This window comes from Notolepis coatsorum, assembly GCF_963971535.1.
Source record: "Notolepis coatsorum genome assembly, chromosome: 18".
Classification (NCBI taxonomy): domain Eukaryota; kingdom Metazoa; phylum Chordata; class Actinopteri; order Aulopiformes; family Paralepididae; genus Notolepis; species Notolepis coatsorum.
The window spans coordinates 27,288,013-27,432,191 of NC_140182.1; the positions used below are offsets into that span (position 1 = coordinate 27,288,013).

At 43.2% G+C, this 144,179-nt stretch overlaps 2 protein-coding genes across 2 annotated transcripts; one reads left to right on the forward strand and one right to left on the reverse strand.

Moving 5' to 3' along the window:
* Nucleotides 1–8,116: 8,116 nt before the first annotated feature.
* Nucleotides 8,117–27,309, forward strand: LOC311245294 (dihydrofolate reductase; the record flags this gene model as incomplete). Its single annotated transcript, XM_084335130.1, has 6 exons — nucleotides 8,117–8,217; nucleotides 19,075–19,124; nucleotides 22,390–22,495; nucleotides 23,708–23,834; nucleotides 26,164–26,279; nucleotides 27,207–27,309. 6 exons carry the CDS (start codon nucleotides 8,117–8,119, stop codon nucleotides 27,307–27,309), a joined length of 603 nt encoding a protein of 200 aa, XP_084191256.1.
* A 17,044-nt stretch (nucleotides 27,310–44,353) lies between these two features.
* Nucleotides 44,354–87,517, reverse strand: mterf2 (mitochondrial transcription termination factor 2). Its single transcript, XM_084334948.1, has 4 exons — nucleotides 87,452–87,517; nucleotides 75,306–75,620; nucleotides 61,641–62,454; nucleotides 44,354–44,593 (listed from the first exon to the last, which is right to left on the reverse strand). The coding sequence occupies exons 2-4, from the start codon at nucleotides 75,609–75,611 to the stop codon at nucleotides 44,514–44,516; spliced, it is 1,200 nt and encodes a 399-aa protein (XP_084191074.1). The 5' UTR covers nucleotides 75,612–75,620; nucleotides 87,452–87,517; the 3' UTR covers nucleotides 44,354–44,513.
* Nucleotides 87,518–144,179: the final 56,662 nt, after the last annotated feature.

The following is a 144,179-nucleotide window of genomic DNA, read 5'->3' on the forward strand; positions in this document are numbered from 1 at the left end:
CTTGTTGTATGTCATAAATGTCACTATGAATTGAAAATGGGGGACCCTGATGTAAACAAGACAAACGTCTTTCTCTGGTCTGCATCCCCTTATACAATTGTGTGTATTGAGCCGTACTGTATTGTACCCATTCTGCAATCTGTTAAGAAAGTTTGACTGGCCGCCGAGCCATACTGTAGTGTACATGGTGACTGCTTGACGAAAAAAAATAAAAATAAAAATATTAATAAAAATATTTAATAATTTTTTTTTAATAATTTTTTTTGGCTTCCCCTGTTATTTTACCCACGGGACGCCACTGCTGTTAGGATCTCTGTTTAACTGTACTGTATATTTGCATATATTGTATGTCACAAATGTAACAGTACTGCATATATGTATGTCATAAATGTCATGATTAGTTTAGATTAGATGATTAGATTAGATTTTTATATCTGTATATTGAGTGTCATAAATGTCATTATTGAAGAGTTTATCGCCGGTCACTAGAGGGCAGCGTCTCACTACTATCTGACCGGATATGCCGTGCTCCTATTCAGCATTGCCGAGCGGCCATTTTAGTTTTAACGTTACTGTTTCACGCCGCCTCCAGTCAAGACGTCGTTCAACTCATTAATGTGAGATTGTTTAAATTATTGTTAGTTAGTGTGTATTTACTTTATATCCTTATATATATATCTTTATATTTCTTTATATATATATATATATATATATATATATATATATATATATATATATATATATATATATATATATATATATATATATATGCGTTATGTTAGTGACAACATGCATGTATGTAAAACTTGTCAGCTTATTTCGCTGTATTGTCTGTTTCAGGGTGTCGTCATCCTTGTCAATTAAATACTAAAACTGACACTGAGGAGTGTGTTTCTTCATGACGACACCATGGTCGTTATTGGATGCCCTGCCCCCGGCTGTGAGTTCGAATCCCAAGACTTGTCTGAAGCACTCGTCAGTGCTATATTGACTATTCATGGCCTGAGCCACCAGCATGCAGCGCCTGTCATGGCCGCGTCAGCCCAGGCCCCAGCCCGAGACTCGATCGGCCTAAAGTTGATGTGGGCGTGTCGATAGAGGAATGGAACATGTTCATCCGCCGTTGGAACGTATTCCGGGCCGGCTCAGGCATAAGGGATGCTGAGGCCCCCTTCCAGCTGTTTCAGTCCGCTGGGCCTGTACTTGGAGACAGCCTGTTGAAAGCCGCACCCAACGCCGCCTCCGGACCCTTGCCAGAACTGATCGCTTTCATGCGTTCCCTAGCTGTCATCCCAGTCGCTACATGTGTCCTGCGCACCGAGCTACTTCAGCTACGCCAGGAACGCGACGAGACATTCCGCGCATTCGCCGCCAGAGTGCGGGGTAAAGCGGAGACATGCGCATATAATGCGGTATGCGAGTGTGGTAAGGACGTGGACTATACTGACCACATTATCTGTGATGTTCTGCTTAATGGCATCTATGACTCTGACATATGCCACGAGACGCTGGGGACACCTGACGTTCTGGTCAAGCCAATTAACGTGACTGCACTCATCGAGAACAAGGAGATGGCCCGTAACGCTCTCCCGTCGTCCTCCCTGTCAGCCATGTCGTCATTCCGGCGCCTTAGGGCGACCCCACAGACGAGCCTCGCCCCAGGCCCTGCGGACAGGGCTAAACGGGCTTCGTGCCCAGAATGTAAGAGCGTCTTCAATGTCTTCACAGAGGGGCCTCGCGGGTGGAATCCTAAGCCTCACCAGGTGTGCATCGACTGCTACAGGGATCGCCGACGACAGGGGCGTCAACAGCCGCCGTCCGACGGTCAACAGGCCGCCATGGGGTCAGAGCTGATCTCCCAGGTCTCATCGGTGCAAGCTGGAGCCCGCCCTGGCTGACATCGTGGGAGCCATCGCCGACGCCGCACCCCTATGTCGCACGGCTGCGTCAACAGGCCTGCACCTGTCAGGCTCGAGCACCACATCTTCTCCAAGGGCGAATGGAAACGAGCCAGGCTGAGAGACCACCCCCGGCCATTGATCACCATCTCGGTGGACATGCCAGTCGGACTGAGGGATGGCGCCGGCAACCGGGGCTCGGCAGACGGGGCTCGGATATCTGCCGTCGCAGACACTGGCGCGCAGTCGGACCTTTGGTCTCTGGAGGAGTTCCTGGCCTGCGGTTTCACGAGGGACGACCTGCGACCCGTCAGCCTCAGCCTGTCGGCCGCCAACCGCTCCCCTATAGCCATCGAGGGAGCGTTCTTCGCTAGGCTCTCGGCGACCTGCAGCGGGGGGGCGCATTACATCCTGCCGTTCCTTCCATGGTATACGTGAGCAGCTCAGTCCGGGCCATGTACCTCTCCTACGAGTCGTTGCTCAACCTCTGCCTCTTGCCCGTGAACTTCCCGTCGGACGACATTGCAGGGGGGCCCAGGGACAGGCATAGCCCTGACACGGCTGACACGTCAGACCAGCCCTTGTCCATCAACGCTACAAGGGCAACCAACGGCGGCTGCATAGGGCCGGGTGACCCCCAGGACGCCCAGTGCTCATGTCCTTCGGCATCTCCACGCCGCTCACCAGGGGACTTCAGCAATGGGGCAGCATGCGCGAGCAATAGTCTACTGGCCCGGGATGTCCGGGGACATTCAAGCCACCAGGGACGGGTGTGCAGACCGCAACCGCAATGCTCCGTCACAGGCGGCTACACCCCCCCTGCCGTCCTCACCACCTCAGCTGGATACGGGATTTAGACCGTTAATCTACTCCGGCCCATAGCTTTCCGGTCTGGGGGGGATGAAGAGTTTATCGCCGGCCACTAGAGGGCAGCGTCTCACTACTATCTGACCGTATATGCCGTGCTCCTATTCAGCATTGCAGAGCGGCCATTTTAGTTTTAACGTTACTGTTTCACTCCGCCTCCAGTCAAGATGTCGTTCAACTCATTCATGTGATATTGTTTACATTATTGTTAGTTAGTGTGTATTTACTTTATATCCTTATATATATATATTTATATTTCTTTATATATATTTATAATACATATATTCTTTATATATATATATGCGTTATGTTAGTGACAACATGCATGTATGTAAAACTTTGTCAGCTTATTTCGCTGTATTGTCTGTTTCAGGGTGTTGTCATCCTTGTCAATTAAATACTAAAACTGACACTGAGGAGTGTGTTTCTTCAATTATGAATTGAAAATGGGGGACCCTGATGTAAACAAGACGAAGGTCTTTCTCTGGTCTGCTGGTGTGTATTGAGCAGCTGTACAAGATATCTGGCCTCGCGCGGATCTCACAGCTGTGCCCGCACAGTGCAATACTCCAATTCAGCCATTGGGAATTCAGCCAATGGCCATGAACAAAGGACTCTGGAACGAGTACTTTGTTGTACCAGCACGGCGCGGGACCCGACCCCCCCCCTCCCCCCTTCCCACCCACGACAACAAAGCCCCCCTGCCCCACACAGAGGAACAGATCACAAATGAACAATACTTCGAACCTGACAACATCAATGAAATAACCAACTCTAATGGACTGAACATTTTCCACCTTAATTTAACATAAACAGCCTAAAGAACTAATTGGATGAAATCAAACAATTATTCATAAATGGTAAGGCAAACATACTGTGCTTCTCAGAAACTAAGCTTGACGATTCTGTAAAAGATCCAGAGATAGAGATTGAGAACTACTCAATAATCAGGAATGATAGGAACAAACATGGAGGTGGCGTCTGTATGTACATACACAAAGACACCAAATTCATCAACAGAAATGACCTGAATCATGAATCAATTGAAACTGTATGGGTGGAAATCCTATTCGAAAGGGCGAAATCCCTACTGGTTGGCTCAATCTACAGACCGCCAGATCATAGTGGCTTTTATGATACACTTGACGGGTGTTTAGCTGGAGTTGAGGATGTAGACAAAATTCTTATTGGAGACTGGAACGCAGATATGCAATGAAAAGATACACCTGTCTTCAAGTCATTCAGTAGGTTTTGTGATCTGCACGGCCTCAGCCAGCTAATCACCCAACCCACACGTGTATGTGAATCAACTCAGACTACCATTGACCTCATTCTGACCTCCGACAAGTCCAAGATCTCCAATAAAAAAATAGCATGCGGGTTAAGTGATCATTATATGATATTCTGTACCCACAAAAAGCTAAAACAAAAGGCTGGCTGCCACAAAACAGGGAACCACCACCAGGGTAAAAAAATCGCGCTGAGCCGTGGATGCACTCCGAAATACTGGCCGCTATGAAAACCAGAGACAAAAAATGAGTTTCGTAAAAGTCAGTCAAAGCTTACCAAAAGCAAAGAAAGAAAGAAACAGACTAAGAAACGACGTAAACTCCATGATCAAAACTGCAAAAAAGAATTTCATCAATGACAAAACTGAGGAAAACAAAAACAAACCATGTGAACTTTGGAAATTACTCAATAACCAACTAGGCTGCAGTAAAAAACTTAAAACCAGATTCTCAAACATAAACATAAAAACGGACAACACGCTCATCACAGACAAGCTGGATGTAGCCAATTACTTAAACATTTTATTCACAAACATAGCCACAACACTGGTAAACAAACTACCCTCCCACTCAGGGCTTTATGGGGTAGAACACATAGTAGCTTACTACAAAAACCTAGGGGTCCGCAAGGACGACTTCAAGCTGGAAATGGTAACAACAGATGAGGTACTCAAAAAACTGAGCGCCCTCCAACCTAACAAGGCCACTGGCCATGACAACATCCCCTCCAAATTCCTCAGAGACTCAGCAGCCGCCATCACACACATAATAAACCTCTCCATAAAACAGGGACATGTCCCCAAGGACTTCAAAATTGCAAGGGTGACCCCTCTGCACAAAAAGGGCAGCAAATTAGACCCAGGCAACTACCGCCCTGTTTCTATTATCACCTCCATCTCGAAAGTCATGGAAAAAATACCTAGCGGAAAATCTAATCTACAAATTCCAATCTGGCTTCAGAACATCCCACTCCACTGACACATGCCTTCTCTATTTGAACGACCACATCAAACAAGAGGTGGACGCGGGCAAATACTGCAGCATGGTCATGATGGACCTACAAAAGGCCTTCGACACTGTCAATCACTCCATTCTGATTGACAAGCTAAAAGCAATTGGTTTTGATAGTCTATCAGTGAGCTGGATGCAATCCTACCTTGAGGGGAGGGAACAGATGGTGGAGGTAAACGGTACCCTATCCCCCCCCTCACAGTGAGCTGTGGTGTTCCACAAGGAAGCATACTAGGACCGCTACTGTTCCTAATTTATGCAAATGACATGTCGTCAGCTTGTGACTGCAACTTGTACCTGTTTGCGGACGACTCAGCCCTGCTGGTCTCTGACAAGAACAAGTTACAGGTTGAAAAAACCCTCAGCTCGGAACTAGGCAAAATCTGCATATGGCTCGCTGATAACAAACTATCATTACACATGGGCAAAACAGAGTCCATTCTCTTCGGTTCAAATAACAAACTCAGCAAGACCGACGGCTTCTCAGTTACAGTGGGTGACAATATTGTCACAAGGAAAGATGAAATTACCTACCTTGGTTCCATCCTAGAGGCTAATCTCTCCTGTGACAAAATGGCATCCAATGTAATAAAAAAAAAGTCAACCAACAAACTCGATTCTTGTACCGGATCTCCTCTCATGGTACCAAAGCACCTCAAAGGCGCTAAAAACAAAATTACAAACATCTCAAAACAAACTGGTCAGACTACTGCTTGACCTTACTCCTAGAACCCACCTCACCCCTGCCCACTTTGACAACCTAGGATGGCTTAGAGTAGACGACAGAGTACAGCAACTTGCAATGGGCCTGGTCTACAAGATACACTACATGACCAAGGTACCCATGTACATGTCAAAATACTTCCCAAAGGTCAGTGAATGCCACGATCACAACACCAGAGGGAGCTCCACAAATCATGTAAAACCCAGATTCGGCTCAAACAAGGGACTAAACACGTTTCACAATTATGCCACATCAATGTGGAACGCCCTACCCAAAGCTGTAAAGGAATGTGAATCACTACCCACTTTCAAAACCACTCTCAAGGAACACCTATGGGAGACTGCAATTCGAAACTGGCCCCTGTAAATGTCCTAACCCAACCCCCTCCAATGTACAGTAATTTACCTAGTATGGTTTTGTCAATATTCCTATGTACAGTTTTGCTTGTTTGTACAGTGCCCCCCCCCCCCCAATGTACAGTTTTGCTTGTTTGTACAGTGTCCCCCCCCCCCCCAACCCCCTCCAATGTAAATTACCCAGTATGGTTGTCAATATCCCAATGTACCCAACCCCCCCCACACAACCCCACACAACCTCCTCCAATGTACAGTTTTTACGTCAAATGTATATACTCCCTTTTCTGGACTCTTTTTGTATCACAAACAGTACTGTATTTGCAAATCTGGTATGTCATAAATGTATAGATGTAGCAGTACTGTCTATCTGTATGTCATGTATGTCATATATGTCCTGATTAATTGAAAATGGGGGACCCTGATGTAAACAAGACGAAAGTCTTTCTCTGGTCTGCATCTCCTTAACAATTGTGTGTATTGAGCTGTACTGTATTGTACCCATTCTGCAATCTGTTAATAAAGTTTTCAATCAATCAATCAATCAGCCAAGGTACTAGCAGGAGCACTCATTCAATGGTACTACGACTATGCTTGCACCTCATGGTACCAAAGCACCTCAAAGGCACTAAAAAACAAATTACAAACATCTCAAAACAAGCTAGTCAGACTACTGCTTGACCTGACTCCTAGAACCCACCTCACCCCTGCCCACTTTGACAACCTAGGATGGCTTAGAGTAGACGACAGAGTACAGCAACTTGCAATGGGCCTGGTCTACAAGATACACTATGCAACCAAGGTACCCATGTACATGTCAAAATACTTCCCAAAGGTCAGTGAATACCACGATCACAACACCAGAGGGAGCTCCACAAATCATGTTAAACCCAGATTCGGCTCAAACAAGGGACTAAACACGTTTCGCAATTATGCCACATCAATGTGGAACGCCCTACCCAAAGCTGTAAAGGAATGTGAATCACTACCCACTTTCAAAAACACTCTCAAAAAACACCTACGGGAGACTGCAATTCGAAACTGGTCCCTACAAATGTCCTAACCCAGTTGCACAGTAAATGACCAAGTATGGCTTTGTCAGTATTCCAATGTACAGTGTACAGTGTCCCCCCCCCCCCTAGCCAACCCCCCCCCCCCCCCACCTCCAATGTACAGCCCCCACCCACCCACCCCACCCAATGTACAGTTTCTACGTCAAATGTATATACACTATTTTTCTGGACACTTTTGTATCACAAACAGTACTGTATTTGCAAATCTGATATGTCATAAATGTATAGATGTAGCAGTACTGTCTATCTGTATGTCATGTATGTCATATATTGATTGATTGATTGATTGATTGAAAACTTTATTAACAGATTGCAGAATGGGTACAGTACAGTACAGCTCAATACATACAATTGTTAAGGGGATGCAGACCAGAGAAAGACTGGTCCCCCATTTTCAATTCATCGTAACATATATGACATACATGACATACAGATAGACAGTACTGCTACATCTATACATTTATGACATACCAGATTTGCAAATACAGTAGGCCTACTGTTTGTGATACAAAAATATGTTATGATGAATTGAAAATGGGGGACCCTGATGTAAACAAGACGAAAGTCTTTCTCTGGTCTGCATCCCCTTAACAATTGTATGTATTGAGCTGTACTGTACTGTACCCATTCTACAATCTGTTAATACACTTTTCAATCAATCAATCAATCAATCAATGGGTGGGTGGCGCCGGACCTGAGAGCGCCGCTGGCTCTGCGGCTCTGCAGTTGCATGCTTCTCTAGAAAGCAGGGATTCCAGATGTGTCACGCATGACGCGCTTTAGCCGGATTTGCATTTCACACACGCCGTTCGCACTGGACCGAGGAATGTACAGTAGATGTTTCATTCTCTTTAACGGATCCACCGTCCAATAGTTCATCATCCTGTTCTAAAAGTTTAACATGAACTCAGGCGACGAGCACAAGAAGCCCGTCCGGCTCATAGCAGCAGCTTGTAAAGACATGGGGATCGGAAAGGATGGACACCTGCCGTGGCATTTACCGTAAGAATGTATAATGTAGGCGTATTCATACTTTATTATTAATGTAACGCGTCATATTGTAGTGAGCACGTTTGTAGAACAGCGCTTGTAGCCTGCAGCGCTGACCGGTGGTTTTTGAAAGATAAAACATTCCGTGGCTTCTATTATGACTATGAGTATGGAGATGCACATCATATCTGGGATAATAGATAGACCAAATAAACCTCGATATATGCTGTTGTGCAGAATGTCTAGTCAACAGTCAGTGATTCACATCAGGTTCGTTTGTAGAACGACAAATGCCTGCAGCGATGAGCAACAGGTTGGATGACGTATTTTTTAAACTATCAAAAATATGGTAATGTAATCATGTAGCTTAGCTTGTGTAACTAATTCAGACAAAGATACAGTATAAATGCGCAACCCCAGATGATTTCAATAACGTACCACTGCTTTTAACCTCACATTTATACTTATAGCCCCAAATCACAGTATAGATAATATTCGGCCACTAGATGTCACACTAGAGCACCAGCATGTATTTTATCTAACCACGTGCACATAGGCCACGTTCAAGGGGCCGTTATCTTATATTAACGGGCCTTGACATAAACTGAAACAACTGAAACAACTCTCTCACGCACACATTTTGCTCTCTCTGACTTAAATGTCACACTCTGAGGAAATTCTCTCTCTCTCTCTCTCTCTCTCTCTCTCTCTCTCTCTCTCTCTCTCTCTCTCTCTCTCTCTCTCTCTCTCTCTCTCTCTCTCTCTCTCAAACGCACCCACTTCTCAAACTGTGGGGTGCAATTAAACGGGGAGAGCCTGCGCACACAAGCAACATTTTCAACCCTAAAATCATACAGCATAATGTTACAGTGACATGTCCAGGGGTGCAGTGCTGGGCATACACGGTCAAACGGCGTTTGGGCTTCGTCACTGAGGCCGAAGTGCGCGCATCCTATTATTATGCAAAGTCTAGGTGATAAGTGCCGGCGCGACGACACAAAAATGACTTGTCGCGCCGTATACCCCGGCCGCCGGCACTTATCACCTAGACTTTGCATAATAATAGGATACCGACAACCAAATACAAGCCCTGTAGGTGTGGTGGGGGGTTGCTTGATCTCCCGACTGGAAGGATATCATCTGTTCTGTGCGCAACCGAGGGAACATGTATGCGCGTGCACGCGTGCGCGGGCGTTTGGCCTTCGTCCATATTACGACTGCACCCCTGGACATGTCATATACTGAATGAAACAGCAAATTCTGAGGCCTCTGAAGATATGATGCATTATATTATACCTCACCCAGAATCACAATAGGAAGCCAATGAATATATAATGTTTTAGGTAAATTTGCACATAAGGCTGGAAGAGCTACTGCAGCCACTGTGCCAAACTCACCACGACACAGCTCAACTAGACCCTGGAGATTTACATGACTTGGTTTGTGTTAGGAGCAAGCTAGGTTTCTTCTACAAGGTGAAAGACTTTGTCAGTAAACATCTTTCTGTGTTTTCAAGTGTTTAAGATTTTAGTCATAATGAAGCAGCCCTATAGACCTTCGCTGTTTACAAACATACCGTGTTCGAGCCAATCAGCAATACCAACTGAGTCACGTGACTACACACATACCCTGTTCCAGCCAATCAGCAATACCATCTGAGTCACGTGACTACAAACATACCGTGTTCCAGCCAATCAGCAATACCAACTGAGTCACGTGACTACATACATACCGTGTTCGAGCCAATCAGCAATACCAACTGAGTCACGTGACTACAAACATACCGTGTTCGAGCCAATCAGCAATACCAACTGAGTCACGTGACTACAGACATACCGTGTTCCAGCCAATCAGCAATACCAACTGAGTCACGTGACTACAGACATACCGTGTTCGAGCCAATCAGCAATACCATCTGAGTCACGTGACTACAAACATACCGTGTTCGAGCCAATCAGCAATACCAACTGAGTCACGTGACTACAAACATACCAGGCTTGTTCGAGATGGATTTCGGTTCGCCTTGACTAGTAGACGAGAGTAGCCGAGTGAAGCCGGGGGAGGAGTTAAAAAGGCGGACACTTTCGATTTCACGAGAGCCTCTCGCCTAGTCTCGCATGGCAGATACGCTTTCACGTCACCACACACACATTACACACCTGTCCAGCTCATTATAATGCGATGGCCGTGTGCAAAATTAGATCAGATTCAAATGTACAGCACACCATATACTGCTATAGTGGAATATACTATTCATATACCATAATGTATACCATCTTGTTGCATGCTCCTGGCCGCACGCACACACAACACACTGCTGAATAATTCTGTTTTGCATCAATATATATGTATACTGTGTATATTGAGGCAAAACAGAATTATATATACAGTATTGAGGCAAAACAGACGACGCATGTGTGTATGTGTGTGTCTGACAGCTTGAAGTTTATCATGATGATATGATGATAACGTGTAACTGGTCTAAAGGCCACCCTCTGTGTCGTCGTCGTGCAGTGGAAGTGAAGACTCAGTTGTGGCAATTCAGTGTTTTATTTCCCCTGTTGAAACATCCCACAGGTACATGTCAACACTTGGCCGGCAGATGGCGTCAATAACTTGCATAATGCCCTGTCAGCATTCCAGATAGTCTCTTTGAATGATACATTGAAATATCACAATAATAATAAAATACACAATGAAATAATACAAATTAAATAATAAGACATCTCCAATTACCTGTTGAAACATCCCACAGGTACATGTCAACACTTGGCCAGCAGATGGCGTCAATAACTTGCATAATGCTACAGTGGGGGAGAAATGTCACGCTGTGAGAAACGAGGCCTAACACACATTGCTCAGACCATAACCACAAACTCAGTCAGCATGTGTCGTACAATAGTTCGCCAACACAGCTAAACCACATTACAAAAAGTGCAAAATTGTCCACATTAACACAGTTACCACTATATACAACTCCGGTTCATTGCCCGGCAACTTATTTACAATAGTGCGTTCTTTTAGACCTGATATATTTACAGACACTGAAAGCACGTCTTACCCCTGTCAGCATTCCAGATAGTCTGGCGCGAGAGGGGAAGTGCAAGGGGAAAAACGTCACTTCGGCAGGAAGTGACGACGGCTTCAAAATAAAAGACTATTAGAGTAAAAATAATAATAAACAATTAAAATAAAACGTTAGGGAGGGATCTTTGTGGAATACAACATTAGTATATTTTATATACCTGCTACAAACGCATAACATAATAAAGTTTTCAATCAATCAATCAATCAATCAAACGTCTCATAACTCCCTGGCTGTCACATGGCTGGTGACTGACAACTTTTCTGAGCCAATAGGTGCTTTGCGCGACCGTAGCAAGTCGCTTCCCAGCCGGGAGCAGCCGAGTGAGAGGTACTGTGGAGCCTCGCTCTGAAGGCTGTGCGTGGCTCGCTCCCGCGAGAGTTCTGCGCCTCGTCTCGTCAGATTTTCAGAGCAAGTCGGACAACATTCTAACCGTCATGCAACGCGTTTGGCGAGGCCGTAGTAAAACCTGCGCAGATCTGCGTCCGCCTATCCCATCTCGAACAAGCCTACCGTGTTCGAGCCAATCAGCAATACCAACTGAGTCACGTGACTACAAACATACCGTGTTCCAGCCAATCAGCAATACCAACTGAGTCACGTGACTACAGACATACTGTGTTCGAGCCAATCAGCAATACCAACTGAGTCATGTGACTACAAACATACCGTGTTCCAGCCAATCAGCAATACCAACTGAGTCACATGACTACAGACATACCTTTTACACATCTACACATCTAGCTTAGGCATGGATTGGTTGTTTAGATCAGGGGATCCCAGGGGGGTCGCGAGCCACCGCAGGGGGGGGGGGGTCGCCAGATGATTAAAATAAATAAATAAATAAATTCACACAATTTTTTATTTTTTTTTTGCAGTCAGGCCACTGAACTTAGAAGCAGGCCAGGCCGCGTCTATGCTTTAAGCAAGTGGCTTGTCCTTCCGTGTTCCCATTTTGCGCTCTGATTGGCCACGCACGTTTCTGGTCATGTGACATGTGCGCCACAGGGTTTCCGTTAGAATTTTTTTTTGCAGGTCTGAGTGTCCGGTAGATTTCAATCTACCGGACAAATGGGATAAATTCCGGTCAGAGTTTATTGAGCTTAAAAACAATTGATAGGACTATATAAAGAATGACATCATCAAGGCATTTATAATATTTTAACTTAAAACTAGGCTACTTTTGCGTATATACAGTCATTAATATATTCCAAATAAAATAAGTCCCTCGAGACTTCGTGCTGCTGCCGACTTGAGGTGTCGGTGGGCAGTCTGCCCGACCTTAATAAACAGCAGTCTGTTATAATCACATTTTTATGAGCTAACGAATTCCGTTATATTGGACATTTGTATTAATTATATCAAGCGAAGAACTGAGAAATTTGGCAGAGAGAGACGGCAACATTATCGTGGGTTTGCGTGATGTATATCTCCACCTCCCAACGACTGGTGCTGGTCATAATGTCCTGTGAAAATAATTCCCTCTAAACACAATTTGATTATTTGAATTGTATTAAAATAGGCTAAAATTAAATAGCCTATGCGATGAACGAAACAATAATTTGTTTCATCGTTGCTTCACCAAGCAGCCGGTCTAATAATGACATCCTGTTGTCAGCGCGAGCTGGCTGCTGATATATTTACGTGAAGCATGGAGCAGCAGTGTTTTTAGGTCTGGTCTGGAAACCGCTCAGCAGCGCCCCCACCCAACAGCTGAATTGCCAATGGCTGAATTGGAGTACTGCACCCTGCCGGCCGGCAGATGGATGCTTCTCGCAAATATATCAGCAGCCAGCTCGCGCTGACAACAGGATGTCATTATTAGACTGGCTGCTTGGTGAAGCAACGATGAAACAAATGTAATGATTGTTTGTTTCGTTCATCGCATAGGCTATTTAATTTTAGCCTATTTTAATACAATTCAAATAATCTAATTGTGTTTAGAGGGAATTATTTTCACCGGACATTATGACCGGAGAGATTAAATATGTCGGACTTCAACAGATTTTGCCGGTCAAATACCGGTAATTACCGGCTAACGGAAACGCTGGTGCGCCAATCGTGGGACGGCAAGTTCTGCGCCTATTTCCGGGTCTAACAGCCGGCAAACTACCTAACGCCTAGTTTATCACTGGTTAAGCTTAGGCGACTCTTTCGCAGTTGGTTAAGGTTAGAGTTTGGAATCAGGGCAGTCGTTCTATCGCCATGCTCTAAGACAAACTCTAACCTTAACCAACTTTGAAAGAGCGCCTAAGCTTAACCGTCCAAAAACTTGCGCAAAACGGGAACGCGGAAGGACAAGCCACTTGCTTAAAGTATAGAAGCGGCCAGGCCAGTGTTTCTAGTTGCAGCAGCGCAATAGTTAGATAACCTAGGTGGGGAACAACCAGGAGATCACTACAACTCACACAAGTTGGAGAACTATCTCTCTCTCTCTCTCTCTCTCTCTCTCTCTTGCTCTCACACACACACAATAAACTGTTGTTGCTAATCATTGACACATGCTAGCCTGTAATAAACCCCCCAGAAAAATCTACTTTGCATTTGATATATTGCAAATATATGCCATCACACACACTGGCATTTAAAGGGTTAGAATTATAAAATGAATATGTGGTGTTATGATCAGGGCTGAAGTTGAATAAAAGATTGTATTTTTTTATCTGACATTACAAAAAAACAGAAAATCCATCAAAATCAGTGTTGTTGCTAATCATACATACTAGCCTGTTTTTTAACAATAATTTGTGATGCCATCACAAACACTGGCATTTAAAGGGTACAAATAAAAAAATTCCTGCACCAGAATGCAGGAAATGAAGTCTTTGTAACAAAAAAATTCCGGGTGGGGGACCCCCAGACCAGTGGCGGAACTTTGGTCCCAGCGGTGGGGGGGACATATTAGGGGGCGTGGTCAGTGACGTCGCAGGGGGGGGGCGCCCCCCCTTCCCAATTTTTTTTTTCTAATACCAGGTGTGCAATACGCATTTTCCCAGGCGGTGGCGCCTCTTGTAAGAAGTGGTCATCGTGGAGCCAGGGCTTGTCCAGCTGCACGTCCGCTAATTTAATATAATGATACTAGTGAATTTTTTTTAACTCTGTCAAAATAAACGAGCTGCATAGGCATAATAAACTGTAAGCGACATATACATGTTTGCACTGTCTTTTTTCTATTATAAAGTGCCTCTCGAGACTCGGGTCCATAACACATAACAGATCAGTCATTTGATTGTAATGCAGGTGCTCGCATTATAAATCGAATGTATGCTAGACAAACAATGTAATCGTTTTGATGCATACATCTCTGCCCAGCCTACCCCACCTGTTGCTGTTGCGCCCCCGCACAGAGACACCCATATCCCCGCACCAGAACGCTACGACGGGGACGTCTCTAAATGTCATGCCTTTATTTTTCAATATTCACTAGTATTCGGACAACAGCCGCACACTTAAAGTGATACATCTAAAATCGCTTACCTTACCTGTCGGGGGTCCAGGACTCCTGCGTTAGAATGGGCGACAGGCAGCTCGATCTCCACTTCCCTCTGCAATTCGTTCCCTGCATACATCGCAAAAGGTATTCGACCACCCTCCCGGGGGCTCTGATAGTTCTTGTAACTGCCTCCGTGTTCAAGTTTAAGTTAAGTATGATGTCATAGACTATGTCAAATGTCATGACTCATAGTAGAATCGGCTGGCTTGTTCGCCATCCGCCAGGGAAACCGCAGATATATTCCTTTACTGCGAATTGAGAGCGTCCCAAAAATGATTCCAGGCCGCTATTTCTTTACCAACGGATTTCCAGTTCCAACTGGTTCATGCGTCGGCTACACGCTGCTTTAATAACACTGCATTATCGAGACAGCGCCCCTATGTATGACTTTGAGGATCTGGCAATGAATTCCAAGAGTAGGGTAAATCTGCAGTGCCGGCACTGTGTAGTAGCGAGTCACAGTGCTGGCCGCCAGGCCGCGCAGTTGCAGCGGTTTGGAAAACATGGGGGGGACAAATACTGCATTCTGAAATCATGCGGGGGACATTTTACGGGGACCCCCCCGCAAGTTACGCCCCTGCCCCAGACCCCCTGATTAAAAAGTGGCCTGACTGGGGCTATATTTTGCACTATATTTCCTGGCCTGAATGATTTCCCCAGTCCGGCCCTGGTAAAAAGCCTCCAATGCTTACTAGTGTGTGTGTGTTTGAACGTTTGCATGTTTCAACCATACAGTACATTTCCATTTATAAAAAAAAAAGAAAAAATTTTAATATTTTTTTTTAGATTTTTTTTACCTCCTATAATAGTGGGGGTCGCGGCTCTCTGACACCGTTATTTGGGGGTCGCGGCCTGAAAAGTTTGGGAACCCCTGGTTTAGATCACTAGCATGGCTAACAAATGCAAATATATTGTAGTCTGCCCAGTTGTTCTGACCAGGATTACGCTCCTTTCTGCCCCCGTGATGCGCGCACACACTGAGTCTGACGTATACAGCGAACAGGTCTATGTGTGTGTGTGGGCTGTCACTTTAACAAAAAATCTAATTCGAAATTTGTTGCAGAATTGTAGACAAGTTTGAATTTCGAAATCGAATTTCAGTGTAAAAAAATTTAATAAAAAATAACTAAACCTAAAAAAAAAGTCTAAGCTACTTTAAAAGTTTTGGCAACTTTTTTTTACCATGGTATGTTTTGTATCATTCTTTTCAGCACAGTCTCACCTATATGACCTGAATTTTTTAAATAATAGTATTATTATTATTATTATTATAATATTTTGTATATATATATATATATATATATATATATATATATATATATATATATATATATATATATATATATATATATATATATACAGGGCCGCCTCAGGGGGTGTGCGAGCAGTGCTACAGTATAGATAACATTTTTTTTTGCGAGGCCCCCCTTCCCGCAAGGCCCTTTTTCATCACAGACCTAAAATCTAGTTTTGCTTATATGCTTATATATTTCACATTAGACACGTTTGTAGAATGTGTCTGACTTGTTCCTGGCTCTGAGGCTCTGCAGGGCAGCTCTGAGGCTCTGCAGGCAGCAGAATTGGTTTCAATGAGGGGAGGGGTTACAGGTAAGGGAGCGTCTGTTGAGTTCATTGTGTGTGTCTGTGTGCGTGCCGGGGGTGTCGACTCACGCTCACGGCAATGAATCGGCTCTTATGAACGAGTCGCTCATGACCGACCCATCACTAGCGTCTGACTATTTCGCGCGTGCAGCATTGGAGGTTATGCCAGCCAAGATGAAGAGGACATCGTTCGGCAGATGGACTGAAGATGAAAGTTGTTGCATGTTAGACAGTTCAGTCAGGCTAGCCATCCCGGCTAAAGACAGGGACAGCTAGTTAGCTTTAGCTACGTTATAATATTGAGTCCTAACGTGTGGTTCAGTCGGGATATAGCCATGATGATGTCGGCTAGTAGCTAGCTTAGCTAAAGGCTAACTAGCGTTAGCTAACCTAGAGACAGTGCGTGCAGCATTGTTATGCCAAGATGAAGAGGATGGTCGTTCGGCAGATGAACTTCGTCAACTCCACGCGGTTGTCTCCATCCTCTTGGACGTTTGGTGAGTTTTTAATGCACTCTATTCTATTCCCGCCGTGGATATCTCTCTCTCTCTCTCTCTCTCTGGAGCCAAACGGGCCGACTAGCTGTTGTAGTACTAGTAGCTAACGGTGTGTGGCCTGGTGTCAGCACCTGTATTGCTTTTCTCACGTTGTACAGTTTTTCAGTGGTAGCCGCATAGCTTGCTTCTGCGTTAGCTAATGGTTAGCGATAGCCGGGTTGAGCTAACTGTTAGCCAGTTAGCTGTTTAGCTACGACGTTAGCTGCCGGCTGCGCTCGGCTGGGAACGTTAGTTTGATGCTATCAGTTAGCCTAGAGTTAGCTGTTAGCTTGTGCTACGACCATTGACATTAGCCGTGAGAATAGCAGGGGGCCCTGGCACTCTGACTACGACATCATCTTTGACAGAAGATGTAGTCGGGCCTGCACCATGACAAGGCTCCGGCCATAGCTTCTTTTTGTCCCGCCAGCGAGAGGCCTTTCGTCAACGTGGAGACCTGTGTTGTGGCCTTTCGCCCTGCGTTCCTTGGTGCAGGTAAGATGTCCATTGGACATTACCCCACTCTTCCTTCCTTCCCCTCCCGAATGTTTTGTTAATAACGATGTTTTTTTCCAGGCAAAACATATGTTACTTCACAACATTTGGAGATACAACATGTGCTGTGTGTGAATTGTCTTGGTCGTTTGTGTAGCTTGGGTAGCGTTGGCCAAAGCTGTGTGTGGCCTGGTGTCAGTAGGCCTACCTGGCTACTCTATTTGCAGTTAGCCTATTTAGCTGATGTCGGCCATTGGCTCCTTGCTACTTTGTTTTCTCTGGTATAGACCCTCTTCTCTTTCGATTTAAGTGTTGATCTTTGTCCTTTTGGATCTATGTATATTCATGTTGCCTTTGTGAAGTTATCTTTTCCTTCTGTTTTGTTCTTCCATTAAAAGTTGAATATCCTTTAGGGGCTCATCTTTGCTTATCTCTCTCTCATACATGCTCTCTCTCTAACACACACACACACGACACACAGACATGCTCTCTCTCTCTAACACACAAACACACATGCTCTCTCTCTCTCTCTTTCTAACACACACAGTCTGCCTATGGCGGCCTTTCTCGATGGCTAGGCTGTGCTCGCTGAGTCTGTACCTAGTCAAGGATCTTCAGTCACAGTGCTCAGGTATTCTGCCACTGTGTACTCTCTGTTTAGGGCCAAATAGCATTTCAATTTCTTTCCAATGTGTCTCTCTCTCTCTCTGTACACTGTATATTGACTGTAGAACGGGAGCTCTCTCTCGCTCTCTCTCTTGCTACAGTATATGTTGACTGTATCATGCCCAGCCTCGGGCAGCGCTATTATTTAAGAATATGTTGACTGTATGATTTTTTTTTTTTTTTTCTTTTTTACCTTTTGGGGGTATATATATATATATCATGTGATCACACCAACCCGGGAGAAAGATGGCGGTATATATACATACAGTGGGAAGCAAATGAGTGACAGAAGTATTTGAATTTTATCAGACACCAAATTTATAGCATTGAAAATAATTACTTTGAAAACATGTATCTGAATTTTTTCAGACACTGAATTTATAGCATTGAAAATAATTACTTTGAAAACATGTATCTGAATTTTGTTGGCTCCGAATTTACTTATGTGAAATAAAAATGCAGTGTTTAAAATTCAATGTAAAAAATTCGAATGCATAATAAAATTCAATGTAAAAAATTCGATGCATAATTGCGGTGTATAGAATTCGATGTAAAAAACCATCATCCGGGCTACCCAGACAAGCACGGCTTTGTCAGTCATGTGATCACACCAACCCGGGAGAAAGATGGCGGTATATATACATACAGTGGGGAGAGAATATATACATACGGTGGGGAGGAGACTGTACATTAGGAGGGGTAAGAGAGAAATATACATATGGTGGGGAGAGAATATATACATACGGTGGGGAGGAGACTGTACATTAGGAGGGGGTGGGTGCGTGGGAGAGAAATATGGTGGGGAGAGAATATATACATACGGTCGGGAGGAGACTGACTATTATATGTATATTTCTCTCCCACCCACCCACCCCCTCCTAATGTACAGTCTCCTCCCCACCGTATGTATATATTCTCTCCCCACCGTATGTATATTTCTGTGTGTGACAGTGACGGTGATCATTTAAATATTGCTTAAAATCTGTTCCCAGGTCTGAGTTCCAGTTCTTCCTGGACAATGTGAGCAGAGTGTCCCGACCAGGTGACCACCATCACTGCAGGAACAGCTGTTCCTCATCACTTCATCAGGAAGCAATGCATTCACAATTAATCCACATTTTCAAATGTAGTGACGTATAAAGTCCCTGGATGGATTTGCTCAAAAAGGTGCTACAGTATAGATAACATTTTATGTAGCCTAATAAAAAAAGATACAAAAAAAAAAATACATCCACAGAGCTTTTAGAAAGGTGTAGAATCAAAGTATCCCCCCACCCCAAAAAAAGTATTATTGATTTATAAATGTATGAATGAATGAATGAAAACTTTATTTAACAGATTGCAGAATGGGTACAATACAGTACAGCTCAATACACACAATTGTTAAGGGGATGCAGACCAGAGAAAGGCGTTTGTCTTGTTTACATCAGGGTCCCCCATTTTCAATTCATAGTGACATTTATGACATACACAACATACATGACATCATGACATTTATGACATAGGGACATACATGACATACAGGTATATAGTACTGTTACATTTGTGACATATATGATATGCAAATATACATATATATAGTATATATAGTATCTCACTGTAGTGATACTATCCTACACCACCTCCTACTGTAGTGTGATATTATCCTACACCACCTCCTACTGTAGTGATACTATCCTACACCACCTCCTACTGTAGTGATACTATCCTACACCACCTCCTACTGTAGTGATACTATCCTACACCACCTCCTACTGTAGTGATACTATCCTACACCACCTCCTACTGTAGTGATACTATCCTACACCACCTTCTACTGTAGTGTGATACTATCCTACACCACCTCCTACTGTAGTGATACTATCCTACACCACCTCCTACTGTAGTGATACTATCCTACACCACCTCCTACTGTAGTGTGATACTATCCTACACCACCTCCTACTGTAGTGTGATATTATCCTACACCACCTCCTACTGTAGTGATACTATCCTACACCACCTCCTACTGTAGTGTGATATTATCCTACACCACCTCCTACTGTAGTGTGATACTATCCTACACCACCTCCTACTGTAGTGATACTATCCTACACCACCTCCTACTGTAGTGATATTATCCTACACCACCTCCTACTGTAGTGATATTATCCTACACCACCTCCCACTGTAGTGATACTATCCTACACCACCTCCTACTGTAGTGATATTATCCTACACCACCTCCTACTGTAGTGATACTATCCTACACCACATCCTACTGTAGTGATACTATCCTACACCACCTCCTACTGTAGTGATACTATCCTACACCACCTCCTACTGTAGTGATACTATCCCACACCACCTCCTACTGTAGTGATACTATCCTACACCACCTCCTACTGTAGTGATACTATCCTACACCACCTCCTACTGTAGTGATACTATCCTACACCACCTACTACTGTGTGATATTATCCTACACCACCTCCTACTGTAGTGTGATACTATCCTACACCACCTCCTACTGTAGTGTGATACTATCCTACACCACCTCCTACTGTAGTGTGATACTATCCTACACCACCTCCTACTGTAGTGTGATACTATCCTACACCACCTCCTACTGTAGTGATAATATCCTACACCACCTCCTACTGTAGTGATATTATCCTACACCACCTCCTACTGTAGTGATACTATCCTACACCACCTCCTACTGTAGTGATACTATCCTACACCACCTCCTACTGTAGTGATACTATCCTACACCACCTCCTACTGTAGTGATACTATCCTACACCACCTCCTACTGTAGTGATACTATCCACACCACCTCCTACTGTAGTGATACTATCCTACACCACCTCCTACTGTAGTGATACTATCCTACACCACCTTCTACTGTAGTGTGATACTATCCTACACCACCTCCTACTGTAGTGTGATATTATCCTACACCACCTCCTACTGTAGTGATACTATCCTACACCACCTCCTACTGTAGTGATACTATCCTACACCACCTACTACTGTGTGATACTATCCTACACCACCTCCTACTGTAGTGTGATATTATCCTACACCACCTCCTACTGTAGTGATACTATCCTACACCACCTCCTACTGTAGTGATACTATCCTACACCACCTCCTACTGTAGTGTGATACTATCCTACACCACCTCCTACTGTAGTGATAATATCCTACACCACCTCCTACTGTAGTGATACTATCCTACACCACCTCCTACTGTAGTGTGATATTATCCTACACCACCTCCTACTGTAGTGATACTATCCTACACCACCTCCTACTGTAGTGATACTATCCTACACCACCTCCTACTGTAGTGTGATATTATCCTACACCACCTCCTACTGTAGTGATACTATCCTACACCACCTCCTACTGTAGTGATACTATCCTACACCACCTCCTACTGTAGTGATACTATCCTACACCACCTCCTACTGTAGTGTGATATTATCCTACACCACCTCCTACTGTAGTGATAATATCCTACACCACCCTTACTGTAGTGTGATATTATCCTACACCGCCTCCTACTGTAGTGATACTATCCTACACCACCTCCTACTGTAGTGATACTATCCTACACCACCTCCTACTGTAGTGTGATATTATCCTACACCACCTCCTACTGTAGTGATACTATCCTACACCACCTCCTACTGTAGTGTGATATTATCCTACACCACCTCCTACTGTAGTGATAATATCCTACACCACCTCCTACTGTAGTGATACTATCCTACACCACTTCCTACTGTAGTGATACTATCCTACACCACCTCCTACTGTAGTGATACTATCCTACACCACCTCCTACTGTAGTGATAATATCCTACACCACCTCCTACTGTAGTGTGATACTATCCTACACCACCTCCTACTGTAGTGATATTATCCTACACCACCTCCTACTGTAGTGATACTATCCTACACCACCTCCTACTGTAGTGTGATACTATCCTACACCACCTCCTACTGTAGTGATATTATCCTACACCACCTCCTACTGTAGTGATATTATCCTACACCACCTCCTACTGTAGTGATACTATCCTACACCACCTCCTACTGTAGTGATACTATCCTACACCACCTCCTACTGTGTGATATTATCCTACACCACCTCCTACTGTAGTGATACTATCCTACACCACCTCCTACTGTAGTGATACTATCCTACACCACCTCCTACTGTAGTGATACTATCCTACACCACCTCCTACTGTAGTGATACTATCCTACACCACCTCCTACTGTAGTGTGATACTATCCTACACCACCTCCTACAGGAAAGATGAACTTGCTGGTTTGGGGGAGGCTGTGTTGGTTTTCCTGTCCAGACTCCATCTTCCCAATGACCAACACACTGCATGTGGTCCTGAGCAAGACACTAAGGTACGCCTATCTCTCTCTCTCTCTCTCTCTCTCTCTCTCTCTCTCTCTCTCTCTCTCTCTCTCTCTCTCTCTCTCTCTCTCTCTCTCTCTCTCTCTCTCTCTCTCTCTCTCTCTCTCTCTCTCTCTCTCTCTCTCTCTCTCTCTCTCTCTCTCTCTCTCTCTCTCTCTCTCTCTCTCTCTCTCTCTCTCTCTCTCTCTCTACATTTACATTTAGTCATTTAGCTGACGCTTTTATCCAAACAAGTCAAGTCATCAGGAAGGGTACAGCTCTATCAGCTGAGTAACAATGTTCATCAAAGTGTTGCGTGCTACAGTGTAGGTTAGTTTATTAGGACAAGTGCATGACAGTAAGGTTAGATATTTTTATTTAAAAAAAAAATTATTTCAGACAATGGTTGAAGAAGTGCGTATTTAGTTGACGGCGAAAGATTGGACGGGTTTTGGCTGTCCTAACTGGGGTGGGTAGTTCATTCCACCATTGCGGGGCAAGGACTGAGAATAGGCAACTTCTCTTTGATGACCCTCCCGGAGCTTGGATAGGAGTAGGTCTGAGGCGGCCAGAAGATGCAGAGCGTAGGGGTCTTGAGGGTCATTTGACGTCATTTCAACATGGCCACTCACAAAAATGACAAAAAATGACCCCCCTGTCATTTGATGTCATTTCAACATGGCCACTCACAAAAATTGGCAAAAAGGTTTTGTGTGAGCATCCATGTTTTACTCGCTTTGTAGCTCGAACACACGTAGATCAGAGATGACACATTTCCAACGTCCCACCTCCGACCATAAATTAATGCAGTATAAGTTTGCTGATGACACAACACTATTTCAGATTTATTATATTGAATCATTATACCACATCCACATTCAGCAGAAACCCAGCCAGCCCCCATTCAATCATCTCCCTTCGAGTTAAAGACTCAGTATTAAGACCAGAGCATCTTGCTCCCACACTAGCACTGACCCTGGAGCAACCCGCATCCTAAACGCTTCACTGGTTGAATAAACGCCTTTACTTTCACTTTAATTTGTCACTTCAAGGGCACGGGCCATACGGTTGCATTCATTGAATTATTGTAATATAATTGTAACAGTATGTTTTTTGTGGATACTTTGTGTGGTCATATGGTTACTCTCTCTGTGTGTCCTTGTCTCTCTCTCACTATCTCTCTCTCTCTCTCTCTCTCTCTCTCTCTCTCCCCTCCTGTACAGCACCCCCCCAGATCACGCCCACTTCCTGTGTGGAGACCTTGACAGTGCCGTACGTCTGGCCGCGGCCCCCCCCCTCGCCGGCCTGGTGGAAACCATCTGGGTGGTCGGAGGGTATCAGGTCTACAAGGTGAACTGGGGGATTGGATTTAAAGGGATATCTTGGGATATATTTTTGTATTTATTTAATTTGTTATAAAGGTGCTATAGATTTACAAGGCCATTATTGGTATGGTTCCGATTTATTTATCCTCTGAATAAATTTGAATGGTGGAAATTACAATCTCCGTTCGAAGGATTTTCTGCACTTTGCTGTTCCCAATGTCCGAACAGAAATGGGAAAGAAAGCTTTTAGGTTTTCCGCACCTACTGCATGGAACAATCTCCAGTCCAATCTGAAGATTCAAAGCTTGGTAACACTGAATGTATTTAAGGCTATGGTGAAGCCTATTGTAACCAGGTTTTCTGTGTGGAAATGTTTTATCTGATAATTTTGTAACGTTACTTTTATCTGTAATGTCTATGTTTATTTTGAAACTTTGTGTTGCTGCTATTCTTGGCCAGGTCTCTCTTGTAAAAGAGATCCTGGATCTCAATTGGGACAAACCTGGTTAAATAAAGGCAAAAATAAATAAAAATAAAGATAACACTCCCACCAGAGGTCACACCGGCACGTTGGCCATTGTGTTGCATAAGACTGCATTGCTATTTCAGTTAACTAAGAAAAATAGGCAGTTAGCATTCTTCTTTGAATGGGTAACGCTAGCAGCAAGCTAGTTTAGGTAGGTTGAGTTTAGTGATACCTATTGATTTCATTGACGAATGCTAACAGTTTGACTTCATTTGGATTTATGCTCACAATAAAAATGTTTACCTGATAGGTGTGCTCAGTAGAGTGCAAATGTCCATCAGGCAGCACGGCATGATCATGATGATGTATGCAGGAGAACTTCTACTTGAAGCCAATTAAAGACCTGCGTTGCATGTGATTACCAGCCACATACAGTATACAGCGTCTCTACTGTCTCTCACTCTCTTTAAGGTGCAACCAGAATAGACAAATGTTTGGATACTGAACACATCCAAAAGTAGTCTTTTTGTTGTGTTCAGTAAGGTTTGAACTAGGGGTGAAAGGTACACGTATCCGTACCGAACCGTTTCAGTACTGGACTTTAGGTTCAGTAAGGCTGTGTACCGAACGAATACAACGGTATGTTAACCAGTAACGAACGCCCACCGGGGGCTGTTTTTTTCACAATCTAATATAATATTAAAAAAAAGTTGATTATTAATTTCAATGTAGAATATTCGTTGACAGCCCTACAAGTACAATTAGTTACTGAACACTACATCACCCCTGAGTGGAACATGGAAAGCCAAACACGGTACGTACTTAACCGTGGTTTTTGTGTACCGTTACACCCCTAGTTTGAACCATCCCTGGTGTTTCTTGTGTTCAGGAAGGTTTGAACCATCCCTGGTGTGACCTGGTGTTTCTTGTGTTCTGGAAGGGTTGAACCATCCCTGATGTTTCTTGTGTTCTGGAAGAGTTAAACCATCCCTGGTGTTTCTTGTGTTCTGGAAGGTTTGAACCATCACTGGTGTTTCTTGTGTTCTGAAAGGTTTGAACCATCCCTGGTGTTTCTTGTGTTCTGGAAGGGTTGAACCATCCCTGGTGTTTCTTGTGTTCTGCAAGGTTTGAACCATCACTGGTGTTTCTTGTGTTCTGGAAGGTTTGAACCATCCCTGGTGTTTCTTGTGTTCTGGAAGGGTTGAACCATCCCTGGTGTTTCTTGTGTTCTGGAAGGTTTGAACCATCCCTGGTGTGACCTGGTGTTTCTTTAGCCCCTTTCGTGACTGTGATGCACGCCAACAAGGTTTGGCCGAGTGAATCCACAGTCCCTTGCTCCCCCATAGGAAACCACCCTATTTTTACTCTGAAGAACTGGTCCGACAGAGAAACGCAATGGTTTAAAAGCTTGGCGTTGCTAATAAACATTTAAAATAATTTTTATAAACGTGTAAACATCACAGAGACGGCAGTGCGGCTCTGCAGATATACCCTAGTCCTCATTGCGGCGTTCGGGGGAGAGCAGCCATACGCTCTTCGCTGTTTACACGTTTATAAAAATTATTTAAAATGTTTATTAGCAACGCAGAGCTTTCAAACCATTGCATATCTCTGTCCAAGACCCTCATGCAACTGTGAGTACCTTTGACATTTCTCTGCGATACTTGTATAACGAACGTTTCGCGTCGGACCAGTTCTTCAGAGTTAAAATAGGGTGATTTCCTATGGGGGAGCAAGGGACTGTGGATTCACTCGGCCAAACCTTGTTGGCGTGCATCACAGTCATGAAAGGGGCTAGTGTTACTTGTCTTCAGGAAGGGTTGAACCATCCCTGGTGTTCCTTGTGTTCAGGAGGGGTTGAACCATCCCTGGTGTTTCTTGTCTTCAGGAAGGGTTGAACCATCCCTGGTGTGACCTGCTGTTCCTCACAGACATCATGGCCGACTTTGACTGCGACGTCTTCTTCCCTTCGTTTGACAGAAGTGTCTTCAAAGTACAAGAAAGGTGGGTGTTGTCTCGTCTTACCAGTAGAACACACGTTAGAAGTGCAATAGAGGCCTTGCGTGGGATGTTTACATTTACATTGAGTCATTTAGCTGATGCTTTTATCCAAAGCCACGTACAAATTGTGAACAACACAGGGGTGCCCCTCTGGTGGCTAAACGTGGTATTATTCATCTAGCAGTGTTGAACTTGAGTGTTACGCTGAGTAGGGATGGGTACCGAATCCGGTACTTTTAAGGGTATTGACCGAATCACGTCGGTACTACCGAGTACCGTTTCACGTGAGATCCACCGGTGCCACATTTCGGTACTGTCATTTTTTACAACTGAGGTCGGTAGATTACATTTTTTTAGACTAAAGTACAGAAAAAAAGGTACCGTTGGGTACCGGTATCGATTCACAGGTACCGGTATCAGTTAAAATGTGAATGGTACCCAACCCTAACGCTGAGTGCATAGTAGTATAGACATGTTAGAATGATAGGTAGTAGAATAGGGATAGTAACATAGTACATAGTGGTAAGGTATGTAAGGATGGTAAAAAACAGTAAGAAGGTAATTTCTTATTATTCAGATATTGATTGAAGGTGTTTTTTTAGTAGACATGACATTTCAAAACATTTCAGTGTAGTTCTCTTTCTTCCAGTGTAGTGTGGTAGTGAAAGGGTTAAACATGATAGAAATACAACATTAGTTGTAAGTCAGTAAGTAAGTAAAGTTTATTTAGTATAGCACCTTTCACAGAGCAGAGTCACAAAGTGCTTCACAAAGAGTCAATACGATCAACCTCATTGGTTTTGGTGGTCAGTGTGCCCCATTCATAGATCAGACTTTGGATAGTTTATGATTGATAGTTAATCTGTCACTGTATTGAAGAATAGACCATCCGACAAACTTACAGAATTTTCTGTTTTTCTTCCAAACAAGGTTTCCCGGTGTACAGAGTGAGATCCAAGAGGAGAACGGTATCAAGTACAAGTTCCAAGTCTTCAGGAGGGAGACAGATAATGACAAGATATTAAACAGATAATGACTAGATGTTAAACAGATAATGACAAGATATTAAACAGATAATGACAAGATATTAAACAGCTAATGACAAGATATTAAACAGATAATGACAAGACATCTAACAGATAATGACAAGATATTTAACAGATAATGACAAGATATTAAACAGATAATGACAAGATATTAAACAGATAATGACAAGACATCTAACAGATAATGACAAGATATTAAACAGATAATGACAAGATATTAAACAGATAATGACAAGATATTTAACAGATGACAAGACATCTAAAAGATAATGACAAGACATTAACAGATAATGACAAGATATTTAACAGATAATGACAAGATATTTAACAGATGACAAGACATCTGTTACGTACCCCAGTAAGGAGACGCAACACAAGGCCACAGACAGGGTAGGTGAGGGTGCAGTGACACAAAACCAGGGAAACAATTAGCTAAATAATAGTATTTATTTTTACAAACACAGCAACACAGAGATCAAGGAGGACTACCAGTGGCACCAAATGAAATATAAAAGGAAATGAAATCCCACCCCTCCTTACAGGCACTGACGCCCAAAAGTACAGGTGGCGGTGCTCACTCTAAGGCTGGTGTCTTTAACATCAGGTCACCTACGTGATGCAAAATGTAGACCCCAGGGTATCTTCCTGTCCTCAATTGTCCCTGTGTGCGAAACAAAAGATTAATACAAAGGAAAGACAATCACCATAGGCTGGGTGACACAAAAAAGAGAAACAAGTATACACAGGTTAGGGTTAACAGAAATGTACACAAACTATAAAGACTCCTAAACACACTGCAATGAACCAGAGCTTCAGGTACCAGCTCTACACCAAATACACAACAATATTTCCTATTCTAACAATAATGAACCAGAGCTTTCACCAGCTCTGGTACCAAAACGATACCTAAGAACTCAAACAGAGCTTTAATCAGCTCTGGTACAAAAAGCACCCTAAAGAGCCACCGCTCTAATTACAAACTGATACAAAGAGCTCTCCCACAAAGACACAGAGAATAGTTACCACAACCAATGAACCAGGCAGCTAACTAACACTGCACACAATGGGGTATATGAAGGGGTGTGGAGCTTGATTGCTTGACGAGCCTCAGATGCTGCTGCACTGGGGTGAGTTGCTGATTGACCAGCTGCTGCTGGAACTGAGGCCATGTCCCCATGTATTTGGATCTTTTGCCAAACGCACATTTTATTCCACAATTGGGCTTTTCATCCACACGTAAAGGGTGTTTTCAGAAACATATACAGAGATTTTCTTAAACGCATTTTAAAGTGAAGATTTTCCAAAATATCCGTTCAGTGGATCCGTGTAGCCATGTAAACGCATAGTCTAGATAAACGATGACGCCACAGCTCACTACGCATGCTCAGACTGTTCTATCTATGGCAATAGGCAATAGTTGAAGCTCCCAGAGGTAATAAGATGGACATCGCCTGGTGCTGAAATGACAGACAGAAATAGCATGTAGTTTCTTCCCCCTCAAATGTATATATTTTCTCTTATTGATCTCTGCTTCTTAAGCAGTACTGTATATTTGTATATCTTGTATATCATTCATGTCTAGATGTAACAGCTACTGTATACTCCAGTGCCGAGATATCTAACAGATAATGACAAGATATTTAACAGATAATGACAAGATATTTAACAGATGACAAGACATCTAACAGATGACAAGGCATCTAACAGATAATGACAAGACATTTAACAGATAATGACAAGATATTTAACAGATAATGACAAGACATTTAACAGATAATGACCAGATATTAAACAGATAATGACAAGATATTAAACAGATACTGACAAGACATTTAACAGATAATGGACAAGACATCTAACATATAATGGCAAGACATTTAACAGATAATGACAAGATATTTAACAGATAATGACAAGATATTTGATAGATAATGACAATACATCTAACAGATAATGACAAGATATTTGACAGATAATGACACGATATTAAACAGATAATGACAAGACATGTAACAGATAATGACAAGATATGTAACAGATAATGACAAGACATTTAACAGATAATGACAAGATATTTAACAGATAATGACAAGACATTTGACAGATAATGACAAGACATTTGACAGATAATGACAAGACATTTGGCAGATAATGACAAGATATTTGACAGATAATGACACGATATTAAACAGATAATGACAAGACATCTAACAGATAATGACAAGACATCTAACAGATAATGACCAGACATGTAACAGATAATGACAAGATATTTAACAGATAATGACAAGATATTTAACAGATAATGACAAGATATTTAACAGATAATGACAAGACATTTAACAGATAATGACAAGATATTTAACAGATAATGACAGATAATGACAAGACATTGAACAGATAATGACAATACATTTGACAGATAATGACAATATTTCCATTGCGGTCCTTCAGATTTCTGAGAGTAATATGTACTGGTGAGTGTATTCCTGGATGTGTGTAGGTGTATGAGAGTAAAAGTGCATGATACAACATGCACTTGTCGGAGCCTATGGGTAAAGCGAGGGTGCGCCCACCACGCAGGGGGGAGGAAAACATAGGGAGATAAAAATACAGTCAAATACAATTAATACAAATTAAAAATATACCCCTCAATACCTAATAAAATACCTTAAAAATAAATAAAAACAACTAAGATAAATAAAATATAATTAAACCCATGTTTTGCTTCTCCTGATCCAGCTCTTTACTTTGCCTTTAAAAGAGGAATAGGGACTTATTAATCTACTGTCTGGCTGGTAGCCTATTCCAATCTACTGCCGCCAAGTACAGAATGAGTTCTACCCAATGCATCTTCTACATTTTACTGGGAATAGATCTGTAGGGCTCCCTCTAGTGCCGTGTCCATGTACGTCACTGACCTTGGTGAAGTAGTTTCTGAGGTATTTTGGAACAACATTATTTACTATCCTATGTACCATGCTGAGTTTTATTTGGACAAGATAATAGATAATGACAAGACATTTAACAGATAATGTCACTGAGAGGAGGAGGGTGGTAAAGGGTGAAAGGAAGGCTGCATTTATCCTGTGCTGTTGTAAAAATTGGACCCCATTTAAGGTGCTATAGTTGAGATTTGTATGTAGCGATTGTAGCGATTTGTATGGAGCTTTTTTGAATCCCTTAACCCTTTCACTGCCACACGATAAAGGGTTAACCCTTTCACTACAGAAGGTTAACCCTTTACTATCACACTACAGATTACCGTCTGTAGTGTGATAGTAAAGGGTTAACCTTCTGTAGTGTGGTAGTGTGATGACCCTCCCCCACACTGTGTTGTCTTCCTCGGGAAGGCTCGTTGGTGCACACCAGGGCCCTGTTCCTCGTACCTGGCTAACTGAGTTAGCCGGATAATTTTCAGAATAGCATGACTTAAGCCAGACATTTCCGTTCCCCGACGTCGGATTGTCTAAGTTGCTATGGCAACAGATCAGAAAGTTTGAATCTGGTCGAGGGCAGAGTTTAGTTCAGTTAGCTGGATAACCTGCATGGCCACACCCTCGCAAAGAAATGCAGCTCGCTTCCTGAAATAATTCTCACAGTCTAGATCCCATTATACCATTCTGAATTATGCTTTTGTGCTTCGTTCTTCTAGAGGGGGCTTTTGAAATGTAAAATAATATACCTAAGATGCTGATAATAAATCACATTCAGCCTATAGATTTACTTTGTCCTAAATAATGCACATCATATCGGATACGGCGCTCGGAGTCGCGATACACTGCATGTGGTTATTTTAATAACGGCGCATTGCAAATGTGAATCCCGCGGGGATATTTTTAACAGTAAGGCTCTGATTAGTTTAATATTCTTCGCTGTGTATTTCAAGCATACATTGAAGCGTCAATGCATGGATTGTGGATATGAATTATGAGGAATCGGAATCTGTGGATTGTTTAATTGTATCACTGTCACTGTGACAGTCACGCGTTATTGTGATATTGTAACTGGGTTTAAAATATGACGTGACGTGACGTGACTTGATAAATTGAATGAGCCTTTGACGTTTTTGATGAATGAATTTGAGAAAATGCATTTATCTTTTCAAGCACTGATGATGAACATGAGGTGTCACTGGTATAAACCAAAGGTTAATCAATTCAATGCATGTATGGATGATGTCCAAAACAGATTAAAACCTGATTAATAGTGTAACTGCAAGCCTCCCTCCAAGCCTCTCTTTGGGAACCATGTATTTATATAGTACATAATACCTAAGCACATACAGTACAGATATCCTCATAATATAATTCGTATCAATTAGATATACTATTTGGGCTTGTTTTTATCCTTATTCTGAAAGAGTTGAACTAATTATTTTCGCTAGCAAGATCTCATTTGATTATTCATTCCATTAAGCCTGCTGCCAGCAGGCACATTCATTTTAAAGAAATATAATCTGATTGATTGGGGTAATGAGGGATTTAAAATGTGGCCCGCCACGTCATTTGATGTGGCCCCCCAAGAGCTCTGGTAGAAAAAAAAGAAACATTTTTATTTTTTATTTATTTTTTTAACATTAATCTTGGGTTAAAAAATAGCGGCGTTAAAATAATTGTGGGTTAATGCGTTAATAAAGTTTAAACTTTGACAGCCTTAGTTATTACACATTCTTACACATACATGTATGTTGAACATCTGAGGTATTGATGAAGTAACAAAGGAAAAAAGCCAAAAGCACTTACTCCTCAGACATTCTTTGACAATTTTACAACCCAAAATACAAAAAAGATCCAGGCGGAATAGGTAACAAAGGGTTGAAGAAATATTGTCTGAACTGTCAGATGCAAACTGGCTGTGTGACATAACCGAGCATCTCGCTCAATTGAATAAGAAGCTGTAGGGACGCAAACAAGTCCCACCCAAAACTTTACCAATATAGTTGTGAACTGAGACAACCCTTATTTTGTTATTTTTGAGTACAGTTACAGTTGTGTGTTCATGCAGACACATAATAGCAATTTCATTACGAATTGAAAATGGTGGACCCTGATGTAAACAAGTCGAAAGTCTTTCTCTGGTCTGCATCCCCTTAACACTTTCAGTGCCACTCACGAGATTTCTCGTTTTTTTTTATAGGTGGTTGCGTGCCACTCACGAGATTTCTCGGAATTTTTTATTTTTTTTTCTCTTTGCGATCTGAAAAATTATTGCATCACCCGAGCCTACCCGAGTATAGCCGAGCTGCGCTGGTGATCACTGTGGAAAAAAGCGCCCCCTGTTGTCTCCCAGATGACATAAGTGATTTTGGAATGGACTCAATGAAAATGAATGGGGAAAAAAATCCGGTACTCCACATTTTCCAGTTCACTGATCCAGCCGGGGTTACCACAGTTCATTCTGGAGCCTCAGATCCCCGCGGATCATGGAGCTCTACAGTGTCGCGTTGGATCCATACACGTATCAATTTTTTTGAATGGTGATCAGGAATTGGAATATACCAGTTGGATACCATCTGATGTCAGGTAAGGACTCTATGTTATCAGTGGTAGGATAATCGGAGTAAGTTTGATGAAGTTATAAGCTGTTTTGTGAAATGTCTTCTTTCGGTTTCACTGTAAAAGTCTGTGAGGAAATCAACGGAGCGATTATCAGTGCGCGGCCGTAATGTGCTTGCGTGCACGTATAATATTGATCATCTAGCGTTTATTTGAAAACGATTCATAAAAAGGCCGACGAATATCAACGTTGTGGAATATTCCACTAAAAGACGATTTTCATAGAATGCTCCAGAATGAGCTGTTTTTTATATCAAAACGGGGGCTTTTCTAACTGCTCTGAAACGGAAACGACGCGATAAAAAAACAATCTGCCTTCACAGCAAATAGTCTTTGATAATGCGATGGGCAGATTAGACACATAGCCATAATTTAAAACATAGATTAGGCGATATTAACGTTAACATTGGCGCCGATGGTGGCATTCAAGCGGTAAAACGGAAAACCAGGCGTGGCACTGAAAGAGTTAACAATTGTGTGTATTGAGCTTTACTGTACTGTACCCATTCTGCAATCTGTTAATTAAAGTTAATTAAACTATCTTCCATTAGTTGGATGTATGGCCTCTGCAAGGTTGTGTGCAGCCATTTGTTGCTACATCTGTCCCACGTGTTCTTTGCAGCTCAGTTGTTAGTTCTGCCCCTCTTGACTGTGACAAAAAGGTTTTGAACAAACTTAATGTCATAGCTTGTATTTGATGATCTTCTTCTTTGTTATTTACTTGAAAGGTTTGATCATTGATTAACACTTTGATTGCCTAAGGCTAAATTCATGATATACCATAGGTTGCCAGCTCTATTTGTCTATGGAGAAATTCCCATTCTTTGCAGGGCTATAACTTTTTAAATTCTATTGCTAAATTGCCATTATTAGGGCCCATTCAATGTCCTATATGTATTGTTCAGGGTGTATGAACGTTAAACTTTTTCATTCACATATTCATACTAAAATATGATCTAAAGTATAAGTATGTTTTCATCTCTTTCTGCAGCTTTCTCCAGAACGTGATTTATAGCCCCAAATGCATTATATTGATGATCAAATACAGTTTGATAGCAATCGGCGCGATATAAAAAAATCCAACTGGACGGACTTCTGGAAGTTACTACACGTCGTCTGATGTTGACCGGATGGGCGAGGGGGCGTTTATAATTCCGTGGGCAGCGTTATACCATTCATCTAATGTGGGTCAAATGTTCATCAGATCAGTTAGTATAGAAGACATTGAAAAATAACGCTGAATCTTACCGTATCTTCCTCGCGCCGTTGGGCGATGAGCGTGGAGTATACATTTTCCTATTATGGGATGTTGGAATACCCGGTCCATTTCCAGGTTGTATAATGGTATATACGTCAAATCATGTTGTTTATCGAGTTATTGGCAACGGATCGCTATGTATTGTGACAAGCTAGAGTGCCGGGACCTTTACCGAGTGCCCGGAAGTAATATGGGAGAACAGCACATCGTCCAAGTAACTTCCTGTTAGGCGATTGCGCCGATCGGCCACCAGATGGCGCTCTTGAACCGCTAGAGGGTTCAGTGGGGCTTTTTGGTGGGTCTCAGGCCAGGGGATGGGAAATATGAATCCGATCACAGATTTTTGAAATATTGATATCAAAGACGAGTTACGGCGTCTTCGGCAACTTTAGCATGGCGGGGAAGGACGCCTAAACACGTATTCCGGCAGTTAAAGTGTTAATGGAGTAATATGGGGTTCTGATAAACAAAAACATAACATAAGCTAACATATATTTTTACATCTATGCAAATGCATATGCAATATGTATAACTTGAATAAGTAATAAATACAGAAACATGTTTAACAATATGTAAATGAGTAGCTACATTTATTTTACATTACATTAACATTTATACGGTCTTTGGCCCTTTGAGGGCAACCATAATGCTGATGTGGCCCTCTGTGAAAATGAGTTTGACACCCCTGCTATAGATTATGCGTTTAACTTCTCTGCGAGGCTATTGAGCCGTACTGTATTGTACCCATTCTGCAATCTTGTTAATACAGTTTTAAATCAATCAATCAATCAATCAATGCCGTTGGAAAATCAGGATTTCTGCGATCTACACCTGCTGTCTTATCAGGTGAGGCGGCCGCGTGCAATTATCCTGCGTATCAAGTCTGGTTCGAATTAACGAGACTGAATCCACCTTCGAGGAACAGGGAAAGCCTGGATTCAAACATCGGATTAATTGAATCTGGATAATGGGACTTTTGATCGACTTAGTTGAACCAGGTACGGGGAATAGGGCCCTGGGCCGGTGTGTCCCAGGCACAGGATATCAGAGAGAGGCTGCCTCTGATCTCTGGCGAACTCCCTATTTGTTTTTGGTTCTTTGTTTGTCTGGTTGCTGTTTGTTGATTATTTGGTTCTTTGGTCATTTGGCTGTTATTTTTGGTTCATTTGTTTTGGTTGCTTTTCTTTGCTTTTACACCTATACATTCATGCTGCACATACACTCATCCACACACTGCTGACACACTGATATATATTGGCTGCTCCTTTAAATTACTGATAATACATTATTTGTTATTTCTTAAATTGTGCCTGTCTCCCTATTCTTGTTGCGAGCTTGAGCCAGTTCGTAACAGTAGTGAAAGGGTTAAATGCAATAGATTAAGAAAAGTATTTGGAGCTGATCCAGTGAGTCTGACATGGATCAACGTTTTCCACTCAGCACCTGGAAAAGAGATGCGTGTGTTTACTCCGATCATACATCAAAACAAATCACTTTGAGGCTCTGTGAACCAAACATAACTTAGACGATACTTCTTTGAATGATGATGAATATGTTTGTAAACTCAATTGCTGGGCCCTGCCATTGTAAACAACAACAACAACAGTAGTAAACAATAACCTTTCAGCTTTCTAGGGACTGAGGACAGTTTGTTTATTCAGTTATGAAAATATATTGGAATTAGTATCAAGTTGATCTCAAGTTAGGGGTGACAGTGGCTTAGGAGGTAGATCGGTTGTCTGGTAATCAATTCCCGCTCCTCCCGGGCAGCGGACTACACACTGCTACAATATTCCAAAATATCACTCAAGTGTCCATTATTCTCTCAAACCTCAGTCAGCATTCTGAGTTCGCTGCAGAGTTGAAGTTGACGTTTTTATTTTATTTTACGGTCTTGTTTACAGACAAATCAAACACACCCGTGTGGACTTGCAAAAAATTAAAAATTAAATTGTATCACAAATGTACATATTCAAGGCAAGCTCACACACAAAATCCAAAGAAAAAAGTTACCGTCTGTATAAATGGTAAATGGCAGCATTTATATACAGTAGCAGCTTTTATCCAAAGTGCTTTACAATTTGTTCCTCACATTTTACCCATTCACTCACACATTCACACACCGACGGCGGAGGCGACCATGCAAGGTGCCGACCTGCTCATCGGGAGCAATTAGGGTCAAGTGCCTTGCTCAAGGACACTTCGACAAGCTGCCCGGGAGGAGTGGAAATCGAACCGGGAACCTCCGGATTACCAGAAGACTGCTCTACCTCCTGAGCCACTGTCGCCCCTTATATATATATATCTACAGCAAGAATTGTAGGTGTCAGTGAAACCAAAATTGCAATCTGCTTAGAAGTGGTGGAGAGAATAAAAGATAGCATATGAATTGTAGTGCCTGGTTAGGAGCGAATGATAATGGATGGATTATCCAAGTGGGGGTCCGGGGGGGGGGTGAGCGAGCGAGAGCTAGGGTATTAGATAGCAAGTATTAGGTATATATCTTGTATACTACATTTATTTAAATGGTGATTTCATTGGATGTTTACTGTTAATGCTTGTGTGTCTAATTTTATGTTATGTTTAAAAAATAATAATAAAAAAAAAAATATATATATATATATATATATATATATATATATATATATATATATATATATATATATATTTGTATATACTATATAGGGATGTGTGATTAACCCCAGCTACCGGCCGATGCTGGTGCCTTTTGATTTTACTGCAGGTCTATGGATTTTATTCATTTAGACTTTTACAAGCCACTGAAATGAAATGAAATAAAATAAAATTGTATGAACTTCTGAATCCAGAATGTATGTTCGTGGGCTAAAGAAAATGTCTGTTTCTGGCCCCAGATGGGCCGCTTGTAAGTCATTCCTGATTGTGCCTTGGTTGAATGAATGCCCTACTTATTATGAAATGTTGTATTTAAATGTAGAATATAAACTTGTTTACACTCTGGAAGGGGCCACAGTCAGCTAAGATAATAAAGGTATTCTAATGAGCCTCTCATTTAATGGTCAAATTGAAATTGGATTACTTACTGTAGCTTTAGATACCACGTGTAAACACTGAGCTTGGCAAAACTGGTTTCAGATATTATGTGCCGTACAAATGGAATGAACTACAGAAAATCTTGAAGTTATAAATGTAATTCCATTAGAAGATTTTACAGTTTTGAACTCTGAAATTTGATATACATGTTTGTTGACATTCGACTGAACTTTTGTCTGAACTGCACTTATTTCAAGATTCAAGAGTTTTTTTTTGTCTACTGTTTAGTTTGTCTACTGTGTTTGTTATGTCTGTTATACACAGGTCTCTCTTGAAAAAGAGATCTGTCTCAATGTGCTTCCTGTATAAATAAAGGACAAATGAAAACGTTTATAAATGTGTGGTGTGGGGATGGCTGGTTTGAGCAGCCACACCTGCCCCGGGTCAAGCTAATCAGACCTGGGATCAGCCACACCTGCCCCGGGTCAAGCTAATGAGACCTGGGATCAGTCACACCTGCCCTGGGTCAAGCTAATCAGACCTGGGATCAGCCACACCTGCCCTGGGTCAAGCTAATGAGACCTGGGATCAGCCACACCTGCCCCAGGTCAAGCTAATCAGACCTGGGATCAGCCACACCTGCCCTGGGTCAAGCTAATGAGACCTGGGATCAGCCACACCTGCCCCAGGTCAAGCTAATCAGACCTGGGATCAGCCACACCTGCCCCGGGTCAAGCTAATGAGACCTGGGATCAGCCACACCTGCCCCGGGTCAAGCTAATGAGACCTGGGATCAGCCACACCTGCCCCGGGTCAAGCTAATGAGACCTGGGATCAGCCACACCTGCCCTGGGTCAAGCTAATCAGACCTGGGATCAGCCACACCTGCCCCGGGTCAAGCTAATGAGACCTGGAATCAGCCACACCTGCCCTGGGTCAAGCTAATGAGACCTGGGATCAGCCACACCTGCCCCAGGTCAAGCTAATCAGACCTGGGATCAGCCACACCTGCCCTGGGTCAAGCTAATCAGACCTGGGATCAGCCACACCTGCCCTGGGTCAAGCTAATGAGACCTGGGATCAGCCACACCTGCCCTGGGTCAAGCTAATCAGACCTGGGATCAGCCACACCTGCCCTGGGTCAAGGTGATCAGACCTGGGATCAGTCACACCTGCCCTGGGTCAAGCTAATCAGACCTGGGATCAGCCACAGCTGCCCTGGGTCAAGCTAATCAGACCTGGGATCAGCCACAGCTGCCCTGGGTCAAGCTAATTAGACCTGGGATCAATGGACACAGGTTACAGTAAATCAGCCATCCTCACACATACTGAGGAGAGTCTTGGTCATGACAACATCCTCTCTGCCTGTGTCTCTCTGTTGGAGAGCCCTGGTGATTGTGTGTGGTAGTGCAACTGCTACAAAATGCATTATATTTAAAGGGATAGTTTGTATTGTACGTTGAGTGTATGAAATACTAGTGGTATAGTTGAGTCGTATAAATACTAGTGGTATAGTTGAGTGGTATAAATACTAGTGGTGTAGTTGAGTGGTATAAATACTAGTGGTATAGTTGAGTGGTATAAATACTAGTGGTATAGTTGAGTGCTATAAATACTAGTGGTATAGTTGAGTGCTATAAATACTAGTGGTATAGTTGAGTGGTATAAATACTAGTGGTATAGTTGAGTGGTATGAATACTAGTGGTGTAGTTGAGTGGTATGAATACTAGTGGTGTAGTTGAGTGGTATAAATACTAGTGATATAGTTGAGTGGTATAAATACTAGTGGTATAAATGGACGTTGCTCTTAGAGAACATTTCTTTGAAACAAAGTGAACCAACATTGCTCTTAGAGGAAGTGTAGAACTTCCTCATTTCAGTCAAGGAAACTATAAAAGAAGGAAGAGTCATCACGTCAGAACCAAGGAAACTATAAAAGATGGAAGGGTCATCACGTCAGAACCAAGGAAACTATAAAAGATGGAAGGGTCATCACGGCCACTGCCCACCAGGGGCGTTTTTAGGGTTAGAAAACATTGGGGGCTTCAGCCCGGGGGGGTAACCCCCCCCCCCCCCCTTTTTTTTAATTAATTTATTTTTTTTAACACAGAAATACGCAATTTTAGAGTAATTAGAAATGAATACTGAATAACTAGAATCATTAGAGGTTCTCAAAGTGAGGTCCAGGTCCATGAGAGGGATCTGGGCAGTCCCCATAGAACATTCAAAGTTAACAGGACCAAATCATCAGTTTCTTATTTATTTATTTATTTAGCCAGATAAAACATTGATCTGGTCCAAGAAGCCCCAACAGGAGTACATATATACACATATATATACATATATATATATAATATATATACATATACTGTACATACATACACATATACACCAATAACAAAATAAAAAGACAGTTAAGAATCATACACATAAGCAAATAAACAAACAAACAAACATATGCACAGCCTATGTACAAAATAAATAAACAGTTCATCTCTAGTCTTTACAGTTTTTCCTGGTCAGGACAGGCAGAGATGCAGTCCCTACTATCCAAAGTGTCTTTTCCCTCCTGGATGATAATAATAATAATAATGCATTTGATTTATAAGGCGCCTTTCAGGACACTAAAAAAAAAAGTCCACAAATCGGTGAATGAAAAAATTATAGGATCAAATGAAAACTACTTACTAAAAATGTTTAAAAGTACTAAAAACCAACAAAAAATACCAAACACTAACAAACATTCAGCACAGACAATGGGGATGCTGACACAAAATTAATTTTTTTTTTTTTAGATCCGGGGCTAGGAGAAAACATCCGGGGCTAAAGCCCCGGAAGCCCAGGGCTAACGACGCCACTGCTGCCCACTGGTGCCCGTGTGAGAACGTTCAGTTCAGCCAACATTGAGTTGAATGGGATCCGCCGTCTCCTCCTTTATGACCTCATTTAAACAGGTTATCTAAGATGTCAGAATTATCTGCAATTTGTTGCCTTTTTAACTATAGCTAAGGTTTGATATATTGGTTGATTTCCTCATATAAGCGTGTATATATTTTGTATTATTTACATCTCCCATAGACTTCAATATAACTGACACCAAGCAGAGCATAGAACGCCGGTATCGTGACTTAATTACTAATGACCCTTCCTTTAATAGTTTCCTTGATTTCAGCCTTAAATTAATACATGATTATCATGATTGGCAGTAGTTATAACAGTACTGAAGCATGGTACTGTATCTCCATGGGGCGGGACTAGTGGAATATCACTTCTGTATTCATTCTGAACTCTAACACAGTTCACAGCAAACACGTGTTAACAGCCCAAATGAAAGGTCTAATCTGTAATCCAATCATTAACAAAAAGCGTAGCTCCACCACCAAAGATTAAAAATAACCATGGATTATGTAGTTGACTGACTGAAGTAGCCTACTACACCACAGGTATATATTAGTTTTTGTTTATATTTGCTGTATTTAGAGGCTGTACAATGTTTGTAAACATTATAGCCATTTCAATACCACACTACAGACGGTTGGGTTAACCCTTTGTCGTGTGGCAGTGAAAGGGTTAACCTTCGGTAGTGTGGTAGTGAAAGGGGTAGAGCAAAACAGAACACTATTTAGATGTACAATGAGTTAGAAAAGGTCCCTTATTAACTTCCATCTACAAATCAACACTTCCCAAAGATCTAGAGAGTAAAATAAAATGCAGATGTGGGCTTAATTCTGGATTAAGGTTATCTAACCCTCAGGTTAAATCATAAAATATATAAATATATGCACTGTGGAAAGCAATAATGATCCTTGGTTCGTCGTTTAAAAGGTTAACATTATTTGAGCAAGCATAGTGAACCTGAAGACTGCAGACACGTGTATTCAGTCTGTACTTATTGCGTTGTGCTGCTGTTCTGCTTTCATCCTCTAGATGGTGACAAACTCTAACACAAGGACTGTGCAGCTATTAGTTGTTTCTGATGACATGGATATAATATAATGTCCACAAGAAACTGAATGGATAAGTACCACAATATGAGTCTCTCTCTCTCTCTCTCTCTCTCTCTCTCTCTCTCTCTCTCTCTCTCTCTCTCTCTCTCTCTCTCTCTCTCTCTCTCTCTCTCTCTCTCTCTCTCTCTCTCTCTCTCTCTCTCTCTCTCTCTCTCTCTCTCTCTCTCTCTCTCTCTCTCTCTCTCTCTCTCTCTCTCTCTCTCTCTCTCTCTCTCTCTCTCTCTCTCTCTCTCTCTCTCTCTCTCTCTCTCTCTCTCTCTCTCTCTCTCTCTCTCTCTCTCTCTCTCTCTCTCTCTCTCTCTCTCTCTCTCTCTCTCTCTCTCTCTCTCTCTCTCTCTCTCTCTCCTCTCTCTCTCTCTCTCTTGTATAACAGTGGCGGCTGCTAACCACATTTTTTGGTGAAGCACACATTTTATTTTTAAAACATCCCCCAATGTGTGTGCATTTATTCATCATATAATTTTTTTTATAATATCAAACAGAAGACTGAGTACACCGAATACAGAAGCCATGTTCGCTGGATTTTGGGGGGAAAAATATCTTTGACCTGTATTGGTTTTAAAATTACTAAGAAGTAATTACATATACCCTGATAGGCTATTACCATACTGCTTACTTTGCAGCCTGGCCATTTCCCCCCCAAAACACATTTAAACATGATACAGAGAAGTTATCGCAACCCCCCACCTCCAATGTACAGCATCCCCACCCACCCAACCCCACCCACCCACCCAACCTCCTCCAATGTACAGTTTCTACGTCAAATGTATATACACTCTTTTTCTGGACACTTTTGTATCACAAACAGTACTGTATTTTCAAATCTGATATGTCATAAATGTATAGATGTAGCAGTACTGTCTATCTGTATGTCATGTATGTCATATATGCAGGGGTGTAAAGTACTTGAGTAATTGTACTTTGTTACAATACTTAAGTACTGTTTTGGGGGATTTGTACTTTACTTGAGTATTATTAGGTTTGTATACTTTGTACTTTTACTCTATTACATTTCAGAAAAAAAACATACTTTTTACTCCTTACATTTAAAATGCAGACCTACAAAGTACAAAGTACAAATCTCACAGGTCCAACCATTTTAATTAGTATATTTTAATTGTTTATCTGGTCGAACTAACGTTAATGTTATTAATCCTGCAAGGTGCAAGTAAACAGCCAATCAAATCCCCATCAATGGAAAATGAACCCACCCATACCCATGCTGATTGGTCCTTGTGCAACACTAGAAAGCGGGGATCTTTGATTAAACACCTGCTATCAGAAGAATAGACAGTCAAATCCGCATTATGCTGTGGTTAATATTGTGATATTATTCAGGGTATAGTATTCTGTCTTTAATATTGTGATATTATTCAGGGTACTCCAGTATTCTGCCTTTAATATTGTGATATTATTCAGGATAATCCAGTATGCTGTGGTTAATATTGTGATATTATTCAGGATACACCATTCTGTTTTTAATATTGTGATATTATTCATGCTGTGATGTGAATGCCGTCCATGTTAGTTTACCTTCAATGGAGAAGTGCATTAAATAATTTTAATGCAAAAAAAGTGTCCTCTGTTCTTTCATTTCAGCATTGTCTATCGCAGAACACATTCCATTGTGGGCAGAGTGTATGCTTGGTTTCATTCCAGCCTTGCCTAAACACCAGCTGATGATTTCACTAATTGGCTCACCTCTTCAACTAACTCACCTGGTGCAATGTATAGTTAAAATGAAAACTTGGCCCACGATGGAATGAGTTTGAGACCCCTGGTCTATCCCTTTCAAAAAAAATGTAAAAGTAGGACTTTTTTATTTTTACTCAAGTGTGTTTTTAGCCAGATACTTTGACTTTTACTTGAGTCAGATTTTGAGACGGTACCCATACTTTCACTTAAGTATAATTTCTGGGTACTTTTTACACCCCTGCATATATGTTATGATGAATTGAAAAGGGGGACCCTGATGTAAACAAGACGAAAGTCTTTCTCTGGTCTGCATCCCCTTAACAATTGTATGTATTGAGCTGTACTGTAGTACCCATTCTGCAATCTGTTAATAAACTTTTCAATCAATCAATCAATCAATCAATCGAAGTAATTTCCATCTACCATCTCTCATTAAACACTGTGTAAAGTTAGCTTGGTGTATTGAATCTACCATCTCTCATTAAACACTGTGTAAAGTTAGCTTGGTGGATTGAATCCACTATCTCTCATTAAACACTCAACTATGTAGGCTACAGTAAGTTAGCTTGGTGTATTGAATCTACCATCTCTCATTAAACACTGTTACAGTTAGCTTGGTGTATTGAATCTACCATCTCTCATTAAACACTCAACTATGTAGGCTACAGTAAGTTAGCTTGGTGTATTGAATCTACCATCTCTCATTAAACACTGTTACAATTAGCTTGGTGTATTGAATCTACCATCTCTCATTAAACACTAAACTGTGTACAGTAAGTTAGCTTGGTGTATTGGATCTACCATCTCTCATTAAATACTGTGTACAGTTAGATTGGTGTATTGAATCTACCATCTCTCATTAAACACTGTGTACAGTTAGCTTGGTGTATTGAATCTACCATCTCTCATTAAACACTGTGTACAGTTAGTGTGACTGATTGATTGATTGAAAATAGTTTTAACAGATTGCAGAATGGGTATAATACAGTACAGCTCAATACACACAATTGTTAAGGGGATGCAGACCAGAGAAAAACTTTTGTCTTGTTTACATCAGGGTCATTAATACTGCTGGAGCATTGGTTCATTTTTGGTCAGATTTTTCCTTGCACGATTTTGCGCGCCGCGTCAGAGCAAATTCGAGACACATATTTGGTTGCAAAAAGGTGTCCCACGGTCTCCTCTATGGCCGTGAATAGAATCACAATAGATCAGAATCACTGCGCGCCCGTGGGACACTTTTCCGTTTCGGCGAGTTTATTCCACACTTTCGGCTTTCCTTTTCTAAGCATTTTCTGGGCTACATGTGAATGAGTAAAAGTTGTGGGACGCCCAGATGTTCCCACGATAGAAAGCTCGCATGGAGCCCATAATAGGCTCACTTAATACAGCGTTTTTAAAATCACGCGACATTTTCAGGGTCGCGAGCCGACCTTTTCCCGTCGTTTTCGATGATGGAAGTGATTTAGGAAAAGCTTCGGCACGCCGAGAGGTACCCGTGGATTTAATCTCGCGAGGATCGGGGTAATATTCGGCCCGTGGGAGCAGTCACGGGTTAATAAACATTTCAAATATGCAGAGGGGAGGCCAGACTACTTAGTCTGCTGACAGGCCCGTTTTAAGGTGTGGGCAAGGCTTTAGTCAGCTCGAATCTGATTGGCTAGTATTGGTTTTGGAGTCCACATACATGGGGAGGCTGGAGAAAGACACCTCCCCCTGCCTCCTCTCCAGTCTCCTCTGCTGCAGTGAGAGTGACAGTGTGTTAGAGAGTGAGAAGGAGAAGAGGGAGACAAAAAAAAAATAAAAAATTATAACAGATGAAAAATAATGATTTTTTATTATTATTGTAAACTATATATTTTTTTTTCTTCTTTTTTTTCATATTTCATATTTGATATTAATTCATATTTTTATAGGGAGGCCTGGCTTCCGTTGGCTTCCATGAGGATTCGCCACTTCTTATGAGAGGCATACAGGCATGTTATCCAGCCTCAGACCAGTTTCTCTCAGTGGAATTGCTGCAACCCCTCGCCACTCATTACAATATCCAACTATTGCCAGAGGTGATCACAGTTGCAAAGTGTTTCCTGGTCAGGACAGGCAGAGATGCAGTCCCTACTATCCAAAGTGTCTTTTCCCTCCTGGATGATCATAATAATAATAATGCATTTGATTTATAAGGCGCCTTTCAGGACACTAAAAATTGAGTAAAAGTACAAGTATACAAACCTAATAAGTACAAATCCCCAAAAACAGTAACAAAGTACAATTATTCAAGTACTTTACACCCCTGCAAACAGGCCACAGCACGGCTAACCCCTGGCTAGTGGAGACGAGGCCACAGCACAGCTAAACCCTGGCTAGTGGAGACAAGGCCACAACACGGCTAAACCCTGGCTAGTGGAGACAAGGCCGCAGCACAGCTAAACCCTGGCTAGTGGAGGCGAGGCCACAGCACGGATAAACCCTGGCTAGTGGAGACAAGGCCACAGCACGGCTAAACCCTGGCTAGTGGAGACAATGCCACTGCACGGCTAAACCCTGGCTAGTGGAGACGAGGCCACAGCACGGCTAAACCCTGGCTAGTGGAGACGAGGCCACAGCACGGCTAAACCCTGGCTAGTTGAGACAATGCCACTGCACGGCTAAACCCTGGCTAGTGGAGACAATGCCACAGCACGGCTAAACCCTGGCTAGTGGAGACAATGCCACTGCATGGCTAAACCCTGGCTAGTGGAGACAATGCCACAGCACGGCTAAACCCTGGCTAGTGGAGACGAGGCCACAGCACGGCTAAACCCTGGCTAGTGGAGACAAAGCATTAGTGACTATTTTGACATTTTATTCTCTCAACTGCTATCCCCCTTCCTACAGCATAGACAGTCATGCTACTCTGTACTAAAACCACATTCAACAAAAAACGCTTCAAAACGTAAAACATTCTAAACGCATCCAAGTTAATTTCCTGTTGCAGTGTTTGCAGACAGGAAATAAAAGCCTGGACCGAAGCTGTTCCCTAGCAACACAATTCCACTGAAAAGCTCTACGCCTATTATAGTACGTTCAGAATTCTGGACGGGTGCTTTAATTCTGCTGACCCGAGACCTGGGATATTTACCACCCCGGCCCGGGCGCTATATTACCCAGCTACAGCTGGAAATCATAGATTTTAATTGCAGGTGTCGTCCATTTTCATATTTCCCATGAGTTACGGCCCATAAAAGCAACGTGTAGCCTGGGTCTAATAATACCCTGTGTCATGTTTGAAATGGAAAAGACAATTTATACCCCGTCTCATTAACCTCGCCTGCTTGTGTGTGTAATTCAGGAGAGCTGGGGAGCTATGGGGAGGAGAGAGGACGACGGGGGGCGGCTGGAGACGCCGAGGACGGCAGGATGAAGATGAGGACCATGTTAAAGGGGCACTTCGTCGAAAAACTATGCTGATTTATTTTGCACATAATCTCACACACATGCAGACACCCTGGGCAGTTTTGCACATTAATTTAGTTAGACAGATATTGAGAGTAAATGAGTTTCACTATGGCCACCAGTGATGTCATCTGGGCAGGGGTGTAAAGTACTTGAGTAATTGTACTTCGTTACAATACTTAAGTATTGTTTTTGGGGATTTGTACTTTACTCGAGTATTATTAGATTTGTATACTTGTACTTTTACTCAATTACATTTCAGAGAAAAAAAACATACCTTTTACTCCTTACATTTTAAATGCAGACCTACAAAGTACAAGATACAAATCTCACAGGTCCAACCATTTTAATTAGTATATTTGTTTCTCTGGCCGAAGTAACGTTAACGTTATTAATCCTGCAACAGCACTTTATTTAAAAAACGAAATTAACCCGCCCATACCTACGCTCATTGGTCCTTGTGCAAGACTAGAAAGCGGGGATCTTTGATTAAACACCTGCTATCAGAAGAATAGACAGTCAGAGTGACAAGCTACAGAAGATGGCCACAAACGATAGTATGAGTGATGAAGAGGACGAAACGGAACATTTCATTGCCCCGGAATTAAAAAATGTTTTTACTTCTACTGTTTAGTACTTAAGTACATTTAAAAGTAGAAACTTTTTGACTTTTACTCAAGTGTGTTTTTAGCCAGAGACTTTTACTTGAGTAAGATTTTGAGACGGTACTGTTACGACCCCCTCCACTCTGTCACCATTGTCTGCCTGTGTTGTGTTCTATGTTGACAGGTGCTGGAGGTGGGCGTGGCTGGAGCGCTCATCAGCGCAATAGGGAGGTGTAGTGGTTACGTCATTGTTGTTTTTCATGTTCCACCCTCTGTCCAACACAATGTATTTCCCCATTTCTAAATCGTCTCGTTTAAAACAAATAAAGCATTAACATTTGCATGGTGCACCTTTCTGTGCTTATTCATCCACAATCTATAGCTCAACATGAAAATATTCGCAATTAATCATAAAAAAAAAATCGCCAAATTTGATTTCAACCAAAAATGCTTAGACAATAATGTTAGTGATAGAAGGGAACTCATTTGCACAGTTTCCAAGTCAATGTTACCACAGTGCAAAAATGGAAAGCTTTTCAATTTCCATGCGGCAGAATTGTTACAATAGCCGATAATCCATTTTCCCAATGATAAGTCCCTATATGGGTGGAACAACCAGGCAGTGACGTCAGACTACACCTCCGTATAGGAGACACCTGGGCCGGTGTTCCCATGCTGAGTGTTAAACGCCTTTGCGGAGCTCAGAGGATGGGCGCTCTCCTCCTGACTCCTGAGACGCCAGTAGCTTTGTTTGTTGTATATTCTTGGACTTTGACTTTGACTTTGATTGTGGAATAAATCCTTTGATTGTTTGAATTTGGTTGTCTCTGTTGAAGTCAGAGGTTCTATGTAGGATTGTTAGTAACTGTCTAACTGCATATATAACTGTTTCCACTAGAGGGCGCTCTAGGCGGAGCCACTCAGGAACACCACCAGGTGGCGAGTATATAGAGAGAGTCTCCTCCTACTCTACCTCTTTCCCCCAGCCTCTCAGTGAGAGGAGAACTCTAGAACTGCTGCTCATACCATGTGAAAAAATAAACCACGCCAGTTAAAGGCTAAAGATAGAAAGAAACCATGCCTCTTGACCACATTATTGTCGTCCTATAGCCGGATTCTGTCAACAGGTTATGGGCCCAGATAACGCCGGGGCGAAATAATAAGGGTAGCAAGCTTAGCTAAAGTATAGGCTAGGTTAGCGCCGGGAGCACCACATGGCTAGACGCTAGGCCAACAAGAGCTAAAGCTACGCCTACCATCAACGAAGAGGATGGAAAACAAGGGAAGGGGCAAATGGCCCTCATTCAATGGAAAAGCAGAGGACTACGAGCTCTGGGAAGAGCGCATTCTATGCTGCATGCACGGTGTGGGACTGAAGGAGACGATCCTGGCAGCCCCCACGGGAGACCTGACGGCGGAAGAGCAAGCCCTGGACAACCAGCATAACGCAGACGCGTACTGTGAGTTAGCGCCACTGCTCGACAACACCAGCTTGGGGCTGAAATTCCGCAACACTAAAGACAAAGGCCGAGAAAGCCTGGAGGTGTTGAGAGAGCATTACATCGGGCGAGGAAGACCCTGAGTCGTGGCCCTCTACATAGCACTAACGGCCCTGAGGAAGGGGCACACCAAGACTGTGACCGAATACGTCAACAGAGCGGAGCAGATCACAACGCCATTGAGGAGTGCGGGAGAAGCACCAAGCGATGGGCTAATGATGGCGATGATGATGAGAGGACTACCGGAGCTGTACAAACCGTTCACACTCCTGGTAACACACGGTTCAACGGACATGACGCTGGGACAGTTCAAGGCCAAGTTAAGAAACTTCGAGGCCTCAGAAGATACCCACCCAGCCACCGCGGAGGTGGGAGAGAGGGTGCTAAAGGACCGAGCGACGCCAAGGGAGAGGACCAGGACAACAGCGGAACTGGCGTGTTGGCGATGCAGAGAGAAAGGCCATCGGAGAAGCGACTGCACAAAGACTGTCTGGTGTAGTTTCTGCAAATCCACGGGGCACACAGACAGAGCGTGCATGAAGAAACACGACCAGAGCGCGCAATACGCGCATGGACAAGATGACGGCCATGGACGAGACGGCGGTCATGGACGAGACGGCGGCCACGGACAAAATGGCGGCTACGGACAAGATGGTGGCTGTGGACAAGATGGCGGCTACGGACAAGATAACAGCTGTGGACGAGATGATGGCAGCGGACACGATGGCAGCGACGGTCGACGTGAGACGGATCGAGACGATGCCCGGAGAATAACGGGACAAGAAGACTACGCTTTCGGGGCGCGGACGGCATGTATCGCCGGGCCGGCACAGCTGCAGCGGGCCTAGAGGAGGGGACTGATCGTGGACACAGGTGCGTCGTCCCATGTCATCAACGACAGGAGTCGGTTCAAGAACTTTGACGACACTTTCCACCCGGAGAGGCACAGCATGAAGCTGGCAGACGGGAGACGCACCTACGGGTTGGCGCAAGAGAGAGGAGCCGCACAGGTATGCTTCATGGACAGTAGGGGGCGCCGGCGTACGGTGATGTTAAAGAACGCTCTCTATGTACCATCGTTCCTACAAGGACTATTCTCTGTAATAGCTGCTACTGCAAGCGGTGCCAAGGTATTCTTCGATAAAGGTAAACATTTTCTTGTAGAACCTGACGGTACACGGTTCGACATAAAGATGTACCAGAGAATATATTATCTGCAAACGGAGTGTAATGACAACGACAAGTGTAATGATAATAATGATATGTGTAGCGTGACGGCCAGTCACGATATTCAGACATGGCACGAGATTATGGGTCATTGTAATTACAAGGATTTACTGAAACTGCAAGCAGTGACAGAAGGCATGCACATTGAAGGTGAAAAGCGTAGACCTGACAAAAATTGTGCAGTGTGCAAAACGGGGACGTTTACTCAACCGAGAAATCCCACAGAAAAAGTAAGGGTACCACTTGCATTAATTGACACGGACCTAGCCGGCCCAGTAAGCAACAAGTCCATAGGAGGCATTCGATATGTACAGTCTTTTACAGATGTGTGCACAAGGGCAGTGTTTGTTTACTTTCTCAAAACAAAGAGTGACACACTCCAGGCCACGGAGAAATTCCTGGCAGACGTAGCCCCTTATGGTAACGTAGGATGCTTGAGGTCCGACAACGAAACCGAGTTCACAAACAGAGAGTTCCAATCACTGTTGAGAAGGTACAAGATAAGACACAAGACGTCACGTCCATATCCCCCACACCAGAACGGAGTGGCAGAGAGGGAATGGCGCACCCTTTTCGAAATGGCTAGGTGTAAGCTAGTATTATAGTAACTTACCTAAGAGCCTATGGCATTATGCGGTGCAAGAAGCCGCTTACACCAGAAACAGGTGCTTTAATAAGCACTCGGGCACCACTCCGTATACAACACTGACAGGAAAGAAGTGTAATCTAGCCAGAATGCACCGATTTGGATCAGTGTGTTATGCGTACCTGCAGGACAGGGGAGAACCCGAGTCCAGATGTGTAAAAGGACTTTTTGTAGCACACGACAAGAGAAGCCCTGCTTTCCTAGTTTACCATCCCGGTAAAGGGAGAGTGCAGAAACACATGCTAGTCAAGTTTGTCACAAAGGCAACATGTGAGAGCGAGACACAGACAGAGGAGCCATAGCTGGACTCCAGAGTAAGGTGTGTAGAAACAGAGACACATCAGCCCAGTGTACTTAGTACGGTCGTGCAGGCAGACAGTCAGCCACCCCCAGAGGGCGATGACGAAGAGCACCCGAGGGTGACGTCAAGTGCCCCAAGCAGTGGGAGGTATCCCTCAAGGGAACACAAACCCCCAAAGTATCTGACAGACTATGCCCGAAAAGGGAGTGACGAGGAGGACAGTACACCCACCCCCGTTGATTACTGCTATAGGGTAGTCAGTGGGGTAACCCCGACCTTTAAAGAGGTCACATTGTCCCCCGAATCAAGTAAATGGGGGAGAGCAAGGGATGAGGAGATGAGGTCCCTATAGGACCACCACACCTTTGCTCCGGCCAAGTTACCAGAGGGCAGACAGACAGTGGGAGGGAAATGGGTGTATTCAACCAAGTTACCAGAGGGCAGACAGACAGTGGGAGGGAAATGGGTGTATTCAATCCAGGAGGGTATTGAAGGCCACGACAAATACAAAGTATGGTTCGTAGCTAACTGCTTAAATGCTGAAGGAGGGTACTCCATGTTTAAATACTGAAGGAGGGTGACTAATTGCTTAAATGCTGAAGGAGGGTACTCAATGTTTAAATACTGAAGGAGGGTGGCTACACTGCTTAAATGCAGGAGGATGATACTCTAGGTTTAAATACGGGAGGAGTAGAATCCAAGTTTAAATACCTGATTAGAGTCCATGTCTAAATACTGAAATGGATCCTATGTTTAATTCCATGTTTAAGTACAGAGGTGGATGATTTACCATGTTTAAATCCCATGTTTAAGTACAGAGGTGGATGACTTACCATGTTCTCAATGATTTAACTATGTGGAAAAGACACTGAAACGTTTTGACATGCAAGAATGTAGATCAAGGGAAACACCATGTGATCTACATAAGAATGTAGATCAAGGGAAACACCATGTGATCAAAAACTAGACTATCAGGAGGATGCTCAGAAACTGACAGATGTAAAAATGTACAGAGAAGCTGTGGGTAGCCTCATTTATTTAACAATGTGTACCCGCCCTGACCTAGAGTAGACGGTCACAGCATTTTGCTGACCCCACAGAGGAGCATTGGATTACAGCCAAACATGTCTTTTGTTATCTTAAAGGTACAGCAGATAACACCTGTGTTTCAGAAAGAGGAGCAGCGAGGGTCTAGGACTTAAAGCCCACAGTGATGCAGACTGGGCAGCTGACACCACATGTAGAAGTACCACAGGATACTGTGTGAGTTTGAACACAGACAGCTCACTGGTTTCGTGGAAAACAAAGAAGCAGCCCACAGTGACACTATCAACTTGTGAAGCCGAATATATGGCTCTAGCTATGACCATACAGGAGTGTATTTATCCAGAACAACTGCTCGAAGTGATAGATAAGATTATACATGTCTTTTGTTATCTTAAAGGTACAGCAGATAAACACCTGTGTTTCAGAAAGAGCAGCGAGGGTCTAGGACTTAAAGCCCACAGTGATGGAGTATGGGCAGCTGACAGTTTGAACACAGACAGCTCACTGGTTTCGTGGAAAACAAAGAAGCAGCCCACAGTGACACTATCAACTTGTGAAGCCGAATATATGGCTCTAGCTATGACCATACAGGAGTGTATTTATCCAGAACAACTGCTCGAAGTGATAGATAAGATTATGAGTATATTGCTTAATATGTAATAGGTAATTGGAATGTATCCTCTATACCGAATATGGTGGTTTTGAAGATGAGGGGCGTTTTGTCAACATCATTTAAAAATGATGGACACTAAGACCAGGGAACCATTGTGATTGCTAGGAACCCAGTGTCGACATAGATGTAAACATGTCGATATAGAAAATATCATCTCATCAGATCTGTCATCAGAGAAGAAAGAATGACACTGGTTTACTGTCCAAGGGACGACAGGGTAGCAGACACTATGAGGAAACCTGTTCCAAATTAAAATTGAAGGGATTTGCAAGGGTCATGTTTAATGTGTGAATATTGACTGCCATACTCTGTTGATGTTTTGGATTATATTATTTCCTTTGTAAAATGTTTTTCGGAGAAGTTATCCAGTATGCTAATACAAACCCTAAGTGGGAGTGTTGAAGTCAGAGGTTCTATGTAGGATTGTTAGTAACTGTCTAACTGCATATATAACTGTTTCCACTAGAGGGCGCTCTAGGCGGAGCCACTCAGGAACACCACCAGGTGGCGAGTATAAATAGAGATGTCTCCTCCTACTCTACCTCTTTCCCCCCCAGCCTCTCAGTGAGAGGAGAACTCTAGAACTGCTGCTCATACCATGTGAATAAATAAACCACGCCAGTTAAAGGCTAAAGATAGAAACCATGCCTCTTGACCACATTATTGTCGCCCTATAGCCGGATTCTGTCAACAGTCTCCGTCTCCCTCTTTGTCATCGCCATACGGCCGGTGCGTACCCATACTTTCACTTTAAGTATAATTTCTGGGTACTTTTTACACCCCTGGAAATAAGTGACCTCTGCTTCTTCAATCACTCGAGTGTCTTAAATGAGTGGAGTAAATGAGTCGAAAATGAATCCAGCTCCGCCTGCTCGGCTTCCAATTCATTACAGGACAGGCTTCCATAATCATCTGCCCCAGTGCCGCCTCCGCCGTGACAGGATCCCGCTCCCCCCCCAGGACAGATGAGCCCCTCGCTCTCTCAGCACCATGACCCCCATCAGCCGCGGCTTCAGCCGGAGGTGGCGGGTCGCGGGTTTCATTAGCTATAGTCGGACGCTGTGTCCCCATTAAAAAGCACTAGGCATGTTGTCGAGCTCCCCGCGGCTCACAGGCATTAAGAGGAGCTTCCAGAAACAGACCGCGCTGCAAAAGCCAGCTAATGATTATTCAGGCAAAGTATTGATTATTATTATGTGGCCAGACACCAAAATAACCACTGTGTGGTCTAATCCAAAACCACTCACTCCTCCTGCGAGAGGCGCAGAGTGAAAAGCATTTGGACGAATCTCAAAGCAACTGAAGTCTATTTTGAATGAATGACGTGAAACTCATGTGTATGTATATTTGACTTATTACAATAGAACCCTGTTTGAGATGTACATTGTTCACAAAGTTATTTGCTCTTTTGGTGAATTTCTTTTCCTGTAATACATACAGTATGTAATAGGTCAAAAGGCTTGAGTCGGGTTCAAACCTGCGATGTCATGAGTACATGGTGCTGTGTATACTGTAGCCCGCTGGCCTACAGCCAGGACACATCAGAATGACTTAAATCAAAACAAATCAAATATATTTGTAAGGCCCGAGTCCGACAACACACGTTAATGTCCCCATGGGCCAGACACTTCTTCTTTAAACAAGTCAAGAAGAAACATCACAATAAATCAAGAACAAAGACAAAAACACCATGAAGTCAATTTTTCTTTTTTATAAATTAAATAAATGCAACAATGAAGGTAAGGAAAAACTCACTAAAACCTAGCAATAGGAAAAAATGCACTATAGACATATCTGTACTAAATATGTACTCCCTACTAAAGACATCTGTACTCCCTACTAAAGATGTGTTCTAAATCTGTAATAAATGTGTACTCCCTACTAAATACATCTGTAAGTCTGTACCACCTACTAAAGACATCTGTACTAAGTCTGTACCCCCTACTAAATACATCTGTAAGTCTGTACCCCCTACTAAAGACATGTGTACTAAGTCTGTACCCCAAGACATCTGTACTAAGTCTGTACCCCCTACTAAATACATCTGTAACGTTCTGGGTTTCTATCCTCTCCCAGGAGTGGAAACCCTACTGCCATTCTGGAGTACTTCACCCTGTTCTCTGTAATTAGCTCTGATTGACTGTCACCTGTGGGTTGTTGTCACTAATTACTGCGTGTGGTTTGCTGGGATTTTGCCTTTATAGTAATCCCTTGTTTCTCTGTCTGTTGTCAGATCTTCAACAGAACTACTGCGAGCAGTCGGCCACGGACAAGAAGTGGGATCTCTTGTCTTTGTTGTTATTATTTAGTGTTCTTATATTGCCGTCTTGTGTATGGTTCTCTTTCCCTTATATTCCTCTCAGTTGTAGCCTGGCTACTTATTCTTTATCGTAACATTATCTTGCTCTAGTGATTTCTGATAATAAAAGAAACACATTAAGTATCAAATATGAAAGATATGAATAATATATTACTTTGAGCATACCCACAAACAGATATTCATCAAACCCATTCAAGTTAATTTTCAGACGGAATTGTTTTATTACTATCACTATAATTATCATAACTTTTGAACAACAAATTATATTTATAATCTCTCAGCTGTTCTATATTGCCAACATAATTGTCTATATCCCATACCCTCTAAGTTTCCTGCTAGCTTGTCAGTAAAGTGGTTGAAAATGCAGTTGTTTGTTGAAATGTGGTGGCCGGACAAGATTTTTGTAATATATGAAAGATATTAATAATAATAATCATGATAATCATAGATATTTTATATCATTTGAAAGCCCTAGTTGTTATCTTCAAAATGGTACTATATTTACTTTGAGCATTCATTTTCATAATGGAATGTTGCCTATATGGCTAAAGATAATGTGCGATTTTGGCCACTGGTAGCGCTCATGAGCCGAATACACCTCGGGCCGTGTTCGGTAGCGCCGAAGAAGAAGAAGCGTCACACACGAATCCACACGGGGAAAACAGTGAAATATTTGTCTCAAAATTCTGTACGTAACTCCAAGCTGATCAAGCGTGTCCTTAGAATTCCGTACATAAATCTAAGCAGATCAAGCTGTTTTTAGAATTCCGTACGTAAATCTAAGCAGATCAAGCGTATTTTTATGATTTATGAAACACAAATTGAGAGGTGTGTGTGTGTGGATCGCTTTTACTATTGTGGATTATACTTTTGCGTTTGTTTATTTTTGATAGACCTCTAAGAAGAAGAAGAAGCTTCACACACGAATCCACACGGGGAAAACAGCGAAATATTTGTCTCAAAATTCCGTACGTAACTCCAAGCTGATCAAGCGTGTCCTTAGAATTCCGTACATTAAATCTAAGCAGATCAAGCTGTTTTTAGAATTCCGTACGTAAATCTAAGCAGATCAAGCGTATTTTTATGATTTATGAAACACAAATTGAGGTGTGTGTGTGTGTGTGTGTGTGGATAGTTTTTACGATTGTGGATTCTACTTTTGCGTTTGTTTATTTTTGATAGAAATCTACCCCCATACCCCCGGGGTTTTGTAGGTTTGCGTTTTGAGCGTATAAGCTGCCGTAGGTGATGATGTCACACTCGAATGTCAACACAGGAAGTTGAACACACGGTGATGCGAACTGGATGCGTTATTTCTAAACCTAGTCGCATTTCTGGCAAGACGCTCTCTGATTGGCCGACGCCTGTTTCTACACTGGTTAAGCTTAGGCACTCTTTCGAAGTTGGTTAAGGTTAGAGTTTGTCTTAGAGCGTGATGGCAAGTTCTTTCGACGGTTAAGCTTAGGCACTCTTTCGAAGTTGGTTAAGGTTAGAGTTTGTCTTAGAGCATGGCGATAGAACGCCAGGTAGTTTGCAGGCTGTTTGACGTGGAAATGGGCAAAGACACAGCTCGTCACGTGATTGGGCATACGTGTCAGTGGCCAATCAGAGAGCGTCTGCCAGAAATGCGGCTAGGTTTAGAAATAACGCAAACTGGATGCCCGATATGAAGAAACGAATAACCAATAAATATGAAGTTATGTTTGAACTTCTGTTGTCAAGCCTCATCAATATTATTACCCCACCCCCTTTCCTCACGAATGGAACTAGTGTCGTGGAGTTCGCTTTGAGCGTTTCCAGGGTTAGCAGCTAACGCTAGTTAGCTTAGCCTAGTTATGTGGGATAACTTAGTTAGCAGCTAACGTTAGCCCATTGCTCGCGTCAATTAAATTGCATGTCATTAAAGGTCTGCGCTAGTCTGTCTAATGAAATTACAATTGCTTGTCATTTAAGATTCGCGCTGCTGTGTATATAATGAAATGAGGAAAGCTTTGCGCTAAAGCAAGTCTCATCTCAGCCACGACGTGACAACATATACTCGATGTTCACGATATAGTAATTTACTACATCTCATGTAGAACAAGCCGCGATACTCGATATATCGCCCAGCCCTAACTAAGGTACCCTTGATGTACATGTTAAAATAAATCCCAAAGGTCAGTGAATACCACGACCACAACACCAGAGGGAGCTCGACAAATCATGTTAAACCCAGATTCGGCTCAAACAAGGGACTAAACACGTTTTGCAATTATGCCACATCAATGTGGAACGCCCTACCCAAAGCTGTAAAGGAATGTGAATCACTACCCACTTTCAAAACCACTCTCAAAGAGCACCTACGGGAGACTGCAATTCGAAACTGGCCCCTGTAAATGTCCTAACCCAACCCCCTCCAATGTACAGTAAATGTCCTAACCCAATAATACACGAGACCCTCTTCTTGGAACCAAGTATGGTTTCGTCGATATTCCAATGTAGAGTTTTGCTTGTACAGTTGTACAGTTCCCCCCCCCCCACCCAACCACCTCCAATGTACAGTCCCCCCCCCTAACCTCCTCCAATGTACAGTTTCTACATCAAATGTATACTTTTTTTTTTATACTATTTTTGTATCACAAACAGTACTGTATTGTAAATCTGGTATATATCATAAATGTAGATGTAGCAGTACTGTCTATCTGTATGTCATATATGTTATGATGAATTGAAAATGGGGGACCCTGATGTAAACAAGATGGGGTCTGCATCCCCTTGAGCTGTACTGTATTGTACCCATTCAATCTGTTAATAAAGTTTTCAATCAATCAATCTGTACTAAATATGTACTCCCTACTAAGACATCTATACTAAGTCTGTACTCCCTACTAAAGACATGTGTACTAAATACTCCCTACTAAAGACATGTGTACTAAGTCTGTACCCCCCACTACTAAAGACATGTGTACTAAGTCTGTACCCCCCACTACTAAAGACATGTGTACTAAGTCTGTATCCTACTAGACATCTGTACTAAGTCTGTGCCCCCTACTAAAGACATGTGTACTAAGTCTGTACCCTACTAGACATCTGTACTAAGTCTGTGCCCCCTACTAAAGACATGCATACTAAGTCTGTACCCCCTACTAAATCCATGCACACTAAGTCTGTACCCCCTACTAAAGACATGCATACTAAGTCTGTACCCCCTACTACTACTACTAGACATCTGTACTCCCTACTAAAGACATGTGTACTAACCTACTAAAGAACACCTGGGTCACTGTGTACCAGGTCGTTCACCTGTAGGAGGCTTGTTTTATCTCAACCTGCTGGGACTCATGTGTCACTGCGTTCTGCTTCCCGTCGGGACGTCGGAGGCTCTGATTGGACAAGGTTCTACTGTCTTCTTCCAACATCCAGTGTACAGATGACAGGCTCTGATTGGACAAGGTTCTACTGTATCTCTGGCAGGAGATATAGGCTCCCCAGGCTAAAGAGCAACAGATTTAAATGTTCGTACATCCCCAGGGCACTAAATGCACTTAACTTCCTTTAAAATAACAGTAATGCATTTTCATTTTCCTTTTCTTTTTCCTGGTTGGATTCTGTAAGATGTGATGTTTCTTGTGTTGTGTTATTTGTTGTTGTTGTTGTTGTTGTTGTTGTTGTTGTTGTTGTTGTTGTTGTTGTCTCTACCACTGCTGCAAAGCAAATTTCCCCTTAACACTTTGAGCGCCACGCCTGGTTTTCCGTTTTACCGGCTGAATGCCACCATCGGCGCCAATGTTAACGTTAATATCGCCTAATCTATGTTTTAAATTATGGCTATGTGTCTAATCTGCCCATCGCATTATCAAAGACTATTTTCCAGTCAGTGCTGTCAAGGCAGATTGTTTTTTTATCGCATCGTTTCCGTTTCAGAGCAGTTAGAAAAGCCCCCGTTTTGATATAAAAAAAAAGCTCATTCTGGAGCATTCTATGAAAATCGTCTTTTAGTGGAATATTCCACAACGTTGATATTCGTCAGCCTTTTTATGAATCGTTTTCAAATAAACGCTAGATGATCAATATTATACGTGCACGCAAGCACATTACGATCGCGCACGGATAATCGCTCCGTTGACTTCCTCACGGACTTTTACAGTGAAACCAAAAGAAGACATTTCACAAAACAGCTTATAACTTCATCAAACTTACTCTGATTATCCTAACACTGATAACATAGAGTCCTTACCTGACATCAGATGGTATCCAACTGGTATATTCCAATTCCTGATCACCATTCGAAAAAATCGATACGTGTATGGATCCAACGCGATACTGTAGATCTCCATGATCAGCGGGGATCTGAGGTTCCAGAATGAACTGTGGTAACCCCGGCTGGATCAGTGAACTGGAAAATGTGGAGTACCGGATTTTTTTCCCCATTCATTTTCATTGAGTCCATTCCAAAATCACTTATGTCATCTGGGAGACGACAGGGGCGCTTTTTTCCACAGTGATCGCCGGCGCCGCTCGGCTATACTCGGGTAGGCTCGGGTGATGCAATAATTTTTCAGATCGCTAAAAAAAATAATTAAAAAAATTCAGATAAATCTCGTGAGTGGCTAGCAACCACCTATAAAAAAACCAGAGAAATCTCGTGAGTGGCACTCAAAGTGTTAAGGGACAATAAAGTCTGAACTGAACTGTCTTCTTCCAACATCTATTGTGTACAGATGACAGCACGTCATCTGTACGTATGTTCACTAATAGAATATTATTTCTGTACGCGCGCGTGTGTGTGGGGGGGGTCACAACATAAACTCAAACGAACCTTATCCTTCAAAGAGCTTTATATTTCCCTTCTCCATCTCACCACGTTCACCTGAAGTTGTGATTTTAAATTTTAAATGATAACGAAGTGACATCTCAGCGGTGAGGAATAATAAATAAAGTAACAATAAAGTATCCGAGAGGCAGTCAAGACGTCCTCCCTGGGGGGTAGCGTTGCCGGGAACCGTGGCAGCAGACGAGAGGACAGAAATCTGAAACAGCTCAATATTCTCTCTGGTAATGGTTCTGATGCGTGTGTCAACACCACTGCCATCAGAAACATTATGTTCTATTATTGTAACAGTTATCATCACACGGTCGTTTGGCAAAGGGATAGAACTTCAGCTATACATTCTTCTCATATCTTCTCACGTTCAAATATTGCATGTGAAAATAACTACCTCTGACAATCATCATAAAGGCATGTATTAGTTTTATGTTTGCGGTGAATGTTACAGAAAACACACATAACGACGCCACAAGCAAACTGATAAATAACCCTGGAAATGTGGATCACATTTATATTTAGTGATTTAGCCGATGCTTTCATCCAAAATCCGACTCACGAATTGTGAACAACAAGTCAGCAGGGAGGAAGGGTACACCTCTGGCAGCTGAGGGTCAGGGATGTTGTTCGTCTAACAGTGTTGAACCCGAGCGCTACACTCCGAGTGCAGAGTGGTATAGAGATGGTAACATTACACACCAGTTTCAATAGTCTTTCAAGTGCTGTGAAGGTGTGAAACCTGTGTGTTGATGACGTCTTTCTGCACTGAGCTTCACATTAACTCTGTGTTGACTAGGGGTGTAAAGGTACACGTATCCGTACCGACCCGTTTCAGTGTGTTACCGTACCAAACGGCTGTGTACCGAATGAATACAACGGTATGTTAACCACTAACGACCGCCCACCCCGGGCTGTTTTTTTCCGCAATCTAATATAATTATTATTATAAAAAGAAATTACAAGTCAATTATTCATTTCAATATAGAATATTCGTTAAGTACAATTAGTTACTGCACACTAAATCACCCCTGAGTGGAACATGGAAAGCCAAACTTTCCCCCACTGTACCGAAAACCCGTACCGAACATTGACTTCAAAACCGAGGTACATACCGTACCGTGGTTTTTGTGTACCGTTACACCCCTAGTGTTGACGTCTTTCTGCACTGAGCTTCACATTAACTCTGTGTTGATGACGTCTTTCTGCACTGAGCTCCACATTAACTCTGTGTTGACGACGTACCGGTACCTGTGAATCAATACCGGTACCCAACGGTACATTTTTTCTGTACTTTAGTCTCTAAAAATGTAATCTACCTACCTCAGTTGTAAAACAAAAAAAATCCAAACTTCAAATAATTTATTATCATATATAATATAGAATATTGCAGCGAGCATTGTCTGCATCTAGCTTTGTAAAGTTTAACAACACTTGCAACCATTTCCGATTGCCATTGCCCCGACTGCTTTGTTGATGAATCAAGTCAAATCCTAGGTAAGCGTGTATTGCGTGTGTGAGCGTTGACGTGAGGCACACTTCATAGGTTTCGTTTTGCGGTAAGCAAAACATTGATGTATTTTTTTTTTACAGTACCGAAATGTGGCAACGGCAGATCTCACGTGAATCGGTACTCGGTAGTACCGACGTGATTCGGTCGGTACCCTTAAAAGTACCTAATTCGGTACCCATCCCTAATGTTCTATTCTATATTCTATTCTAAATAGTTTAATCTTCACTAATGATGAATTTATCTTTATATTTTTGGTAATAGGTCCAGTACCAGTGAAATGTTTGGAGGACACATCTTCTCCTTGAGTTCACCACTTTTCACTGGTACTGTAGGTCTAATAAAAAAGAAAAATGTAATGAGTGAAGTCACTGGCAAAAACGTCTGATGTCCTCTCTGCTAACTTTAAACCACGTATCCTCTACTCCATCAAGCTAGCTATGAGATTCACGCAGACTGAGATGCAATGCTGCTGAGAGTATTGTAAACAATGACAATAGAGTCAGAACGTGCTCTGCTGGACAAACTGCGATGACACCATTTCTAAATTACCTCAAGCATTGTTCTCTGCATTGTGTTCTTTATAAAGAAAAGTTTTAATATCGGCCAACATACCAGCCTATACCGATATGTCTGTGACAGGCCAATATCGACCAATTAAAATCAGCCAACTGATTAATGGGCCGGGCTCTATTCCAGGATGTAGACGTCCCTGTCAGTCATCACCTTTCAACGGGGCCACGGGGTTAAAGAGGGGCCTCTCCCTCCGTGACAGGAGCTTCCCGTAGCTCGCCTCAAAGTCCTTCTTGGTGCCGTTCAGGGCCTCCAGGCTCCCCGTCGTCCTCACGTCATACCCGCAGTCCCTCAGCCTCCGGATGCGGTGGCTAACGATCTCCGTCGTCAGCTCCAGGACGGTCGGGGTCTCCCTGATCCGAGTCATGCCGACCCCGGCTTCCAGGAGACCCCCAAAGCGCTCGGCCAGCACGGTCTCGGAGTAGTAGAGCAGCGCCGGGCAGACAAGCACGACGTCGCGGAGCTCCTCCTCGCTGCAGCCCATGGCCTCGCGCGAGTAGGCCAGGCTGCGGGCCATGGCGTCGGGGCTCAGCTCTGTGACGAAGCCCCGGAGTTTGGACAGCAGCCGGAGGAGCTGGACGCTGCTGAAGCCTCGGTCTCGGAGGAACAGCATGTTGTCCCTCAGCACCTCCGGGGGCTTCAGGAGGACGAAGGGGTTCTGGGTCAGCAGCTTCTGCAGCCAGGGCCTCACGTTGTCCTCCTTCCCTCCCAGCTCCAGATAGGTCTGCCGGAGGGTGCGGATCATCTCCCGGTTCTGGCCGACGGGCCGGCTGAAGCTCTGGGGAGCGCTGGCCATCAGCTTGGTGATGATGCGCTTGTGGAGGCTCAGGCTCTGGAAGTAGGCGATGTTGTCCCGCTGGTGGGCGTGGTGGCTGAAGGAGGCGAAGAAGGAGGCGGGGAACATCTCGATGATGCCCACCAGCTCGCTCGGGTTGGGACACACGGACGTCCACAGCTCCCTCTGAGCCTGCAGACACGTTAATGTGTTAATGTCCTGTATTGAGAGGTTTCACGGTTTTTAATAAAAGAACACACTGACCTGGTCTCATTGAAACGCCCATCCTTATTTCCTATTAACACATTCCCTGCCACGCAATTTGAGCATCTTATACCACTCTCTGCCACCACTTTAAGTCTATGCCATGGAGATGTTCACCTTCTTTGCAGGGCTATAACTTTTTTAATTGTATTGCTAAATTGACATTACTATGGCCCATTCAACATCGATTATCTATCGTTCAGGATGTGGGAACGTTATACTTTTTCATTCATTCATTTATACAAAAATACCGTCTAGAATATAAATATGTTATTAACATTTTCTGCAGTAATTCCTAGAACGTGAGATATAGGCATAAACGCATATATAGATTATCAACTGCCGTTTGTTGCCGATTTTTCTGTGGGAGTTTTTCTTATCTTAATTTGGGGTTAAAGGAATACATAAAAATTATGGAAAATGCGCTAATAGTTTTCTCCAGAGTCAAACAAGAAGATAGATACCATTTTCCTCTCTGTGCGTTCAGTAGAAAGCTATCCAGCGGCAAGCTAGCCTAGCTTAGCACAAATGAATGGAAGCGGATATGGACCACTAGCCTAGCTAAAAACTCTGGGAGAGGTGTTTTTGGCAAACAGCTAGGCCAGCCGGTCCATATCCGCTTCCATTCTTTGGTGCTAAGCTAGGCTAGCTTGCAGCCGGATAACTTTCTACTGAACGCACAGAGAGGAAAATGGTATCTGTTCCTTTAAGCTGTGGATTCTTCTCTCAGTGTAAAGACTCCAATACCAGGTAAAAGGTGAATAGAGAATGTCAGTGGAAATTGATCATCATTGATTCTACCTCAGGTCTGCTGAGGAATTCTAGTCCAGACGGCTCAAGAGAGAAAATAAAAACAGGAAAATAGATAAACCAACATAATATTTATTCAGTTCAATACATTTACTTGATTAAACTATTTAGTGACACAGACGTGTCAATTGAGGGAGGAATTCAGCTCCTGCAACGCGTCAGACATCCTGATCAATCTTGCTGCTGACTGTGATTTAGACTTTTACTCATACTAGTGAGGCACAGATACCACTTTAACTCATACTAGTGAGGTACAGATACCACTTTAACTCGTACTAGTGAGGCACAGATACCACTTTAACTCATACTAGTGAGGTACAGATACCACTTTAACTCGTACTAGTGAGGCACCAATACAACTTTAACTCGTACTAGTGAGGCACTGATACCACTTTAACTCATACTATTGAGACACCAGTACCACTTTAACTCATACTAGTGAGGCACATATACCACTTTAACTCATACTAGTGAAGCACCGATACCACTTTAACTTGTACTAGTGATGCACCGATACCACTTTAACTTGTACTAGTGAGGCACCGATACCACTTTAACTTGTACTAGTGAGGCACCAATACAACTTTAACTCGTACTAGTGAGGCACCGATACCACTTTACCTCATACTAGTGAGGCACCGATACCACTTTAACTCATACTAGTGAGGCACCGATACCACTTTAACTTGTACTAGTGAGACACCGATACCACTTTAACTTGTACTAGTGAGGCACCGATACCACTTTAACTTGTACTAGTGGGGCACTGATACCACTTTACCTCATACTAGTGAGACACCGATACCACTTCAACTCGTACTAGTGAGGCACCGATACCACTTTAACTTGTACTAGTGAGACACTGATACCACTTTAACTCGTACTAGTGAGGCACCGATACCACTTTAACTTGTACTAGTGAGATACCGATACCACTTTAACTCTTACTAGTGAGGCACCGATACCACTTTAACTCATACTAGTGATGCACCGATACCACTTTAACTCATACTAGTGAGGCACTGATACCACTTTAACTCATACTAGTGAGGCACCGATACCACTTTAACTCATACTAGTGAGGCACAGATACCACTTTAACTCGTACTAGTGAGGCACCGATACCACTTTAACTCATACTAGTGAGGCACCAATACCACTTTAAATTGTACTAGTGAGGCACCGATACCACTTTAACTCGTATCAGTGAGGCACAGATACCACTTTAACTCGTACTAGTGAGGCACTGATACCACTTTAAATTGTACTAGTGAGACATCGATACCACTTTAACTCATACTAGTGAAGCACCTATACCACTTTAACTTGTACTAGTGATGCACTGATATCACTTTAACTCGTATCAGTGAGACATCGATACCACTTTAACTCGTACTAGTGAGGCACCGATATAACTTTAACTCATACTAGTGAGACATCGATACCACGTTAACTCGTACTAGTGAGGCACCGATACCACTTTAACTCATACTAGTGAGACATCGATACCACTTTAACTCGTACTAGTGATACATCGATACCACTTTAACTCATACTAGTGAGGCACCGATACCACTTTAACTCGTACTAGTGAGACATCGCTACCACTTTAACTCGTACTAGTGAGGCATCGATACCACTTTAACTCATACTAGTGAGGCACCGATACCACTTTAACTTGTACTAGTGAGGCACCAATACCACTTTAACTCGTACTAGTGAGGCACCGATATAACTTTAACTCATACTAGCGAGACACCGATACCACTTTAACGCATACTAGTGAGACACCGATACCACTTTAAATCATACTAGTGAGACACCGATACCACTTTAACTCATACTAGTGAGGCACCGATACCACTTTAACTCGTACTAGTGAGGCACTGATACCACTTTAACTTATACTAGTGAGGCACTGATACCACTTTAACTCGTACTAGTGAGGCACCAATACCACTTTAACTCATACTTAGGGCTGGGCGATATGACCAAAAACGTTATCGCGATAAAATTATAAAATTATTTTCATATAATTTGATATCGATAATTATCGTCGATATAATGTCTGTCAAGTTTAATTAACTTCTTATGCTGCTGCGAATGTCTCAAGTCGAGTTGATGTCGTCATCAGTCCGCGCACGTTAGCCGACAAGCGGAGTATCTCATGACAATAAATATGACACTAAAATACTCTCTTCCGCCACAATATATTGAAACGAACTGTATACCCCACACTACTATAAACGTGGCCTCAGAATTCAAAACACACACATACTCGGCACGTAAATATATAAAACAGTGCCGTGCAAGCTAGTTATCCTAGCCAGCCTGTTGTATATAAGCGGTGTATTCCATGACAATGTGCTAAATATGACACTAAAATACTCTCTTCCGCCACAATATATTGAAACGACGTCCACTGTATACCCCCACTACTATAAACGTGGCCTCAGAATTCACGCCACACACATACTCGGCACGTAAATATATAAAACATCGCCGTGCAAGCTAATTAGCCTAGCAAGCCTTGTTGTTGAGTGAGTCCTACCTCCTTCCGGGTCTACTTCGCTCTCGGCCATCTCCTTCACTGATTGGTTGTTAGCTGTTGTGCGTAAGCACGTCATCACGTAACGTTGGTTGTTGTTAGTGAGTGTGCTGAGCCGAGGCTGAACGGAGCCAAACTTGGAAAATCGATATATCGAAACTTTGCGACCACGTTTCATGTTTATTTCGAGGAAATAATTTATCGCGATAGTTATCGTTATAGTTTTATCGCCCAGCCCTACTCATACTAGTGAGGCACTGATACCACTTTAAATTGTACTAGTGAGACATCGATACCACTTTAACTCGTACTAGTGAGGCACCGATACCACTTTAAATTGTACTAGTGAGGCACCGATACCACTTTAACTCGTACTAGTGAGGCACCAATACCACTTTAACTCGTACTAGTGAGGCACCGATACCACTTTAACTCATACTAGTGAGGCACCAATACCACTTTAAATCATACTAGTGATGCACCGATACCACTTTAACTCGTACTAGTGAGGCACCGATACCACTTGTTCACCACATATAGTGAGTCCTAACCTTTCAGTATCAGCCGATACCCAGTACCAATCCAATCCATTACTTTTAACACATTCCCGCCCGACCATGTATATATCCGTGTTTCGAATCCACCCGTTGAGGACCGACCACGGACATGTCCGTGGGAAGCTTGTTTTGGCTTTTATTCCATTTTAATAACCTATTCAAGGTCGCCGAGCGGCACTGCAGAAGTACCCTACTCTTTGAATTCGAAAAAGTGCATTACCGGCCAGATCCTCTTAGGGGCGCTATCTCGATAATGCAGTGTTCCCTGTGGCAGAAGTTGTCTTGTTTTTTCTGGATTTCCAATGTAGTTTTCTACTAACCTGAAGCGATGCCTATAGCCTGTTACACAGATTGCGTTTTGGGACGCGGATTTAACTATGCAGTAAAGGAATTTATCATCAGCCAATGGACATATCGATCTACCAGATGGCGATCGATAACTGGGAAATGCTCTGGGGGATCCAACCGGCCCACGGTAAGATCTTTTTCACGTAAATTACATGCTGATCAGGCATTGTTTTGATAGCCATCCACTCGATCAATGAATGTGGCTACTGAGGCTAACACGGTTATTGGTAATCAATAATCAGAAACGAAGTTTTTTGGCATTTGTAGATTTATATTATATTTAGATTAAGAAAGACTATATCATTTTATATGTATTATATTTAGGGCTGTCAGTTTATCGCGTTAATTAGATTAATTAATTACACAGCAAATTATCGCGTTATGAAAATTAACGCAAAATTAATTACAAAAAAAAAAAAAAAAAAAAAAATGTATTTTTTTGTATTATTATTTTTAAAAAAAACATATAAACAAACATGACAACACACGATAAGATATACAAGCATTAATTGTCAGGGCACATCCAATGAGATCACATTTTAGTTAGTTGTCTTATATAAGATATACCCCTAATACCTGTTATCTAAAAAACCCTACACACATATGCTCAGCTCGAACCCCCCCCTCCCGGACCCCACCTTGAGAAGTACCTCCACTATCCCTCGCACCTAACCAGACACTACCATTATAAGCTAGCTTTTATTCTCTCCACCACTTCTAACCACATTGACATTTTGGATTCATTGAGACCCAGAATTCTTGCTGTAGATATTTCATGGTAAATTACATCGAGATATGTAAGAAACCAAACTTTACGGCAAATTTTTTCCGGTTGAAACCAGCGTGATGCGATCAGCTTTTTGGCTACTGTGATACCCGATAAAACCAATCTCTTTAGCTGTGGATTCACTGCAAACTCAAAAACATCATTCAATAGTAATACCGAGGGGTGTACAGGTATATTCCAAGATACGAGTTTTGATATTTGTTGGGTCACATCTTTCCAGAATGCCTTAACTGGTGAGCAGTCCCAATACATGTGCATAAATGTCCCTTCGTCCCCATTTGCACATTGGGTGCATTTGGAATCTTGTTTAAGCCCCATTCGGCACAGTCTTATAGGAGTCAAGTATGTCCTGTGAATATAGTTAAGATTGATTTGTTGATGATCCGGGTTCCTTGATGTAAGTCGGACATTTGCCCAGGCTCCTTGCCAATCAAAGTCATTTTCCAGGTCTGGTATATCCCTCCTCCAGACAGAGTCAAGTTGGAGGGTTTCATACGAGGACGTTAGTAATTGATGATAAAATTCTGAAACAAAACCTCTCGATGTCTCTCTTGTGTAGAAGAATTTGTGGTATCTGTGGTGTTCAATTGGTCTGTCTAATGGAACACCGTGAGATTTCAAACAAAGCTCTAACTGTTTGTGAAAAAGCCATGTGGACTTGGTGAGATTAAATTTTTTGCGTATTTCTTTATCACTACAATAACCCTGTTTGTTAAAAACATCCCCTAATGAGTGTATGCCTTGCTCTTCCCATATAGGGAATCTTATAGGTCGTTTTCCAATTAAGAGTGCATTGTTATTGAATAAGGGAGTATGATTGTGCCATTTTTGTGGGTTAGGATTTTTTTTTTGTGATTCACGCCATATCCGGATCGCATGAGTAATTATGGGGCCAAATTTTCGTTCACAGTGCTTGATTGGTAGTTTAGTGTATGCTATGTCCTTCAGTCTATGTGGGGCTACTATGTTTTCTTCTATTTTTCTCCAGGATGCTAATGCTTGGGAGTCAAACCATGTTGTCAATGGACTTAATGTGTACGCCTTAAAATATAGGAAAAAATCTGGAAATGCCATGCCACCATCTGCTTTATTTCTCTGTGCGGTGGATCTTTTTATACGTGGTGGTTTGTTATTCCAAATAAATTTGTATGTGGAGGAGTGTAATCTTTTCCAGTAACCCTCTGGAGGGGGTAACGGTAGCATTGAACTGAAGAAGTTGATTTTAGGTAGTACATCCATCTTAACTATTGATATCCGTGCTTGTACTGTGTTTTTAAGTTTTGCCCATCTATCAAGGTCGTCTTTGATTTTGTTTTGGATTTTTGTGTAGTTGTGCTTCACCGTTTGTCTTATGGTAGGGAATATTTCCACTCCCAAGCATCTGAAATGTTTTACCATCGGTATCTGTCCTGGGAGGGTTGTGTCTTTTTTTGCAGGGGTGTTAAGTGGAAGGAAAGCCGACTTCGGCCAATTTATCTTAAATCCCGATAAATCACCAAAGTCCTCAATCAACTTGAGCAGATGAGGCAATGTGGTGTTGGGGTTTTGCATGAACAATATTACATCGTCCGCATATAAACAAATTTTTTGTTGTGTGCCCTTGATTACGATTGGTTCTATGGATTGGGATTGTCTTATATATTGTGCTAAAGGCTCTAATGATAGATTGAACAGTCCGGGACTAAGAGGACAACCCTGTCTGGCAGAGCGTGATACCGGAAATATTTGGGAGATGATTGTGCCTGTTGTAATCATGGCCGATGGGCCTTTGTATAATACTTTAATCATATCGATGAATCCTTTTCCTAACCCCATCCTTTCTAGCACTGCCCACAGATACGACCATTCCAGCCTGTCAAAGGCCTTCATAGCATCCAGGGACAGCATCGCCTTAGGTATGGTGTCCTCCTTGTCGGCATCAAGTACGTGCAGTATTCGTCTTATGTTCTCAGTGATCAGGCGGCCTCCTATGAAGCCAGTTTGGTCCGGGTGAACTAAAGACGTCATATGCTTTTGTAATCTGATGGCTAATACCTTAGAGTACAGTTTGATATCTGTTCCGAGGAGGCTTAAAGGTCTATAACTACCGCACTTGTTGGGGTCTTTGTCTTTTTTAAGGAGGACTGTTATGAGTGCAATATTGTCATTCTTATGGAAGTTCCCCTCCTTGACTGAGTATAAGATCATATTTAGTAATAAGGGGCCAATTATGTCCCAACAAGAAAGGTACATTTCTGATGGGAAACCGTCTCTTCCAGGAGCCTTACCACTTTTCATTGCGGTTATGGCCTTCTTGAGTTCCTCTAGTGTGATCGGTGTTTCTAACTGTTTAGCGTCATCCTCTGAAAGTTTAGGGAGAATAATTTGATTAAGAAATGTGTCCATTTTGTTTTGATCGAAGGTCATTTCTGATTTATATAAGTCGGAGTAGAATACTTTGAATGTATCGTTTATTTTTACAGGATCTGTTACAAGTACTTGTTGTGCTCTAATGGTAGTTATATCTGCAAATGTTGCATTCATTCTTAATCGCATGGCTAATAGGTGGCTGGGTTTGGAACCATGGGAGTACTGCTGTTGTCTTGTGCTGCGTATTTGTATTTCCGATTGTTGTCTGTATATGGCATTGATCTCTATTTTTAGTACGTTAACTTGATTTTCTAGTCGAGTTGAGTTGTTGTATTTCAGAGAATTAAATAACGTTGAGTAAAGCGTTTCCAGCTCAGCCAGTTTTGTGCATTGATTCTTGCGCATTTTGGAGGAAAAGCTATCCGTGAAGTCTTTGATCATTCCCTTTACCGACATCCATATTATTCTGGGGTCTTGCACCGAGTTTGCATTCTCCCGTTGGAATACTATAAGAGCTTCTTTGAGTTGTGTAATGAATTCCTTGTTATTAAGCAGCAACAAGTTAAATCGCCATCTTGGGGCTCGGGAGGATAGTATACCAAATGTACCTTTAAGGAGTAAATAACAGTGATCTGATAGTGCGTTGGGTATCATTTCCACTTCATAATTATCAAATAGTCTCTGTGATGCAAAGACATAATCTATTCTGGATAGTGTATTATGTCTCGCAGATCGACAAGAGTACTTTCGGGTCGTGGGATTAAGTAACCGCCATAAGTCAATTACACCTGTAATCTTTGACCAATCCTTTAATGCCTTCGATGAATTCTTTTGTTCGCTGGAAAAGGCGAGGTAAGATTTGTCCATCCTTGGGTTCCAGATGGCATTAAAATCCGCTCCTATTATAAATGAGTAATCGGGAATGTCTAACATTGCATTGGTTAGTGTAGTGAAGAAATCCTCTTCGTACAAATTTGGGGCGTATACCGCTATCAACGCTATTTTCCTGTTCTTATGTTCAATCCTAGCTATAGTTATCCGACCTTCTACATCAGACCATACTCCCTTTAGTACAATATTCAACTTACGTTTAACGACTATTGCTACACCCCGAGTTCTCGTACCAATAGAGGAGTGATTGATATTATGGTATATGTTGTCCGCTAATTTATCTATGTCTTTCCCTAGAATGTGCGTTTCGCTTAGCAGAGCAATGTCCACATGTTCTTTTTTCATCAGTGTGAGCACGCTTTTGCGTTTGAGTTGGTTATTTATTCCCCCGGTGTTCCATATCATTATATTCAAACTAGCCATAGTCTATACATGTTGCATTGTAATTTTTGGTAATGCTTCTAGAGTGCGAGGCAATAATAGATATACATCCCACTAGTGAGGTCCCGTTGAGAGCCGAGCTTAAAAACATACATATATACAAATAAAAATCCCCTACCCTTCCATCCCACCGAGAGTCGTACAGGATTGTGTTCCATGAACACAACCTTTGCGTATGACTCCCTCCCTTGCACCACCGGATATCCCAGAATGATCCAATTATCCTTAACATTCCTATGTATACCATAGGATCTAACACTCTAAATTCTACCATAAGTAGAATGTCGACTGTGGCTAGGCCACTTTCCCGTAAAAAATAAATAAATAAAAATTTAAATGAGATAAAACTAAAAATAAAGACCAAAAATAAGCTTCAATTGTCATGCCCTAATCACTTACATTTTATATGAACTTGTGTAATTTATAGTAACCCATGAATAATATGAAGGTATTGAACTGAAGAGAGAGCCTCAATAAATCAGAGAGAGCGGATGAAAAAGAAAAAAACAAGTAAAAGGAAGAGAACATTAACTTAGATCTTAAAAGAGCATTGCTATGCTTAAACATCTAAAGTATAAATTGGAGAAGTAGTGGAATTATTTCCCATTAACACTTTGGTTGCCTAAGGTTAAATTAATGATATACCATAGATTGCCAGCACTATTTGTCTATGGAGAAAGTCCCCTTCTTTGCAGGGCTATAACTTTTTAAATTCTATTGCTACATTGCCATTATTAGGGCCCATTCAAAGTCCTATATGTATTGTTCATTGTGTAGCAACGTTAAACTTTTTCATTCACATATTCATAGTAAAGTATGGTCTAATGTATAAGTATGTTTTCATCTCTTTCTGCAGCTTTCTCCAGAACGTGATATATAGCCCCAAATGCATTATATTGATGATGAAATACAGTTTGATGGCAATCAGCGCGATATAAAAAATTCCAACTAGACGTACTTCTAGAAGTTACTACACGTCATCTGATGTTGACCGGATGGGCGAGGGGGCGTTTATAATTCCGTGGGCAGCGTTATACCAATCATCTAATGTGGGTCAAATGTTGATAATATCAGTTATTATCGAAGACGGTAACGTTACACGCTGAAACTCACCCCAGTCTCCGCGCGCCGTTGGGCGATCATCGTCGAGTAGAAATTTTATCATTATGGGATATATTATTACCCGGTCCATCTCCAGCTTGTATAATGGTATATACGTCCAAATCATGTTGTTTATCGAGTTATTGGCAATCGATCGCTATGTAGTGTGACGAGCTAGAGTGCCGGAACCTATCCCGAGTGGCCGGAAGCAATACGGACATCTAGCACAACCTCTACTGCGCTTCCTGTTAAGCGGTTGCGCGATCGGCCACCAGATGGCGCTCCTGAACCGCCAGAGAGCTCAGTGGGTCCTGCTGGTGTATCTCAGGCCAGCGGAGGGACATTATGAATCCGATCGCAGATTTTTGAAATATTGATATAAAGACGACGTACAGCGTCCCCCGGCAACTTTAGCATGGCCAGCAAAGACGTCTAAAGACGGCTCCCGGCAGTCAAAGTGTAAAAAACAGTTTTTAAATACGTATATGCAGCATTTCCCCTGACCGGGGTGGGCGATGATCGTTGTGTAGAGTGATCTTTCTGCCGGCCGGCTATGATGGCTCTGTGGTTCTGCATCTAGATAGCTGTTGATTATTCCCCCGAGGGGCTACTGGTAGAGTGAATGACCACGTATTGCTGATATTCCAGAATGTTCCATATATCAAAGAATGCTTCGATGTTCTAGATTATTCCAATATGTCATTTTTACATTGTTTGAATGTTCCAGTATGTTCTGGAGTGTTCCAATCTTGAATCCAATATGTCCGCAATAATATAAACACGTCGGGGAAAGCATTCAAAAACTCTGAGCACGTAGGTCTCTCTGTCCCAAATCCTCGGTTATTAAAGATTGTACTATATGGTGACCTTGCATAACTGAGATTAAAAGGCCATTTATACACTATTCTGCGTGTTGTGCAGACAAGAATTTGGCTGCTTCTTCAGGCGAGTTGAGGAGAACCCTTGCTCCTTGTTTATCGACAATGCGAAGTATTGCAGGGTATATTAGTAGGGGTCTGTATTTCTCCAGGTATAGTTGAGACATCACCGTCTTGAACTTGGCACGCAGTTCCACTACATCACGACAATAATCTTCAAAGCAGTGTATTGGTACCTCCATGTATTTCAGATTGCCTTTCATCCTGCGAGTTTCACGAATAATCATTTATTTTATTCTGACTTGGCGCAGTATAACCAATATCACTCTGGGCTTAGCGTTATTGCCAATGGAGCGGGTCCCCAATCTGTAGCACTGTTCCACCTCTGGTACATTAGGAAGGATCTCTGTTCCCAAGATTTTCTGTAATTCTGTGGCAAACTCTTCAGGGTTTGCACATTTCACTGATTCGTCCAGACCGACAATACGAATATTCAGCTTGCGTTTTTGATATTCCATCTAGAATATTTTGGCTTTCTGTTCTTCATTGATTCGCTTAAGCTCCAACGTTATTTCGCTGAGCTCCGTCTTGATTTCTTTGTAGTTTCCCTTCATCTCAGCAGTTAGGTTAACGTTGTTAACCTCTATTTCATTGTAGATGCGAACGAAATTGTTTTCGTGGGCTTCCATAACTGTTTCCAGAGCCTCGGTGCGTTTAATCTGTGCGTCGGCGTCCGCTCTCAGCGCATCAATTTTGCCTTCAATAGATTCTTTAATATCATCTACTTTTTGAGTTATTATGCTAGTTATTGTCTTCCCCATTTCCTCCATTTTCCGGATGATATGTTCGGTGTCTGCGGAGGTGTTTGATGGGGTTGAACTTGAAGCGGCCACTGTCAAGTCTATATTTCCTGCTGTCTGCTGTACGAATCCTGATTCCTGCGGCGGGACCTCTACGACTGTTTTTGGACTCGTTGTGCCTTTCTTTGGTTTCATCTCGATTCTTTTGGTCAATATAGTTAGTTGATAGTCTCAGTTGATATATGCGTCAAGTTTTAAACGCATTAATGGTTTATAAATATGTTTTTAAAACGAAAAAAAAAATAACGGGTGAGCAGCTGTGTCACATGCGACCTACTCCATTCTAAAGCTAAACCGGAAGTCCAGTATAATTTCTTTTTATAATTTTTTTTTATATAATATTTTTTTGTATCATTCATTCCATGATAATGTAGAATACACATTTACAGACTTTTTTTTAATATGGTCCATTTGCATGTTCTTGGTATCTGATTCTAGGGACATCTATGAATCTCAGGGAATGTATTCCCAGTGTCAGAAATACTGTGAGCTAGATCCACAAAGAATGGATTGCACGGTGCAAGTTGTACCCTTACTTACAATTCATTATGAATTGAACATGGGGGACCCTGATGTAAACAAGACGAAAGTCTTTCTCTGGTCTGCATGACCTTAACAATTGTGTGTATTGAGCCGTACTGTATTGTACCCATTCTGCAATCTGTTAATAACATTTTCATTCAATCAATCTGCGTGGTGATTGATTGAATGAAAATTTTATTTTGAGTCAATTGTAATGAACCAAATGAGAATATCAATATTTTTTTTTTATCTTTGACTGTGAATAACACCATGCTCAAATTGACCAGACCTGAAAAATCTAAGCAAATTAATAGATGGAAGATGATTAAACAGAAGGTTTTGTAGATACAGTACTGAATTCTGCCATCTGGACACATGCAATTAGAAATATGATTATAGAATTTCAGGCATAAAATTGTTATGCGATTAAAATGCAATTAATTAGATTAATTAATTACAAATCCTGTAATTAATTAGATTAAATTTTTTAATCGCCTGACAGCACTAATTATATTGTAAGGAAGGGGCAGGACTAGATACGTTGTTACTTCTTCCTGTCCCCTCCCAAACATGTTTTTTGCAAATTGCTTTAGGTAAAAAAAAAAATCATGCTTTTATACGTTTTATGTTTTTTACATGTTTTATTTGTATATGTTTGGGGGATGAATAAATTAAATCAAACCAAACCTGCAAGTGCTCCGGTGTACAGAGGACGGCCTCGGGGTAGAGCTCCAGGACGCGGGCGACGACGGCCCCCGAGGCCCCCAGGCCCTGCAGCAGGTCGGCCGCCTCCCTCACGTACGCCGGGCTCCGCTGGAGCACCCAGCCCTTCAGCTGCCGGATCTTGCGGATGTCCACGGAGAGGTCGTACAGGGCCTCCACGGTCTGCCGGTTCTCTGCCGAGCTCGGGGCCCTGTAGGGCCTGAGGGTGACGGGGATGGGGCCCCCGGACGGACAGCGCAGCCACAGGGCCCGCGCAGCCTGCCGCCACATGGATACGACCTAGGGATGAGTTAGAATTTTGATTTATTGTCGGTCAGCTGAGCCGATCGACGTTCTGAAAGATTATCTGAAGTGCCTATTTATGTGCAATACCCTTTGATTTTAATGACCCATTCTATTAAAATGAATAACTGAATTGAACTGAAACTGAACATTTTAACTGAATTTTAAACTGAAACAGAAAATAACTAATTTTGTGTTTTCTTTTATTTATTATAATTCGATACATATATATTCGAAAATGATTTGTCAGTCATGCACATCCCTAATACGACCCACCGGCTCAGTGGCAGAGACCACCTACATGCTGCTGTGATGTAAATATAATAATACAATGTCAATATGTATAATATAACTATAATATAATGTAAATATAATATACATTTAATTTCCATTAATCTTTATTTAACCAGGTTGCCTGATTACTTTTACCAACGGATTTCCAGTTCCGCGTTCGCGTTCTGCGATCTGATTGGCCACTGACGTTTCTGGTCGCGCCAATCGTGTGACGCCTGTTTCTATCACCGGTTAAGCTTAGGCACTCTTTCGAAGTTGGTTAAGGTTAGAGTTTGTCTTAGAGCAGGCCGATAGAACACCAGCCCTGATTCCAAACTTTAACCTTAACCAACTTCGAAAGAGTCGCCTAAGCTTAACCAGTGATAAACTAGGCGTTAGGTAGTTTGCAGGCTGTTAGACCCGGAAATAGGCGCAGAACTTGCCGTCCCACGATTGGCGCACATGTCAGTGGCCAATCAGAGCAACGCGGAAGGACAACTTGCTTGTGGGAAGTATAGACGCGATCGGGACATCCCTAGCAGCAGTACAGCAGTTTCATACGCTACACACACACACACACACAGACACACACACACACTAGGGCTGAGCCCAAACGTTCGAACGTTCGGACCTTCGTTTGTTACGTTGGCGTTCGAATTCTAAATCAACATTCGAATTTCTTCTTTTTTATAAAATTTTTTTTTAAACTTTATTTTCTTTATATATATATATATTTTTTTATGTATCTATTCATTCTGTTTAAACCAATCTGCATCCACTTAGCACTCGGCGCTCCATCAAGACGTCACCATCACTTTCGTACCAACCGTGTCCTTATTGGATTATTTACAGTATGTTGACGAAACTGATGAGTTATATTCATTAAAGAAAGTTGATTTAAGGTCCCATGCATTGCTATTCCTTGCACTATTTGGGCAACTTTACACAATTCCTGTGAGTCTATGGAACACATCTGTAAAGTTATTTTTCAAAAACATACTCCAAAAAAGTACTCAAAAGCAAACATTTTCGACCTCAGGATTTCATGCTGTTTGTGCTGGGCTCCGCCCATAAGCGCTTTGAGTGACAGTCACCCACACAGTCTGCGACTGGCAGACAGAGAGAGAGATCGAGATATTGATGGGGATACTAATTAATTTTGCCGCAGGGGGCATAAACACACGGGACAATGCATTGGTAACTTGTTTCAAATGACAATATATACCTCTGTGAATATTATTGCACGGATTGGAATACGGGCGTGCGCGTGGGAGCGTGCGCAAAGATATTTTGACAGTGATATGGAGTGCTCCCGACTGTGGGGAGAAGACCCATCCCCCCGGCGCACACACATTTACACACACTCCTGCGCCGCGGTCCCTCTCTCTCTCTCTCTATCTCTCTCTCTCGCTCGCTCGTTCTCTGCTGTCTGTCGCACCCTCTGTTTGAGGAAGTAAGTACACTGCTCTGTTGTTGAGCGAATTGTAGGCGGTGACTACAACCAGTAGTATTCACGTCAGCAAAACAGTCAAATCAGAATGGCTTAGTTAAGTGAGGGAAGATCTCGTGAACTCGAGACTAGACTGATGAGTCAATATGATAATTAGAGACACAGACCACATTGATATAATCCCCCATTGCTAGGAAACAATGCTAAGGAAAATGCCATTTATAATGCATGGGACCTTTAATAAAAAAAAATTTAATTTAAAATATCCTCAAACTAAATCCTCAATTTGAGTAAAGTTAGTATTTTTTTTATTAAAGGTCCCATGCATTATAAATAGAGCCATATGAAATCCGCTTTCACGGAATCGTGGCCGGAATCGCGGAATTGACCAATAAAAATGGAATCAACTGCAAAACGTGGAATATTGCAGAATTTGGCCTAAACTGAACTGAAATTCCGTTTTTGGGTGGAACGTTTGGTGCATGACCGGGGAGGCGGGGACGCTAGAGTGGGTTACACACAACACGCAGCAGTGCTCAAGCATCTGGCTGCTTTGATGTTAACATTGTCAAGAAGAAGCTAAGAAATTCCGCAATAAGCCCTCAATTCAGAGCAGAACAGTATCCTAATGACTTTTATGCCTCCGGCGATAAGGTGTTTTGCAAATTCTGTCAACGTTCCATGGACTGGACCCGCAAAAACACGTGCGACACTATTGTGATTAAATAGCCATGTAACGTTAGGACATAGGACTATAGATGGAAATGATAGCTTCTAGCTAAATCTGGTGCACCCATCCATTTGTTTAATGCAAACGATTGTCATTACACACTGTCCTTTATAAACTAAATAAACTTAAATAGCTATGTAACGTTACAGTACATAGGACTATAGATGGAAATGATAGCTTCTAGCTAAATCTAGTGCACCCATCCATAGGTTTAATGCAAACGATTGTCATTATACACTGCCCTTTATAAACTAAATAAACTAAACTAAAGGTGCCTAAATGATGCATTACTATATTTCATCACAATATAATAGATGATATAGCTAGGCTACTGACATTGTCATTGTGATAATGTCAGTAGTAGCTAGCTGTATCTATTGTTTACACTTGAAATGTCTATTTTTATTTTGTCACAATATTATTTGAAAAAATAATTTGGACATTTATTCATTCCCACTTATTAGACACTATTTCTGATGGTAAAATGAGCATAAATTCCATTTTTGGGGGGAGGGGGGGGAACCCTGCATATATCGGTATCGGTTTATATCGGTTGATATCGGTATCGGAAATTAAGAGTTGGACAATATCGGTATATCGGTATCGGTAAAAAAGCCAATATCGAGCATCCCTAGTTCTTACCTATCTCGATGTGATTTATCTAGAGATATCTACTGCACGAATTTGAGGTGTTAATGAAGCGAGCATAGCAGTCTGGGTAGCTGTGGTGGAGAAGATAAAGGGTAGCATATAAACTTGTAATTTTCTGATGTTAAATGAAATAGTGGATGTATAGTCCAAGTGGGGGTCCTGAGGGGGGGTGGATGGGGAGGGAAGGGGAAGGAAAGAGCAAGGAAGAGCGAGCAAGAGCACATGTATTGTATTTATTATTTGTATGTCTTTTAAAGGGGAACTCCACTTTTTTTGGAAATTAGCTTATTTAACATCTTCCCTGGAGTTAGACAAGAAGATGCATACCTTTTTTGTCTCTGTGCGTGCATTTTAGCTTTGGGAATAGACGCTCCGTTAGCATAGCTTAGCTTCATCACTGGAAGTGAGGCAGGACAGTAGCCTTACAGTGCCTTACAGTGTATTGCAAGGTCTGACATTGACCAAACTTGATATGCATAACCTTGGTGGGCTCTAGGTCAACTCCTGAAAAGGGGGTCAATGTCAGACCTTGCAATCAAAAGTTAGGGGGCGCACTGAAATTATGGCAAGGGTTATTAGCCCCCTAACTTTTGATTGCAAAGTCTGACATTGACCCCCTTTTCAGGAGTTGACCTAGAGCCCACCAAGGTCATGCATATCAAGTTTGGTCAATGTCAGACCTTGCAATACACTGTAAGGCACTGTAAGGCTACTGTCCTGCCTCACTTCCAGTGATGAAGCTAAGCTATGCTAACGGAGCGTCTATTCCCAAAGCTAAAATGCACACACAGAGACAAAAAAGGTATGCATCTTCTTGTCTAACTCCAGGGAAGATGTTAAATAAGCTCATTTCCAAAAAAAGTGGAGTTCCCCTTTAATCTACATTTATTTTGATTTAATTACTGGACAGTCATTATTGTTATTATTTCTGTCATTGTCCTGTGATTTATCATTGATTATTACTGTTACTGTATTGTTTGTCTAGTTTCATGTTAAAAAAGGGAAAAATAAAAAACATTTGTTAAAAAAAAACAAGAGCTACCGTTTCTTGGCATAATTAGGCACATTGGTTTGGTGCTGGGAGGATGCATGCATATTTTTCAGTCCATCCACCTTTGAATTGCAGCGATTTTCACTGTCGACTTTTCTTTTTCTTTTTTTTTTACTTTGGCCATTCCGCTGGCTCTTTTTTTTTGCGTTTATCGCATTTTACTCTGGTCAAGAATGACCGACAGAAACAGGCTGAAGGGGTACAGATGGGGGGGAAGACACTCTGGGAAAGGCACGGCTGCAGTCCGGGATTCGAACTCGCTAAACCCCAGATCCGTGACGAGCACGGTTGTCCCCGGCGCCGAAATAGCGCTCGAGGTACGCGGTGAGCTACTGGAGCTCCCTGTCGACTTTTCTTTTACTGGCCATCTTTGAACATGCCACATTTTTCTACTAGCTGCCTGCTGGCGAACCTAGGCTACTAGCTACATTTATCTCACGGAGATAAAACTGGGAACGAGGTTACTAGCTACAGTACCTGCAGATTAGACTACCTGTAGATGCGCTGTCAACTCGCTCTGACTCTGACTCGTTGAAAGAGACGACAAGCATTCCGTGAAGACCCACCCTACTCTGCCTCTGATTCGCAGACTGTGGGTGAGGGGAAAAAACGCTGACGGGACGCTGAATGTGAATGGACCAGAGCACGTCCCCAAGGACTTCAAAATTGCGAGTGACCCCTCTGCACAAAAAGGGCAGTAAATTAGACCCAGGCAAATACCGCCCTGTTTCTATTCTTACCTCCATCTCGAAAGTCATGGAAAAAATAGTCTACAAACAGGTTGAAAAGTACCTAGCGGAAAAAAAATAATCTACGAATTCCAATCTGGCTTCAGAACATCCCACTCCACTGACACCTTCTCTATTTGAACGACCACATCAAACAAGAGGTGGACGCGGGCAAATACTGCGGCATGGTCATGCTGGACCTACAAAAAGCCTTCGACACTGTCAATCACTCCATTCTGATTGACAAGCTAAAAGCAATTGGTTTTGATAGTCTATCAGTGAGCTGGATGCAATCCTACCTGGAGGGGAGAGAACAGATGGTGGAGGTAAACGGCACCCTATCCCCCCCGCTCACAGTGAGCTGTGGTGTTCCACAAGGAAGCATACTAGGACCGCTACTGTTCCTAATTTATGCAAATGTCATGTCGTCAGCTTGTGACTGCAACTTGTTCTTGTTCGCAGACGACTCAGCCCTGCTGGTCTCTGACAAGAACAAGTTACAGGTTGAAAAACCCCTCAGCTCGGAACTAGGCAAAATCTGCATATGGCTCGCTGATAACAAACTATCATTACACATGGGCAAAACAGAGTCCATTCTCTTCGGTTCAAATAAAACTCAGCAAGACCGACGGCTTCTCAGTTATAGTGGGTGATAATATTGTCACAAGGAAAGATGAAATTACCTACCTGGGTTCCATCCTAGAGGCTAATCTTTCCTGTGACAAAATGGCATCCAATGTAATAAAAAAAAGTCAACCAACGAACTCGATTCTTGTACCGGATCTCCTCTCTGGTAAACAAGAATACCCTGAAGACTCTGGCAGGAGAACTCATTCAAGGGTACTACGACTATGCTTGCACCTCATGGTACCAAAGCACCTCAAAGGCGCTAAAAACAAAATTACAAACATCTCAAAACAAACTGGTCAGACTACTGCTTGACCTTACTCCTAGAACCCACCTCACCCCTGCCCACTTTGACAACCTAGGATGGCTTAGAGTAGACGACAGAGTACAGCAACTTGCAATGGGCCTGGTCTACAAGATACACTACACGACCAAGGTACCCATGTACATGTCAAAATACTTCCCAAAGGTCAGTGAATACCACGATCACAACACCAGAGGGAGCTCCACAAATCATGTTAAACCCAGATTCGGCTCAAACAAGGGACTAAACACGTTTCGCAATTATGCCACGTCAATGTGGAACGCCCTACCCAAAGCTGTAAAGGAATGTGAATCACTACCCGCTTTCAAAACCACTCTCAAAGAACACCTACGGGTGACTGCAATTAGAAACTGGCCCCTGTAAATGTCCTAACCCAACCCCCTCCAATGTACAGTAAATGACCAAGTATGGTTGTCAATATTTAAATTGTACAGTTTTGCTTGTACAGTTGTACAGTGTTCCCCACCCACCCCTCCTACCCCCCCCCACCCACCACCCAACCACCTCCAATGTACAGCCCCCCACCCACCCAACCCCACCCCACCTACCCAACCTCCCCCAATGTACAGTTTGTACGTCAAATGTATATACTCTCTTTTCTGGACTCTTTTTGTATCACAAACAGTACTGTATTAGCAAATCTGGTATGTCATAAATGTATAGATGTAGCAGTACTGTCTATCTGTATGTCATGTATGTCATATATGTACTGATGAATTGAAAATGGGGGACCCTGATGTAAACAAGACGAAAGTCTTTCTCTGGTCTGCATTACCTTAACAATTGTGTGTATTGAGCTGTACTGTATTGTACCCATTCTGCAATCTGTTAATAAAGTTTTCAATCAATCAATAAAACCTACACACAGGGAGCAGTGCAGCCGGACAGGCAGAGCACTGGTTGCAGAGGAGAGATAGCGGACAATTTCGAGGATGCCTACCATACGCACTGGATATATTTTCCTTCCACTTGGTATCACTCCGGAATCACGTTTCAACCAAGTCACTAACGTAAGGTTTCTGTCATGAGCCTGCGCTATGGTAGCCTACAAGTGATCAAATAAATAAAACATCCAACTCGCACAACGACGCGAAAGTTGCGCGCAGGTCGCACTAACACTAAACTTTGATGTCTAGTATGGGGTCTCAAAATATCATCCAGCAAGCCGCAATTGGCCCGCAGGCCGCGAGTTTGAGACCCCTGAGCTAGAGGAAGGATGACAGAGGATAGGGTGAACGAGTGTCACAGCCTCTACTAATAAAATGGAGTATTGAACCATTTTTAACAGCTGGGTATTGGGTTGGACATTCTGATTTAAGAACTTTCTAAATAAAATAGAAAGTCCCAAAATAGTTAATTTATCTGACTGCTTGTATTAATTGATCAAAAAGTAGCCATGTGCAGTAATAGTTATATAAAAGAATAATAAAGCAATGTCGATTCTGTTCTTAATTAATTAAAAAGAAAGATCTTGCCAAATAATCAAAAAGAACCGATAAGAGTATCGATAAAGTACCGAACCGTTAAGCAGTATCGATAAGAGTAGTAGTATCGATAAAATCCTAACAATACCCATCCCTAGTTATCTGTAGCCGTTATCTGTACCAGTTATCTGTACCAGACCAGTTATCTGTACCAGACCAAAGGTGGCTAAATCGTGTTCATTGTATGCTGTATAAGGTCCTCCCTGGTAGAGAGACGTGACTTGCACTGGCATCTGCTTCAGTATGAAGCCGTTGTTGATGATCTACATCACTTCATTACTGGACTGGAACTCTGGTCCTTATCACACTCGCTCTGGTGACTGGCTTATATGCTTAAGGTCCCCAGAGTTTGCACTGCATTAGGAAAATCAGCTTTTAGCTTCGGTGCCCCCGATACGTGGAATGTTTTGCAAAGCACCTCAAAACTCAATACTTCAGTATCCATTGGTCAGTTAAAATCTATAATGGCCAACCATTTCACCTCAGTCTGTAGTTGTTTTAATGAATTTAGATTGTTTAGTTGATTTACTTTTCTGTTTCTATATTGTTTTTGTATTATGTGTTGTACCTCTCAACGTCATTGTAAATGATCTTTCAAGATTAAATAAAGATTGAATGAATGAATGAGGCTAAATTGTTTGCAGGGTCCATGTGAATAGATTGCTGAGTGATAACCTTTCAACAAAACTCAATACTTCATATACTGCATATGAAGTTCTACTGAATATGAAGGTCTACTGAATATTAAGATCTACTGAATATTAGCGGTGGAACGGTACGCATTCGAACTAAGGGTGTAACAATGCATCGCAATGCATCGATCCTAAGGTCGAATCGCATCGAATCGAATGGTGGTCAAATTAATATTGAATCGTTGCCTGAAGAATAGTAATCGAATCGAATCGTTGTGAGGTCAAATATTTACACCCCTATTATATTCATGCTGAGTGAATCAGTTCCCCCAGCCACATTTGTGTATTAAAGTGTTCTGGGGGAATTAACTGATTGAAAATGTATCGAATCGAATCGTGGTCAAATGAAGAAATTTCATAATGCATTGAATCGTTGCCTGAAGAATAATAATCGAATCAAATCGTTGTAGGGTCGAATCGTTACAATCCTAATTCGAACCGTACACCATTCGGTACGACCTCCGCGGTTCGGGGCATGTGTGTATTGTTCGGTTCAGGGGATAATGAATCATTTGGCACGGAGGCGGGAGAGGTGAAGTCCTGCAGCCGGTTAAAAAAATAGGCATTAACATTACATAGGCCTACACACATCTTGCCATAACGTTAGCACGGTTTGTGACAGACAATGTACATATTTTTAAAATAGAATGGACAGAGCAGTGTTTTGAAACAGTACAGTGTGTGTTAGTTTGATTTATGCTGCATTTTATATTGATGGCCTTCTCATTTGTTTGTTTATTTATTTATTTTAAATAGTGACACTTTTCCTCTTGATAAGAAATCCAGCCATATTCCTTTCATTGTATTTCAAATACTGCACTTTAATTTCAAGCGGAAAACTAATCTTTCCATTAACACATCCAGTGACATTCACGGATAAACACGTGTCTGGCGCCCGACGGTTGAGTGCCATTCACAGATTAACACGTTTCTGGATCGTTATTTCTTTTATTCGCTATTTCCATTGATAATTCATCGGGCAGCCTGTGCAGGCTGTCCTGAATGGGTCTGAGATCGCAAACATCCAATACTGCCGCCTAACGCCTTGTGGCCGCTATTGCACTCCATTTGAAACGATGTGGCTTGGTGTCTGGGCCGAGCTGCGGCGTGCAGGCGGGGTCTAACTACTCGGGCAAGGCAAACGCTTATAACAGATGCATCGACGAGGGTCGGGCCCCCTCCCGTTCATGTTGGCATTGGATTACGTTGGAAACACGATCGTGATCAGTACTTGGAATGGCAATCAGATAATTGGAATATTCTTTTTGCAGTACATCATAGACAAGGTAAGGGCTATATGTTATCAATCTTGTGTTGATCCGATAATTCCTTCCCCGTGATCGGAGCATGTGTCTGTAATAGGGCTGACCTTTGATATTTTTTTTGGAATTCAAAGCTTCTGGGCCGAGATTAGATTTTAATTCGAAGATTCGAAAAGAAAAAAAAATTAAATAGACATTTTTCTTTTTAATTTAATTTTTTTATATATTTAATTTTTTATGTTGTGGGACTTGTACAGCACTTTGTTCAACTTTGTCAGTGCTGTAAAGTTTAAACCTTTTTAAATCTTAGACAAACAAAACACTTGCTTTCATGAAATATTGTAAGCCGTCATTTGAGGCTTTATAAAGCAGCACAATGAACACAAATCTGTCAGTGCCGAGTCCGACCTCATCTTAAATAACAAACAGCATTGCTTGTTGTAATTAACAAAGAGAGGCAGAGTTGATTTTGCACACAAAAAATGCATACGTTTTTTTTTTTTTAATAATCAAATTTTATTTTCATATTCGAATCCCATGCCCATCGAACGAAGCTTCGAAGTATTTAAGACAGCCCTAGTCTGTAATGTACTGTCTAACGTATTCCGTTGGTGACGATCGAAGCATATAAACCCCCGCCACACCCTTTCATGCATGCATGATGAAACATAATACCGATAATCTAGCGTTGATTTCAGATTGATTGTCGATCCAAGCGAGGAATGGCACGCTTCCTAATGAAATGCAATAAAACGCTGTTTAGCTGCGTTTCCTGGGATTACACAGAATTACTCTAAAACTATACTCATATTCACCACGGTATAAAACGGGAATGTATTGATGAAAAAATTATCCGTTTTTTGCATCTTGACCAGAAGAAACTCAATGACAATCGACTATAGTATTAGATCCATAGCTATAATATTTAATATAGTTTTAGCACTGCAAACACCGGCATGTATCCCCATTCATTAAGCGCTGGCACACACAACCCTCAGCGACCTCTCGTGACTGGCACTGGATGTGTTAAGAACTGACAATCAGGGAATTTAAACATGGTTGACATAATGCATACTTTATGTTGATGATGGCCTTTGTCTATATGTGGCCACAAAAATAGAAAGGTTTAATTATTTTGTTTGTTTGCACTAAGTTAATAATTTGACAAATGTAGCCTATATTTTTCAGTCAGTTCGGTCTTTGTGTGCCAAACATTATGCCAAAACCGCTGTAAACCTTTTTTTACCCAATAAATGAGAAGCATGTTTAAATCAGCAATGCCTCCCCTCTTGCTGTACCAAAATCTCTCCTAGCTCTAACAGGTTACTGTCAAAATGATGTGCCTGATGTCAAACTGCTTCATTCTTTTAGTTTTTGCATGACTACTGTACGTCCTTGAGAATAACTGAAAAGTTGGATTATTTTTAGTATGGTATTTTTGGAGTGTTACAATTAAAAAAAAATTAAAACAATGTATACCGAACCGAAAACTGTGACCCCAAAACCGTGATATGAAACAAACCGTGGATTTTGTGAACCGTTCCACCCCTGCTAAATATGAATGTCTACTGAATGAAGGTCTGCTGAATATGAAGGTCTAATATGTAGGTGTACTGAATAACGCATATAACATATATTGAAAATATTGACGTGAAGGAGCACCGAACGAATACAACAGTACACGCGCGTACTTAGCGCACAACGAATGGATAGAGCGCATCTTTGTGCGCGCGTACTGATCATCTAGTAACACGGCGTGTAACCGCGTGTGACCACGACTGCACCACTGGTTAACATACTGTTGTATTCGTTCGGTACACAGCTGTTCGGTATGGTACGGTACACACTGAAACGGTTCGGTACGGATACGTGTACCTTTACACCCCTAGCTGATAATGGCTAAAAATGTCATTGCATGCAGGCGTACGTGCTCCTTCACGTCAATATTTTCAATATGCGCAAAACTGAATGTTGAAATAGCAGTAATACCATGTTCATTGATAAAATGACAAGTGATGGAAAGGGGGGATGGCCGTTTTAGAAGGTGGATGATATTGACTGTTTTTATTTCAGGGGGCATGCCATCCCCCCTCAACTCGAGTACTGTATATACTAGTAGTCTTATACATACTGTATATATATATATATATATTATATATTGTATAACTTTAAGTTAATAAAAAAAAGGGGATTGCAAAAGAAAGATAATTTGTTGTGATGTGATATTTGGGGCATATTATTGCCTGGCAGTGCACTACTGTATCCCATATTGCAACTTGTGTTTTTAGCATTATCCCCATATAGAACTAGCCATACATTCTGCTGAAGTAACTTTATTTCAGAAGCTACCCTGACCAGTGACTACACTGTCTAACGTTACCTAACGTTAATGAGTCTAGCAGGTAATGTTAGCTTCGCGTATCTAGATGAGGAATATGCAGCCCGGACTGACAATGAATACTCGACCAGTGCAGTGACATTACTCCTAGTTGTGTAGAATACATGCATTTCGTTTTAAACAGCATCAGAACGTCAACAAGTTAATCAGCTCTTACCTATTATAGCGGTCAAGGGATATGACGTTCTGTTGTGAAACTTAGCTTCTTCTTCTCCTGTGCATATAGGTCCTGTGCACAACAGCACGCCGCTGACGACAGGCGTTGATCGGTACTGCAACCAACCACTTGAAACCATGATGAATGAATGATGCATGAATGAATGAATGATGAATGAATGAATGAAAAATGATGGAATGAAAAATTATGGAATGAAAAATTATGGAATGAAAACTTTATTTAACAGATTGCAGAATGGGTACAATACAGTACGGCTCAATACACACAATTGTTAAGTGGATGCAGACCAGAGAAAGATGTTTGTCTTGTTTACATCAGGGTCCCCTTTTCAATTCATAGTGGACTAACCTTACGTCTACTCACTTTACATAATAAACAATCAAATGTATTTGTCCTTTTCCAAATTCCTCAAAGATCTGGTTTCTGTTTGTAATTCCTGTAATTCGTTTTCTTAGGTTTCTTAAACAGGAGTTGGCGATAACTCAAAATCTGCAGCATACGGAAAGGGCCAGTGATTAGTGTAATCAGCTGGATTGGACCGCTGGATTGGACCGAACAAACACAAGGTTCCTCACAGATGATACTTAATCATGGCTGCTTGATCACTGCACTCTGTCTGCTGGCGTCTGAGTGGGAGGAGGAGCTCCTTGTTCGTATGCCAGTAAACAAGATAATAGTAGGCCAGCCTCAGACAATTTGTTTCTATTGTTATGTAATTGTTATGTTGATTTCTGGTCGCCGGAATGGTCTGATTATCAGTCTATGACATACACGACATACAGATAGACAGTACTGCTACATCTATACATTTATGACATACCAGATTTACAAATACAGTACTGTTTGTGATACAAAAAGAGTCTAAAAAAGAGAGTATATACATTTGACGTAGAAACTGTACATTGGAGGAGGTTGGGTATAGGTGGGGTGGGGGGGGGGAACTGTACATTGGAGGTGGTTGGGTGGGTGTGGTGGGGGGGGGGGGGGGGTAGGCGGGGTGGGGGAAACTGTACAACTGTACAAGCAAAACTGTACATTGGAATATCGACGAAACCTTACTTGGTTCCAAGAAGAGGGTCTTGTGTATTATTGGGTTAGGAGTGGACATTTACTGTACATTGGAGGGGGTTGGGTTAGGACATTTACAGGGCCCAGTTTCGAATTGCAGTCTCCCGTAGGTGCTCTTTGAGAGTGGTTTTGAAAGTGGGTAGTGATTCACATTCCTTTACAGCTTTGGGTAGGGTGTTCCACATTGATGTGGCATAATTGCGAAACGTGTTTAGTCCCTTGTTTGAGCCGGGTTAGGGTACATAGGGTATGTACATGGGTACCTTAGTCGTGTAGTGTATCTTGTAGACCTGGCCAATTGCAAGTTGCTGTACTCTGTTGTCTACTCTAAGCCATCCTAGGTAGTCAAATTGGGCAGGGGTGAGGTGGGTTCTAGGAGTAAGGTCACATAGTAGTCTGACCAGTTTGTTTTGTGATGTTTGTAATCTTGTTTTTAGCGCCTTTGAGGTGGTTTGGTACCATGAGGTGCAAGCATAGTCGTAGTACCAGTGGCGGCTGGTCAATAGGGGGCGCTAGGCCGCCGCCCTCCCTGGTTAAAAGAAGAAGAAGAAAGGAAAGTATTCACGCCCCCCTGGCCCCTAGCGGCCTAGCCCCCTCCAACCCCTTTTCATGGGCGCTCAATCTCAGCTCCACGGTCCGTGCGCAACTCACAGGGCAAATACATACGTACGTGTAAATAAATACGTACGTACAACATAACACAATCAAATACGATATCCGAGAGCGCTTGGTCTAGTGCCCGAAGTAGTCACTCTATTGGCTGAGAGTGGCACGTGACATCGCCTCGAGGAAATACGCTCTGCTAGTAGTTGTCTGATTGTCTGCTAGTAGTTAGCTGGTTAGATACTGTACATTCAGACAGTGTTGGATCTAACTAAATAGATTTATATGGACACTTTTATGGAAAGTTCAAGCCCTGGACCACAAAGCTTCTCGAAGGATTAAGGCTATACTCGGTCAACAACAACATCAACAACAACAACAAGCAGCTATAATGGCTAGCTGGATGCAGTCTGGACAGTGGACATCGACATAACAGTCTGGACAATGGACATATACTGTACACTTTATCAAGCCCTGCTGGACCGCGTTTGAACTAAACAAGTGAGTCGCGGTCTCTCTCTCTCTCTCGCTCTCTCTCGCTCTCCCTGTTAGAGCGATGCTGTGTTGTTGTTGAACGAACTAATTAATTTTGCCGCGGGGGGGGCCATAATCACCCGGACAATGAATGGTAACTTGTTTAAAGTGACAAGATATACATATGTGATCATTATTGGTCGCTCTCTTTCGCTCTCCATGTCAGAGCGATGCTGTGTTGTTGTTGAACTAACTAATTAATTTCGCCGCGGGGGGGGGGGGGGCTATAATCACCTGGACAAATTTGAATGGTAACTTGTTTAAAATGACAAGATATACATATGTGATTATTATTGTTTGGCTTTGGCAATGTAAACGTATGTTTCCCATGTCAATAAAGCCCATTTGAATTGAATTGAAGAGAGAGAGAGAGAGAGAGAGAGAGAGAGAGAGAGAGAGAGAGAGAGAGAGAGAGAGAGAGAGAGAGAGAGAGAGAGAGAGAGAGAGAGAGAGAGAGATAGAGAGATAGAGAGAGAGAGAGCTGTGCGTGTTTGTGTAGGCACTGTAGGGCTATTGGAAACGTGGTTGCATTTGACTGACTGTGATCTTATATTGATTGATGGCAATGGTGATAATATTCGCCAATGCGTGCCTTGTACATGTTTGCAAAATGTTTGGTATAGCGCCCCCCGTGGAGAAGAATTCACCAGCCGCCACTGCGTAGTACCCTTGAATGAGTGCTCCTGCCAGAGTCTTCAGGGTATTCTTGTTTACCAGAGAGGAGATCCAGTACAAGTATCTAGTTCGTTGGTTGACTTTTTTGATTACATTGGATGCCATTTTGTCACAGGAAAGATTTGCCTCTAGGATGGAACCTATGTAATTGTGTAATTTCATCTTTCCTTGTGACAATATTGTCACCCACTGTAACTGAGAAGCCGTCGGTCTTGCTGAGTTTGTTATTTGATCCGAAGAGAATGGACTCTGTTTTACCCAGGTGTAATGATAGTTTGTTATCAGCGAGCCAGGTGCAGATTCTGCAGAGTTCTGAGCTGAGGGTTTTTTCAACCTGTAAGTTGTTCTTGTCAGAGACCAGCAGGGCTGAGTCATCCGCGAACAAGAACAAGTTGCAGTCACAAGCTGACGACATGTCATTTGCATAAATTAGGAACAGTAGCGGTCCTAGTATTTTTCCTTGTGGAACACCACAGCTCACTGTGAGGGGGGGGGGGGGGGGGTAGGGTACCGTTTACCTCCACCATCTGTTCTCTCCCCTCAAGGTAGGATTGCATCCAGCTCACTGATAGACTATCAAAACCAATTGCTTTTAGCTTGTCAATCAGAATGGAGTGATTGACAGTGTCAAAGGCCTTTTGTAGGTCCAGCATGATGACCATGCCGCAGTATTTGCCCGCGTCCACCTCTTGTTTGATGTGGTCGTTCAAATAGAGAAGGCATGTGTCAGTGGAGTGGGATGTTCTGAAGCCAGATTGGAATTCGTAGATTAGATTTTTTCCGCTAGGTACTTTTCGACCTGTTTGTAGACTATTTTTTCCATGACTTTCGAGATGGAGGTAAGAATAGAAACAGGGCGGTAGTTGCCTGAGTGTAATTTGTCATTTGTCATTTGTCATTTCTTAGTCTGTTTCTTTGAATTTTTTGTTCAACCACGTGGGCTTGGAGTTCATTGCTTTGTCTGACTTTTATGAAGTTCAGAGCATTTTTTGTCTCTGGCTTTCATAGCAGTCAGTATTTCAGTGTGCATCCATGGCTCAGCGCGACTTTTAACCCTGGTGGTTCTTAGGGGTGCCATGTTGTTAATTATTGTTGCGAATTTGGTTTTGAATCCAAGCCATGTTTCTTCAACCTGTGTACCACTGAGCTCATCTGACCAGTCCATGCTCTCCAGTTCTTGGTTAAAGGCCTCTCTAGAGTAGGTTTTGAGGTCCCTAGATGTGACTGTTTTGTGACAGCCGGCCTTTTGTTTTAGCTTTTTGCGGGTACAGAAAATCATATAATGATCACTTAACCCACATGCTATCACCCCTTGGAGATCATGGACTTGTCAGCGGTCAGAATGAGGTCAATGGTGGTTTGTGTTGAATCACATAGCCTTGTGGGTTGGGTGATTAGCTGGCTGAAACCGTGCAGATCACAAAACCTACTGAAGGCCTTGAAGACGGGTGCTGCTTTACGTAGCATATCCGTGTTCCAGTCGCCTATAAGAATCTTTTCTACACCCTCCACCCCAGCTAAACACCCATCAAGTGTGTCATAGAAGCCACTCTGTTCTGGCGGTCTATATATATGCTGTCCCATCCAGTTAGACTGTGGTTGTACTGGGCAGCTCCTAATGGTCAACAGGGTCAGACTGTGGTTGTTGTACTGGGCAGCTCCTAGTGGTCAACAGGGTCAGACTGTGGTTGTACTGGGCAGCTCCCAGGTGTGAATGTTTCCAACTGTGTAGTATCCATGCTCAGCAAACCTACCCTGGTAAATAATCTCTCTCTCTCTTTCTCTCTCTCTCTCTCTCTCTCTCTCTCTCTCTCTCTCTCTCTCTCTCTCTCTCTCTCTCTCTCTCTCTCTCTCTCTCTCTCTCTCTCTCTCTATATGTATATATATGTAACAGATGGTACCGCGAGGCACAGTCACGATGGACTTCAGATGTTGTGAAGTGACTGTGGCGATTAGCGGCACTACAAGTTAAACTCACTGTCTCCTGTTGGAAAATACACAAATAAACGTTGCCAAGGAGTGAATTCACCTCTTGGTATAGTGGTGCGGCAGACAACAGGTTCGAAACTCCCTCGGGGCATCGAAGTTTAAGGTGACGATATCACAACCGTTACATATATATATATTAGGGCTGTCAAAGTTAATGCTTTAACTTTGGAGATTAATTTAAATTAAAACATTAAAATGAATTAATCTAGATTAATCTATGGAGTGAAAAATCTTCAATCTTAGCGCCGGGGATATAAGAAAGAGCTCGGTCTAGCTGAGTCAATGTTGATGGTTTTGTTGAACATTTGTATTTCACAGGAGAGAAACTGTATTCAAAGAAAGCTATTAAAATAGTCTTTATAGTAAATATACTTTCTTTGTGTTGATTTTACATTAATTCCATGATTTTACTCAAGTAAATATCTGTTACAAGCTTCGGTCTTAAGTAGAAAAATGCTAATTACAGACAATTTTGAGATTAATTAGTTAATTTCTTTTAATCTATTGACAGCACTAATGGATGGGATGGGATGGTGTCAAGAGAACAGCCTCTCCCTGAACGTCAGCAAAACAAAGGAGATTATTGTGGACTTTAGGAGGTCGGGGGTCAGGGACTACAGCCCCCTCAGCATCGACGGGGCACCAGTTGAGAGAGTGAACAGTTTTAAGTACCTCGGAGTCCACATATCCGAGGACTTGACATGGACCACACACATTGACAGTGTTGTGAAGAAGGCACGGCAACGCCTCTACTTCCTCAGGCGCCTAAGGAAGTTCCAAGTCAGTCAGAAGATCCTTAATAACTTCTACTCATGTACAATAGAGAGCATCCTGACTGGCAATATCACCTCCTGGTTTGGGAATAGCACCGCACAAGACCGTAGCAGACTACAGAGAGTGGCCCGTTCAGCCGAACGCACAATTGGAGGGGGGCTTCCCACTCTCCAGAACATTTACAACAAGCGGTGCATGGGTAAGGTTAAGAGAATTATCAAAGACTCCAGTCACCCAAACAACTGCCTCTTTGAACTGCTGCGGTCAGGCAAGCGATACCGGAGTCTCATGGCAAGCACAGAAAGACTCAGAAGAAGCTTCTATCCCCAGGCCATCAGGATGCTCAACGAACAATAACACTATGTAACAACCATCAAATGCACTCACAGCACACACATCCACACGCACACACTCACTTTAAACAAACAACTCACTGCAGCACCCACTTTACACACTTTAGAACACCTAAACACATTTTATATTTATTGGTAAAGAATTTGCACTACAACCCATACAACCCATACCTCATTACACCTTACTGTAAATTGTACCTAAATGGTACCTCATCCCATTTCTGCTTTGCACTGTATAGTATATTGTATATTGTATAGTATATTGTATGGTAACTCGGTTACTTCTACTCTGCATTGAACATTGTACATATGTACATACTGAACACTTGTGTCTACGTACGTGACTTCTATTTTATACTTGCTATACTTATTTTATTTTATACTTATCTATTTCTGTCTAGCACAGTCTCTGGAGCGTAACAGAAAGAAGCATTTTGTATAAAAGTATTCTGTACTTCTGTATGACAACTAATAAAGAAACTTGAACTTGAAACTCCTCCTGCGATCAACAGTCCCCAGGTGGCCAAAAAGTTCTGGCCCATTAATGGCCCGTATCCGGCAGGCCGGAAGAAATTAATCGGCCCAAGTCCGGTTGCCGGAATCGGCCCAGAATGCGGAATGACTGACTTCCCGGAATCGGCCCAAGTACACTGGGCCAGGTCCGGTTGCCGGAAGCAGCCCAGATGCGGCCCAAACACACTGGGCCAGGTCCGGTTGCCGGAAACAGCCCATATGCGGCCCAAACACACTGGGCCAGGTCCGGTTGCCAGAATCGGCCCAGAATGCGGAATGACTGACTGCCCAGAATCGGCCCACGTACACTGGGCCAGTTCCGGCTGCTCAAAGCCTAGCCGACACTGCCAGCATTGGGCCGGAATCACCCCAGATAAACTACCAGAACTTGCCAATGCAATACTGGTACTATAAGTATTCTGCCAGAGCTACCCCACTATCTGATGAATTGAAAATGGGGAACCCTGATGTAAACAAGACGAAAGTCTTTCTCTGGTCTGCATCCCCTTAACAATTGTGTGTATTGAGCTGTACTGTATTGTACCCATTCTGCAATCTGTTAATAAAGTTTTCAATCAATCAATTCTATCAATCAATCAATCAATTCATTCACTTCCCAGATTTCTTTCTGCCCGGTCAGGGCATTGAACTATCAAACTTCCGGCAACAGGCAATTTTAATAATTGTTTTTGTATGTTTTTTTGTGTGTGTGGACCCCAAGAAGACTAGCTGGTTGCTATGGCACCAGATAATGGGGATCCCTAATAAAATAAAATCAAAATCAAAACAGGCACACCTCTCTGACCTTTAAGACACTGTGTTTTGTGTCTCATATTAAAGTACTATAATAATAATAATAATAATAATAATAATAATAATAATAATAATAATAATAATAATAATAATAATAATAATAATAATAATAATAATAATAATAATAATAATAATAATAATAATAATAATAATAATAATAATAATAATAATAATAATAATAATAATAATAATAATAATAATAATAATAATAATAATAATAATAATAATAATAATAATAATAATAATAATAATAATAATAATAACAATATTAATAATAATAATAACAATATCAATAATAATAATAATAATAATAATAATAATAATAATAATAATAATAATAATAATAATAATAATAATAATAATAATAATAATAATAATAATAATAATAATAATAATAATAATAATAATAATAATTTGTTACATTTATATAGCGCTTTTCTAGACACTCAAAGCGCTCCCCACAATGTAGGGTGGAAATTGCCTCCTTCACCACCACTGGTAGCACCCAACCTTGGGCTGCACAGGCTCAATGGCTGCCATACACCAGGCACACATCACACTACACAATGGCTGAACGGCTCAGGAGACAGGGATTGATATCAGCCAATTAAGGGGAGGGGGTGATTAGGTGGCCTTGATGTCAGATACCTGATTGGTAATTTGGCCAGGAACGTCTGGGAACCCCCTACTCTTTGCGATCGGCGTCCTGGGTTCTTTAACCACGACATTCAGTCAGGACCTCGGTTTAGCGCCTCATCCGAAGGACGGCACTCGCAGCTGTACGGTGTCCCTATCACCGTAACAGGGGCATTGTTACTGACTAGTCCAGAGGGTGCCACCTGCTGGACAACAATACCACTTTCCGACAATGGCCTTGACCGGGGCTCGAAACGGTGATCTTCCGATCATGAGTCCGGAGCTCTACTCATGTACTATGAAGTACTGTGGTTGATCAGTTGATAAAACCAGCTCACCCTGAGCGGTTATCTGCTAGATCAGATCAGGTCACCACAGGTCTAATGTGTCATACATCTAATCCTCTCATATTCAAGAGACATGAGTGAGGCAAGAAGGCTGAGAGAGCGAGAGAGAGAGAGAGAGAGAGAGAGAGAGAGAGAGAGAGAGAGAGAGAGAGAGAGAGAGAGAGAGAGAGAGAGAGAATACAACCGGGAGAGAGAGATGATGAGCGGCAGACGTGGTTCCCACGGGAAACACACAACGTCTCGTGACTCTCGTCTCCACACGCCTCCTGCAACTCACACCTGAATTTCCACCCGAGGGGATCAATAAAAGAATAATAGATCATTTAATGAAATTTAAAACCTATATTTATGCTCGTGAGGCTATCTGGTTTCCCTCATTTACAGTGACGGCGAGTTACACGCAGAAAAGAGCGGTCACAGCGCAATCTGAGTGGCTGCTTGTGTTGAGCGGGACTCCTAGGTATAGTATTTCAGTGTGTAAACAGTATGTAAAAGCGTGCCAGTATCACGCAGTATCAGCACGGAACTAGGCAAAATCTGCATATGGCTCGCTGATAACAAACTATCATTACACATGGGCAAAACAGAGTCCATTCTCTTCGGTTCAAATAACAAACTCAGCAAGACCGACGGATTCTCAGTTACAGTGGGTGACAATATTGTCACAAGGAAAGACGAAATTACCTACCTGGGTTCCATCCTAGAGGCAAATCTTTCCTGTGACAAAATGGCATCCAATGTAATAAAAAAAGTCAACCAACGAACTAGATTCTTGTACCGGATCTCCTCTCTGGTAAACAAGAATACCCTGAAGACTCTGGCAGGAGCACTCATTCAAGGGTACTATGACTATGCGTGCACCTCATGGTACCAAAGCACCTCAAAGGCGCTTAAAACAAAATTACAAACATCACAAAACAAACTGGTCAGACTACTACTTGACCTGAACCCCAGAACCCACCTCACCCCTGCCCACTTTGCCAACCTAGGATGGCTTAGAGTAGACGACAGAGTACAGCAACTTGCAATGGGTCTGGTCTACAAGATACACTATACGACCGGGGTGCCCATGTACATGTCAAAATACTTCCCAAAGGTCAGTGAATACCACAACCACTACACCAGAGGAAGCTCAACAAATTAAGTTAAACCCAGATTCGGCTCAAACAAGGGACTAAACACGTTTCGCAATTATGCCACAACAATGTGGAACGCCCTACCCAAAGCTGTAAAGGAATGTGAATCCCTGCCCACATTCAAAACCGCCCTTAAAGAGCACCTACGGGAGGCTGCAATTCGAAACTGGCCACCATAAATGCCCAAAACCCCCACCACCTCCTAATAGACAGTCTCCTCCCCACCGCATGTATATATTCCCTCCCCGCCGTATGTATATTTCCCTCCCACCCACCCACCCCCTCCTAATGTACAGTCCCCTCCCCATCATATGTATATACTCTGTCAGGATCTAGGGGTAACAGTACTGTATATTTGAATACCGCCTATGTCACAAATGTATCAGTACTAAATACCTATATGTCCCTATGCCATAAATGTCATGTATGTTGTGTATGTCATAAATGTCTATATGAATTGAAAATGGGGGACCCTGATGGAAACAAGACAAACGTCTTTCTCAGGTCTGCATCCCCTTAACAATTGTATGTATTGAGCCGTACTGTATTGTACCCATTCTGCAATCTGTTAAATAAAGTTTTCATTCATTCATTCATTCATCAATAGCGTGTGACAGAACATGGCCTGTAACCATACACTGATATGTGTAGTGTGTGATAGCCTCCGCCATTTTGATATAACCAGTGTAGCTGTCAGGGTCCAGACTTCCCTTCCCTGCAGTGCCACCATTACACCAGAGGCCCCGCCCCCCCATTACACCAGAGGCCCCGCCCCTCCATTACACCAGAGGGCCCCGCCCCCCCATTACACCAGAGAGCCCCGCCCCTCCATTACACCAGAGAGCCCCCCCCATTACACCAGAGAGCCCCGCCCCCCCATTACACCAGAGGCCCCGCCCCTCCATTACACCAGAGGGCCCGCCCCCCCATTACACCAGAGAGCCCCACCCCCCCATTACACCAGAGAGCCCCCCCCCCATTACACCAGAGAGCCCCGCCCCCCCATTACACCAGAGGGCGTTCAACCTTTTCTGATTGGTTGAAATGGCCTTCATGTCTGAACAACCTCGCCGCCTACTGTTTTGGCATTGTACTACATGTATCGGTTGCTGGTTTTTCCAACCTGCCGTGGGTACGCAATTATATGCGGTTGTTCACCTGTGTGGACAGAGGTTTATTTTTTTCAAACTTCGGTTACATTAAATCCAGCGCTCGTGTGGACAGGGCCTGAGCTGTCTGGCCTTGCTGGTTTAGTCAACTCTGAGCTGTCTGACTTGAGGCTTGCTTGCCTGGCTGCAATCGGCTATTCTCTGTTTTATTTTGAGGCAATTAGCTAGTTTCAAGTTTCTTTATTATTTGTCATACAGAAATACAGAATACTTTGCATGAAATGTTTCTTTCTGTTTCGCTCCTAAGAGTGTGCTAGATAATAATAAGATAGTATAAATAAGTATAATAAGTAAAAATAGAAAGTCAAGAAGTCAAGTAAACACAAGTGTAAACAACAATTGTTCAGTATACCTCTATATACAGTATCGCTGCTGTCGGGACAAAACCTCATAACTCCATTTTTTTAATTTTTTTTTATTATATAAATCAACTCCATAGATCATCCTCCATATGTGTGTGGGTTTTACAAAGTTTAAACAATGGGAAAGCATTAAACCGATCATCTGTCTAAACCTCCTAACTCTATTCACGCTCAAATCTGTGTTCGTTTTTTTCATCTGCTGAAAAGTTGGGTTTTTGGAGTTATGAGGTTTTGTCCCGACAGCAGCGGTACAGTATGTACATCTGGTACAAAAATGGTGAGGTATAGCTTAGCTTGTGGTGCCACCTTGTGGTGGTGAGGTGCAATAAGAAATATTGCAATTCTCTTACCAATAATATAAATATAAAGTGTAAAAGTGTAAAGTGTGGTAAAGTGGGTGCTACAGTGTGTTGTTTATTTAAAGTGAGTGTGTGTGTGCTGTGGGTGTGTTGATGGCTTGTTATTGTTCATTGTTCAATCATTGTTCATTCAGCAATCATTGTTCATTGAGCATCCTGATGGCCTGGGGATAGAAGCTCCTTCTGAGTCTCTCTGTGCTTGCCATGAGACTCCGGTATCGCTTGCCTGACCGCAGCAGTTCAAAGAGGCAGTTGTTTGGGTGGCTGGAGTCTTTGATTATTCTCTTAGCCTTTCCCATGCACCGCTTGTTGTAAATGCCTTGGAGAGTGGGAAGCCCCCCTCCAATTGTGCGTTCGGCTGAACGGGCCACTCTCTGTAGTCTGCTGCGGTCTTCTGCAGTGCTGCCTATTCCCAAACCAGGAGGTGATATTGCCAGTCAGGATGCTCTCTATTGTGCATGAGTAGAAGTTCTTGAGGATCTTCTGACTCACGTTGAACTTCCTTATTGATTGATTGAATAGTTTATTGGTTTAGAATGGAAAATCACACATATACATTTGATCACAATATGAAACAGGTATACATTTTCTCCATTTACCAATAGGATTTCATAAAACACAATAAAGCCATAGGCTTGTTTCCATTGTGGTCCTTCATCATTGGTGTCAGTGGATTTATGTACTGGTGTGTGGACGTGGGTGTTTGTAGTGTCTGTATGTCAGGATGTGTGGTATAAAAACAAAAAAATACATACAATAATATTCCATTTTATAGACAATAAAAGAATAAAAAAGGAACAACACATTAAAAACCCTTTGTTCACTACTCCCAGCGTCTGCTACTTATGATCTACCTCTTTATAGCTAATTTAAAAGCACCTAAGGAAGTAGAGGCGTTGTCGTGCCTTCTGGATAACACTGTCAATGTGTGTGGTCCATGTCAAGTCCTCGGATATGTGGACTCCGAGGTACTTAAAACTATCAAGTAATCTTAAACAAGCCTATGGTAATTTTGCTGCCTAGAGGTTGATGGTTTCATCATGCTGCACACTCTGCCCCTCCCCAATAGCAAGACTGCTGAAACTCGACAAGTTCCACTAAAGTGAAATATCCCTTTAGGAACAACAGCTATCCGTTCGGGGTATGAAAAGTGGAGCCACACCAAGAATCAGTGCAAACTCTGTTTCATAATTCAAGTCAGCTATTCTGTAGCCACAGGAAGGAGTTACCCAAGTAGATTGATTAAATGTATTCATGTTGTTTGACAACCCTTTGCCTAGCCCAAGGACATGTCTGTCTATGGCTTTTGACTCATGGTTTTGGCGTATCTCACGCAGGGAAAAAAATAACATTTCCATTTTGCCAAACAACCGAGCCGGACAGATCATACCTGTAGATATAGTGAAACTTTACTCAGTTTTCACAATGGGATCATGACCGTGCACGCATCTGGCAGACTGGCACCCATGCCTGCATGCACACAATTGCACACAAACACACACACACAAACACACCCACAGGCACACACACTTTCTCAAATGACACGTACTGTACATTGGACACTCTCATTACATTTACTTTTAGTCATTCAGCTGACTCTTTTATCCAAAGCAACTTACTGTACAAATTGCGTACAACAAGTCAGCAGGAGGGGTTCACCTCTGGAAGCTAAGGGTCAGTAGTATTGTTCATCTAGCAGTGTTGGACTCAAGTGTTACACTCTGAGTGCATAGTAGTACATAGTAGCATAGTAGGTAGTACTATAGACAATAGTAGCATAGTAGGTAGTCCTATAGACAATAGTAGCATAGTAGGTAGTACTATAGACAATAGTAGCATAGTAGGTAGTCCTATAGACAATAGTAGCATAGTAGGTAGTACTATAGACAATAGTAGCATAGTAGGTAGTCCTATAGACAATAGTAGCATAGTAGGTAGTACTATAGACAATAGTAGCATAGTAGGTAGTACTATAGACAATAGTAGCATAGTACATAGTAGTTAGTAGTATAGACAATAGTAGCATAGTACATAGTAGTTAGTAGTATAGACAATAGTAGCATAGTAGTAGTTAGTAGTATAGACAATAGTAGCATAGTACATAGTATTATAGACAATAGTAGCATAGTACATAGTAGTTAGTAGTATAGACAATAGTAGCATAGTACATAGTACTATAGACAATAGTAGCATAGTACATAGTAGTTAGTAGTATAGACAATAGTAGCATAGTACATAGTAGTATAGACAATAGTAGCATAGTACATAGTAGTTAGTAGTATAGACAATAGTAGCATAGCAGATAGTAGTATAGACAATAGTAGCATAGTACATAGTAGTTAGTACTATAGACAATAGTAGCATAGTACATAGCAGATAGTAGTATATAGACAATAGTAGCTTTAGCTTAGTATATAGTAGTTAGTAGTATAGACAATAGTGGCATAGTACATAGTAGATACTGTAGTAGTATAGACAATAATAGCATAGTACATAGTAGATAGTAAAGACAGTAAGAAAGTTGTTTTAAATGGTCAGATATGGATTGAAAAGCTGTGTTTTTAGATACTGATTAAAAGCTGTGTTTTTAGATATTGATTAAAAGCTCTCTTTTTAAATACTGATTAAAAGCTCTGTTTTTAGATACTGATTAAAAGCTGTGTTTTTAGATACTGATTAAAAGCTGCGTTTTTAGATACTGATTAAAAGCTGTGTTTTTAGACTGGGCAGGTTCCAGCTGACCTGACTATGGTGACCAGTCTCCACCACTGTCCACCATGTGTAGGGGTCTTGAGGGTGTGTAGTTAGAAGATTCATTCATTCATTTCGACCCGCCTGGATTACTGTAATGCGCTGTATGTTGGCATTGACCAGTTGCTGCTCCATCGCCTACAATTAGTCCAAAATGCGGCTGCCCGTCTTCTCACTGGTACCAGAAAACCAGGGGAGATAGAGCCTTCGCTGCTGCTGCCCCTCGGCTCTGGAACAGCCTCCCCCACATAAGATCTGCCCAGAGCCTAGAGGCCTTTAAATCACTGCTCAAAACGCACCTCTTTTCCCTGGCCTTTGACCAGAGTTAGCCTGCCACTTGTACATGACGTCCGCTGTTACTCTGGACTTTTTATCTAATTTCTTGTCTCTTTTATATTGCACCTTGCTCTTGTTTTCTTAAATGTACAATACCTTTTTCTGTAATTCTAGTGTATTTTTACTTACTTACTACTGCATTGTGTTTTTATCATGTCCTACCTGTGAAGCTCTTTGGTTTGGCTTGACTTGACTTGACTTGACTTGACTTGACTTGACTTGACTTGACTTGACTTGACTTGACTTGACTTGACTTGACTTGACTTGACTTGACTAGTTAGAAGATGCAGACCGTAGGGGTCTTGAGTGTGTGTAGTTAGAGACCATTGCCTGGAGGTAAGATGGGGACATTCCCCTCGCTGCACAGAATGCCAGTTCAAGGACCTTGAAATGGATTTGTGCAGCAATGGGAAGCCAGTGATCATCACACACTCACTCACTCACTCACTCACTCACACACTTATGAGACAGACAGACAGACAGACAGACAGACAGACAGACAGACAGACAGACAGACAGACAGACAGACAGACAGACAGACAGACAGACAGACAGACAGACAGACAGACAGACAGACAGACAGACAGACAGACAGACAGACACGCAGACAGACAGACAGACAGACAGACAGACAGACAGACAGACAGACAGACAGACAGACAGGCAGACAGACAGACAGACAGACAGACAGACAGACAGACATACAGACAGACAGACAGACAGACAGACAGACAGACAGACAGACAGACAGACAGACAGACAGACAGACAGACAGACAGACAGACAGACAGACAGACAGACAGACAGACAGACAGACAGACAGACAGACAGACAGACAGACAGGCACGCACGCACGCACGCACGCTCGCACATACCTACCTGGGTTCCATCCTAGAGGCTAATCTTTCCTGTGACAAAATGGCATCCAATGTAATAAAAAAAAGTCAACCAACAAACTCGATTCTTGTACCGGATCTCCTCTCTGGTAAACAAGAATACCCTGAAGACTCTGGCAGGAGCACTCATTCAAGGGTACTACTACCTCATGGTACCAAAGCACCTCAAAGGCGCTAAAAACAAAATTACAAACATCTCAAAACAAACTGGTCAGACTACTGCTTGACCTTACCCACCTCACCCCTGCCCACTTTGACAACCTAGGATGGCTTAGAGTAGACGACAGAGTACAGCAACTTGCAATGGGCCTGGTCTACAAGATACACTACACGACCAAGGTACCCATGTACATGTCAAAATACTTCCCAAAGGTCAGTGAATACCACGATCACAACACCAGAGGGAGCTCCACAAATCATGTTAAACCCAGATTCCGCTCAAACAAGGGACTAAACACGTTTCGCAATTATGCCACATCAATGTGGAATGCCCTACCCAAAGCTGTAAAGGAATGTGAATCACTACCCACTTTCAAAACCACTCTCAAAGAACACCTACGGGAGACTGCAATTCGAAACTGGCCCCTGTAAATGTCCTAACCCAACCCCCTCCAATGTACACACACATCCCGGAACCTACGATCCTCTGATCTAGGTCTCCTCTCCATCCCTCGCACCAGGTTACGGACTTTTGGGGACAGAGCCTTCAGCGTGGCGTCCCCTACCCTCTGGAACTCTCTCCCCCCCGAAATCCGCAACGCCCCAACCCTGGACACCTTCAAATCCGCTCTAAAAACACACCTCTTCACCAAGGCTTTCCCCATCAGTTAGTTTTAGATTAAATTAGGTCCATTATCCCCTACTTTCCCTCATCCCCTTTCCCCCTCCCCCCCTACTTTCCTTGCCCTATTTTTTGTCCTGATTGTAAAGCGACCTTGGGTTCTATGAAAGGCGCTATATAAATTTGATTTATTATTATTATTATTATTATTACAGTAAATGACCAAGTATGGTTTTGTCAATATTCCAATGTACAGTTTGGCATGTACAGTGCCCCCCCCCCCCACCCAACCACCTCCAATGTACAGTCCCCCCCCCCCCCCCCCCCCAACCCCACCCCACCTACCCAACCTCCTCCAATGTACAGTTTCTACGTCAAATGTATATACTCTCTTTTCTGGACTCCTTTAGTATCACAAACAGTACTGTATTTGCAAATCTGGTATGTCATAAATGTCAGTACTGTCTATCTGTATGTCGTGTGTTATGATGAATTGAAAATGGGGGACCTTGATGTAAACAAGACGAAAGTATTTCTCTGGTCTGCATCCCCTTAACAATTGTATGTATTGAGCTGTACTGTACCCATTCTGCAATCTGTTAATAAAGTTTTCAATCAATCAATCAATCAATCAGTCAATCAATCAATCAATCAATCAATCACACACACACACACACACACACACACACACACACACACACACACACACACACACACACACACACACACACACACACACACACACACACACACACACACACACACACACACACACACACGCACACACCTCTCCCAACCGTCCTCCTTGGCATGCTGACTGAGTCAAACCTGTCCTGCTAGACATCAACAGCTAGAAGTGACAACTGAGATCCTCTCTCTCTCAATCTTTCTTTCTTTGTCCCACATTACATTATTTCTCTCTCCCTCCTCTCTCTCTCTTCTTCCTCTCTCTCTCCTTCTCTCCCACTCTCTCCTCCTTCTCTCTATCTCTCATTCTCTCTCTATCTCTCTCCCTCCCTCTCCCTCTCTTTCCACACCTTTTGTTGGGTTGTTCTCACATTTTGTCAAGAGAAAAAAGAACATCAAATAAATAAATGACTTGAATCACTTTGATGTCTTGCCAAGTTGCCACACACCTGGCCTTGATGTGTGTGTTAGGATGTGTGTGTGAGTGTGTGTGTGTGTGTGTGTGTGTGTGTGTGTGTGTGTGCGCGTGTGTGCGTGCGTGTGTGTGTGTGTGCATGCACAAGTCTGTCTGTCTGTCAATTTGTGCATGTTTATGCGTGTTTATGCGTGTGTGTGTGTGTGTGTGTGTGTGCTCATGTCTGTCAGGGTGAGGCTCTCAGTAGGTTTCAGTATGTGTGTGAGTGCATATATATCTGTCATTGTGTGTGTGTGTGTGTGTGTGTGTGTGTGTGTGTGTGTGTGTGTGTGTGTGTGTGTGTGTCTGTGTGTGTGTGTAGGTGTGTGTGTGTGTGTGTGTGTGTGTGTGTTTGTTTGTGTGAAAGCGTGAGTATGTGGGAGAGGAGGTAACTAAGACATGAGTCGGAGGCGGAACCCAAAACGACAGCCCAAAACAGGTTCCTCAAAACAGGCGTCTCTGAGCGCACGTCCCCACTGGGTCATTGGCACAGCGACTAGGACAGACAGACAGCATGGTCGTCTGCAGGGAAATAGCCTCCCTCCTCCTCCTCCTCCTCCTCCCCCTCCTCATCCCGGCCAGCGGTGAGGATCCGGAGCCCACGTTCCGGTCGGACGGCGGCATGATCGAGTTGGGCTACTGCTTCGGCGTGGACTACATCCTGGTCTACAGGTCCAGCCCTCAGGGAGACCAGCTGCTAGGCAACTCCTCCTCCAACGCCACGCTCCCCCCGCTCCCCGCCGACCTTCGGGGTCGCGTCAGCATCACCAACTACCAGCACCTGCTGGGCCTCCAGATCGCCCGCCTGAGGCGGTTGGACTCGGGCGTCTACCGGAGGGAGTGTTGGCAGGACGGGGCGCTCGCCAACCAACACCGGCACCGGCTGTACGTGTGCGACGAGGAGGTTGCCTCCCGGGAGATCGTCTTGACGGCGGACGGGGGAGCCGAGCTCTTGTGCAACAGCACTCGGGTCGGCCTGGAAGGGGCCACCGTGCGCTGGTACTACGAGGTGTTCCCCTCCTACAAGGCCACGCTCTTCCTGGACACCGCCATGTCCACGGCGCCTCTGGTGGAGGAGCTCCAGGGGAGCGTGGAGGTGAGAGACGGAGGCGCGTCCCTCCGCGTGCCCGGCAGCATGCTGACCAACAGCCAACAGTTCTACTGCCAGGTGATGGGCGGGCAGAGTGATTGTCTCGGTTTCCAGAACCTATATTTGCCCGACAAAACCGACGTTCGGGACATTTTCGCGTCGGCGGGCGACCGAGTGGCGCTCGACTGCCTGTCGGATCAGGACCGGCAGCGCTGGGAGACGCCACTGGGCCCCATCAATACGACCGTGAAGGTTCTGACGATGCCCGGCGGCGGTGTGAGCGATCAGATGTACATATCGGGCGCCGACGGATCAGGGAACTACTCGCTGGTAATCCCCCGGGTCTCCGACAAGCTCAGCGGGGAATATTCCTGCTTCTCTCCGTCCCTCATGGCCTCGTACTCTCTGGGCGTGTGCCCCGGGCAGGAGCCCAAAGAAGCACACGTTGTTGACGGTGGGGAAGTGTCACTGGAATGTGAGGTGAGCGCTGAGGAATCCCAACACAAAGTGCAGTGGCACCGGCGAGCGGCCTCCGTGGCCCACACCCTGATCCTGGACTGCAAGGACAAATCCGTCCCCATCCCGGAGGATCTGCGGGGTCGCGTGGCTCTCCTGGAGCGCTGCTCCTCTCTCAGACTCACCGGTCTGACGGCGGAGGACATCGGGGCGTACTGGTGCGTGGTCTTAGCAGGCCCCGTGTTCCTGGAGCACGAGGAGGACTACCACCAAGACGACGAGGTAGAGGAGTACGACGGCGGCGACGATGACGAGGACTACGGCGACTGGTCCGACACGTACAGGTGCGTCTCCAAGCAGGTAACGGTGTTAAGGGTCACGGTCGCGGTCACGGTTCTGGTCACGCTGCGCGACGGTGACCCCACGCCTGAGCCGTCAGACAACACAACGGCATACGCTCTGGGAGCAGCCCTGGTCGGCCTGGCCGTGGTCGCGGCGGTCGTAGCCCTGATTGCTGTGAAGATGAAAAAACAGAAAGCAGCCAAGGGCTCTGGACTGAAAGCCAGTAAGGAAACCGAGATGAGAGAAGAGCCAGGCTGTACAGAGAGACTAAACCCCACAGAGGAATACCATGCTTAACGGCTTTTGTAAAGACGTTTGTGAAGAAATCTCATACGGAACAGGCTCTATGCATGTATCGTCTTGTAATCCCTTTCCAACGTGTCGGGATCTAGATTACGGTTTCATATGTTTGTGCTTGGAGATAAAAACAAAAAACAAAAAACAATGTAATGATGACTGCGGCTCTTGTTTCCTTTGGAAAGATAACACTGCCTTTGTGATCGGAGGTTATCTGAGAAATGTCCAACAGAAACAAAGAACTGTTGCTCCATCTTTCTATCTATCTCTCTCTCTCTCTCTCTCTCTCTCTCTCTGGTTTCAGATAACAACATTTAATGCCCTTTAGTAAATCTCAGCACCAGTGATGGATGGCGTTATGGGTTATGGGGGGGTTATTGAGGGGTTATTGAGGGGTTACTGGGGGGTTATTGAGGAGTTATTGAGGGGTTATTGAGGGGTTACTGGGGGGTTATTGAGGGGTTATCGAGGGGTTACTGGGGGGTTATTGAGGGGTTACTGGGGGGTTATTGAGGGGTTACTGAGGGGCTACTGAGGGGTTATTGAGGGGTTACTGAGGGGTTACTGAGGGGTTATTGAGGGGTTATTAAGGGGTTATTAAGGGGTTACTGAGGGGTTACTGAGGGGTTATTGAGGAGTTATTGAGGGGTTATTGAGGGGTTATTAAGGGGTTACTGAGGGGTTACTAAGGGGTTACTGATGGGTTATTGAGGAGTTATTGAGGGGTTATTCCCCTGGAGTGTAAATAGTGGCCTCAGAGGAACTGAAGACACCTGGGCGTTTGGGAACCGATAGATAGTTTTGAGATCACCTGCAGAGATAACACGACTCCAATGAGGTATGAGTGTAATGTGACGTTTAACGATGGTAAGAAACCGGTCGGGCCACTCCGCTGTCATATGAATAACGCCAGAGGTATGCAAAAATAAACAGTCCCAGTCTATAGAATATCAATTGAGTTTTAATAACAGTTGTTTGACACGTATAGTGTGTTTTGTTGACACATTATCTAAGAGGTGTAATGGATTATTTAAGGAGTTTTTTAACCTTTATTTACACAGGGCTGGTTCACTGAGCATCTCTCTCAGCAACACCCTGCACCCAGTGTTGTAGCACTCCAGTCCAGGACTGATCTTCTTCAGGACTCGTGACTCGACTTGGACTTGAGCACTGATGACTCAGACTTGGACTTGGACTCGAGCATTGACTGCATTCGGACTCAGAGTTAAAAAAATATTTGGCCCTAATAATTTGACATAAGATATTGATGGCTAGTGCATTTGTTATTGTGCTGTTGTGTCACAAAGTAAATAAACTCCCTTTGAAACGGTGGCCGCTGTGTCACTTGTGTTTAATGTAGACCTTTTTTTATTTGTATGTCAGCTCTTTGACTGCCAGAGTGGAGTGGACTCAACCTTGATGACTTGGACTCAGACTCGGACTAGGGTAATGGGGACTCGACTCGGACTCGACTCTGGCTCTTCTTTGGGGACTCAAGACTCGACTCGGACTGGAGATTCAGTGACTCGACTACAACGCTGCCTGCTCCACACGGACTCAGTTCACTTCACACACACTCACGCCTGGGAGCTGCCCGGCAACAGTCTGACACGGTTGGCTACTGAGCAGCTGCTCCACTGGATCATTTGGGGGGTTAAGTGCCTTGCTCAAGGGCACTTCAGCGGTGGGGGAGGGGAGAGCGTTACTCATTCACTTCCCAGAGCAGTTTTTACCTGTCGGTCCGAGGTATCGAACCGGCGACCTTCTGGTCACGAGCCTGCCTCGTTAACCTGCTGCAGGCCACCACTGCCCTATGGGTTCATGGCACCAGTATGTACTAGTGACCATAGGAACATGGAGTGTTTCATAGATCAGCAGCAGTTTCATTATGTCATTGCTTTCATGTAAACACTTTATATTTCAATATCTTAATAATAGTTTAAAGCATTAAAGGTGTTATGGGTAACATTCCTATGTAGAGTAACCATTAAAGAAATCCTTAAAGAAATAAATAATAATACATCCACAGAGACCGCCTAAAACGTGCACAATAAAAGTATTTCCCCCAAAATAATTGATTGATTAATGAACTTATCATGTAAAAAATGGTGGCGGGTCCAAAAGGAATGGTGTTGTTTACATGTATGTATCCCCTCCCTACTCCCCCACGTAGAATGCACCTGATTGGATACATGACATGATGGTGCTCTCGTGCGACATCTAGTGGCTGAATGTTATCTATAGCACCTTTAAACAAAGACAGAAGCCTTGGCTTTTGATAACATTTTTATGTTGGCCCTCCACAAAGAGAAATAGTTCTTGTAATTTTGTAGCTAGCTACCAGGAAACGTGTAGTGGTTACAATGCAGCAGGAGGTTGTAGTCTAGTGAATTAGAATTATCCAGGTTTTTCTTGTAAACAACTTGTTTATGTTTGGATTCACCTTTCTACCCAAATAGTTTTCTATTGTTGTTCTATAAAATCTACAAGCTGTAACCTTTGCAAAGTCCATTTTCACAATTTTTCTGATGGCACATTCAGAACTTCCGTCATGGGCTTTGCATGCCAGATTGTGGTCATTCATCCACTCAGGGGTCTTTCACACCGGCAGGGCTCCATGCCAGATTGTGGTCACTCATCCACTCAGGGGTCTTTCACACCGGCAGGGCTCCATGCCAGATTGTGGTCACTCATCCACTCAGGGGTCTTTCACACCGGCAGGGCTCCATGCCAGATTGTGGTCACTCATCCACTCAGGGGTCTTTCACACAGGCAGGGCTCCATGCCAGATTGTGGTCACTCATCCACTCAGGGGTCTTTCACACCGGCAGGGGGCTCCATGCCAGATTGTGGTCACTCATCCACTCATCCACTCATCCACTCTCACACCGGCCTCCATGCCAGATTGTGAGTGTGCTTACGTACAAGGCTGTGCTTACATACAAGGCTGTGCTTACATACAGTACAAGGCTGTGCTTACTTACAAGGATGTGCTTACTTACAAGGCTGTGCTTACCTACAGTACAAGGCTGTGCTTACATACAATGCTGTGCTTACCTACAGTACAAAGCTGTGCTAACGTACAATGCTGTGCTTACCTACAGTACAAGGCTGTGCTAACATAGAAGGCTGTGCTTACCTACAGTACAAGGCTGTGCTAACGTACAAGGCTGTGCTTACCTACAGTACACGGCTGTGCTAACGTACAAGGCTGTGCTTACCTACAGTACAAGGCTGTGCTAACGTACACGGCTGTGCTTACCTACAGTACAAGGCTGTGCTAATGTACAAGGCTGTGCTTACCTACAGTACAAGGCTGTGCTAACATACAAGGTTGTGCTAACGTACAAGGCTGTGCTTACATACAAGGCTGTGCTAATGTACAAGGCTGTGCTTACCTACAGTACAAGACTGTGCTAATGTACAAGGCTGTGCTTACCTACAGTACAAGGCTGTGCTGACGTACAAGGCTGTGCTTACATACAAGGCTGTGCTAATGTACAAGGCTGTGCTTACCTAAAGTACAAGGCTGTGCTAACGTACAAGGCTGTGCTAACGTACAAGGCTGTGCTTACATACAAGGCTGTGCTAATGTACAAGGCTGTGCGTACATACAAGGCTGTGCTAATGTACAAGGCTGTGCTTACCTAAAGTACAAGGCTGTGCTAACGTACAAGGCTGTGCTAACGTACAAGGCTGTGCTTACATACAAGGCTGTGCTAATGTACAAGGCTGTGCTTACCTACAGTACAAGGCTGTGCTAACGTACAAGGCTGTGCTTACATACAGTACAAGGCATACGCACCTCCAGTGAATTTTCTTTGTGTTGTACGCAGGGCTTGACATTGACATCTGCCCACCTGCCCAATGTGGGTAGAATTCGTCATTGGCGGGTAAATGCGTCATTCTTCCCGCCAACGGGCGGGTGCCTTTTTTTTTCCTATGAAAAAAAAACATTGTAGTCTACAAAAGGCATCTGGAATAATTAAGTCAATCCAAGTGATACTATATAATACTACAACTCCCACGAGGACTGGGTGCGCACAGTGTGCTCATTCCATTGGCCCATCCACTTCGCCCTATCGCGCGCGTCGTGTTGCTTCCGTGTGTGACAGCTGACAGCTGAACGAAGGCTGTTAACGTTAATAGCTCAACTGGTTAGTGCGACCGACTCATCCATAGTTTACTTTACAGACAGTTAGCTAACGTTACAATGTGGTAGAATATTGTGAAAAGACCGGGTGAACCAAACCATCGACAAACAGAAAAGAGAATGAGACCGAGACCGACTATTTGTGGATGTGCGAGTAAGTAAACAAACTAACATGTATTATGTAACGTGTATTATTAAACTAATATTACGGTGTTTGTTAGCTAGCTAGCCACATTAATTTAAGCATAAGGGCTCGAGACTAACACCGTCCTGGCCACCCTCTCAGTCAAGATAGCACTCGCAAATAATATTATATTATATGCTGCACATTATCACTGCATGGTCTCTGAGTTAGCTCTCAGCACCATGGACAGCTGCCCCAGATGCCTCTTTCTTGGTTAAAAGCTGCTATATAATTGCAGTCTATTTACCATTCAGATCAAACATGGCTTGTTTCCTAGCCATTCTATTCTACCGTGTTCTATTCTTCTGTGTTCTGTTCTTCCATTGAATTCCATATGTTCTCTCTGATGTCCTCTCTCTCTCTCTCTCTCTCTCTCTCTCTCTCTCTCTCTCTCTGTCTCTGTCTCTCTCTCTCTGTCTGTCTGTCTGTCTGTCTGTCTGTCTGTCTGTCTGTCTGTCTGTCTGTCTGTCTGTCTGTCTGTCTGTCTGTCTGTCTGTCTGTCTGTCTGTCTGTCTGTCTGTCTGTCTGTCTGTCTGTCTGTCTGTCTGTCTGTCTGTCTGTCTGTCTGTCTCTCTCTCTCCCTCTCTCTCTCTCTCTCTCTCTCTCTCTCTCTCTCACACACACACACACACTGAATAGAGGACTAGACATCAAAGCAAATATTGGTAACAATATATCACAGTGCTCTACAATTTAATTAATTAAGTTTGTACTTAGTTTTTGTAATTACATACTCATTGTTACACAGTGTACTTACCGCATTACACTTCCTTAACATTAACAATAACCCTAACTATATTCCTAATCCTAACCCTGACCTTATTCCTAGGTATTGAGTCAATTCAATGCAGTAAGTACATTGCAACAATGACTAAGTACAATACTTGTTATACTGTCATTACACAAATGGCTACACAGGAACAGAGAATGTAAAGTGTGACTGTCTGGGTGGGTGGGATGTTCGGGTGGGGACAGATGTTATTGTATTAGATGTTATTTTATCACCACACTACTGACACTTTTTGGGTGGGGGCTCGAGTGCGGGGATTTTTGACTGGTGAAAATGCTGAGTGGCTAGTGACTTTGGAAAACCACTAGCCACAGTGGCTAGTGAGCCAAAAAGTTAATGTCAAGCCCTGGTTGTACGTCACCCCCGTGCTTGTGGAGAGGCTCTATGGTGCCAGTTTCATCAACTACTGGTCAAAAACTCCTTGTGTACCTTTACTTAAGACAAATCCGTGATCTCCAGTGATTGAGCCCACAAAACAGGAGAACTGGGAGGAGGCAGCAGGGGCAGATAATTACTCTCCCGGCTGTACGACGCGTCTCTCCTGTCACTGCTCCGCGCGCCACAGAGAAGCTTACTGTCACAGGTTTTGACAGATTCATTTTTTTAAGTGTTTTGTAGAAAATACTGCGGGACGGCCATTTTGTTCCAGGGCTTTACTGAACCACATTGACATGATTACAGTGTGAGAGGCTTTCTCTCCAAAGGAATTGCTCCCCGCACTCACTTCCCTCTGAGTGATTCAGTTAACGTTCCTGTCAGAGCCCTTCATCAGGACACACAAAAGAAATCACCATTTGACTCAGCGGTGTGACCCTTAATACTACTTTTAATTATATCTCTATGAATGCGAGGCCAACTCATGATTCCTCGTTCATCCCTTTCTATTATAATGCGTTGTGCTCATGGTTGCGTTCTGTTATCTTCTAGGTTGAATAACTGGAATCCCTGTCACCTTGGCGTGTTCCTCCGCGCGTGGGCGACGCGTGTCTATTGATTCTGAACCACTCGAGAATTCAATGAGCACAAAGCTTACATGGCTTGTTGTGACTGTGATCTGAAAGACCCCGTTCACTTGAAGGGTTTACTTCAACCTGGGCTTTAATGCACACTCTGACATTCCTGTGTGTACTCGACTATATATATATAACGTGTATATAACGGTGCGGCTAATCTATGGATTTTTACAGCTACACAGCACAGTACATGTTCTGTAGCTACTATTGCACTAAATGGTAACACTTGAATACGTTATGCAAATATGCAACTTGTTTGTTGAAATGTTAATAAATGGGAGCTTCCTCAAACAGCCATCTCTTTCCCGACAATCCCCTCTGTGCACGAACCCTTACATATGGTAATTAAACATTAAAACACCTGCAGCTTATAGTCCAGTGCGGCTTATATATGTACACAATACATCATTCAATTTAGCTGCTGCGGCTTATATTCAGGTGCGCCTTATAGTCAGAAAATTACGGTACTTTATTGATCCAGAGGGAAATTCAGCACCACAGATCGCTCACAATGAACATTTAGTTAGTCAAAAGTCACAAATAAGAATAGGAATAAGAATTAAAAAAAAAAGAAAAAAAAATATATATATATATATATACAGTAAAATGTACAGTAAAATACGTACGATTAAAATGAAAATGTTAATGTCCAGGGAGGTATACCTATAGTAAAATATAAATGTACAGGAAGATATGGGTTTACTCTGTGAGGCACAGTGAGGCGTTGTACAGTCTGTTGGTATGAAAGACTGAGTGGGACATGGGCGTGATTTTATACCAAAATTGTACCACCAGCTTTGTACTGACACACCAGCACCAGCTCTGTACTGACTACTGACACACCAGCAGCTCTGTACTGACACACCAGCTCTGTACTGACACACCAACAGCTCTGTACTGACACACCAGCAGCTCTGTACTGAAACACCCCCACCAGCTCTGTGTAACGGAGGTCCGTGAGTATACTGTATATCCACAGTCACGCTGGACTTCAAGTGTTGTGAAGTGACTGTGGCACGTAGCGGTACTGCAAGTAAACTCATACACCCATAAAAGGCATGCAGACCATACCTGTCAACCCTCCCGTTTTCCCAGGAGTCTCCCGTATTTCACCCTTCTTTCCCGCCGTCCTCCTGTTTAAATATTTTCCTGTAAATCTCCTGTTTTTTCCCTTCATACAAAAAGGCTGCAATCCCCCTCCGTGATGACAGGTGGCAGCAGTGTAGATTTAACCGGTGCCATCGCTCGGAGGTACTCGGTGGGGAAAACGAAAGCCACCCAGCTAATCAAAGGTAAGATGGTTTTGTTAAGACTAGCTAGCAGCTAACGTTACTAATGAATAGGCAATATACTAGCCTAGGTTTACCCTGCTTTCTGTTAAATGGCTGCTGTGAAAAGGATCTATAGATAGACTGTTTTGCAAATATAAAGGACAATCATATCTAATCACTGGACACTTTTGCTCAACAGGTGCCATAGCTGTGGAGTTTGATGACAAAGTTACAAGCATAAATCTCAGCCTTTTTCATTGTTGTGCGACGAATCAAACAACAGAAAAAACGACAAAGAATTTGTCATTCTTGCAAGAATTTATGATGAGTCCAATCTGGAGGTGACAACGAAGTTCCTAGAAATGCCTAGATATTAGAATAAGTTCAGTTCAGTTCAGACTTTATTGTCCCTCAAGGGGAAATTTTTGCAGCAGTGGTAGAGACAACAACAACACAACACAAGAAACATCACATCTTACAGAATCCAACCAGGAAAAAGAAAAGGAAAATGTAAATGCATTACTGTTATTTTAAAGGAAGTTAAGTGCATTTAGTGCCCTGGGGATGTAAACAAATTTAAATATGTTGCTCTTTAGCCTGGGGAGCCTATATCTCCTGCCAGAGGGGAGGGGGACAAACTCCTTCAAGAGAGGATGGGCAGAGCTGTCTAAGATCGTCTGAGCCTTCAGCAGAATTTGTCTGTTATAATTGTCTGTCAAGGAAAGCTGCTGTGTCCCAATTATCTTGCTGGCCATCTTGACTGTATGTTGGCCAGACTGTTTTTGTTTTGTATTGACAGGTTGCCATACCAGGAGACAATACAAAAAGTTTCCAGTTAACCCTTTTTAAAGACAGGTAGATATTAGAAACAGTTTCCAGTTGAAGACAGGTAGATATTAGAAGACGTTTCCAGTTAACACTTTTTAAAAACAGGTAGATATTAGAAACAGTTTCCAGTTGAAGACAGGTAGATATTAGATTAATAGTGCTAATCAGATGTATGAACATAGTTGTAGTATTTATATGTACAGTGATGAAGGTATAAAGACACTATGGTAATACATTGATTGATTGAAAACTTTATTAACAGATTGCAGAATGGGTACAATACAGTATGGCTCAATACACACAATTGTTAAGGGGATGCAGACCAGAGAAAGACTTTCGTCTTGTTTACATCAGGGTCCCCCATTTTCAATTCATCATACATCATAACATTTATGTAAAAGATTTATGAATTGTAACATATTTCAATAAATATGAACATGTTAATGCTATACTACATAAAGTGAATATATACTGAATTTGTCTTACGCTTACTTTCATTTAATGCAGGGATGTTCACAGCATTTCACTGTCAACCAGGTATCTGATTCATTTAATGTAGCAACTAGTAGTTCACCCAGTGTAACGTCCTTGCTGGGCCGGGCATGAGAATGACATGGACATTTCCTCCCTCCTGACATTGGTCCCCTACCTCCCTCTAGTGACCAAAGCCTGCAGGCGGCCATCTTATGTTGGTTCAAAGTAATAGAATTAATTTCTAATTATTTGTTATCTTGGGCCATCCCTGTCTGTGTTTGATGTTGTCTCCCTGTCTGGTTGTTATGTGTGATTATGTCTTTTGTGTCTAGGTTAGGTTATTCCTTGTGTGTTTTGATTTTGCATTCTAGGTTGTTGCCTGGCTTCTACCAGGTGTTGCTCGTTACAATTAGTCTGTGTATTTAAGTGTGGATTTGTCATCACCTCCTCGTGGCGTCATTGTCTCCTGTACCATCCTTGCTACCCTAACTCCTCCGTGTTCCCATGCCCGTCGTGCCTCTCCCTTCCTTGTGTCATGTTCTTAAGTCTTGTAAGTAGTTTATGTATTCCGTTTTCATTCATCTTTGTTTTCCCGTGTCCTTCAGTGTTGTTTTGTATTGTTTCGTCATCCCAGTAAAGTCTGTATATATTTCCACGTATCCTGCCGTCTCTGCCTCCTCTCTTGCCTGTCTGCAAATTGCGTTCTCACCCTCACAGCACCCCCAATCCTAACACCCAGTCCTTGTTGGACTGATAAGTGGTTGCCTAGTGGAGATTTAGGATTCACTGTGTACCCTTGCCTATTATTGATTGATTGATTGAAAACTTAACAGATTGTAGAATGGGTACAATACAGTACGGCTCACTACACACAATTGTTAAGGGAATGCAGCCCAGAGAAAGACTTTTGTCTTGTTTACATCAGGGTCCCCCATTTTCAATTCATAATGACATTTATGAGAGACACAATATACAGATATATATCATGACATTTATGACATACATGACATACAGATATACAGTACTGTTACATTTGTGACATACACGATATGCAAATATACAGTACTGTTAAACAGAGATCTTAACAGAAAATATATACATACAAGGGGAGGAGACTGTACATTGGGAGGAGGGGCAGGGGGGGGTCTCCCTTATTTTCAAATCCCAATGTTGACAGCTATGATGCAGACACGTAACCAAAAAGTGAATTCACCTCTTGGTATAGTGGTCTGCGATGTTGCCCGCGGCATGGGAGACCCAGGTTCGAGACTCACTTGGGGCAATCCCTTAACAGGGGTCAAACTTTAACACAAGATAGAGATGGCAATACGAGCCCGGCTACATCTGTACTGACACACCAGCACTGTGAGACGCAAACTCTGGTTCATCAGCAGTATGTAGTGTACCACTCCATCAAGTGCGCACCTCGGAAACAGTTCCCATTATGTTGTGTGCATGGGGATGAAAAGCCGTACCCCACTGCTGAGCTGTATATTAAGGTACAGGGACACGCTTACCGGCTCACTGTTGGCATTTCCAATAACCTGCCCTTTCCTGTCATATTAGGAAACGACTTGCCAGTGCTGTTTGATTTGCTGCAGTCCCGTCAGACCTGCAATGCTGCCCTCACCCGAACTCAGGCTAAGCAGACGACCGAACCAGGTAAACCACGCAAACCCTGCAAGCAAAGGAAAGAAGATACGTTTCAGAGTACTGTTGTCCATCCCCAAGAGCTTTTTTTGGCCTGGCCTGCGTAGAGATGTACCTGCCTAATGTCAGAGTTGCCCTCAATGCCAGCTGACCTCAAAGCGGGACTATGCCAAAGCGCCCCTTCAGCCATTACCAATTATTGGCACTCCATTCAATCTACTAGGGATGGATGTGGTCGGTCCACTGGAAAAGAGCAAGTCTGGTAACCGGTTTCTGCTAGTCATTACAGATTATGCCACAAAATATCCTGAAGTGTTCCCCCTCAAATCAGTCAAAGCCAAGAGTGTTGCATTCTGTCTGGTACAGTGTTTCTCCAGGGTAGGATTCCCTGTGAGATACTTACGGACCAGGGCACACATGTCATGTCCAAACTCCTGAAGGATGTATACTACTGTAGGTCTGTAGCTGTTGGGCATCAGAGGCTTAAGAACAACACCATATCATCCACAGACCGATGGTCTAACTCAGGGGTCGGAAACCTGCGGCTCCGGAGCCGCATGCGGCTATTTAGCCAATCAGCTGCGGCTCCCTGGCCAATTTTTTTTTTTACTTTTTCTTTTTAAACTTTTTTTTTTTAATTTCTTTTTTGTTCTCTTATTTTGGAGATCGATGTCATACTGTGACACTGAAATGAAAAAATATTTCATCAACAAAAATATTTAGTCAACAAAAATATTTCATCAACTAAAATATACAGTATGTCACACCCCGCGCCTCTCCCTGCCATCTGCAAGTGGCTAATCTTGAGTTTCCCCCCCAGTAAGCTAACCATGGATAAATCCAAAAAAGGAAAGTCTGAGGAAAATAGAGGGTTTAATTCAGCGTGGACAGATTAATTTGCTTTCACGACTAACGATGCAGGCTTACCTGTATGCCTGATATGTGGTGCAAAATTTGCGAACAACGAAAAATTTACTTTTTATTTGATAGATTTTCCACAAATAAGGGAAGGACTCAAATAGAGCTGCATAGTTCAGGGTTTTATTTCAAAGTAGGTCTACAGATGCCAGTGTTTTTTCTCCTTTTCTGTGTTTTATTTCAAAGTAGGTCTACACATGGTAGTCTTTTTTCAAAGTGGACTACTTTTATTTTATAAATGTTCCACAAATAAGGGAAGGACTCAAATATACCTGAATAGTTCACGGTTTTATTTCAAAGTCGGTCTACAGACACCAGTGTTTCGTCTACTCTTCTGTGTTTTATTTAAAAATAGGTCTACACAGCCAGTATTTTTTCTACTCTTCATAAGAGTTTGAGGTTTCCCTTTGTTATAACAGGTAAACTAAAAACAGCAATAAAAAGTCAAATTTTTTGTTGTTGTTGTTGCTTTATAATCCCATTAATGCAACAAACTGTGTGCTATAAGTATAAAGTATAATAAAGCGCAAATTACTTTGGGTATGCAATTGTCAGGCGTTTTATGCTAAATGTGGGGTATGCTTGGGGATATATAAAACGTTATACACTGTGTTATCTTCATTTTAAGGGTAAATAGGTTGTGCGGCTCCCTGAGCATTTTATTTTATGGGAGGGGGGAAAAGTGGCTCTTTTGATAGTAAAGGTTGCTGACCCCTGGTCTAACTGAACGTTTCAATCAAACCTTAAAACAGATGCTCCGCAAGTGTCAGTGACTCTGGTTCTGATTAGGACCAGCGGCTCCCATATCTACTGTTCGCTTACAGATAAGTACCACAGGCCTCTGCCAGCTATTCACCTCTTGAGTTGATGTATGGACATGAGGTAAGGGGGCCTCTCTCACACCTGAAGGATGTCTGGCAGAGGGACCAGGAGGTAAAGGAACCCTGTGATGTTGTCTCTTATGTGATTCAGATGCGGGAGAAGCTGGCAAGAATGTCTGCTCCGGCCCAGGAGAATATGGTGGCGGCCCAGCGACCGCACAAGACCTCGTACGATCGGTCTGCCAGGGAGAGGAGCTTTGAACCAGGCCAGGAGGTGCTGGTCATGCTGCCTACTGAAGAAAACAAGCTGCTGGCACACCTCCCACCTCTTGCAGAGACAATTCGCATTTCTTTCCTCTCTCCCTAGGCCTTCAAGGCCGTTCCTACTGCCGCCTCTACTGCTCCATGGAGCCCGACGCTGCTATGCTCTGCTTCGTGCCGGTGGCCGGACTATACTCAAATCAACTCTAAATGGATCTAATCAGTGGATTGCATATTTTCTTCAAGAAGCAGAATAAGGCTAACCCTCTCTGCCTATTGGGACATCATAATCGGGCTACCAACTTGAAGACGTGGTCATTTTTGGATTATCGAAGCTTTTGGACTGCAATAAGAAGATTTTGGATCTGTTTACCGCGCACAGGATCAACCAAAATGAACTGATAAGACACTTGGACACTTGGACTAATAATGCATTCAGTCATTTGGACGGAGTTGTTAAAACTCACTCCACTCAATTCAATAGTTATATTTCACTCTATTCAAATCAAATTTAAAGTGACGTGGCTGGGATAAATGGGCCAGTCAGTCAGCCAAAACAAATTCCTGGACCAAGGTTGAAACAGGGAGCTGCTGGAGTCGAAGGCCCTCTGGGAGATAAGAGTGGCGAGCGGCTTCCCCACCCGCAATCCCTACCTCCCCCTCCCAGGACTTGGCTTGTGCACTCCCCCCCACCTTCCCCCCACCTTCCCCCCCCCCCCCCCTTCCTCTGCATTGGCGCTGCACTGTCGGCTGCCTTGTGTGTGTCCCCCCCCTACAGCCCTGTAACAACCCCAACCCACTCCCCCCTCCTTCCGTAAAGGGCGCTGCCTATGACGGCTGCCAGTCTGTTTGCGGTGGTGAATATGCATATGTTTGTCTCAAGGCTCTGTACCATTATTACTATCTAAAATGTAATAATTGTGGAATATTACTGTAATGAGCTGTATGTGTATGATCCAAGCGTCCTATGATCCTCATAGGAGCATAACAGAAAAAAGCATTCCATGTGAAGGTATTCTGTATCTTTGCATGTCAACTAATAAAGAAACTTGAACTTGAACTTGAAACTTGGCAAAATGGCAACGACCCTTCAAGGTAATCAAAAAACTTGGTCCCACCACTTACCAAATCTCCACCCCAGGTTGTGGCCGTTCTACCAAGAACCTGCATGTCAACCTACTGAGATAGTGGGTCCCCTGACCAAAGCCACCAGGCAGTCTACCAGTGCTGCTGATCCGGAGGGTGGAGGAGGATGATGCTGGAGAGCAGTACTTACCGGAGCCTATCCCCTGTCCTGGATCTACACCATCTGTCGCCAGAACGACAGGCTCAGGTGCGAGCTTTATGTGATCCAGAGGGGGTCCAGGAGAACCCTGGCCGTACACGGGTAGTAGAACATGAGATTGTGTTTGCTGCTGTTAAACGCAGGAGATTGACCTCATGCTGTCCCTTGGCATCATCGAGCAGTCCCGAAGTGAGTGGTGCAATCCCATTGTTCTTGTACCGAAGAAGGATGCAACGATCAGGTGCTGTATCACTTTCGTTATTAAATTCAGTATCAACATTTTATTCTTACCCAACACCCCGTATCGATGACCTGATTGACCTACTTTTTTCTTTTTTTTATATAAAATATCTATATTATATAATTATACTTGTAGTTGTATTATCTGCGAGACATCGCCACCACGCAACAAGTCAAAATGCTCGCTATCTGCAAACAGCTCCACTGTCTGTGTGTATACTCTGCTTTGGTCAAATCACATTCAGCCCTCAGCGTCCCCAGTCAGAGCGATAGTTCAACAGGGTCTGAAACGTATAAGATGTGAAGCATGATAGCTAATGTTCAGCTGCAAAAACGAATAATGTCAATAATAACTAAGACATTGATATCAGGAGCTATCTGTAGCTACGCTATCTGTAGCTACTGCTAGCCGGCTAGATGACGTTAGACAATGCATCATGTATTAAAATAAAGTGAACTATTTAGTTTACTGGATCATTTCGTTGTGATCTAACAGTGATCTAACGTGAGCTAACGTTAGCTACCTATGCTAACGGAGGTCTCATGCTGGCGCATCCCTATCATTCTTAAACTGAAATGCGCATTAGTTGATATCAGGAGCTATCAGTAGCTAGCCAGTTAGACAATGCATCATGTATTAAACTAAAGTGAATAGTTGACTGTGTAGTTTTGTTTAAACAGTAACGCTAGCTCGGTAGCTAACGTTAGTACACGAGCAATAGCTAGTTAGCCAACGCTACCCAGCACTTGCGAAAACGAATGCCAAACTGTCACGTTGATATCAGGAGCTATCAGTAGCTAGATAACATTAGACAACGCCTCATGTATTAAACAAAAGTGAATAGATGACTGGGCCATTTTGTTTAATCCTTGTTATGTTGAAAGAGGAGCTCTGCGGTGCTCATGCACTCGACTCGTCTTGCCGAAGGGTTTGTTGACATGAGATGGGTCTGGGAGGGGGAGGAGGAGGAGGGGAAATACATGCAGCAGCAGAGTGTGGCTGTGAGAACTCCACTGAGAATTGGATCATGTTTTCCGTGTCATCGATCGGTTTTCACGATCGGCGAAAATAAAGCATTATCGGAATTCACCGATCTCATATTTATACTGAATATCGGCCGATACCGATCGCTGGCCAATCGATTGGGGCATCCCTAGTTAAAGTCATCCCTCCTAGAGTTAATAACAATCTGTATAGTCAAAGTAATCCCTCCTAGAGTTAATAACTATAGTCAAAGTCCTGCCTCCCAGAGTTAATAACAATCTGTATAGTCAAAGTCATCCCTCCTATAGTTAAAAACAATCTGTATAGTCAAAGGCATGCTTCCTGGGGTTAATAACAATCTGTATAGTCAAAGTCATGCCTCCTAGATTTAAGTACTGTTGGAAGATGCTCCACAGTGTGTAAAGGGTTAAGTGCCGTTGGAAGATGCTACAGTGTGGTTTCGCAGAGTAAATCTTCACGCCCCACTAACACTGTTACCCAACGTTCTTTTATAGAACATTAGCAGTAATCCCGCATATACTGGTACATTCATATTATGCACAGGGCGTGAACACATTCCTTTACACTGTAACTACATGGGGCGTGTTTAAGTCGTGCATACTGTACATACATCGAATCTCCCAAATCTGTAGGCTAAGTGCACATACTGGCTGAGAAAAAAACAAACTGGCTGAAAAAAACACACACTGGCTGAAGAAAACACATACTAGCTGAAGAAAACACAAACTGGCTGAAAAAAACACATATTGACTGGAAAAAAACACATACTAGCTGAAGAAAACACAAACTGGCTGAAAAAAACACATACTGACTGGGAAAAAAAACACATACTAGCTGAAAAAAACACAAACTGGCTGAAGAAAACACATACTAGCTGAAGAAAACACAAACTAGCTGAAGAAAACACATAATAGCTAAAGAAAACACATACTGCCTGAAGAAAACACATAATAGCTAAAGAAAACACATACTGCCTGAATTTCCCCAAGGGGATCAATAAAGGAATATCTTATCTTATCTTACTAGCTGAAAAAAACACAAACTGGCTGAAGAAAACTCATACTAGCTGAAGAAAACACAAACTGGCTGAAAAAAACACATAATAGCTAAAGAAAACACGTACTGGCTGAAAAAAACACATACTGGCTGAATAAAACAAATGCTGGCTGAAAAAAAACACATACTGGCTGAAAAAAACACATACTGGCTGGAGAAAAGTCTAGTTAAAAAAGAAACGTTATTTTCCATGTCAAATTAAACTTGGTGCCAAATAGTGTGGTCAGATTATTTCCATAGTTTGTTTTACTCTTGTTGCCAGATTTATGGTGTGCAGAACAACACGGAATAGAATAGAATATCTTCATTCATCAAGCACATTTCACTTTCAATACATTCTGGTACCATACACTCATTACATCCACAGATTCCACACTGTGATTAATGTAAATGAGACTCATTACATCCACACTGTGATTATTATATGAGACTCATTACATCCACACTGTGATTATTATATTGTAAATTAGACTCATTACATCCACGCTGATATTAATATATTGTAAGTGAGACATTACATCCACTGTGATTATTATATTGTAAATGAGACTCATTACATCCACGCTGATATTATTATATTGTAAATGAGACTCATTACATCCACACTGTGATTATTATATTGTAAATGAGAGCTATTTTATTGTTGTTGTTTTATTACCTGCATTGTTTTGACCCTTTTCTCTTATTATCTGCATTGCTTTTATTCTAGTCTATTTTATGCTAATGTTATCTCTATGTTTACTGCTGTGAAGTACTTTGGGCTACAATTCTTGTATGAAAGGAGCTATACGATTTTTTTTTTTTATTATTATTATTATTATTATTATTATTATTATTATTATTATTATTATTATTATTATTATTATTATTATTATTATTATTATTATTATTATTATTATTATTATTATTATTATTATTATTATTATTATTATTATTATTATTATTATTATTATTATTATTATTATTATTATTATTATTATTATTATTATTATTATTATTATTATTATTATTATTATTATTATTATTATTATTATTATTATTATTATTATTATTATTATTATTATTATTATTATTATTATTATTATTATTATTATTATTATTATTATTATTATTATTATTATTATTATTATTATTATTATTATTATTATTATTATTATTATTATTATTATTATTATTATTATTATTATTATTATTATTATTATTATTATTATTATTATTATTATTATTATTATTATTATTATTATTATTATTATTATTATTATTATTATTACATATAGCCACAATTAATCAAGTTTCAAGTAAACATGTACTTGACAATAAAATATATTCTATTCTATTATTTTGTATTGTACACTCTGAGTGCATAGTAGTACAGTTTATTGCCTCTCCAAGCTCCAGAGCACTCTCCAAGCACTCTCCAAGCACTCTCCAAGCTCCAGAGCACTCTCCAAGCTCCAGTGCACTCTCCAAGCTCCAGTGCACTCTCCAAGCTCCAGTGCACTCTCCAAGCTCCAGAGCACTCTCCAAGCACTCTCCAAGCACTCTCCAAGCTCCAGAGCACTCTCCAAGCTCCAGTGCACTCTCCAAGCTCCAGTGCACTCTCCAAGCTCCAGTGCACTCTCCAAGCTCCAGAGCACTCTCCAAGCACTCTCCAAGCACTCTCCAAGCTCCAGAGCACTCTCCAAGCTCCAGAGCACTCTCCAGAGCCTCTCCTCTCCAGCGCATTAAAATCTAAATCCCATTCAGAGCGTCACCCATTCAGAGTGTTCCGAGTTCATGTTCAGACCGACACTGGTATCAAGTTACCAGGCTAAGTGCTCGCTGTCTTTATCAGATCACAGCTTGACACAGCTTTTTGATGTACTGTACATGTTTACAGGAAGGATTAGGGCCTTAAAGCAAGTGATAATCCATGCTGCTCACCTGTGATCTGAACCATTCATAAATGCCTGGTATTTTGCACTTTGTTTTAACGGAATCGTAATGCTCTCGTTTTAGCCAGACTACATATACAAAGGGGGTTATATGAGAAGACTGTGGTAGGTCATTTAGTGATCTGAAGTTGGTGTGATATCACCAAAGAGTTAAAGATATCACACTTGGAGTGCAACAAGCTAACCTACGCTTCAGAGCACCTACGGGAGGCTGCAATTCAAAACAGGCCCCGTAAATGTCCGAACCCCCCTCCCACCCCCTCCTAATGTACAGTTTCCTCCCCCTCGTATGTAGATATTTACTGTTAGGATCTCTGTTTAACAGTACTGTATATTTGCATATCTTGTATGTCACAAATGTAACAGTACTGTATATCTGTATGTCATGTATGTCATAAATGTCATGATTAGATCAGTGGTCACCAACCTTTTTAAGCCCAAGATCCCTGACCTCGGCCTTGGTGAAGGCAAGATCTACCTATTGAAGCGTTGAGAGAAAAAGACAGCCAAGATTGTACTTTAAACTTAATGACTTTTATTTGCCTGTATTCTAATTACATGCAATGCTTTGGTCCAACATTAAAACATCAAAGTAGAACTAATATGTACTTTCTCAGTCAGTGCAGTCATCTTATGCAGCATCACTTTTCACATCAAAACAAAAGTAGAACTGTAATGTGGACTCTCATATTATTAACATTATAAAATTCTAATTGTAAATATGTTTGTCAAAGTAGAACTGTAAAATGTACTTTCTCAGTCAGTGATAAGTGCAGTCATCTTATGCAGCATCACTATTCACATCAAAACAAAAGTAGAACTGTAATGTGGACTCTCAGAAAAAATAAAAAATAAAGATCTCTCAGGGAAAGATCTACAGGGAAAGTCTTACATATCTACCAGTCGCGATCGCGATCGACGGGTTGGTGACCACTGATGATTCGATTTTTATATCTGTATATCTGCATGTCGTGTATGTCATAAATGTCATTATGAATTAGAAATGGGGGACCCTGATGTAAACAAGACGAAAGTCTTTCTCTGGTCTGCATCCCCTTAACAATTGTGTGTATTGAGCTGTACTGTACTGTACCCATTCTCCAATCTGTTAATTAAAGTTTTCAATCAATCAATCAATCAATCAATCAATCAATCAATCAATCAATCAATCAATCAACCAATCAATCAATCAATCAATCAATCAATCATGTGTGCGTCCGAGTTCCACCACGCTGTCTGTTTCTCCAGGAAATGTAGATGGAAGCCGGTGCTCTCCAGAGGGGGACTCGCTAAAACTTGATATATCATGCGTCGCAACCAATAGGCGGTTCAGGTAAAATCTCATACATGCACAAGTTACCAAGTTTTTAGGGAGTCTCCTCTGGAGGGTAAGAGGAGGTGAAGGTGGTGTGGTCCTTGCAGTGGCGGACTGGGACACAAATTCAGCCCGGGACATTCAGACGCACCAGCCCACACACCGGCCCACGCACCGGCCCACGCACCGGCCCCGAAACCGGCCCACACAACGGCCGTTATGAAACACTCGTCCAGTATTAAACAACCCAAGGCTGTGGCTAAGGAGTCAACATCAGGGAGACCAAATCTACACCCCGCCCCTAGATGTGCACTCATGCACAGTGCACACACACACACACACACACACAGTCACACACACACACACACACACACACACACACACACACACACACACGCACGCACGCACGCACACACACACACACACACACACACACACACACACACACACACACACACACACACACACACACACACACACACACACCGTTACTTCCTGTCATTGGCATATGTTTTTTTTTTTTACTAACATCTTAGTGCCTCATTAGCCTAGGAATTAAGGATACATGAAGTATTAACTACACCATAATAATATTGAGGTTTTGATCCATAGAAAGGTCTGTGCTACACAATTTCAGTTCATTGGATTTATTGTCCTTTAATTTGGCACTCATGACATTAGTTGCTTGTGTCTCTCTCTCTCTCTCTCTCTCTCTCTCTCTCTCTCTCTCTCTCTCTCTCTCTCTCTCTCTCTCTCTCTCTCTCTCTCTCTCTCTCTCTCTCTCTCTCTCTATGTCTCTCTCTCTCTGTGTCTCTCTCTCTCTGTGTCTCTCCCTCTCTCTGTGTGTCTCTCTCTGTGTCTCTCTATCTGTGTCTCTTTCTCTGTCTCTCTCTCTGTGTGTCTGTCTGTCTGTCTGTCTGTCTGTCTGTCTGTCTGTCTGTCTGTCTGTCTGTCTGTCTGTCTGTCTGTCTGTCTGTCTGTCTGTCTGTCTGTCTGTCTGTCTGTCTGTCTGTCTGTCTGTCTGTCTGTCTGTCTGGACTGGGCTCTCTCTCTCCCCTCAGGGTCAGCTGTGCTGGACTGGGCTCTCTCTCTTCCCTCAGGGTCAGCTGTGCTGGACTGGGCGCTCTCTCTTTCCTCAGAGTCAACTGCATAAGAAGAACATCAGCAATCAATAATAATGGCTTGAATTCATACAGCGTTTTTCAGCCTTTTGAAAACACCCAAAGTAGTAGTAGTAGTAGTAGTAGTAGTTTATTCAGTCATCATCTCACACAATACAATATACACCATCATTTAACAATATTTGATTTTACAGTGACTGAAAAGGTACAGACTGAAGCATAATGCTTATATATGCCTGTCCTATATTCTTAACAATAATTACAAAAATTAAGACTCCAAAACAGTATTCTAAAAGAAAATAGCAAAAAAACAGTATTATTCACCCTTGTAGTTTTCAAAAATAGCTTTACAAACCATTTTCTTAAAAACCAAAAGCGAATTACTCATTCTTAACTGTATATCAGCATTGTTCCACAAAGCGCTTCACAGAAACCATCAAGCATTCACACTCACACAGTCATACGCTACTTACTGGTGATCGTGAGCAGCATCAGCAAACATAGCTGCCCTGTGGCAGACTGACGGAATCATGTCTGCTATTCAGCGCCAACCACCATCAACAACCTTCATAAATACATTCAACATTAATGGAATAGGCTAACTAACTACCAACTTAGCTGTAGCAGTTAGCTGTTATATGCAATCACATTTGTTTAACTACGGGGTAGTAGTTGACCTAGTTGTTAGCTTAAGCTAGTTAGCTGTGGTTATTTACAAAAATGTAGATGAGACTAATCATATACAGATCGAGAACATGGCTAACAGTTGGGAATTCTAAGGTACATCTTATTTAAGCATGTAAAATGGCAACTAATCAATTCAATCAATTAGATTACCAATATTATATCAACATGAAGATTTGGAAGGGAACATAATAGTATTTACTATTATAATATTAGTAGCCGATTAATTTGCAGCCCGTCCTAGGTTCTGATTGGCTCTCTAGGTTAGCACTTTAGCTTCTGATGCCGTGGTGGGCACTAGTCCTAACATTGCTAACTAAACTTTTAGTCAGAGAAAAAACTTCATGAGTCATGACTATTTACGTCGACGTGCTGTAAGGAATCAGGAATACGGAAAGCACATTGTCTTGTGAATGATTGAAATCACTGCAAGAGCTAGTATAGGCTAGCTAGCCCTCATGAACCAGCAGACACCAACAGTAGAATATGCACTAGGCTACTGCACGCACCTGTCATGTTACTGTTGGTTCCTTCCACTTGAACTTCATCATCATTAGCAGCAGCAGCTACTCTAACGCCAGCCCTTCCTCTACTAAACATGTCTGTAATTTTAGAACATTGTTCTGCGTCTTTTACTAGCAATTTTAGTTTTTTTATTCTAGCTTTTTCAGCTCCACCCTTTATTTTTTTTGCGTTCTCCATTTCTGCGCTTCTAGGCCTACTCGCGGTTGGGAGGAAATGTGAATCTCATTCACTGATGTCTCATGTCTCATTCAAGACTGGCTAACAAAAGCATGTCTTTCACTTAACACCAAGAAAACAGTGTGTATGATGTTCACAAAGTCACCAGTAGAGGTCACTCACTCTAATGTGTTTCTGGGAGAGGCGGAGCTGGACATTGTACATTCATTCAAGTATCTTGGGGTCACATTGGACTCTACATTGACCTTCAAAAAGTCATGTGAAGAAAGTGACAAACACAGTCAAGTTTAACATTGAAAACTTCAGGCAGATCAGGCCCTGCCTGCCAGTTAATGCTGCAAGGATGTTTCTGCATTCAATGATTTTATCACACATTGAGTACTGTTTTATCAACTGGTCTCTTTCATATGTCACTACTCTTACACCAATAGAAATACTCTACAAAAAAGCCATACAAGTATTTGATAGGAAACCAATTTCATTTCATCACTGTAATGTTTTAGAAAAACATAACATGCTAAGTTTCGAGGATTTCCAAGTTTTCAAATATACTTGCTTCATGTACAAGGTTCTGCATGGACTTGCCCCTCCCCCATTGAATGAGTTCATCCAACAGAAAGCAGACACTGGCATTACCACCAGGGCCATCAGTAGAGGGGACTGTAAGGTGCCTTTTCGGTATACTACCTTTGCAAAAACTGTGTTCTCTGTTAAAGGTGGTAACTACTGGAATAGCCTACCAGTTGTGATTAGAGAGTGCCCTACATACTCCATGTTCAAGACCCATCTTAAACTGCATCTTAAGGCAAATCAGAACTGTGATAATTTTTAATCTGATTTAGTTTATGCAACTTGTTTATTGTTTTATTGCCGGCCCACACACTGGCCCACACACCGGCCCACATAATGGCCCATACACCGGCCCACATACGGCCCCCACACTGGCCCACACACTACACCGGCCCACACACTACACCGGCCCACACACCGGCCCACATTAGTGGCCCACACACTGGCCCACACACTGGTCCACACACTGGCCCACACACTGGCCCACATACTGGCCCACACACCGGCCCACACACCGGCCCACATACTGGCCCACGGCCCACACACCGGCCCACACACTGGCCCACATTAGTGGCCCACACACCGACTCACACACTGGCCCACACACTGGCCCACATACTGGCCCACACACCGGATCACATACTGGCCCACACACCGGCCCACACACTGGCCCACATTAGTGGCCCACACACCGACTCACACACTGGCCCACACACCGGCCCACACACTGGCCCACATTAGTGGCCCACACACCGACTCACACACTGGCCCACACACTGGCCCACACACTGGCCCACACACGGCCCACATTAGTGGCCCACACACTGGCCCACACACTGGCCCCAAAAAAAAAAGGAAAAAAAATAAATATATATATATATATATATATATATATATATATATATATATATATATATATATAATTTTTTTTTTTTTTTTGGACCAGCCCACTTTGGTTCCGGCCCATCGGGATTCGTCCCGAACGTCCCGATGGCCAGTCCGCCACTGGGTCCTTGTAATACGCATTTGTTGGGTAATAAAGCCCTTATAAGTCCTTATACGATGCTTATTAACTTAACAGTAGTATGTGTTAATAAGACTATATTAAGTGTTAATAATAGCACCATAAACATGTTTATTAGATTATAAGACATTTATAAGCACTTATAAGAAACTTGTTTTACAAGTTATAGAATGCTTAAAAGCCGTATGGGTTTCTTGTAATTGTTTATAATAGCATTACAAACACATTTATTGAGTCTCACTAATGTACCTATTACGTCATTGTTAAACCATTACTAAGCTTTTCACGTTGCTTTAACCTTAATAAAGCAACGTGAAAAGCTTAGTAATAAAAAAAAAAGTATTATTAATTTATTAGGAGTTAATTATGCATTAACAGTTAACTATGCTTTTTGCAGCTACCAGATCTAACGTGAGAGCAATGCCTTATTAAGGTTAATAAATAGTTTATTATGCAGTTAAAGGTGCTAGAGATTACATTTTTATGTAAAAAAGAAGAAGAAAGAATACATCCACAGAGCTTTTAGAAAGGTGCGGAATAAAAGTGTTGCTTTCCTGCCCAAAATGTATTGATTCATTAATTTATCATTTAACACTTTGATTGCCTAACCCGAGTTTTCTCGGGTTTACCCCCCGCGGGTTGAATGCCCACTCACGAGATCTCACTCTTCTCCATTCTCGAGACAGCACCACTACCAGGATCTGGCCGGTAATGCACTTTTCCGAATTGTTGTGGGAGTTGTAGTATTATGTAGTATCACTTGGATTGACTTAATTATTGCCGATGCCTTTTGTAGACTACAATGTTTTTTTTTCATAGTGGCCGGTAGAATGACAGAGCCGAATTCTACCAGCATTTGGCCGGTGGTCAGGTGTTAATGTCAAGCCCTGACACACACACACACACACACACACACACACACACACACACACACACACACACACACACACACACACACACACACACACACACACACACACACACACACACACACACACACACACACACACACACACACACACACACACACTACCTGAGCTCTGACTACCTGAGGCCTACCTGAGCTCTGACTACCTGAGGCCTACCTGAGCTCTGACTACCTGAGGCCTACCTGAGCTCTGACTACCTGAGCTCCTCTGACTACCTGAGGCCTACCTGAGCTCTGACTACCTGAGCTCTGACTACCTGAGTCCTACCTGAGCTCTGACTACCTGAGCTCCTCTGACTACCTGAGGCCTACCTGAGCTCAGGTACTCAGACCCAGGCTGAGCTCTAACAGGTGTTAGTGACATCCTGGGTCTGTCTGCCTAAGCTAGCTAGGCTCTGACAGGTGTTAGAGATATCCTGGGTCTGTCTGCCTAAGCTAGCTAGGCTCTGACCGGTTTTAGAGACATCCTGGGTCTGTCTGTCTAAGCTAGCTAAGCTCTGACCGGTTTTAGAGAGTAGATGAAAAGTTTAGACAGTACTCCCACATGCCTAACCTTATGGGACCTTAATATTTATCTTCAAAGTAGTGATAATGGATCTTATCTTAAAAATATGGCTCCAATCAAACTCCAAGGAAATGTATGTTAAAGCGTGGGGGGCTAGGGTAAGAAGGTGATTGCGTGGGTGATAAAAACCGCAGAGAAGAATTTTTTTTGCAATATGTTTGCTCGTCTCTTAATTAGCGCTCACACGCATCTCATCTCCTCTGTTGATATTATACTGAACAGACCGTGGCATGTGTCAAACACACTCTGTCTGTTGATTCAGCTTCTCTCGTCTTGTTCACACAATTGCTTTGCCAACTTTAGAGAGAAAAAAAAGGCTTTGGCTCAAGCTGGCAAAGAAATAGTTCTTGTGAATGAGAAGAATGTCATAGCGATTATATGATGTTATCTTTTCTCATGTCAAAGAAAACATGCACTCTGTGTCCTCAATAGTGTCCGCAAGCCACCCTGTACACGTCTCTCTACTGTGTCCTCAACCCTCCCTGTACACGTCTCTCTACTGTGTCCTCAACCCTCCCTGTACACGTCTCTCTACTGTGTCCTCAACCCTCCCTGTACACGTCTCTCTACTGTGTCCTCAATCCTCCCTGTACACGTCTCTCTACTGTGTCCTCAAACTTCCCTGTACACGTCTCTCTACTGTGTCCTCAACCCTCCCTGTACACGTCTCTCTACTGTGTCCTCAACCCTCCCTGTACACGTCTCTCTACTGTGTCCTCAACCCTCCCTGTACACGTCTCTCTACTGTGTCCTCAATCCTCCCTGTACACGTCTCTCTACTGTGTCCTCAAACTTCCCTGTACACGTCTCTCTACTGTGTCCTCATCCACTCTGGACACGTCTCTCTACTGTGTCCTTAAGCCTCCCTGTACACGTCTCTCTACTGTGTCCTCAAACCTCCCTGTACACGTCTCTCTACTGTGTCCTCAATCCACTCTGGACACGTCTCTCCACTGTGTCCTCAAACCTCTCTGTACACGTCTCTCTACTGTGTCCTCAAACCACTCTGTACACGTCTCTCTACTGTGTCCTCAACCCTCTCTGTACACGTCTCTCTACTCAACTGTGTCCTCAATCCACTCTGTACACGTCTCTGTACTGTCTCCTCAATCCACTCTGTACTGTGTCCTCAATCCACTCTGTACACGTCTCTCTACTCAGTGTGCGAACCATAGCATGGTCTTTGGGTGAGCCAAATACTCCTCAGGGAGGAGTCAGACTTTTGGAGGATACTGTGATCGCAGATGTTAATGTAGCCTGTAGCCTGTAGGCCTTGTGTATGTATGTATGTGACAAATAAACCTCTTGAATCCTGTCATATATTCAATCAGTTTCAGTAACTACAGAACACATAATACTAGACAACTCACTTGTTGAGGTCCGGCCGTCTGGACGGTCTGGGCTTCCACAGCACATTCCATGATAAAAAAAAGTATCCGTTTAGTTAGATAGATGATAGATCATCATCCAACACTGTCTACAGTATTTTATCCTGTGTTCTGATACGACCGCAGGCGCCGGCACGGTCACCGGACGTTGTAATACTAATAATAGTCTCCACCGGAGCAGCACCAGCAGCAGGTGTAATTGTAACGGCGTCGCCTGTGATCCCGCCTCCTGCTGCTCTGTCAGCTTCACTGTCTTCGTGAAACCAAAATTGGTTAGGCTTACTTGTTTTCGTTTAGACATTATGCATTCCTGAGTGACCTTATTTACTGGCTGTCAAAACGATCACTGTGTCAACAAGTCACAGCACAGGTTACAAAGTGGGTCAAGTTTGATTTGTGCCGTGCGTGAGTGCAGGCTGCAGCGCCGCCGCGCTCCAAATGGTAATTGCAAGAATAGCATGCATGTTGCCATATTACGTGTGAATTAGTGCGCAAATCATTAATCATACATCCAAAATAGCATACGTTTATTATTATACACGATGATGATACAGAAAATTACAGAAAAATTAGAAATGCATGGCAAAAGTAGCATTTATTTTCAGTAATTTAGAGATCCCCAGGGGAGCTTTAGAGACCCCCACGGGAGCTGATGTCTGATCTAGGGGAGCTATAGCGGACCGAGCTCCCCCCGTGGATCGCACCCTGTCTCTACTGTGTCCTCCATCCACTCTGTACTGTGTCCTCAATGCACATTATCTCTACTATGTCCTCAATCCACTCTAGTACATGTCTAATTTACCATTTATTTGTATAAATATACCTGCATGGAGAAGTCCAGCTGATTATTTCTGCGTATTTCCATGACATTTGAAGGTGACCATCACCTTTCCTCTACGATCCTGCGGAACATTCCATCATGACGTCATATAAGTGCAGGTCGTAAATACTGCCAGGACAAGACATACTACTAACCTTTTAGAGGAACAAAGGGCAGTGACGCTACATAACCGGCATCGTAATTCACAGCTAGGTACAGTGGACAGGATGAGACATTAAGACCGTCTAATGACTCACAGCTAGGTACAGTGGACAGGATGAGACATTAAGACCGTCTAATGACTCACAGCTAGGTACAGTGGACATGCTGATACATTAAATTAAGACCGTCTAATGACTCACAGCTAGGTACAGTGGACAGGCTGATACATTAAGACCATCTAATGACTCACAGCTAGGTACAGTGGACAGGCTGATACATTAAGACCGTCTAATGACTCACAGCTAGGTACAGTGGACAGGCTGATACATTAAGACCATCTAATGACTCACAGCTAGGTACAGTGGACAGGCTGATACATTAAGACCATCTAATGACTCACAGCTAGGTACAGTGGACAGGCTGATACATTAAGACCGTCTAATGACTCACAGCTAGGTACAGTGGACAGGCTGATACATTAAGACCGTCTAATGACTCACAGCTAAATCAAATCAAATCAAATCAAATGTATTTGTAAGGCCCGACAACATATTCTCTAAACAAGTCAAGAAGAAACATCACAATAAGTCAAGAACAAAACAAAAACACCATAAAGTCCAATTTTTTTAATAAATGCAACACTCCCAGACATACCCCACGCAAAGGTAAGGAAAAACTCACTAAAACCTAGCAATAGGAAAAAATGCACCACAGGCAATGTGGAGGAGAGCAACCTTAGAAGGGCCATTCAAGGGGGGATCTCCCTTCTTAGATGTCGGTGATAGTAGTGTTGCAGTAAAACAGGCGAACAGTTGGTAAGCATGCACTCATATGCGTAGTGAAACACAGATAAGTGCATGCGATAGCAACTGAACATTTTGAACGATTAAAGATAGAGCTGATATGGCGCCCCAGTGGCGAACCACATAGCGCGCTCAGCCGCGACGCGGGCGACCCGGGTTCGATTCCCGAATCCGTCGGTATTTCCCGAATGTCTTCCCCCCACTCTGTCTCCCATTTCTCCTCTGTCTCTCCCTACTGGACTGCCCAGTAGTAATAAAACGATAAAAAAAAACGTAAAAAAAAAAAAAAAAAAAAAAAGATAGAGCTGATAGCGGATCTATTTGAGGCAAAGGGGCGGCGCAGAGAGGGTCGCATCCTCCCGGTCATCATCACGGGACGTCCAACACTCCGGTCATCACTACGAGACAGCCACTCACAGGGAGACAGGGAAATGGGACAGGCGTTAGACAGTTCGCGTGATTGTGATGGGCGGACATAGCAATAGATACAAGTGGTAAGCATATATGTGAATAGAATACATATATGTAGTAAGCATATTATGTGAATAGAATAGAAGTACTTAACCCAGCAATGAAGTCCACGACTAAACCACGTTGACAGTCCACGGACAGAAGACGGTAAGAAGTTGATCCATGGCCTCTGTGGTGCACATAGAACAGTCACTGCAATCTGAGAGTTCCCATGTTTGTAGTGGGCAGAGATGGAGCAATAAATACATGTAGTGAGCATATGCATACATGGTGACAGTAGAATCATAGTATATAAGAAAATTGTGAAATTGAGTAATAGATAGAACTACTGCAAGTGTATGGATACAGGATGAGATACTGTCATAATCTGCCATTTGGACTCAGGAATTCTCTGAACAATAAACATTACCCTCTGGCACCACCTTTCGAACATTACCCTCTGGCACCACCTTGTGGTTTATCAGGGAGTGAACTCCTCCTGTCTACTGTGACCTCAGTCCTTGTGTTGTTTTGTTTACAATGTTTAATTCCTGCCTGGCTCAAGACCTGGCTGCCTATTAGTATGTGTCCCTATTATCCCTGTTAGTCTAGTGTCCTTGTATTAGTGTCTAGTCCCCCCTTGTTGTTTTGTTACTTCATGTTCCTGTCTAGTCCTATCTTCCCCGTGTTGTTATGTTACATTGTATTGGAACCTGGTATTAGTGTCTAGTTTGTTCCCTCTTTATATTCATGCTCCTGTGTGTGTGTTGTCCACTCTATTCCCTGGTCTGGTTTAATGTTGGTGTCACTGTTAATGTCAGCAGGTGTGTCGTGTTAGTAATCAGTGTGATTAGTCCTCCTATATATTCTGTGCTGTCCTGTTACTTCCCTGTCGGTTTGTAAACGTATCTTGTGTCGTCCGTTGTTGTCAGAACATTATTATTATCATTATACCATTGTGGTTGTGATTTCAAGCAGCACCCTTCCGTGCTCTTCACGTTTAAACCCTTTGTTGTATATTCATTATCTGCCAGCTTAGGCTGTGGTACGTTTGTTGTTTTGTTGTTGTAGTTTTACTGTAAAGAGCGAAGTAAAGCCTCTTCTCAACTACACCCCGCTTGTGTCCTGCCTCTCTCTCATTCCTGTATTGCGCCTGGGTCCACACCACCAACAACGAGATTCTTACAGATACAAGACAATAGCTCAGGGCCGTATGCCCCGGGGGGGCAGGAGAAGCCACTGAGAAGGTTCAGCACTGCAGGCCAGACAGAAGGCGGTATGAATCTGTTCCATGGGACCGGTTGAGACAGAGACAGAGGTTAAAAAGATTCTTGCTTTTCTGCAGACATGGGAGCAAATAGACATCCTAACTAAACTAGACAGATTAATCTAAGGGTCAGTCCCCGACCAGGCGAGATCAGGGTAGGTTGAAGGAGAGAGAGAAAATATGGGTCTTAAGCAGGGATTTAAAAGCTTCAACAGAGCAGGCGCCCCTGACGACGGCAAGTAATTTGTTCCACAGGTAGGGAGCGTGGTAGACAAAGTCTCTGTGGCCGGCGGATTTCTTTTTAACCCTAGGAATCGATAGAAGCCCCGCATTTTTTGAGCGCAGAGCACCAGCGGGCGAGTATCGGGAGATGAGATAGGATAGATAGAGCGGAGCGAGCCCATTTAAAATTTTGTAGGTGAGGAGTAGCACTTGGGCTTGAATAGGAAGCCAGTGTAAGCTAGGTACAGTGGGCAGGCTAAGACATTAAGACTGTCTAATGACTCACAGCTAGGTACAATGGACAGGCTGACGGAGGCCCCGAGACCGGCGGCAAACGCGTTCCAGAACCTGGAAGCGAACTGAGGACCCCGGTCCGACACGATATCCACCGGAAGCCCGTGGACCCGAAAGACATGCTGTATCACCAGATCAGCAGTCTCTCGGGCCGATGGAAGCTTGGGGAGAAGAACAAAGTGAGCCGCCTTAGAGAACCGGTCCACCACCACCAAAATGGCGGTGAACCCGTCCGAAAGGGGGAGGCCAGAAATAAAGTCCAGGGATATGTGCGACCAGGGCCGCTTAGGAATAGGAAGCGGCCGGAGGAGACCTGCTGGTGCACGGCGAGAGGTCTTACTGCACGCGCACATCGGGCAGGCCGCCACAAAGGAACGCGTATCCCCCTCCACTGTCGGCCACCAGAACCTCCTACCGATAAATTCCAGGGTCCTGGTGGCCCCAGGGTGGCTGGTGAGGGATGAGGCATGTGCCCACTGCAGCAAACGTGAGCGTGCCGCCTTGGGCACATACGACCGCCCCGGAGGGCCCCCGCCAGGATCGGGCTCCCACGTCAGCGCCGACCTTACCACCTTATCTATGCCCCAAGACACGGGTGCCAAAATCAAGGCCGGTGGAATAATGGGATGGGGCTGCTCCTCCCGACCAGGAAGATTAAACTGGCGCGATAACGCATCGGGTTTGATATTCTTGGACCCGGGCCTATATGAGATGGTAAATCGAAATCGTGTGAAGAATAATGCCCACCTGGCCTGGCGAGCGTTAAGGCGTTTAGCCCCTTGGATGTAAGCCAAGTTCTTATGATCGGTCCAAACAATGAAAGGATGTGCCGCACCCTCCAACCAATGTCTCCATTCCTCCAGTGCCAATTTGATAGCCAACAACTCCCGATTACCCACGTCGTAGTTGCGCTCGGCTGGTGACAGACGGCGAGAAAAGAAAGCACACGGGTGCACTTTCCCATCCTTTAAGCACCTCTGAGAGAGCGCCCCCCCCACCGCGATGTCAGAGGCATCCACCTCCACAATGAACGGAACCTCCGCATCGTGGCGGATCAATACAGGAGCGGATGTAAACCAACGTTTGAGATCGCAGAAGGCCGACTCTGCCCTAGGAGACCATTCAAAGCCAGGGAGAGAGGCCTTAGTGAGAGCTGTTAACGGATTGGCTAAGGCGCTAAAGTTGCGAATAAAGCGCCTGTAAAAATTTGCAAAGCCCAAAAACCGTTGTAACCCCTTGAGCGACGAAGGCCGTGGCCAGTCCAAGACTGCACTCACCTTGGCCGAATCCATGCATAGATCACCCTTTGTCAACACAAAGCCCAGGAAGGAAACGGTATCAGTGTGAAACACACACTTCTCGGCCTTAACGAATAGTTGATGCTTGAGGAGACGGTCTAGCACCTCCCGAACATGCAGTTGGTGTTGCACCATATCGTGAGAAAAAATTTGAATATCATCTGGGTAAACAAACACCGACACCCCAATCAAGTCTCGCAGCACGTCGTTAACCAGGGCTTGGAAGACTGCCGGAGCATTAGCCAAACCAAAGGGCATGACCAAATACTCATAGTGACCATTAGGCGTATTAAATGCAGTCTTCCACTCGTCTCCTTCTCTAATCCTGACCAGATTGTATGCATTACGTAAGTCAAGTTTAGAAAAGACATGCGCCCCCTGTAAGCACTCAAAGACCGTGTCCATGAGAGGTAAAGGATATCGGTTCTTGATGGAAACGTCATTCAATCCCCTATAATCAATGCACGGATGCTGATCCCCATCTTTTTTATCAACAAAGAAGAAACCAGCGCCGGCCGGGGATGTGGAAGCAATGCCTCCTCAATGTAGGTGTTCATGGCCAAGGTCTCGGGGCGTGAGAGAGAAAACATTCGCCCGCGAGGTGGGGAGGTACCGGGTAGGAGATTAATGGGACAGTCGTATGATCTATGAGGCGGTAGTGCTTTAGCACGCGTCTTGCTAAAAACGTCCGCCAGGTCCCAATAGATCTCAGGAACCCCTATCAAATCAGGATTAGAGGGTGGAACAGAATCTGCGACGCTCCCCACCATCCTGGAGAGAGAAGAAGGAGAAAAAAGAGAAGAGGGGGAGGGAGACAAGGGAGTGGACAAACTCTCGCAGACGACCGACTTCACGTCGACCTCCGTTGAGAGCTTGCCCGTGCTCCAATTAATATTACGTATACATGAAGACAACCAGGGATGACCCAACACCATTACAGAATAGGGGGAGACAATGACAAATAATTGAACCCACTCCCACCCCCCACCCGCCACCCGGATGTGTATAGGAACAGTGCGTTGAGTGACGCTCCCACTGCCCAGGGGCTGACCGTCCAGGGCGTAGACCGGAATAGGAACCCCCAACTCTTCTATCGGGATTCCCCATTCTCTCACCAACCCCAAGTGAATGAAATTGCCCGCCGCCCATGAGTCAATGAGAGCCTTCGTTCCCCTAACGTTACCCCCACAGTTAACCGCCACCTCCAGAAATGTACATGAGTCTGATGGTAGTGCTGGGGTGAGCCCACCTGCTGGCGCCCTCTCGAGGCTCGGCGGCGCACCTCCTCTTCCTGACTGGCGCAGAGTTGAGCCAGCCTGTTCCCGACAGCTGCCGAAACGATGACTGGTGCGGCCGCACCGGAAGCAGCGTCGCTCCTCGATGAAGCGCCGCCGCTCGTCGTCTGAGAGCGACAGCGCCCCAAGCTGCATGGGTTCATCACCCAGTGGCCCACTCGTATAATGCGGGAAAGTATCAACAACGGGAGGAGAAGGGACACGTACCTGGGTAGTATCTTCTCGCTCCCTCTCTCTCTCCCGATGTCGGTTGTCCATCCGTATGGTGGTGTTGATGAGCGTCTCCAGCTGCTCAGGGATCTCACGCACGGCGAACTCGTCCCTCATCCGTGCGGAGAGTCCCTTGAGGAACAGGACCACACAAGGAATTTCCGGCCAAGCTGCCTCCCGAGCCACGATCCGAAATTCGATGGCGTAATCTGAGACCGTGCGGAGGCCCTGCCGGCAGGCGAGAAGCCGCCCACCGGCCTCGAAGATCGAGAATACTCGGGAAGTGTCGAATACCCTTCTCAACTCCCCGGTGAAGTTGTCCACACAGTCGTAGATAGACGAACCGCTCTCCAATTCGGCCGTAGCCCAGGAGAGTGCTTGACCGGTGAGGAGGGTGATAATATATGCAACTTGTGCTCTGGAAATGAGCGTGGCTGCAGCTGGAACACGAGTGAGCACTGGGTGATGAACTCCCTGCATCCCTCCGGTGCTCCCGCGTAGCGGCCTGGTGCGGGTAGCCGTGGCTCCTCGGTCCGATCCTGGTGCCCAAGAGCTCCCCGACTCTCCTCTGTGTTGAAGGTGGTGTTGAACGCCGCCTCTCCTGCCGCCGTCTCTCCCACCATCGTCCTTACCCCAGCCACCTCGACTTGTGCCTGCTGGGCTGTGAGTAGCGCCGTCTGCTGACGATCCCGCCCAGCCGAACCAACTCGGCGCTGACCAGATGTTGGTGTTCCTCCATGCGCTCCTGTGCACTCTTCTGTGCCCGGAGCATCTCCATGATTGCCTCCATGGAACTCTGATGGTCAGGTCTTCTGTCAGGATGGAGGTAGGTGAGTTCCAATTGTTGTAGGCAATCACAGAGACGGAGAAGGTATACTCTTGAACAGGTTAGACTTTAATAGTAAAGAACACAAAGAGTAATACTAGGATACTATGCCAAAGTCTCGCTCCGTCGAGACTGTGTTTACTTTTGTTAATAATTATAGTTTTTAGAGTTTTGTTCGTACCAACTGTTGGTGCATTTAATGTATATGACCGTCAGTCACTCATAGACATTGGATTACGGGAAACTTACCAACTGGATTACTCACTGGATCAGCTTTCCGAACCGCATCAATGGCCTGAAGAAATTCTCCGGAGATCAGGACCAGATCCTTTGTTCCTAGACCCCAGGAACAGAGGAACCAGACGGCGAGGGAAGAGGGCTGGGATCCGTAACAGGCTGAGATCCAGACGCCACCGCACACCACTGCCCAGTATATTACTAGCCAATGTACAATCAATTGACAATAAACTGGATGACATCCGAGCAAGGATTCAATATCAAAGAGACGTTAGGGACTGCAACGTCCTCTGCTTCACCGAGACGTGGTTGACGCCGGACGTCCCAGACCACGCAATTCAACCGGCTGATCACTTCTTTATCCACCGCAAGGACAGATCAGCAGAGTCCGGTAAACAACGTGGAGGAGGTATTGCCTTCATGTTTAACAAAAATTGGAGTGACCCAACTAACGTGAAGGAATTATCCAACCACTGCTCCCCAGAACTGGAATATATAACCATCAAGTGTCGTCCTTTCTTCCTCCCGAGGGAGTTAACGGCGATCGTCCTGGTCGGAGTGTATATTCCACCGCAAGCCAGCAACAAGGTTGCGCTCTCCAGACTACACGACGAGGTAAATAGAATCCAAGAGGCGAACGTTAACGCCGCCATTTTAGTTCTGGGAGATTTCAATAGCGCCAATCTGAGAAAGGTATTGCCTGACTTCTATCAGCATGTGACTTGCAACACCAGAGGCGGTAACATCCTAGATCACTGTTACACGCAATTTAAAGGTGGCTACAAGGCTCATTCTGATAGTGGCTTCGGTAAGTCAGATCACGCATCAATTTTTCTTTCACCAAAGTACAGACAGAGAATTAAAAGTACTCCCGTAGTCTCGCGAGAGGTGCAGAAATGGGATGTGACGTCAGAGGATACGATCCGGTCAGTGTTTCACAACACAGACTGGAATGTGTTCCGCGACACAGATAACATTAATGCCTACACGGAGACAGTGCTGGACTATGTTTGTACTAGGGTGAAAGAAACAATCCCCACTACCAAAATGAAAGTTTACCCAAATCAAAAACCCTGGGTAGACAAATCCGTCCGTGAAGCTCTGAGAGAGCGCACCAAAGCATACAACGACGGCCTAGAGGCAGGCAACATGGATGACCACAAGGTGGCGCGATACAACGTAAGGAGGACTGTGTCAGAGGCCAAACGACGCTACAGGGATAAAATTGAACTCCAGTTTGAACAAGCTGACTCTAGAGCTATGTGGCAGGGGCTCAAAACGATGACAGACTACAAAGGTGCCTCCCTCAAACTGAACAGTGACATCTCCTTAGCAAATGACCTCAATACCTTCTATGCGAGGTTTGATGCTGGTAATAACAACACCAGCTCACAAGCCTCGGCAATGGGGGGGGGGGGGGGGGGTCGGCTGCTGATGGAGGCGCAGTGTTCAGGGTAACAGAGCATGAGGTGAGGCGGACCTTTAAAAAAGTGAATATCAGGAAGGCAGCAGGTCCAGACGGCATCCCCGGCCGCGTCCTAAAAGTCTGTGCCGACCAACTGGCCCCAGTATTCACTGACATATTTAACCTGTCCTTAGAACAGGCTGTCATCCCCACCTGCCTGAAGAAGTCCACTATTATCCCTGTACCCAAAAAATCCAAGCCTGCTTGCCTCAACGACTACCGCCCTGTAGCTCTCACCTCCATAGCCATGAAGTGCTTCGAGAAGCTAGTAAAGGGCTACATCTGCTCCTCCCTCCCCATCAACATGGACCCCCTGCAATTTGCATACCGCCCCAACAGGTCCACGGAGGACGCCATATCCCATGTGCTGCACACAGCAGCATCACACCTGGACAAGAGGCAGGGGAACTATGTGAGAATGCTATTCATCGACTACAGCTCGGCATTCAATACCATAGTCCCCTCCATACTCATAGCCAAGCTCAGGGACCTGGGCTTGGGCTATGACCTCTGCCAGTGGGTCTTGGACTTCCTGACTGGCAGACCCCAGGTGGTGAGAGCAGGCAACTGCACCTCCTCATCCATCACCCTCAACATAGGGGCCCCCCAGGGCTGTGTTCTGAGTCCCCTCCTCTACTCCCTGTACACACACGACTGTGTGGCTCAGCGGAGTAGCAATACAATCGTCAAATTTGCTGACGACACAGTGGTGGTGGGCCTGATCTCTGCCAACGACGAGAGGGCCTACCTGGAAGAGGTCAAGGTCCTGGCGGGATGGTGCCAGGAAAACAGCCTCTCCCTGAACGTCAGCAAAACAAAGGAGATGATTGTGGACTTCAGGAGGTCGGGGGTCAAGGACTACAGCCCCCTCAGCATCGACGGGGCACCGGTTGAGAGAGTCAACAGCTTTAAGTACCTCGGAGCCTACATATCCGAGGACTTGACATGGACCACACACATTAACAGTGTTGTGAAGAAGGCACGACAACGCCTCTACTTCCTCAGGCGCCTAAGGAAGTTCCAAGTCAGCCAGAAGATCCTTAAGAACTTCTACTCATGTACAATAGAGAGCATCTTGACCGGCAACATCACCTCCTGGTTTGGGAATAGCACTGCACAAGACCAAAGCAGACTACAAAGAGTGACACGTTCAGCCGAACGCACAATTGGAGGGGGGCTCCCCACCCTCCAGAACATTTACTACAAGCGTTGCAAGGGCAAGGCTAAGAGAATCATTAAAGACTCCAGTCACCCGAACAACTGCCTCTTTGAACTGCTGCGGTCAGGCAAGCGATACAGGAGTCTCAAGGCGAGCACAGAAAGACTCAGAAGAAGCTTCTATCCCCAGGCCATCAGGCTGCTAAACGAACAATGAATGAACACTACACAACAACAACCACCAAACGCACATAGCACACACATCCACACGCACACACTCACTTTAAACAAACACACTGTAGCACCCACTCCACACACTTATAGCACACACCCACTTTAAACAAACACACTGTAGCACCCACTCCCCACACTTTATATTTATGGATGAAGGATTGCACTACAACTCGTACACCTTACTGTAAATTGTACCTAAAATTGTACCTCATCCCATTTCTGCTTTGCACTAGATAGTACTGTACATTAGTACACTGCATAGTATTGTGTATTGTATATTATATGGTAACTCAGAACATTGTACATATGTCTATACCGAACACTGTGACCTCATTTTCTTCTTCTAAATTCATGCTATATTATG

Coding starts and splice junctions, on each gene's coding strand:
- mterf2 (XM_084334948.1), bottom strand. CDS start 75,611: ATGTGGCGGCAGGCTGCGCGGGCCCTGTGGCTGCGCTGTCCGTCCGGG. Junction 62,455..75,305: donor GTACACCGGAGCACTTGCAG/GTTTGGTTTGAT, acceptor ACGTGTCTGCAG/GCTCAGAGGGAGCTGTGGAC. Junction 44,594..61,640: donor CCCCGTGGCCCCGTTGAAAG/GTGATGACTGAC, acceptor CTCTCACTGCAG/CAGAGGAGACTGGAGAGGAG.